Source organism: Vipera ursinii (assembly GCF_947247035.1).
Source record: "Vipera ursinii genome assembly, chromosome: 1".
In the NCBI taxonomy this organism is placed as follows: Eukaryota; Metazoa; Chordata; class Lepidosauria; order Squamata; family Viperidae; genus Vipera; species Vipera ursinii.
The window spans coordinates 33,964,548-34,087,701 of NC_139512.1; the positions used below are offsets into that span (position 1 = coordinate 33,964,548).

The window sequence follows — 123,154 nt, forward strand, 5'->3', positions numbered from 1 at the left end:
TGGAGTCATTTGATCCTATTCTAGGGGATTAATGAAAGGGAAGTGATCACTTGCAAAAGAATATATTCAAACACTCCTATTTCATGGTATGCCTCTTCATGGGAGAGCTACAATATTTCTTCTTGATCAGGTTGAAACCAAGATTAGAAACTTTAATTTACTCTTAAATAATAATGCCAATCTATATCTCATAAACTAAAATGTTAACTCTTATTATTATTATTTAGTACCTGAATAACATCAGTAGGCTTTAGATCAATATCAGCAAGCTTGGTATCAGATTTATGATGTAAAACAATGTACAGATTTTTTTCTATTTTTAATTTCACATCTTTGATGGATGGACAGCATTAGGGATTAAATATATTAAAACTCTATATCTCTGGAAACAATTATGTCAGTTAGAAAGCTAGGGGATTTAATGTTTAATTTTAAAAAGAGGTTTTACCTTTTTCCCGTGCCAAATTGATTTTATGGGGAAATCCAGCTTTGAAAACTGGGGAAAACATGGTAATATGAAAATATTGCATGGAAGCGTGGATATTGACTTAGGACTAACTGATAAATGATGAAGATGAATTTTTAGCATACTGCTCCATCACTGGAGGTTTTTAAGAAGAGATTGGACAGCCACTTGTCTGGAATGTTATAGGATCTCCTGCTTGACCAGGGGGTTGGACTAGAAGATCTCCAAGGATCCTCCCAACAGTGTTATAGTCTTATTCCATGTAAAACATAAATATCATCTATTAAATATCGCCCAATGACAATATTTACAGTTACAACATTTGTTAACAATATTGTTTGGACCACACCTTTTCAGCTTTGGAGATACCTGAGATACTAGAACAATTTGTTAAAACCCACTATTAATTTGTATAGATTTGTTATCAATAAATCAGTTTGATATACAGATGTTAAGATATGAGTAAAGAATCAGAGATTCCTAATATCTAGACAATGGAAGAATATCTTAACTTCTATAGCAAGAGTGTCAATTGATCTCAATTTATGATTTATATAACAAAAATATTTATAACTCATTGGACTCTGTTCCATTTGTATAGAAAAGGACTGTCAAAAGAGCATTTTTTGGAGATGAAATGAGGATACTGTTTTTAAAAAAACACATTTTTTTTGCAACTAACCAAGTTTTGGGGAAAAGTAATGGCCTCTATACATATGATTGTCAAAAAAAAAAGCTAAAGTTCTCAGAGGATAATCCTCTTGAAATATATATTTACTATATGGAACAAACACGTAAATAGATTCTCTGTGCCCTTACTATGGCCAAAAGATCATAATATTGGAGCATTGGAAAGATAAAGGTATGGCTCCTTTCACTCAGTGGATTAAAGATATGGTTGTACTTGTCATCTATGAGTGGATTGCCTGTAGATGTGGATTTTGTATGGACAGGTATAATGAAATATGCAATTCATTTATACAGAATATACAGTAGGTTAAAATAGCTTTATAAATGTACATGACTTGACCAATATTTGCATTGGATAAGTATATATAGAATTGTAACTCTTTATCCATTATAATGACATATTATTTTTGTTGAATTTTCTACTTTTTGTTATACTGTAGTACTTTTTAATGTGTTTTTTTATAATTTAGTGTATCACTATCATTCTGCTCTTTTTTCTATCCTTTTTTATTAATTAAATAGCAATAATAAATACTAACTCCAGAAGCTTTTTGCCTTAAATGATAGTTTAAAAATATTTTAAAATTGCTTCTGGGAGGGAGTTGGGCCCAGGAGCAACCAGATAATTTCGGCACCCTATTCCAAGAAGAAATTTTGTATTAGATGCCCTTATCCCATTCCTACAGACAAGGGCCTCTGAGGCTTTGTTACTTTGAAATAGGATGCTTATCAAGGTATATTGGGTGGACTGGCATGGATCGACTGGGAATGTATTCCAGCCTTTGCACTTGTATACTGCACATGTTTTTTCTCCCAATGATTTCAGTGCAAGAGGGAAACTGTCAGAGTAAAATAAAGTTGGTAAAATGTTGATCACCCACATTTAGCTTGGCCAGTGCAAATGCAGCAGGATAATGTGTGTGTCAGGGGGGGGGGTTTGTTTTGTTTTGCTTTTGAGCTCTGGACGTTCCTGTCACATTGATGGAGGTGCATTGTTCATACATATGTAAATATACAGAAAACTGAGCCCTTACACTTGGGTTACATGGTGTGTCAAACATGGGATTATCAAACCCTTCCTCAGTTGTTCTGTCAAAATCTTCTAGATGCCTTCTTCGCTTCCACAAAGAGGAAAGATGCAGGGAGGAAAGAGATCTGTGAAAAGAGAAATGACAGAGCATAAACAAAGACATTTGCATTTGATTTCTTAATAAGAGTCACTGAAGTCCACTGAATTTAATAAATTCTCAGAACTTAAAATCTGTGTACCATCAGTGAAAACTGGCCAAAAAGAGAAGCCATCCTAATACCAGCAGTCTTTACAGCAGATGTGTGAGCTAACTTTATAATAATATAGAAGAAAATTAAAATAAACTCTCAAAAGTACACATTGGTATTTACAGGACATTTATGCTGCACAAGAATTGATGTCACTGTGATCTAAATTCTAATTCAGAGCTGCAGTTTAGGCTGAATTAATAAGAACATATATTAGACTATGTAAAGATACTGAGTGATTTCTCAAACACACTCAGACTAGTAACAGAAGACACAGTGAAATTGACATCTGAGAGACATAGCTGTTTTAATAGTATAAGGTGGCACCCTAACAACCCTAAGGGACACGGTGGCTCAGTGGGTTAGGACACTGAGCTTGTCGATCAGAAGGTCGGCAGTTTTGCAGGTCGAATCCCAAGTGCCGCGTAACAGAGTGAGCGCCTGTTACTCATCCCAGCTTCTGCCAACCTAGCAGTTTGAAAGCACGTAAAAATGCAAGTAGAAAAATAGGGACCACTATGGTGGGAAGGTAACAGCGTTCTGTGCGCCTTTGGCGTCTAGTCATGCCGGCCATATGACCACGGAGATGTGCTCGGACAAGTGCTGGCTCTTCGGCTTTGAAACGGAGATGAGCACCGGCCCCTGGAGTCGGAAACAACTAGCACGCATGTGCAGGGGAACCTTTACCTTTACCTTTTAACCCTAACATTAGGCATAGTGGCACAATAATCTCAGAGTGCAGAACAGGAGAGTTAGGCTCCATCCATTATATTGTCTATTTTATGACCATAACTGTTTGCAAGATGGCCTATCTTTGATTCTGGCTGCTGCATCCCCTGGGAAATGGCATACTTTGAGCAGCTGCCATAAAACAATGTCACCTAATGGGACCCTGTAGGTATGCCTTTTTGTCACACACAGCACGTGTTTTGGAACACATAAAGTTGGCTTTTGAAATCCTTTTGTTACCTCCAGTTATTTTGCTAGGCTATTGGAGGAGCATCTGGAAAATGATTTTGGAATGTGAACACGCTGTGACATGGCCTTGGTTTTGTTGAATGGGGGCATGTTTCTATGTTTATGCTGTTTGATTATTTTGTTTTGTGTTTTTAATTCTATGTTAGCCACTCAATTTCCCTTGAGCAGCCACATATACATTGCCTAAACTAACAAAGAAATTTATCTAACCTGCCATCTCCAATGCTGTGGAATATGCAGACCTATCAGTATCAACTTCTAGATAACTTCTAGAATTGGAATTTCCATATTGTTCTTTACCCAAGGCAATAGAATTGGGCTGTCCCTGAAGTAACAATTATCATGGGTATCTATAAAGCAGTCAATGGAAATATTGCAGATTGATTGATTGATACACATACTTTTTGCAATAAATCACACAAGTAAACATAGAACAAGTGACAAAGCTTGGAACAAGGTTAAGCAGAACATGTTTTAACCTTGATTCACAAAGCAATTTAATACCTCAGAAGGAACTCATGTACAGTATCTAGCTTTTACCAACCCCAAACACTTCAATTATATCCTTGCACCCTTCAATTATATCCGTGCAAGGATATAATTGAAGTGTTTGGGGTTGGTAAAAGGGAATATAGAGATGCTTTGCCCTCAATGCTATTGACCAGAAGATTCAATAATATCTCCTATCCAGATTACATCTGTGTATAGATGAGTCCTGTCTATTATTCTTGGATGACAGAGTTAATCATTCTTCTAATCACAAATTACCAGCCCTTATCTCAACAGTCAATTGGGTGTTTCTTATTAAATAACCAAGATCATAAAGCAAGAAAATGAGAAGACAAAATAAGTGAGAAGACACTAGTGCAGCTCCTAGTGTGAATAAGCCTTTTTTATCCCAGGTATTTTAATGTTGCTTTTTTGTTTACTTTGGTCTGTGATTAATTATTTCCTCCTCCTCCTCCTCATTACCATCATCATCACCATCATAATCAAATATGTCAGTCATTAAACACCTGGGCAAATGAAAATTCACAAGTGCCACACAAAATAGTCCACCAATGTGGCAGAATAATTAAGAAGGTTAACTCTTTGATTGTTATCCTCTTCACCTGGGGGAGGGGTGGAGGGCATGGGCAGAAGTCCTCAGAAAATCATGTTTGATGATGACATAAGAAGCTGAACTCCTTTTATTCCCTATAGCTGCATAAAATTGCTGTTATTCCTTTTAAGATGACCTGGGTCGCCCAGCAAGGTGTATAACAAATTTGATCCCATCTTTAAACTCTCATTATAAGCTTGTACAGCTGTTCAGGAAGATGCTCCTGGCTGTCTCTGCATTCAAGAAAGGAGCTTTCTCCTGCATATTTCAAATCCACTTGTGATGGATTAGCACAGCCCTCATATTTATAACAGGCACTACATGAAACAGATGTAATCAAAACCATCTGTTTGTAATGGTTCCATTTCAAATGGGATTCTGAAATTTGGCTCTCAGAAGAGCTGCTCTCTTGAAATTCCTATACATGTATCTATTCCCCATGTCTTGCTGGGACATTTCCTCTTAATATATGAAGCAAAAAAGCAAATGACTTTCTGACATGTCCTTCTGGTAGCAGAGAGAGAGCTACAAATCATGCCCATGCATATCTTGCAGATTTTTTTTTTTATTTTTTTTTTTGTTCTGAGCTGTGGAAAGTATTTCAAGGAGGCTCATCTCCAGAGTCAAAGATTGCTTATGGGCATCCAGATTATTTGCTCAAAGATTTCCTCTTCAGGAAGGCATTTTTCCCCAGGACTGGTTTGATTTGAAGATGTTATCTGTTTTCTCTCCCTGCTCGTTAGATATTCTTTTTCAGTGTTATATTGGCCTTTGTTTTTAGACTATGTCTCAAATCATTTGGTCTAATGTATTTTAATTTTGTACTGATGTAAATGCCGTTGGCCACTTTGAAGGCTGCATATGCATTAGAAAGGCAGGAGACAAATTTTCATGTTATTAAATAAAACAAAGTATTAAACCACATTGGCTTCTTTTTATGTATGTTATTGTACTGAATCCTATTTTCATGTAATTTGATCTTGACAGTCTGGGGGGGGGGTTTAAAAAAAAGCACCATGAATTGCTCCCCCCCCTTTCCAATTTCCCCTTTTTGTGGAGGCTATTGTTGTTTTCTCAGTGTGCCTGCCAACTGGGGGATGGGGATGAGGAGAAGCAACATCTCTGTTGCCTAGGCAACCAGGCCAATGCTCCCTTGGCTTTCCAAATGTGCACCCCCATGAAAATAATGGTGTGCCAAGCCATGGAATTTCATTGCAGATGTTATTACTTCTCACATTATACCAGGAAGTTAGAGGTGCTAGCTCTTAGTCTGTGTGTAGTTACACTGTGGATTTTTCTTGTAGGCTTCTATTTCATTCTGGAATGAGCTACAGAGCTAGAGGTTTGTCTGGGAAGAGGAATCGTGTTCCCAAAGGATGACAGAGTATCAGAGCTTACAGTATTTATACATGGAGCATCGCTCCTGATTAACATTGAGAAGGTGTTATTTTTCCTCGACTGGTTGAGTCCAGTATTTCTCATCCTTGACAACTTTAAGATATGTGGACCAATGCCCAGAATTCCTCAACTGCCATTTCAATTGGGGAATTCTGGGAGTTGATGTCCACAGATTTAAAGCTACCAAGATTGAGAAACACTGACTTAGACTGAACAAAAGTGCTCCCAAAGAATAAATGTCTTATCCAGTGCCTTTAAGATATATGACTGGGGGAAAATAGTTCAGTCCTGAATATTTCCTCTTTCTAAGAAGGATGAATTGGTCAAAATGTTGACTGGTGGGTCTGGAATTCCATCTGTCTCAGTTCTCTTTCTACCAGCAAGCAAAGATATTTTTATTCAGACAGGCCCTTTGGCATATGAGCTGCTTTGACTGCTGAGCCAGCTGAGAATGAATGTTTTTCCTTTTGATCTCACTTTTCTTGTTACTAACAGCTGTTGGGTGCTCTATTTTGGGGAGGGAAAGGTTTTGTTTATAAAAAATTAATGTCCTGAATTTATAAATTATAATTTTGTTTTAAAATTAAACAAAAGCCAGCCAAGTGAATAGAAATGTCATTTTATATAGCAGCACTATGCAATGCTTATAGCATATCTTCTTTTATACGTCTTCTGTATTAATATTGTAAGTGTGCAATTTAAACTTATGTGAAGGGGCTCCTTGAGGTTTTCCTTCGTTCCAGTAGATCACGTTATTCAGTTCTCCTGAGCCTTTTACCTCCAGATGTTTTGGTATTGTTTGTCTCTAGCCAGGATGTCTTTTGATTGGGAACTGTAAAAAGCTAAGGCCCCATCTTGTCTGAAAGTCACCTAGTTAGAGAAGACTGAAAATTGGTCCATTCTCATTATCATCTCAAAGCCATTCTTTGTGCTGCTTTAAATCCCATAATGACTTCGAATCTATTCTTCTGTTTCTCTACTGCTGTCTATGTTACAAGTTAATTCCAAGGTTTTCGTTTAACCTGAGGTGTCCCAGACTTCTAAAACAGGTGTGTCAAACTGCCGGCCCACAGGCCCCAGAAGCCATGCCAACCCCATTGAAGGCAACGGAAAAACCATCCCAATACGTTGTGTGACATCATGTGATGTCGCGAGTTTGACATGTCTGCTCTAAAGCAACTCTTGATCAATGTCTAATTTTTATTTCTAGGTTTGGAATTCTCCATTTATTTTTTGGAGCTTTCTTCCAAAACTTTCCAAAAATCCAAAAGATGTGATATTGTATTTTTGCATCAAAATTAAGCCAAATATTTTTTAAAATATGGTTTAGCTCAAATTTCCAGTCCATCTTCCAGTCCTGGGATCCCACATGATTCCACTGAAATTTAGTTTCCAGAATTCCTCCACGTGTAACATTGGTCTTACTTTTATGCTACTTGCCCAAGGAACCCATCTTAGATTATTCTTTATAATTATTTATCCTGGGATGAGAGTGACATCAGCTAAAAAAAACATTTCTATTGTTGAACTAATTGGCTTTCTTTCACTGGCTCATGGTATGACCACATTCAAGGGCAGGTTGACCAGACCTAGTGTCATAAAACTCTTTAAAGACAAATCCCTGTCTCAAATGTTATAAAACTCTCAGTTTAGATTCCTAAGAGTGTTATCTTGGTTGAATCTTTCAGCTACAATGTCTGTAGCTAAACACTGGAAATATAAAATTATGACAGCTGGTACCAGAATGTTTGAAAAATTGCTATAGCTGAGAAATTGACCTATACTCCTCAACTGTGCTTTAGTCAACCTACAGTTAAAGCCTTTGCGAGTATATGGTCTGGTTTTATATATCTTATGCTATCCATGGGAACTATAATTGTTTCATGTCAGATTAATATGGGATGACTCCTTATATGTACAGTATGCATACTGTATGGCTGTATACTGTATATATGTATTGTACTTTTTATATTGTAATATCTTAATCAATAAAAATATTTAAAAATACTGGCAGAATATAAACAGAAAACCATTAACATTTAGTAAATTACCTATTCACTGTTAGTTACCCAACACAATGCAAAAAAGGAATCTGAGTCTTTAGTCCATGTATTATATCAGTTCTCCTCTACCTCAGTTTAGGCCCTGCCCTGATAACTCCACCTAAAAAGGAAGCTACATCTGTGCTGAATATGATTTCATTTTCCTTTTACTGTCAGATCAGAATCTTGACATCTTAAGAAGAGTTATAGTCTTTCAGCTGCTATTGCTTTATGCAGAAAAATACTCTTCTAATTTTAGGATCTTATAAATATACAAAGTTATGTTATAACCTAATCAATTTGTTTTAAGTATTAGATGCTATAAGATTCTACTATTTTTATGTATAGTGCTTTGTGGGTTCAATCAGTCTATTTATTTCTATTAACTAGCAAAAGAAATCCATGTTTTGGGGACTTATAAATGTTAACGCAAACAGTACAAAATTCTAGTCAGTTACCATAACAAAGAAACTACAGTAGTTTGAAAAAGATAGAAAGTACTATCTCTGGATAATTGATTTTCAAAAAGGACATGGAGTAGGCCATTTAAAAGTGGGGGAAACCCCTGGTTGGAGCACCATTTTTGATGCAGGAGACCAGGTCTCAAGTCCCAACTGGTACTTAGCTTACCAGAAGTGTTCCTTGCGAAAAGACCTATTAATGCTTCACCTGCCTATCTCAAGTACAAGAGAGACACGAACCAGAAGAGTCATGCTGATTCAGTTATCACCCATATCTCTGCAGTAAGCCTTCTAATGTTGATGTAGCTGGAGAACTCCAGGCAACGCTTGTAAGGAATTTTCCTTTAGGAGATGATAAACCTAGGAAAACCTAGGTGTGAGAGTTCCAGTCCACAGCTACTTCTTTGTGGTGTGCCACAGGGTTCAGTACTCACTCCACTCTGTTTTAACATCTACATGAAATTGCAAGGTGAGGTCTTCTGACACCATCAGTACCTCAATGATACTCAACTTTATACAATATCCCCATTCCAGATGCAGTGTGGCTGTTTTTGCTATTGCCCAATGCCTGGAGGCTGTGTGTGTGGGGGAGTATGGATGGGGTAACCAACAGGCTTCACGTGAACCCTGACAAGATTGAGTGACTATGGGTATGTGGAACCTTGGGACCAGGCAATTTAACGTCTTTAGTTCTTGCACTTCCCCAGGCTGATCCCATATACAACCTCAGGGTGGCAGTTGTGACAGGAGAGCATTTGCACAATTTCACATTGTGCACCAGTTGCACCCTTTCCTGGATTGTGAGGTTCTGCATTCATTCACTCATGCCCTGGTCATCTTGTGCTTGGACTACTACAATGTACTGTACATGAGGCTAACCTTGAAGAATATTCGGAAGATTCCGCTGGCACAAAATATATCAGCACAAACAGTTTTAGATGTCCCAGATAACTCTGTTGTGCTACCTGCAATGGCTGCTGGTTTGCTTCTGGATCCAATTCAAGGTGTGGGTTATCACCTTTAAAGCCCTTCACGGCATGGGGCAAGGCTCTCACTGTTTCACTCCAATGGGATTGGCCTGCCCCACTTGTGATGGCAGAAGCAGCATGCTCCAGATTCCATCAGCTAAGGAATTGCAGGTGATCAAGCCCAAGAAAAGAGCCTTTTCTGCTATGGCTCCTGCCCTTTGGAACATCATTCCCCAAGAAGTGAGATCCACCCACATCCTCTTGGCCTTTGATAAGGGCCTAAAACCTTGGCTGTGCCAACTGGTTTGGGATGTCCTATTCTTGAGGTGGCTAGTAGTTTAATAAGATAAAATCCCACCTTACACACTGATTCTTATTTAACTTATTGTTAATATTAACTTTCAATTTTAAGACTTCATAATGTTAACTTCCAATTTTAAGACTTGATATTGTAATGTTTCTATTTTAATTTTGTATATTGCTTTTATGATATTGTAAGTCATCCAGAGTCGCTTGATAGTGAGATGGGTGGCATAAATGAATGAATGAATGAATGAATGAATGAATGAATGAATGAATGTTAATGGACAGTACTCAGGTCTGGTTTTCTCTCTAACAATCATATTCTATATTCAGGGTTTTTAAACATAAGGAAAAAATTATACATATTTATCCACACCACAATTACCCAAGAAAACACTACAGCATGCCATGTATCTATTACCTTAATGCATCATTTTTATAAAGAAGAAGAGTAATTTCCAGAAAGAGCAGGACAAGAAGGATTCCTATGACAATCCCAGTAATCATAGTGCCAAGAATGCTGCTGATTCCTTGAGCACTCCAGTTGCTGCCAGTGGCTACTTGTAGGTTGGCTGCCACAATGCCAAAGAATTTTCCTGGAAAATGAGCAAATGTTACATGTCAGTGTAATTGCAGGAAGTAATCAAAATTCTGTTAGGTAGGACATAGCTCTTCTTCCATCATGCTTCTCTAGCTGATTTCCTCATTGCAGAAAGCATTGTGTTCACCAGCAAGTAACAATTATCCCCAAAGAGAACAAATGAAAGCAGCAACCGACCTCTTCATCTTTCTCTGTCTCCATTTTTTACTGCTGCAATGCACATTCCCCAGATTTGGAAAAAAAGAAACACTGTGGGACTGTTAACCCATGCACAACACAATCCTGTGTTTGTTCAGAAGTAATGTCAGTTGTGTCCAATAGTTTTGGAAAGTATATACGTCTACGCAGTGTATAAAATACAAAATTATAGAAGCCAATGAATATACTACAACATAACAGCTTATAAATTAAAACAGTAGAAATAATATTATACATAGTAAGACCTTTTTGAAAATCTTAGGAGAGATTCAGGAAGGGACTACACTGGTAGAGCATATATTTGGCAAGAGAAGGGACTCAAATTCAGACTCTGGTACCTACTGCTGGATGAATGAGGTAACAAATAATAGAACAGATCTTGATCTAGGACTTTGAAAACCTCCTTTCATTCAGAGCAATATTGGACTGAATGGTAAAAAAAAAGTCTGACTTGGAATAAGGCATAGTCCTTTAGGGCAGGAGTCCATGGGTTGCTACTGGTTCGTGGCGTGTTGGCAATCGGGGCAGGCAAGGGATGGGTGAGAGCAGGAAGCTCCATTTGCACAAGTAGCATGAACAAGTGAGAAACCATCGCCTCCCGCTACCCCCGCTGCCAGTCCACAGAGCTGAAAGGTTGGGGATTGCTGATTTAGGAGATACATGCACACTGTTATTGCTGTTGTCATTATTGGTTATATAGTGATAATTGTAAATATTATGTCACTATTCTGATCATTGTACATATCATGATGCATGATATTTTGTTTTTTTAAAAAAAATACAGCATTCCAGAGAGGACTGTAATTAAACCACAAAATACTACAACAAGATAAAAGCATTTTCACACACATACAGAGAATTGCTTGTTTAAAGCTTGTTACCAAAGCAGCTAAGTTATTCCTAGCAGTACATTAATGAAATCCTGACAGGGCAAATGGAAATAACACTTAGTGAATCTTCCAATGTCTTAATGTTTTATTAATGGCTTCTAGCACATTTAGCTTTGCATATCCAGAGCCAGAGAATTTCTTTCTCTCTCTCTTTCTATCTATGTATTTATCTATATATGCTCGACTCATATGCTTGTCACAAAGCAGACACTGAGGAAGCTATTGGATGAGACACTTTGGTTATCTAGACATTAATGCCTATTCTAACAATCAATGGTTCTTTATGGTTTTGGACAAATAATTTTCTTGTGTCTGGTAACACGATCCTTTAATTTTCATTGCAAGGACATTTGGCATTTATTTATTTAATTTATTTATTTAATTACATTTTTATACCGCCCTATTCACGAAGGACTCAGGGTGGTTTACAGGGCAACATTAAATACAATATAAAAATAGTATAAAATTAAAATAGATTAAATTAATTAAGTCCAACAATTAAAACAATATTAAAAGCTAAAACCCCTTCAGTCCAGGCCTGATAGATCAAAAAAACAGGTTTTCAGGTCCCGGCGAAATGCACGCAGATCGGGGGCGGTCCGAAGTTCCACCGGTGATTCATTCCAAAGGGCAGGCGCGCCCACAGAGAAGGCCCTCCCCCTGGGGATCACCCGCCGGCACTCCTTAAGCAACGGCACCCTGAGAAGGCCCTCCCTGTGGGAGCGCACAGGAGAATGGGAAGTTGATGCCGGCAGCAGGTGTTCCCTTAGATAATCCAGACCCAAGCCATTTAGAGCTTTATAGGTCATTACCAGCACCTTGAATCTCACCCGGAGGGCAACCGGAAGCCAATGCAGCTCACGGAGAAGAGGTGTTACACGGGAATATCGGGAGACTCCCATAACAACTCGCGCGGCTGCATTCTGCACCAGTTGAAGCCTCCACGTGGTCCTCAAGGGCAGCCCCATGTAGAGAGCGTTGCAGTAGTCTAGCCTGGAGGTCATGAGCGCATGGGTGACTGTGCGTAGGGCATCTCGGTCCAGATAGGGCCGCAACTGGCGCACCAGATGAAGCTGGGCAAAAGCCCCCCTGGTCACGGCTCCTATATGGTCTTCGAAATTGAGCCGTGAATCCAAGAGGACGCCCAAGTTGTGAGCCCTATCAACGGGGGGTAACACCTCACCCCCCATCATTAGTGATGGAACAACCTGGTTAACCCGAGATGCCGGTATGCACAGCCACTCAGTCTTGGCAGGATTGAGACGAAGCCTGTTTCTCCCCATCCAAACCCGGACCACCTCCAGGCAACGGGACATCACGTCAAGTGCATCACTGGGTTGGTTCGGGGTGGAAAGAAAAAGTTGGGTATCATCAGTGTACTGATGATACCCCACCCCAAAACCACGAATGAGCTCGCCCAGTGGTTTCATGTAGATGTTGAACAGGAGGGGAGAGAGGACCAACCCCTGAGGGACTCAACAAACGAGAGATCTCGGGGCGGACCTCTGCCCACCCGTCAACACCGATTGCGAGCGGCCCAGGAGGTAGGAGGAGAACCACCGCAAAACAGTGCCTTCCACTCCCAACCCCCTGAGACGCCGCAGTAGGATATGGTCAATGGTATCGAAAGCCGCTGAGAGATCTAAAAGGACTAGGACAGAGGAACATCCCCTGTCCCGAGCCCGCCAGAGATCATTCACCAGTGCAACCAATGCCGTCTCCGTGCTGTACCCGGGCCTGAAACCCGATTGGTACGGGTCAAGATAATCAGTTTCCTCCAGGAACAGAGGAAGCTGATGCGCCACCACTCTCAACACCACTCTTCGCCAAAAAGCGGAGGTTGGAGCCCGGACGGTAGTTATTTAAAACAGCCGGGTCCAGGGCAGTATTTCTTCCATGCCCTTTACTCAAGGAAGACTCTTGTACAGGCAAGGTAGACTGCTTTCTCCCTGGATCTGGACCTCTAGAATAAGGACACACCACAGCAGTACAATAGAAAGAGTTACCATGGTCTGCTATATCCTTCAGGATGTCATTAGCCAGCTGTTCAGCATGAGTGCCAGCATAGGGTCCTGTTTTATTGTCAATTAGCACAATCTGGATGATTGAGTCTAAGCCACGTGGCACAATTCTCAAGGGAGTCTGCAATTTTTTCATCTTGGACATGGCCATCTGAACACCTTTATTTCGGGGCTTTGCAGAAGAAAAAGACAGAGAAATATGTCTACTTAAGCCAGTCAGACATGTTAAGCAACATTTCTAGAAATAATAAGAATTTTTTAATTTTAGGCTAGTCATGACAATGACCAATTACCTATCTTTTTTTGACTGGATAAAAATTCATTCTTTTCCTAACAGCAAGCACTGGAATGTGTTTATCCAATGGTCCAACTCTAGTTTATTGATTTAATATTATTTTCACTGACATCCCAACTACCTTTACACTGATTGGCCACTGGATACTCCCTGATTGTTTTGAAAAGCTGTTTCCTTAAAATTAAAAATAAAATTAAACTAAAACTGGAGTGGCCAAATCAAAATTACAGTCACCTCCCTAATCTCTTTATTTCTTAATTTCCTCCCATCCCCCCTGGACATCCAGAGAATAAAACAGACATGCATAAGAGATATGTGGCTAGAGCTACTCCATTGTTGGTCTACACTAGTTTCCCATCTCTCTGCAGGAGTTTAGAAGGAAGAGTTAATCAACTGATAGATTAATTAACAGATTAACTCTTTTGTCCAATTTTACCTAACACAAAGAGCCATGTAACCCATGGAAAAACCTGGTAAGCAATGGTGGTTAAGCAGTTATGTTTTAACTGCAATTCAATAAATAGTCCAGGTTCAGATGAAAATTTAAATTTCACAATCTCATTTAGTATTTTAGCAGATATTTTGACATGGATACCACAGTTATCCTCTCTAGGTCACATCCTTCTTGGCTCCAATGAATGTTGTATTAAGAGTTATAACTAGAACTTATCTAAATAAGCTATTCAGAATGATAACAATATAACTGCTGTGCCAGCAGCACAGTGACAAGATGATTTCGCACTAGGGCAACAGTGTAATGATCTATATGCATTTCACTTTTGAGCAAAACAAATATGATAAAAGACTGCATTTTTCTTGGTTTCCAGAAAAGAAACCACAATCTGTTGTCTCTTCTCTTTCAGCATACAGTACAGATAATTATGGAACAGATAATTATGAAAGGGCCATAATTCAATGGCAGAGCACATACCTGCCTGCTAAAAGTCTCAGGTTCAGTCATGGGCAGCTTCCATTAAAGGATACAGTGAGCAAAGAGCCACCTGAGTCCTAGAAGGGATGTTGTCTCCTTCATTTATCTGTCACCCTAAAACTTCCCTTTCCAGAAGTGTCCACATGGTATACTAATAAACTGTCAAGATAGCAGCCACAATGGTGTAACTAAAGCTCTGCCTATTTTTTAAGTGAAGTCAACTGCACCATCATGGTCACCATCTTGGCTTTTATGATCATGGGCTGTTCTGTCTCAAATTACTGTTCAATAATGGTAATTATTCAGACTAGTTGATTGTCTTCACGCTCACTTCCATCATGTACAAGCTTACCAGATTCAGAAAAGTGTGGAATATTCTGTCTCGGTAGACTTCAATGTCAAAATCAGCAGAGTATGTTAAGGTAATGATGACCCCTGTAATTAAAATACAGAATAAAGGTAAAGGTTCCCCCGCACATGCGTGCTAGTCGTTTCCAACTCTAGGGGCCGGTGCTCATCTCCGTTTCAAAGCCAAAGAGCCAGCGCTTGTCCGAGGACGTCTCCGTGGTCATGTGGCCGACATGACTAGACGCCAAAGGCGCACGGAACATGCACGGAATAAGACAACATAAAACATTTTATAATTGGATGATGGTTAATCTGTGATTGTACCGCTCTGTATTGTATTGTGAAGCCATACTTTTAATTCTGTGTCTGGTTCTGGTTGCCGTGATCAGAAATGATGCTGAGACCTTAGAATAAATGCAGATAAGAGCAACAAAGATGATAAGATGGCTGGAAACTAAGCTGTACAATGAATGGTTAAGGGAACTAGGTATGTCTAATCTAACGAAGAGAAGGATTAAGGATGACAGGATAGTTTGGGGGACATTCACACAGATGAAGGAATTGACTTTTTCTCCAAAGCACTTGAGGGCAGGACAAGAAACAATGGGTAGAAACTCATTAAAGAGAAATACTACCTGGAACAGTGAAAGCAAGTGGAACGGCTTGCTTCCTGAAGTTGTGAGAGTTGTAAGATGCCAGATGTCATCACTGGAAGCTTTTTTTAAAAAAAAAGATTGGACATTAATTTGACTGGGATGGTATAAGGACTCCTGCCTTAAGAGGATTGGAATAGAAGACCTCCAAGGTCCCTTCCACCCCTACAATTTTATAAATAGATTCATTTGGGTATCATCCAGTTCCAACTATGTATGTCTACACCACCCATGATTGGGTGAAATTGAGTGAAGAGGAATTATCTTGGACCATGTATAAATTGTATAATAGTTAATGTATATAAATAATAAACTTCCTTTATTTCCTTATTTTTAAAATAAAATCTTATGCTGCTGCATTACCAGCTTCCAGGGCCACATATGACCTATGGGCTGTGGGTTGGACATGCCAGGTCTACACACAGTCATTCATCTGCCCCTACATCTATTCCTCCATGGAAGTGTGAATTGAAACTGTAATGAATCATTCTTGGTTTTTCTGATGCCAATTAGTTCTGCAAGTTCAAGCTTGGTAGTGAAACCTTCTCTTTGGAATGTTCTCCACTATTGTGGAGATGTCTCTTAAATCGTTCAGACCTATGACTCATCTTTTCATCTAGATCTTCCCTGAGTGAATTAAAATCTACCTCAGGTAGAAGATTTTCAGTGCCATAAAAATACACATTTTAATTTGTGCTTGTTACTATGATAATTTTCTCTCAAGGATCCCTTGTAAGATGCCAGGTAAATGTGACAAATTAATTTGATTGCGTTGGGTGTTCCGAATCTTTTGCTATGCAGCAAAAATGTTTTAGGCTGTTTTCCAAGAATTTGTCTGCCAACATTAAATGGATCAGTCCATTTAACTCAGTTTCGTATACAATGACAATAATGAGGGCACTCATGGAATCATTTTAGTTTACAGGATTTTAGGCTCATTATATATGCTGTTGTATGAAGTTTTATTAATACCATGGAACATTTGCTCTTTTTATGGTGTCTTTTTTTTCCTCACATCCTCAGGTCACAATCAACCACTTTAAGATCATCACTAATTCTAACTAATCTTCATCATTACATTTCTTCTCATGTCGTAGGTTCTCTTCTAATGGAGTGCTGCCGACCCTTAACTAAGCTTCTGAAATTCAATATATTTTTTCCTTCCTTCCACCCCTTTCCTTCTCCACCCCTTTTTTCTCTTTTTCATTTAAATATATACATACCATTTTATCTTTTATTTTGCGATTCCTTTTTTTATAATTAATTGGATCACAAATGGTCTTAATCCAAACAACCTCTATCAGGGGTTCAGCAACTTAATATAAGTTAGCATGGCTTTATTTATACTCATAGCATTTTATAAATTGTAGTATTACTTTTACCTTTTGTTAGTTATCTATCCTAGCCATTTAGCATTTAGATTATTCATTGTAAAATTGATTGCAATTTTATAAGATGCTTTTGCTTTCAAATAGCTGTACTCTGTAATTTTACATCAATAATTTTAACTTTATCTTATTTTATTCTATCAATATGACTTTTTATGTTTATTTCTATTTTATTGTAATTGTTATGTTATTAGTTTTAGGTATATGAATAAAATAAAATTAATTGATTATTTATTCTGTAAGTTAGCCCAATAGAGATACTTTGCTTCAAAAAGTGCCCAATTTGTTATGGGAATTAGAGTTATGGGAACTAAGAGTTTTAGAGATAGATAGATAGATAGATAGATAGATAGATAGATAGATAGATAGATAGATAGATAGATAGATAGATAGATAGATAGATAGGCAGGCAGGCAGGCAGGCAGGCAGGCAGGCAGGCAGGCAGGCAGGCAGGCAGGCAGGTAGATAGATGATAGGATATTAGAAGCATGATTTCAGTGGCACTGACTTTCAGCATTTCACAATCTATTCACCACAGGGAACAGTGAGGTCTACCTAGTTAAGGTTTTACTCTGTATCATTTTTTATGTATCATTCTGTCTCCTCTTTGACATTGCTAGTCTCAGATCATTTCCTTCTGCTTATACTCTCAGGCCTGCATACGCAGAGCACTTGGTCTTAGCTCTCCTTTTTAAGGACATGGTTGGCTTTGCCTATCTCAATCCCCATCATGTCTTTCCTTAAATACATTTCTTTTCCGGTAGAGTTATAAAGCTTACTTCATTTATCATTGTCCAGGTTAGATTCCTATTCTCAGAAACCTTATACACATATAGAAACTTTTTCATTTCCATGCAAAGCTCTACCATGGAGTTTCCCAATCATGTGAATGAGCAGAGTGAGGGAATAGGACAGGGGTGTCAAACTCAATTTCATTGAGAGCCGCATCAGCATTGCGGTTGCCCTCAGAGGGCCGGGTGGGTATGGCCCGGGTGGGCGTGGCCTACTGGGTGGGTGTGGCTAGTGTGTGTATGGCCTACTGGGTGGGCGTGGCCAGCTCTACATCGTTCGCATCAAGAGTGCCTATGGGGGCCTGGGCAGGAGTGAGACAGATCTGAGGGTCTCTGGCAGAAGGAGGGTCTCTGGCCCAGGGCCAAGGCAGCGGGGGCCGTTCCCTCACTGTTTCCAGGATGGCTTCATGGGCCACATGAAACCACTTTGCGGGCCGGATGCGGCCCCCGGGCCTTGTGTTTGACATGTCTGGAATAGGGTGATCATCAGCCCATGTCTTACATACAAGGGATTAGAGGAATTTGCTCTTCTGTCACACAATGACAAAACATAACACACAATACAGTTGCAACAATAATTACTCACCACATATTTCACAACAATGACCAGTAGGCTTTATTGCATCTTTGCACGTAACCATTGGACATTCATTCCTAGAATTTTGGAGCAAGGCTGCACAGATTCTCTCGTGGCTCTTTAAATTAAAAAAATATCATTGAAAAGAAACTACATGATTGACTTCTGATAATTCCAACATAGCCTATCAAGAGTTTTCATAAGAAAAATTATTACCACATTGTCACAATTAATCCATTTATAAAGGGTGAAAACTAGGCTTTGAATCTTCCCTCCCTCTCTTGTCCCTTTCAGAGGTGGAACCTCACACCAGAAACTACAGGAAACCATTTAAATCATAGGCATAATCCATAACAGAGGTCAATACTTTGAATAGAAGTACTGCAATGCACGATCTAGTATGTTCTAAAAGAGGGCTTTTCAAACCACGGTACACGTAGCACTGATGGCACTCCAGCACCTGGTGGGTGGTATGCATACGGCGGGTTGAAAAGCACTGTAAAAAAAAAGTGTAAAACAAAGTGCAAAAATTGATGTTCTGAAGAGGCAGCAGTGCCAGAGAGGCCTGGGGGAGAGTTAGCTGGAGGTGTGGTGTTACCGGGGCTCTGCTAAGAGCTCAGGATCTGTGCCCACGGCTACAGCTGATTAGCGTTTCCAGCACCCACACGTAATCTTCAGCCGGAGATTCAGCTGGATCCGTGGTGTGGCTGGGGCTCTGCTGAGAGCCCAGGATCAGCGCACACAGCTCCAGCAGATCTGCGTTTCCAGCATACCTGGAAGAAGAAAGGAAGAGGAGGGGGGGGGAAGAGAAGATATATAAAAGGAGGAGGAGGAGGGGGAGAGAGGATATAAAAGGAGGAGGGGGAGAGAAGAGAAGATATAAAAGGAAGAGTAAAACCGGTCCTTTTTTTCCTTTTTAAAAATGGTTTGTAACATTTTATTAGATTGTAGAATAAAATACAAAAATACAAAAGCACATAGTGGGACACAGTGGGGAGGAAAAAGGGAAAGCAAAGTGAGGGGGAGAAGGGGAAAAAGGTATTGACTTCCAACTTCCTCTATTGCAGTAGAATGAAGCATTAACATCGAACCTCAACTTTTTACTTTTCCATAATAGTATAAACTAGCCATTTCTATAACAACAAATCAATCTAATCAATAAAACCTAAAATCCCCCCCCCTTTTTTCCCCCTAATCATCAAGTTTTTGACACCTTGCTAAGCACTGATGGTACTCGAATATTGTCATGTCCTAAAAGTGTTACAATCTGTGAAAAGGTTGAAAAGCCCTGTTCTAAAATATACACACATACACACATTGTTGGCATGCTGACTCTTCAGGAAGGCCTAAAGAGGAATACCTGATCAAGTGTTCAGGGTTTAGGCTACTACACCTCCGTAGACATGAATGCCATTGCCCAGTTTCCTTTCTTAGTTTACAGGATCAACAGTTCTTTCTGCCTGAATGGATGCTTATGACTCAGTCAATCCACTGAATTAGTTCAACAATATGGGGTTTTAAATAGGTCAACAATATGGGGTTTTAAATAGGTCATTCCATTTCCTTCAATCCTTTCATTGGTAGTAGTCTCTTAATAGCAGAAACTAGAACAGAGAGAGCCTATCTGTGGCTCTAATGTTGCCCATGGCTTCATTTCAAAGGCCCTCTGTCAGAGATTCCTTCTGATTCATAGGAGCAGAAATACGCTATTTCTTTGGAGGTGAAAGAAAGAAAAGCACTTTAGCCTTCACTGAGCTGCAGTGACATGCACTGATATATCTCCTAGGGAATGTGACTTGGGCAAAAAACAAAATTCCCCACCCTGATACCAAGTCTGAACACAAGGACTTACTGCTGAGTTTCCACATTCGCAACCAGATTTGTCTGGACATCTAGTATGTGATAACCGGAGTGTCCCTTGCCCATGGAATTGAAGTCTTGCAGAAGAGCTCTGCATGTATTCTGTCAGGGCACTGTCACTGGTGAAGTTCTGATTCCAATTCAGGGAAGGAAGGACAACACAAAATCAGCAAATCATTTCCTTCTATAGCAAATCACCATCAAAATAGTTTAATTAAACCTCCTCCCCTCAAAATATTAACTGCATTGCAACAGAGAACGAATGTTTTGGGGAGAGGGAGTGAATGCAGTGAGTAGGACAACCAATCGCAAAGAAGGTGGGCACCTGTCATACATATCAGAGCTGTGATTTTTCCATTATTTTTCTGTTTGTTTTTTGAATGAGCAGATGGGTTTGCCTTTGTTTTCCTAAATTGTGTTTGCATTATACTAAAAATATGTGTACTTTTGGTGTCAGTATTGTAGGAATTCAGATTGCTAGGTATCATGGATCTCACCATCCATGTTTGGAGTAGATTCCAGAAATCTCTCTCTCTCTTTCTCTTCCTCCCTCCCTCCCTCCCTCCCTCCCTCTCTCTCTCTCTCTCTCTCTCTCTCTCTCTCTCACACACACACACACACACACACACTAACCTAGGAAATACACAGGGATATGTTACTCTAGACAGACAATTGACTGCTATTAAAGCAGCTTGATGCCCTCTGGATGTATAGGAAATCAATTCCCATAATAGCCATCCAACACAACCATAGAATGATGGAAGGTATAAAGCTGGGAAGATTATATTAATGGTTCAGACTGGAAGTAACTTTACACATTTTATATCAGACATTCCCCCCCATTCTTCTTTCTACTTCAGCTTCTTTTGGCAGTGTAACAAAAACTTAAATCTAAGAGTTTATAAACTCTTAAATTATTTTTAATATGTTTCCTATGCTGCCCATCTCTGTTTTGCAAGCCAACTTCAGCTATTTCAGTTCAGATTGCAGAAGCTCTGCTCAGTCCATACTATGTCACAGCAAGACCTGATTGGTCATTCCCCTGCCTCTGGCTCCTCCCATTCCTGTAGGGAAGGCAAGCTTCATTGAATGTCCACTGTCTAGGTAGGTCTCATCCTTTTTCTCTTGAGGATTGTTCCCTCCTCACTCATTCCTGTGCTTTTTCTTCCTTTTCCAGGTATTTGCACACATGGAAGCCTTCACTATCACTACCCTTCATAGATTATCATTTTTGACCCTAACACAGACCCCTTTCCTTTTGTTTTTTCCGTTTGGTAACATCATCATAGCTCTGATGTTACGACACAAGCAATAGGGAATGGGCTGTCCTTTCAATACTACCTTCCTGTTTATGTCCACGGGAACTCAAGCAAGAAAGAACTGGGTGTTCACTGAAGCAAAGTAGCAATGATCCTGTGTTTCAACATAAAGATGTTTTAAAAATAAAGAGAAAGGCAGGGAAGTTGTGCAGTGGTCTGGAACTGGGAAACCAAGGGGAGCATGATTGGCAGATGTAAAGGCGGAATGGAGATGAGTTTCTAAAGCTGAGGAATGTCCATTAATGTAAAAGGCTGTTGTTGAATCAAATGCAAATTTATAAAAAGGGTAGCACCTGCAACCCAGCAGAGAACAGAGAAACCCAGCATGTTATTTATTTATTTATTAGATTTTGTTTTAATCCCATTGTGGGAAGTCAGCTCCCCCCCACCCATAGAAATAAATATATTTGGAAATATTTAAAAGACAGAATATATTTCCCTAAAGGATTTAAAGGCAGAAACTAACCACCACCCCCAGTCTCTGTCCCAAACAGAAACCAAGTCTGCAGAATTACAGGTCAGAAAGACTGGAATCAGGAAACTGGGATTAGGAAGAAAGATACCTAGAATCAACACCAAAAATCTGTGTCATCAGCCACAGCCCCAGGGAAGCAGGATATGACCCTTGGGACATAATAGTATTAATCCAGCACCATCAGAATATCAGAAAGGTACACCCAGACTCAGGTCAGAATACATGACACAGGAAATACAAAGCCTCAAACAGGAACAGGAAACAACTCCAAACAAAAGGCTCCAGAGGGTATAAAAACCCACTTCCTACATGTGCTCACTCTCTTTCTCCCAGAGCCATCTTTCTGTCTGGCTCTCCTCTTCAATAAACTGCAACCTTCTTTCTAAAGCAGTTGCCATGTTGTTTATCCCAGGCTTGGATTGAACCATGATGAAGACTTTTCCTTCAACACCATCTTTATTACAGCCAATGTATTAATGGCTGCAATAGGCAGTAGCCAGCTGTTGGAAGCAAGGAGGTGTATAAGGCATTGCAGCCAATCAGATGTGGGTCTTCAATTAGTATGAAACAAAGTGCTGGAGACCACACCATTGAAGGGCTTAAGTGGTCTGGTTGGAAACAGCATCTTTTGAATCAAAACTGGAAAACACAAGTGTACAGTGTATTTGCAACATTATCCTCCATTCTTACATTTTGGAAATAGTGAGTGGCATGTCCTGGCAATGGGCCAAGTATAAAGTGCAGATCTGCCCTGCATTGCTCTTTAAATGAGTCTAGATCCTGTAAACATTTTAGCAATTGTATAACAGATGCTGTGATCTTTCTTCCTAAGTCTGCTTACTGGGCCAATATCTTTATATTTATATTTTGAAATAAAAATTCTGAATGCCTTGCAGGGCTATGTGCTGTGCAATGACCTAACCTGATTCTTTAGATATGATATCCCTCCTTTTTTTAATCACACACATACACACACATTGTGTTTTTCTCATCTGGAATGAATGCTCTGGAATGAATGCTCTTGCTCTAAGGCAGAAGTATCAAACTGCCAGCCCACGGGCCAATTGCATCATGCGGAGGCCGCACCCACTCCAGCTCTGGCAATGTGAAAAAAGTCACGATATGTCACAACACATCACGTGACGTGGTGAGTTTGACACCTGTGCTCTAAGGGTATGTGTATGTGTTGAATTGACTGAGTTAATAAAGTGGAGCTAAATATTTGAAAGTAATTCAGTTTATTTTCCATGGCATTCAATATAAATTTGGAAAAAGTTGATATTACTAGTTGTGAGCTTTTCTGGAAAAAAGGAGACACAGTGTAAGGCGATGAAATAGCAGCATCTATTTTACCTGCCCCATGATTGAAATGCTCTTAAGCTGTATCACTTGCTCAGAGTTGATGTTCACTCGGAAGGAGGTTTCAGGCTGAAAAATGACATCATCATACTGGCAGGGAACCCGTTCTTTGTCAACAAGGAAAATGTATTTTCCCAGATCTAAGTTTTCCAAAGAGTTTGCAGCATGCCATATGGTAGGATCATACCATTCATAATTGTCTGTACTTTTAAATGTGATTTCTGAAGCTAATAATGAAAATGAGAGAGAGAGAGAGCAATAAATGAAGTCCATTTGTCTTCACTGATTTTAAAAAATTGCTCATAAACCTGCAAAATGAACTCTGAGATTATTTTTTTTAAGTCTAAGAACATTTGACTTTCCTGAGCCAATTTATTATGCATAAGGCAAGAGGAATGAGGGTTCTGAGAAAGTTGCCTTTACCAAAAATTGAATCTCTCCATGTTATGCAGAATTAACATATTTTTTTCTTGTAATATGTGGCTTCTATCATATAGATGGACAGGGGCAGTGATGTCCATAGCTTTGTATGTGTGTCAAAATCAACAAGTTGTTGGACAAGCCATCATTCTAAAGGGACAGGGCTTACAACATCTATCTATCTATCTATCTATCTATCTATCTATCTATCTATCTATCTATCTATCTATCTATCTATCTATCATCTTCCCAGTTTTGGCTGCCCTGACAGATACCACTGGACAAGGATAAGATTTTTTTCTTTTTTTCTTTTTTACAAATTTGTTTGGAGAGTTTGCCAACCAAACAGAGTCGATATGCTTCTATAGCCCCGTAGCCCAGCTGTTCCCCCGGACCTATTTATCATACAAATATAATTACTACTTATATATGATAAATATCTAAATATTTATCATGTTTATATCTAACATGATACCAAATATATCTATAACTTCCCTCACAATATAATCACTTGTTTATATATAAAACAAATTGAAAAAGTAAATACAATGGAAGATAGAAGTGGAAAAATGGGTTGTGATAATGATCCCATCCTTGTCCAGCCTGCCTTCGATCACTTTATGAAAAGCATATTTCCCAGAATTTTGAGCTTCTTGGCCATTGCCCAAGCTTTGTGGTAAAAAAATATCCAACCTGGATACCAGATTGGGAAAAGTTGAGCTATAGCTTTGAACAGGATGCTGCTTGATATTCAGTTGTTGGATTACTGCATTATTTTTTTAAGAGCAAGCAACCCCTGCTGGTGACAAAAGTTTAGAGTCACCATACTGTGTTATGGCAATATTTGGTTTATTGCCTCAGATAGTTTAATAGAACACTACCTAGAACTTAAATGGAGCTGCTGGAGAGAATTTCCCATAAATACAATATGAAGATAGGCCTGTGGGAAGCTAGGATGACAGTAAGGATGACAAATTTATTAGTAATGTATTAACCATTTTTTCCACAGCCATCACTTTTTTACAAACATGCCAACTATAACTGAGTATCATAATTCCTCTGCTATGGAATTATAGTACATGAGGGCTATTATACACAGTGCATTACTGAAATTCATATTTAATTCATTAACAACTTTCTATTTAATATTAATAAAGCTGCCATGCATCTATGCATAAACCAGTATACTCACAAGAACCCAAAGTCCTTGCTATGGCACTTAATATTCCCAAACTGAATGGGACATGGGATTTTCTTTTACAGATAAAACTTCCACACCATCTTCTTTCAGAGGAATATCAATTTACTCAACACAAGGGACTCTTTCTCTGTGATATCTTTTTCTATGCACCACATCTCACTCCAATACTCAAAAGTCAAATATACTATTTTAATTTTGCTGGTGCAAAACAACTAATTTGCAACTTCATTGGATCAGATGTTGCTTCCTCAATGTTTTTTCAGCCTTGTCAACTATAAGATGTGAGACCTACCTAAAATCACTGAAGAAATAGCCAGAACTATGTTGAATGTAACAGGATTATGGTATGCTTAATTCCACTGCAACCAATTTGGTTAGATGTATACTGTACAATTTAATGTGCAAGCTCTGGGTGCAAGAACTTACAAAGGCTATCAGCTTTATTATTCAACAATCCCCAAAGATTCCGAGATTTGGCACCAAATCAAAACCAATATATTTCTTTAAAGAAAAGCATTGAAGCTTAAAATGCAGATTTCAATATCACCAGTAAAAATAAAATAATTCAATAAGCTTGTGTATCCTCTATGCAGTGCTTTTTTTGTAAAAGAAAAAGGTGCTGGAACTCACACATGTCATAAAACCCACCTTGCCTACCCTACAAGTTTCCATCCAAAAAAGGTGCCGGAACTCCGTTCTGAGCGTTCTATGAGAAAAAAAGCCCTGCCTCTATGTGAAGTGCCCTACAGCAAATGCAGTGTTAGCAAGAACAAAGTCCACCTCTTTATCCATAACACCTCCCAACAGAAAAGGTCTGAAAACATATACATGGCCCATGCTGGTAATTTCCTTCATCTTCCTCCCACTATGGAAAAGGAAAGCTCCAATGATAATTCCAAAAACTTTGGAGAGTTCCAGGGGAAAGTTTATTATAACTGGAAAAATGACTCAAATGAACAGAGGCACAACTGAGGAATAATCTCATAGTGCTTATTTTGCATGACTAATTAATAGTTGGCTGAGCACAATACCTGTCTCACATCCTGGATTGTAATTGCCATCGAAAGCTGCAAATCCAGCACCGGGGGCCATAATGAATTCTCCGTTCAGCGGAAGGTACTAAACAGCAAAACAGAATAAACAAAAGGCATATATTTTGCAATTTCTCTCTGGGCTGAACTGCTGAAGACCAGCTAATGCCCATAACGTACCATTAACTACAATCTTCCCCACTTTGTATTATTTAGAAGCACTATCCAAACATCATCAGTAATGGCAATATTGATTCATTTATTATTTATACAATATTTCCATTTGAAATTAAAGGAGCCAGTCTTAATTATTCTGACAACCGCTATTTTGATATAAGGGAAGGTGACTTTTTTCCTCTTAGGCTGCACAATTCAGAGTGACCTGAGGAATGTGGATAAGTGAAATATAATATAACATTCAGAGAATTCTTAAACTGAAAGTTGCAGAGCTTCCCTTGAAACTTTCTATCATTGCCCATAATTCATTTTAATAAGAAACAAAATGCTGTAAAATCCAAAGGTCTATTCAGATACAGGATGCCATTCTTCAGGGTCAGAGAGAAGCAAAGACAGATTAACTGTAATTACAAGGGCTCTTTCATTTCAAATGGAAATATGATTTAAAAAAACAAAAAACCACCAGTACATTATCTACAAGCCAAAGCAAGTCTCAAAATTGTGAAAAAGGAAGAGATGTGCTTTTTTTTTTATTTGATGATCTACGCAAGGACAACCCAGAGATTACAGATGGCCCTCAGATATTTAAGATGCTACACCCCTACTTCCAAATCCACTGGAAAGATCTGCTTGCTTTTGAAGCAAGGAGACAGCATGTGAAGAGCATCTTCTGCAAGTGCCCTCTTCCCTAGCACAACTGTGGTAGCCATGCTAGCTTACCATTAACAGGAATAAAAATGTTCAGGAGGAGGTGACTGTCAGTGGCTCCCGACTCACAATGTTAGTGCAGTGAGCTCTAATGTTGGAGGCACTTGGCCTTTATTTTGTTTTTCCCAATGGTAGGGCAGGAGGTGTGATGGCTCAGCAGTTAAAGACACTGAGCTTGCTAGCTGGAAAGCTGACAGCCCAGATTTGAGACGCCATGCAGTGTTCCTGCCCCAGCTCCTGCCCACCTAGCAGTTTGAAAGCATGCAAATGTGACTAGATGAATAGGTATCATTTCAGTGGGAAGGTAACAGCATTCTGTGAGCCTTGGCATATAGGCATGCTGGCCACATGACCACAGAAAATGTCTTCGGACAATGCTGGCTTCCTTGACCAAGGAACAGAGATGAGTCCTAGAGTTGGAGACAACTGGACAGGGAAACCTTTACCTTTAATGGTAGGAATGGCCCCGTGTCACCTGGCTTACAATGCTCTAAAAGGTTGCATGACTGACTTATCAAGCCCACACCAAGAGCTGATTTTTCTCTGCACTTTTCTCCTTCTGTCGTTTTATCCAATCTTCTCTTCTTTTCCAAGCCAACAGATGGAATGCAACCAATACTCAGTCTCAATTGTAAATGGAGAAAAAGCAGAACAAGCCACTGAAGGATGGCAGCACAGCCTGGAGAACTAAAGATCAGGTGGATCCGGGTTCCTAATAATCAAAGGGCTGTGAAATAATTACGTCTAAGAATTTTTTTTGATAATCTGTCCTTCCTTCCCTAAGCATTTCAAAATGTATTCATATTCAAAATGCTGTTTTTAGTGCCTATGGAAAATTAAGTTCTCAGGGAGAAGGCCATTTACTGCATAGCCATTTAGCTACTTCATAAATCATAAAAAATGCATAATGCATCACACCAACTGCAAGAAATATGAGCACCAGTGTTAACAAACAGCAGCAACTAATATTAATATATTTATCCAAACCCCAACTAAAGAAGATTTTCCTTTGTTTTCTAAATAAAAGGGGGGGACAAGCCATCTTAACCCTAAAGGGGACAGAATATCATCGGGTTGAAGCATTTCAGCACTTCCAGATGAGTACAGATAGTCCTCAACTTACAACAGTTCATTCAGTGACTGTATGAAGTTACAGCGGCACTGAAAAAGTGACTTATGACCATTTTTCACACTTATGACCAGCAGCATCCCCACGGTCATGTGATTTACATTTGGATGCTTGACAATTGGTTCACATTTATGACGGTTGCAGTGGCCCGGGGTCACGTGATCAACTTTTGTGACTTTCTGACAAGCAAAGTCAATGGGAAAGCCAAATTCACTTAACATCGGTGTTACTAATTTAACAGCTGCAGTGATTCACTTAACAAATGTGGCAAGAAAAATCGTACAATGCAGCAAAACTCACTTAACAAATTTTTCACTTAGCAACATAAATTTTGGGCTCAGTTGTGGTCATAAGTCAAGGACTACCTGTAGATGTTCCACCTCCAGTCTTCTTGGATCCATTTTCAAAGGAAACTGAAACTGATCGTGGTTTATTTTTGCTTATTTCTAAATTAGGCCTCAAGATTATTTCTCTACAGACAGGAAACCCTCATCCCCCAAACACACCCCAGCCTCATGTCTTGGGGGCAAAAAAGAATAGTAGGAAGAAGTGATGAGAAGAACAGCAAGGTAAAACGTTACCAGCTTTTGGGCAAGAGGTCCCACTAGCTTCTCTGCCTCCAGGAGTTTTCCCCTACTCGCATATCTCTAAAGCTGTTTTGTGGATTTCCAGGTGTTTTAAGGACAAAAGCATATTGCTATGACACCACTTTAACCTAGACAGAAGTCTGAGCATCTTTCCCTCCTGCCTGCTCAGTGCCTTGAAATGACAACTTTTCATTCAAAGGAACAACTGAGATACCCTGGAGTTGTTTGTTATGGCAGGTTCCCAGTTATGACATCAACCAGTCACCAAAGGGCTTGGCTTATGGCCAAAGTGAGTCTCCATCTGGAAATGCCCCCTCTTCATGAACATTTTTAGCATCTCCATCTCACATGAACATTTTTAGCATCTCCGGAGAGCAACATTTTAAGTATTTGACCAGCTTTTCAGATATGTCTCTGCCTTTGATAAGCTCAGAGCAGCATACATGGGGGAAGGGGGTGGTGCAACAATATTTTTTTCCTCACAAATAATGCTAAGGGGATTTGTGGGGCTCATGTCTAGGTTTACCCACGTTCAAAAGCCAATTCTTTTAATCACTATTACACAGCTGTCAGAGATGGGAAGTATGAAGTGTTCTTAAGGTGGAACGATTCTACTAGATGTCATCTGTTATGCTGTCATTTTGATTTCATTCCTCTCAGCCGAAACCATTTTCATTTCGCTCTGCCTGCATCGTGCCAGCATTGTCCTGCTCGCATGTCACCGACTGCATCATCAGAGCATGCTGTTCTGCAGTGCTGGAAACACTTGGGAGTGCTGCAAAAAGGCTTGTTCGCAATCAAGCCTGCACGGTGTTGCTGATTGGAGGTAACGTTTGACGCTGAATTTCTTCTCCTGCCATAAACTGAGGCTGAGTGCCTTTTAGCTACCCTAGCACTGATTGATGTTCTCTGAGATGTATACAGCTTTTTAACATAGAAGCTTCCTGCAAGGCTCTTTACATTAGTGCATACCTCTGAGATTAAAACTGGAAATAGGAGAGAGCGGAGAGAGAGGCAGATTCTAACATTTTTCCAGTTATTACTTTCCATCTGTTCTGGTCTCTTCTTCTCTTTTAGTGTGTTTGCCAATTCTTACCAGAAGGTGGCAGCAGATTGTCAGACCTATCTATATAGCTTACATGGAATAAAACTCTATTTCTGTTTTCAGTTGGGGTGAAATGAGGAAAAGGAAAGGGAATCTAAGGATAAGAGGTTTGCCAGTAATTGCTGGCTACTGAATTCATGCTCAGGGGGGAAAAAACAAAAACAAAAAAACAAAAAAAAAACAAAGCAAACATATACCTGACCTTTTCCTACAAAGAGAAAATTGTACCTGACTGAGCTGTCTTCACATTTGAGGAGGCTGTCAAGTTGTTTCAGAGAAAAGACCAAACTGGATCCTGCACAGAATGTGTTTGCTAAGAGAACAGTCTACCCCAGCAGCAAGCTGATACAGCATTCTTTGAAGGATGAATAAAATTGGGGATTGGATTTTAATTGGCTGTTTCAGGAATAGAAGACCTTTTCCATTCATGGAAGAAAGCATTCAATGGAGGCTTCCCACTGAGAAAAGAGCAGAGAAGTCACCTCTCATGATGCTCCAGATGATTTTGCAATCCTCCAAAGTAGCTTTTCTGGAGGCACATTTTTCTATTCTTATCTGAATGTTTAATGAATAGTAGCATTACTGCTGCATTAATCAAAGTTGCATTGCAGTTATCTTATTGGCAACAAGACATATTTTAGTCATAGTACTTGAAAAAAGTATTATATACACAGGGCTTTTCAAGCTTTTCACCCATTATACCACTTTTAGGATATAGCAACATCCAAGTACCACCAGTCGCCTAGCAAGGTGTCAAAAACCTGATGACCCCCCCCCAAAAAAGGAAAAAAAGTGATGAAGTACAGGTAGTCCTCGACTTATAACAGTTCGCTTAGTGACTGTTCAAAGTTACAATGGCACTGAAAAAAGTGCCCCGCAAGCCACAGCCGAGCAAGATACCTGCCTGCCCTCCCGGCAGCACTTTTCTTCCTCTCTGAGGTTTTCATTGTTGTGAGCTTTCTGTTGAGGATTGGCAGCAGAGGTGAGGTGGGGTGGGTGTTTGGTTTTTATTCCCTCCCCCGTATGCTGGGTAGTTGCAGCAGGTTTTGGTCACTTCACATGGCCCTGGGACATTGTGACTGTCATAAATATCAATCAGTTGTCAAGCATCTGAATGTAAATCACAAGACCCTGGAGATGCTGCAACATTCCAACTGATCAGCGCTTCTTCTGGGCTCAGCAGAAGCACCAGGATCAGCGCCAAGCTCCAGCCATCTCTCGCTCAGGCTTGTGCAGTGCTGCCACCAGTTCAGCTCATTCCCCTCCCCCACTACCAATTTTCTAGGGTGGTCGCTGTTGTGTACTGGGTTCTTTGCAGCAAGCAGGAGACGAGGCGAGAGAGTTTAGGCAGGAACATGCTTTATTGAATGCAGGAACTGAACTGTTAACCAAGGCTTCTACACAGCTATTTATACTCTGGCCATAAGAAAGCTATTGCCACCCTAGAGCCAACAAATGGTGGTCCTGGAGATGACTTGTCTGAGGAGCCAGTGACCATTACCCAACTCCCTGCTTAAGCAATCTCAACAGCATTCCAAACCTATGTGGTACAGTTCAAGTAAACCAGGCCCAATACATTACAGTCGCGTACCACCTGCCAGGTGCCAATGTACCACAGGTGGTATCCATACCACTGGTTGAAAAGCCCTGATATACACCAGTTTAAGACAACGGTGATCTGCTGTTGGCTTCATTATATCAAGTATACTTCAGACAGGTTCACAAATTGCACTAAGCCATAATATGATTAGTTCAGTTTTATTCTAGTGTATTGTACAAAATCTGCCAATTGTGATTAACTGGATAACAGTGTTATACAGCCTGTTGTTGTTTTTTACATATGCAAACCTAGGTAAGGAGGGAGGTAGAAAAAACTTAAAAACCAGTTAATTTGGCACTGGTTTAACTACAACTGCATATCTTTTATTATATGCTGTGCAAAAACATATGGACAATTCTCTGGCTGATTTTCACTCCAAAGTTTCTGGCTACCACATTGTTAGTTTGTAGATTTTTTTTTAAATCAACTATTTTTCTTTTCCTGAGCTTCTTCCTTATAGCTCTTAAACTTTAATTAGTTTACTGGTGCATCAAGCATTGGAAAAGTAGGTAGCTTTCAAAAATAGTAAAAAGGTTTCTAGTGGCTTTTGAACTGAGGAAGTGTTATAACTATTATGTAACTGAGAAAGGCGCCAGAAGTGCATCAGAACTTATTGAGGCAGAGCAGGGAATATGAAGTGAGAAAATGCATCTGCCTGTTATCAAAGTGCAGGGGGGAGTGGGGGCGAGATATCTAGTGAAAAGTAAAATCTATCTGACAAATGAGATAGCAATTCTTGAGCCAGCACAAGCTAGAAAATATGCTTTTTACTATGGAAAAAGGGAAATAAGGGCAGAGGTCACATTCTGGATGGGAAGTAGAAGGCAATGTTCATTCCTACCTTCAAGAAAAGGTTGGAGGACCATATCTGTGACAGAATAACTTGGAAATGTGGATATGCCCTAGGTGGCAGCAGGTGGTTGCACGGAGGGCCACATCAACATCTGGATTGTGTCCCCGCTGTCTTCAAGTGGTGGCGCGCTCCGACCCTCTGGTTAGCACCCTTTTGCCCGGGGATGAGGGTGATCAGGCCCCTGAGCTTAGGCTGGTTTATTTTAACGCCAGATCCGTCGTTAACAAGGCTCCCCTCATCCAGGACTTGATCGAGGAGGAATGTGCGGATCTGGCGTGCATCACGGAGACTTGGTTGGGCTCGTAGGGAGGGATTCCTCTGACCGAGTTATGCCCTCCAGGTTTCCGTGTGCTACACCAGCCATGGGCTCAGGGAAGGGGTGGTGGGGTGGCGGTGGTTTTCCGGGAGACTTTATGCCCGCGGGAGACCACCATTGTCCAGATGGCCGGGAGTGAGTCCCTCCTCCTGAGATGTGGCCCTCGGGCTCAGTTGGGCTTGTTGCTCACATACCTGGTGCCCAGCTGTGTGGCAACAGCCCTGCCTGAGCTGCTCGACACCCTCTCAGGGTTGGCGGTGGAGTTCTCCAGGCTTATAGTTCTGGGTGACTTCAACCTGCCCTCACTGGGAGGGCTGTCTGAGTTAGCTCGGGAGTTCATGGCTTCCATGATGGCCATGGGCCTGACCCAAGTAATTCAGGGCCCGACTCATGTGGGGGGGTCACACTCTCGACCTGGTGTTCCTGTCTGGACAGTGGTTGGATGATCTGGGAGGGGGTTCACCAACCATTGTCCCCCTGTCATGGTTAGATCATCATCTCCTGCGGCTGGTCTTCCATTACGCCACCCCCCACTGCTGGGCTGCGGAACCGACCAGGTGGTTCCGCCCCAGGGGCCTAATGGACCTGGAACGGTTCCAGATGGCGCTTGGTTCTATATCCATCGCCCTCACCCACAGCCCAGTCGATGCCTTGGTAGATGCCTGGGAAAGGGCAGCCACCAGGGCACTTGATTGTGTTGTACCCTTGTGACCTCTGACCCAGCGCAGATCCCGCTGGGCTCCATGGTTTTCTGCGGAGCTCCGGGAGATGAAGCGTTGGAGACGGGGTCTAGAGAGCGGTTGGAGGTCCAGCCAATCCGAATCTGACCGATTGCAGTTAAGAACCTTTATAAGGTCTTATCTTGTGGCGATGAGGATGGCGAAGTCTAATTACTTCGCTGCCCTCATCGCGGCCGCCCTGTTTAGGGTGACTCGCTCCCTCCTTAACCAGGAGGTGAGGGAGGATCCCTTACAGGGATGGGCTGAGGAGTTTAGTCATCATCTGATGGACGAAATCGCTCAGATCCGGGCCGGTCTGGACTCTGACTGGGCGGAGTCTGACGTGGAGGAATCGGACGGTCTTGAGCATGTTATCTGGACTGAGTTCGATCCTGTTTCCCCTCATGATGTGGACAGGATCATGGGGAGGCTGAGCTCCACCACCTGTTTGTTGGATCCGTGCCCCTCCGGCCTGGGAGGAGACACGAGGCTGGTTCCAGGCAGTAATAACTGCTTCTTTGAAGGAGGGTGTCTTCCCTGCCGCCTTGAAGGAGGCGGTGGTGAGACCCCTCCTCAAAAAGTCTGTCCTGGACCCGGCTGTTTTAAATAATTATCGTCCAGTCTCCAACCTTCACTTTTTGGCAAAGGTTGTTGAGAGTGTGGTGGCGCATCAGCTTCCTCTGTTCCTGGAGGAAACTGATTATCTGGACCCATACCAATCAGGTTTCAGGCCCGGGCACAGCACGGAGATGGCATTGGTCACGCTGGTGAATGATCTCTGGCGGGCTCAGGACAGGGGTTGTTCCTCTGTCCTAGTCCTATTAGATCTCTCAGCGGCTTTTGATACCATCGACCATGGTATCCTACTGCGGCGTCTCAGGGGGTTGGGAGTGGGAGGCACCGTTTTACAGTGGTTCTCCTCCTATCTCCTGGGCCGCTCGCAGTCAGTGTTGACGGGAGGGCAGAGGTCCACCCCGAGGCCTCTCATTTGTGGAGTTCCTCAGGGGTCAGTTCTCTTGCCCCTCCTGTTCAACGTCTACATGAAGCCGCTGGGTGAGATCGGGGTGGGGTATCATCAGTACGCTGATGATACCCAACTTTTTCTTTCTACCCTGAACCAACCCAGCGATGCCCTCGCCGTGATGTCCCATTGCGTGGAGGCAGTCCAGGTCTGGATGGGGAGAAACAGGCTTCATCTCAATCCTGCCAAGACTGAGTGGCTGTGCATATCGGCATCTCGGATTAACCAGTCCATTCCACCTTTAATGATGGGGGGTGAGGTGTTACCCCCCGTTGATAGGGCTCGCAACTTGGGCATCCTCCTTGACTCCCGGGTCAATTTTGAAGACCATATAGGAGCCGTGACCAGGGGGGCTTTTGCCCAGGTTCACCTGGTGCGCCAGTTGCAACCCTACCTGGACCAAGATGCCCTACGCACAGTCACTCATGCGCTCATGACCTCCCGTTTAGACTACTGCAATGCTCTCTACATGGGGCTGCCCTTGAGGACCACTCGGAGGCTTCAGCTGGTGCAGAATGCGGCCGCGCGAGTTGTGATGGGGGTTTCCCAATACTCCCATGTAACACCTCTACTCCGCGAGCTGCATTGGCTCCTGGTTGCCCTCCGGGTGAGATTCAAGGTGCTGGTGATGACCTATAAAGCCCTAAATGGCTTGGGTCCAGGATATCTGAGGGAACACCTGCTGGCAGCATCAAGTTCCCTTCGTCCAGTGTGCTCCCACAGGGAGGGTCTTCTCAGGGTGCTGCCGGTAAAAGATTGCCAGTGGATAACACCCAGGGGGAGAGCCTTCTCAGTGGGTGTGCCTGCCCTCTGGAACCAACTGCCTGTGGAGCTCAGGACTGCCCCCAACCTCCGTTCATTCCGCCGGGACCTGAAGACCTGGCTCTTCGAGCTCTCTGGCCCAGGCTGAGAATTTTAATTTTAATTTTAATTGGGGTTTTTACTTTTTTTTCAGGGATTGATGTAATTTTTTTAATTGTTTTTAACTTTTGTATTTCTTGTTTTAAATACCCTGTAAACCGCCCTGAGTCCTTCGGGAAAGGACGGTATATAAATCTAATAAAATAAAATAAATAAATAAGTAAGTATTGGTCTAAATATTCAAGAGAATGTTTATAATAGTTAGTACTTAACCCCTACTATATTGGATGTTTCTGCTGCTTGTTCCAAAACACTGTGGAATGGTAGCAGACCTGGTTTTCAGATTTTTCAAACTATAAGGAAATGAACCTACTTGCTTAGAACTCTGATATATTGCAAAAGTTTAGGGAGATTTATGTTGAGCGGACAAAATTCATGCCATGAATTGATATTCATGAATTGATATTCATCTTTGCCATGGCTTGAAAATAATTAGGTAAAGGTAAAGGTAAAGGTTCCCCCGCACATGCGTGCTAGTCGTTTCCGACTCTAGGGGCCGGTGCTCATCTCCGTTTCAAAGCCGAAGAGCCAGCGCTTGTCCGAGGACGTCTCCGTGGTCATGTGGCTGGCATGACTGGACGCCAAAGGTACACGGAACGCTGTTACCTTCCCACCGTAGTGGTCCCTATTTTTCTACTTGCATTTTTACGTGCTTTCGAACTGCTAGGTTGGCAGAAGCTGGGACGAGTAACAGGTGCTCACTCTGTTACGCGGCACTTGGGATTCGACCCACCAAACTGCTGACCTTCTGATTGACAAGCTCAGTGTCCTAATCCACTGAGCCACCGTGTCCCTCTTGAAAATAATTACTGCCTTCTTATTTAAAATAAGAATAATCATTCTTCCAAAATACAGCTTAGTTACCAATAAATGATCCTGTGCACAAGACAATACAAAAAATTGATGAGACTATTTATGCCAAAGGTGTACACCCTGATATTCCAAGCTACCTGTTATCCTGGAAGGCACTGAATACTATCAAGAATATATCCTCTAATCACTGATCACTGACCTCCATGATTTTTTTTTGCCCAGGGATTAGGCTACCTGCTCCTTCTAAAAGGGCCTTATCTAGGGAATTTATGATTTGTTTGCTTGTTTGATTGGGGAACAGGTAAAATACTGGACTTGTTTTTACATATTTTCATTAATAAAATGATGAAATGGTCTATCTTTTACTTTTTACTTTTTAACCAGAAATTGTTCTACAAGTATTTCTTTCCAACTTTGTGACATGGTCTGATTTCTTTGTATCCTAAATTCAGGTTTGTCTTCTTTCAAATAAATATGGTACTGTACATCCAAATCAGGAGGTATCCTCATGTGATATTGTGACTCTTGACAGTTCTAAATACTGCCTCTTTTTTGTTGACAAATTTAATACTTGGGCTGAATCACACCAGCCTTATTTATCAGAATAAATAAGCCGTATTTATCAGAAACTGCTGACACTTCAAAACTGTTTGAGATTTTCATAAATAAGATTGATAAGAGTGTTGAGATAAATTATTAGCTTAAAAGAATACAATCTACACAGTTATAAATATAAAAACTACCTAACAAGCCTATGCCCATATCAGGCTTCCTTTATCTACAAATATTGCCTTTCTGCATTAAAAAGACATTCAAAAATAAAATGTAATTTGACTTCCATTCTTATTTATGTAATTGAACATTTCCTACTCTATAGTTCAGATTTAATCTGGAAATATCTTCCTTCAGTCCTTCATCCCAAAGCATTAACATGTTTGATAAGCTTGATTATCAACCCTAGTACAAAACCTTCTGCAAAATTCATGGCTGATTCCAGTCCCCAATAGCTAATGGTTTCTCCTGGATTGGATTTAGTCTGTATTATTTCTCTTTTTCATAATCTTAATTAAAAAATAATAATTATGATAGTAAAAGCAAATACAAACTAAAGTCATAAAAAGAAGATATAGAAAGAATAAAAAGTGAAGTGACTTCCAATCTTCATCATAATAAATAAAAACAAATTTGATAACTCTTTATCCCCTACAAGTTATGGTTTCTTCCCATAACTCATCCCTTATCTATATGCAAATCCGTAAATCAACTTTTCAGTCTTTATGTCAGGAAAAAGTCCATAAAGGATTACCTGAACTTTATAAAAACATGTTTTAACCTTGGTCAAACAGATCAACTTTACATTTCTTCATTTTGATTCTGTCATTTTTGATCTTTAATTCATTCAGTTGTTGATCTCCCTTTAATTTTTCTTTTTCTCATTGCAAAAACTTCACTGAAGCTTTAACAAACCTCTTTTATAAATTCAGTAAAAAGTCCTTATCAGGGTCTTTCTCTTGGATGTCATCTGTTCACTTTAGCTGCCTTCTCTGTTTTATGACCCATCCTTTTTTATTATCCAGTATTTTTTGATATTTATACACCAGGCAAAATTTGTTTCACATTTGTCACTCCTTTGTTAAAATTTTTTTGACAAAGTCCATCCATAGAAGCTGACTTCTATATGGTATTAAACTCTTCTATCTATAACCTTTAACTGGGTGAAATGTACATCATGGCAAGACATTTTCAACCAACATATCTCAAATGGGCTAACTTACAGAGATAGCTGGGACTCATTCATCCCAAGGAAATGAAATTTGGACAATCTGTGGCTGCTTCAATGTTTCTTTTATGTTGCTATTATGGTCCGCATGACCATTATTCTCAATGTGCCTTGGTAGCTTTCTGGCAATTTCCACAATTCCTTGCTACATCCCCCCATCCTTGCAACAGCCACATGCCTGATGGATGGGATGGGATGGGAAGAGGAGCAAGAAGGGAGGGGGAGAGGGAGGGAGGGAGGGAAAGGGAAAGGAAGAAAGATTTCCAATGCTCACTGCCAGCTTCCCACAAGAAAATACAACAGGGAAGCCAACAGGAAGTTGCTCCTGCTCACACTAATTTTGGACTAATCAACAACAAGAACTGTTTAAGTTGATTAGGATGATATGTGAATTTAGCCACTGTAGTTTATAAAAGAGACTTCAAGTTCAGGGTTATACATATGAACTTAGTATCTACATCTTTCCCAATAAACCATGTTTAAATCATTTGTGTAATATGTGAATACCTAGATTTCTACATAATCTATCACCAACATAAGGTAGTTTGGAATGGACACAAGATAGGGTCTAATCTTGAGGGCACTTTACAATTCCAACATTCCCTTGGATTGTTCCTATCATTCTTCAGTTTACAGGAAAAGATGCTACATATTGTTTCTAAAGACCTTCTTTAGCCAAAGCAGTTTAAGAATATTGTAATAAGTCACACAATCTAGCTACTGTAGAGTCAGGTGGATTTGCTAAATCCGCTGAATTGTTCCAATTCAGAGAATACAGCTGAGGCCTACTGCTATCTAAGCTAGGGCAGAGGTCCTTTAGTATAAAGTAGATATGTTTTTCTCCAAATTTCATTCCATGTGATAAGATTTCCAGAGCTTTACTTTCTCTTTCAGGCATAGGAAAATTCACAGTTAATGTTTATATATGGTAAGGGGAAGAGATGAGTGATGCAGCAGTTGCCTGGATCACTTTTCTCATACATCCACTTTTCAGCATGCTGATTGATGTATGTTACCACAGCTATACTTTTTATGTTGTCCTTTCCAGAAGTCTTAAAATATGCTGACCTGTCAGCATCTCTCTGTTTTCTCTCCTTAGCTGCCTTATAAAACTCTGTTTAGGGCACGTTGACATTGATCCAACATTGATCCAACATTGCAGAAATTTCTGCCTTCTTGAGATTTATACCAAAAGCTCCAGGGAGCAAAGCCAAAGATAGAGTTTGGTTTCCTGGTCCCTTATACAATAGGAAGTAGTTCAGAAGATCCCCTTTCTCTGGGCAGACTATGGGAAACCTGCCCTTATACACAGTAATGCTGCCAGAAGGGAGATGGGATAGAATTTTTTATTCAGAAGGTCTCCAATTTGCATTGTAAACCAACAATGACTAAGGCCATCATGAGACTGTCTTTCCTTTTCTCTGCTTCTTACTGAATTCCCAATTGTGTTAACAAATAAGTCAGTTTAACAATGATTTTTGGAATTGGTTGGGTTTTGTAAAGTATTTCAAACCATAAAGTAGGCATGTATAAACTTAGGCCCAAAGATACTTCCAGCCTTAGGAGAGGCCATTATTGAAAGTCTCAGTAGACTTCCAAAAGTTGTTAGCAAAAACAACACTAAAATACAATTATTAAAGTTAAGATTGGAAAGTATTTAAATTACATTTGATTTTAATCAAATTGCAGTGTAATTAAAATTAAATTGTTTATTTTTTTTGTCTTGACCTGCTTGGGGGTCATTTCTAACACAAGACTCAAAGGTTGACATCAATCAATTTGAAAATGCTTATAAAGACTTACTATGTATCTGTAAATCATTGTAGGTTGCACAATATTCACGAAGCAAAACCATGTTATGGTTCAGAGCAGGTCTTTGAACCAATAATGTAATGTATTGTCCAGCCTTCCCCTTCTTCTCCTCTCTTTGCAATCCTTTGTTCTTTATCTCTCTCTTCTTTTTTGCCCAGTTACCATTACCAGGCACAGGTAATCTTCACTCTGGGTCTGAATTAATCACTTGCAATACTTTTGAAATTAGATAAGAACTGCATGAAATTAGCCAAAGGATATATGGGTGAGAATATTGATCTTCTCTCTTCTAGTTTATAACTGATTCCCTGGAAAAGTTCCCCAAAGCAAGAAATTCTCTGAAAGTAAGGGAGGGGACCAAATCCCCACCCCTCCATAAACAGATATGGCGAATTAACTTCTAAGGGGGAAAGAAATATACTGAAATGAAATTCATAATAATATAGTCTGGATAAATCTGAAAATTAAGAAAACCATTAAGATTTTACACCCTAAAGAGCTTCGATGAAATTATTAAAAAAAATATTTTTTTTATTTGAAAAAGTTGAAAAATAAATAACTACTGACATCTAGTGGAGAATCAGAACATAGAACAACAGTAACTCTGACTCAGAAATTGGCAAGATGTCCAGAAACAAAGAATAATCTGTTCCCTTGAACTTTAATAACCTTCAGCCAAACAGAAAACAGCTGGGAACAAAGAAAGAAAACATACTGAGCCATTTATAAGCTTTGAAAGTGTCTGCAGAAAAAGAAAACTTTAACTGTTGTCTAAACTCAAGAATTGTTTGCAACTTTGACTCTTGGCTAATCTTCTAGGGGGGAATTTACTAGAAGGCTTCAAGGCAGCTAAACATTCTGGATTGCAACTCTGACTGGTTTATAACTGACCCCTGAATAGAAGAATTGTTATAAAATACTGCCTTCACTGATGGCTTGACAATTGAAAATGCATTGGATTACAAAAACCATATATAAAGATAAGAGCTATATAAGATTTGGTTGTTTGGATTTTGAGATTGGCTAGTTTGATAAGGCTAACTATAGAGACTATGATACTGGTGAAAGACTATTTGGAGGGGGAAGATGAACTGGATATTGCAAATTTATCTAAAAGGGACAGGAAACCATACCTAATATAGCCCTCTGAAAGATCTAGCCTGGAACATCAGAAATCTGCAGGAGTAATACTCCAAGATAAGACAAGTACTTTTCAGGAGGAAATGTATGCAATGCTATGACAGATCAAATGACAATAGTTTCAAACCATGATGAGATCAAAAACAACTTTGATGACATAAATGAGCACATCTTCAATCTAAACTTACAATTAAAAAACTCTCAGAAAATGACAATAAAGAATACACAAACAAATCAGATAACAGAACACAAACTAGAAGAAAGTGACATAAATAGGGAAGCTACAAATGAAGAGAGCTACAACCTAATACAAACAGAAAAAAATCTACAAGATCTTACCACAACAATCAAAATGGACAAGATATTTTATCTGCCAGGACTTCAAAACAAATTTGAGGATAAGAGAAGATTTAACAAAATGGATTATAGAGTTGCCAGGAAAATCATCAGAGTCTGGGAGACAAAAAAACATATATTCTACTCAACTTATCCTTCTCACTCCCAACAACACTTTCAAAAATACAGGAACTTCCTGGCAAGCAGAATATACTAACTTGGAAAGCTATTTGGCAAGAGAAGAAGGCTAGAGTTAGACTTAAGAGATTTGATTCAATTTACCAGATGGAGTACTACATGATTAAACATTTGTTTGAATATGGTTAAAAGAATAGATAATTTTGGATATAAAGGGACCCTGTAGTAAGAGGGATAAGAGATATAAGTAGTATAGTATTTTTTATAATATATGAAATGTTAAAATACTGGGATGATGTATGTGAATGGAAAGTTTGGATATTAAAGGCAATTAATTTTGAGAGAATTATGACTGAGAAGAATGATTTGAATATCGAGGGGAAATTAAGCTTAAATAAGAATTTCAAAAACAGGACATACAGTGGCTTAACAAGATGACTTTTACAAATATAGTTGGAATATAAGCCATTCAGAAAAGATGTTCTATGTGGATGTTATAGGATATAAAAGTAGTATAGTATTTTTATAATATATGAAATATGAAAATATTGGGATGGTGTATGTAAATGAATTGAAACTTAACATTAGGAAAACCAAGATCATGGCATCCGGCCCTCTCAATTCCTGGCAAATAGATGGGGAAGAAATGGAGGTAGTGACAGATTTTATTTTCCTGGGCTCCAAAATCACTGCAGATGGGGACTGTAGCCAAGAAATTAAAAGATGCTTGCTCCTGGGGAGGAAAGCCATGTCAAATCTAGACAGCACACTAAAAAGCAGAGACATCACCCTGTGAACAAAAGTGCGTATAGTCAAGGCTATGGTCTTCCCAGTTGCAATGTATGGCAGTGAAAGTTGGACCATAAAAAAAGGCTGAGCGCCAAAGAATTGAGGGCTTTGAACTATGGTGCTGGAGAAGACTCCTGCAAGTCCCTTGGACTGCCAGGCATTCAAATCGGTCAGTCCTAGAGGAGATCAACCCTGACTGCTCTTTAGAAGGCCAGATCCTGAAGTTGAAGCTCAAATACTTTGGCCACCTAATGAGAAGGAAGGACTCACTGGAGAAGAGCCTAATGCTGGGAAAGATTGAGGGCAAGAGTAGAAGGGGACGACAGAGAATGAGGTGGCTGGATGGAGTCACTGAGCAGTAGGCATGAACTTAAATGGACTCCAGAAGATGGTAGAGGACAGGAAGGCCTGGAGGAACATTGTCCATGGGGTCATGATGGGTTGGACATGACTTCACAGCTAACAACAACAAAATGTAAATGAAAAGTTTGGATATTTAGGTAATCAATTTTGAGAAAATTATGACTGATAAGAATGGTTTGAAAACTGAGGGGAAATTAAGTTTTAATAAGAATTTGAAAATAGATGACTTTTACAAATACAATTAAAATATAAGTTAATTAGAAAAGTTGTTAGATATGGATGTCATTGTTATTTGTACAAACTCAAAAAATGTTTATATCCAACCTTGTATGCATTGAAAATATTATTATATTTATCTAATGTTGACAAAGAAGAATACCATTGGAAGAAGGGAAGATCAAAGAAACATATTATTAATATATTGATCATGGAATTATAGAAATTAATTATTATTTTTTCAAATCTATGAACCCAGACAACATGCTGTTTAGTAAGCACCAAGAATTGTTACTGCAAAAAATCAATAAAATATATTAAACAACAACAACAAATGCTTTCATGTAATATTGTGGATTCACACATCATGTTAAACTATGATTTGGCTTAGCATGATGTAGAAACCAACCCCATCTGTTTTAGAAGCCAATAGTTATGCTTAAGCAGTTTTATAAACAATCAATTATGGATTATTTTTAATTTAAATAAACCATAATATATGTACTTATATATGTACTTATTTATGTCAATCCAGCAATAACTTGATATTCTAAACAAACATTATTTCTTTCCTTCCCCCAATCCCATGTAGAATTCTGTTATAGATGATTGCAAGAATTATTAAGATTGTGTTACCTATTCTATTGTTTTTGCCAATCAATAAAAAACTTGCAGTGGTTTGTATCCATACAGATAAATAACCATTCATTTAAAATGCTCACGGCAAAACAAAAAATCAATAATCACAAAGAAGATAAAACAGCAGCAACAACCAATAGTACAATACAACCAAGGTACAAAGCAAAACCTAGCAAATAAATTAATTTCAAAATAAAAAAGGGGTAAGATGGCAACAGTCAAACTCATTGCCAAATGTCCTACAGAAAATTTTAATCTTAAGCAATTCCTGGGATAATAAAAAGGATGAGACAAGGTGGAACCAGCATTGAGAAACAGCGCCTCCTGGCTTTCATTCCAGTTACCTGAGGCGAATGGAGTATAATCAAAAGCTTTTCCCAGGAAGAACATGCTACTGTAGATGGGCTGAATCATGCAGGTGAATGCAGCCTTGCAGGTACCTAGGCTCCAAGCATATAGAGCTTGATAAGTTAAAAATAACACTCTGCATTTATTGATAATGATTGCAGAGCCTGAAGCACCGACCAATAATTAGACTGTACTTCAAGATCATATACGTGAAATGCCCTGAAGACTTCAAAGTACTAAATACAAATATATTTTTGCCCATAGGGGGAAGGGAAACAAGTGGTTTCATATGCATCATGATACCCCTGCACAAGTGACTTGGATTATGTGGTTTTGTATGCTGCCTGCATCCTGCATGTGTGCTTGAATAGGATTTTGATTCTTCGTGTAGCCCAGGTTCTGGTGTCTTGTTGACTAGTGCCGATCCATGGCACCAATGGTTGGGGACTCTGATGGAAGACCTGAAGGACCAGCTAAGGACAGAATGTAAAGTGAAGGAATATTGCTGTATTGTAGGACAAATCTTATAATCCCAATTTGAGACTGGATAAATTCTGTAGAATTCAGTAGTTCTAACCTATGAGTACAGATGCTCTGGCAATATCCCTGGAGATGAGACTGTAATTAATCACCCTTGAAATTATTATTTTCTTCTGATCAAAACATAGAGCAAACATTTTTGCAGATAATGTTTAATATGTTCTTGTCAAGATGCAAAACCAGGCTTCCGGTTTGCACTTGCAGCGCTGGCAGACGTGCATGGAGAGCTCTCCTCCCTGTCACCCAGTTTTCCTCTGTTGGAAGACCCTGAAAAGGTTGGAAGTTGCCCTGGAGGGGCGACAACCATGAGGAAGCCCTCTGACTGATTGCAGAGGGGTGGCAGCCCCTCTGTTTCATCCGGAGCAGCTCCTCTGGACCGATGAAGAAAAGATCGGCCATCAACATGGCCAATCATCAAGCCGTACCAGCCAAAAACCAAAAGCACTAACAAGCATGAAGAAAGAAATGCAGAGGAACTGGGTGAGACCCTACCTTTCTTATTCCCCCAACTACTTTCCCGTGGGAGAATTTTGAAAATTTCTTTCCCCCCCCCTTTGGAATAGCGGTGTCTGCTTACTTGGGGATTTAAAGCTTTGAAAATAAAAGAAAAATATAACTAAATTAAACAACTAAAAATTGGACTTGCACCTTTTGGATATTTGGGGTCCCCAAAAGTTCCTATTTCTACAGGGACCTATTACCCTATCTACTTGTTAAGCTGGAAAAAAGAGGAACATTTACTGGATAAAAGCTTAACTGGAGCTTGGAAAAGGATTATATATGCTACTAAGGACATATTGTGGTGAAGCCTAAAACAGCAAGGAAATTTACCTTTTACTGTGAGACCTGGCTACAGCCTAGCTGACCTTGGCATTATCTAAAAAAGATAAGAATTTGAAACAGCTGGCAGAGAAAACAACTCCCAGGAATAGTGGAGGTGGACATTCACAGACTTCTATTAAAAATAGCCCCCACTACCTTAGAAATGGAGGAATGCTATCCACAACTTAACTATAAACTTATACTTGAAACAATCCTTGAAATTACTGAGCAGACAAAATCCAAAGGTGCCAGCCTAAATTTACAGAATGAAGCCCTGATTTCAACTGATGAATCTACAATCCAAAAAGCAACAGAAGAGGAAGAAATTAATATCAAGACAGAGGACTTTAAAGAACAACAAGTACAATCTACTGAGAACCTTGATAGCCAAAGCTTGATCTCAACTATAGAACCTGCAACCCAAAAAACAACACAAACTGAAGAAAACAACACTAAAATGGAGGGTTCTAAAGACTTACAACTACAACATGCTGAAAACTTAGACAACCATACAACAGCTTCAACTCTGGACATGACCTCTCACCCAAGCCAGATGAAACTGGAAGAAGAAGAAGACCAGACTGAACTGATGACAAATATACTGATCCAAACACGGAGACTTGAACTATCAGAGCAACAATTTAATGATTAAAAAGGGGCCAGTTCCTTTGAAAAATTGACAACTGGATGGTCTCCCTTGATTCAAATAACATGTTTAGGAATGAAGGGAGATCCATTTGAGGATGTAAAGGCACTGGTATGGAAGCCTGCTTGGCACAAAAAGAAACCCAGAGTTAGACTTTTTTTTAAAAAATGTTTTTTTTCTTTTTTTACCTTTTTTAACTATAATGGAAGAGGCTAAAATTTTACTTAATGGGTCAAGGGGAGACTTTAAAAAATATTATTTGATTTAATATTTAGGATTTAGACTTACAAGGGAAATTAAAATTAGCTATTAGAATATAGTTTTGACTTATAATATGGAAGTTGGATTGAGACAATAAAGGATACTTTATTAGTAAGTGATGAGATACTAAGATGACAAATAGAATATATCTGTGAAATATATTTGTGAAATAAAATAAGAATGTATTTAACCAAGCAATATGTGTATTTTAGATTTGATAACTATTATGTAATGAAATAGGGGAAATTTGAATTACCTGAAAGTTAAATACTATGGATCTTAAAGGCTAAATTGGAGCTCTGTAATTGCAAATTAAAAAGGGACGAGGTGGCTCAGTGGGTTAGGACGCTGAGCTTGTTGATCAGAAGGTTGGCAGTTTGGCAGGTTGAATCCCAAGTGCCACGTAACAGAGTGAGTGCTTGTTACTCGGCCCAGCTTCTGCCAACCTAGCAGTTCAAAAGCACGTAAAAATGCAAGTAGAAAAATAGGGACCACTACAGTGGGAAGGTAACAGCATTCTGTGCGCCTTTGGCATCTAGTCATGCCAGCCACATGACCACGGAGACGTCCTCAAACAAGCTCTGGCTCTTCGGCTTTGAAATGGAGATGAGCACCGGCCCCTAGAGTTGGAAATGACTAGCACACATGTGTGGGGGAACCTTTACCTTTACCTAATTGCAAATTGGTAAAATCTTAAAAACAGGACATGATAACTATAAGTAAAAATATATTGATAAATATCTTAACTGATTGTGTTATAACTAGAAATGTATTACGGTAACTTGATTGTGACATAGTAATTATGGGAAACAAGAGAGGGAATTTTTAGATGATTTAACCTGAGATAGATGCAAGTGATTTTATTACTGGACTATTGATTACCCAATCACCACGTTGCTTTCTAAACATTTTGATATTTTGATGTAAAATTGAACAATTAATAAAAGTTGTTTAAAAAAAAGATGCAAAACCAGGTTCATGAATGTATCTACTTCTCCCCAGGCAGATATCTTCAGGTTTCTCCTTTCCTTTGTTTTATTTTTATTAGACATACCCTAGCAAAAGTTAAATTCAGTGAAGCTGTAGCAAAGTCAGTATAGTTTTTACATTGGTTTAAATTATGCTTACCTTATAAGAATGAAAATAGACAGCTTAAAAATAATGTTCCATTCTAAAATGAGAGTCTACAGATATCTCTATTTTTAACACAGACTCCCAGTTTTGATGAACAGTAATGAGTATTATTAATTGGAGTTAATTGCAACATGGTAGATATGAATAGTTGCAATTGCCATGTATAAATATTTTATGTTTTTACTTTAAACATGCAATTTTGTTACATATTCTGAAATGATTTTAATGAATGTGTTGTTTTTGCAGGTATGTGTATATGGAAAAAATATTAATTTATCTAAACACTGTTCTCTTCCACAGTAATCACACATCAGTTCTAATTATTGGACTCCCTTGAAGCACTATATAAAATGGCTAGATATTGAGAGGGGGGGTCTCTTTCATTTGATATCATTTAAAACAAAGAAATATCTAGAAGATGCAAAGGACAATAGGTCCAGTTGTTGCAAAGTATGAATGCCTTTAGAAGTAGCCTTAAAATGTTTACTTGGGAGAAGCTGCTCACCTAGTGAATTTAGCCATTTAAGGAAAACAAGGCTCCTTTCCTTTCCTTCTGAATCAGTACATCTTATGCTTTCCTCAATTCAGTTCAATTCAAACTGCATTTGCTACAGTTTTTCTCTTCCCATCCTTTCCCAGTACAGCTCCACCATCTATCTCCTTGTTACATTTCTATCCTTGTTTTCTTTGTTTTTGCTCTTCTAGAAGACAGGAGGGGATGTATATTGGTATGTGTGTACTACAGAATGTGAGACAGCCTGGTTAGTATATTAATTAATTTATTTATTTATTCGGTTTATATACCGCCCTACTCCCAAAGGACTCAAGGCGGTTTACAAGGCAAAATTTAAAAACAATACAATATAAAATTAAAATTAAATTAAGTCTAGCCGCAAAAAATTAAAATCACAATTTAAAAACATTAAACCCCTCAGTCCAGACCAGATAGCTCAAAGAGCCAGGTTTTTAGGTCCCGGCGAAATGAACGAAGGTCGGGGGCAGTCCGGAGTTCCGTTGGCAGTTGATTCCATAGGGCAGGCGCGCCCACAGAGAACGCCCTCCCCCTCGGGATCGCCCGTCGGCAATCCTTGACCGGCGGTACCCTGAGGAGGCCCTCCCTATGGGAGCACACAGAACGATGGGAAATTGACGCTGGCAGCAGGTGCTCCCTCAGATAATCCGGGCCCATGCCATTATATGTGGAGTGAGGAGAATCAAATTTTGTTGTAATGTGATTTCATATTTCATAGCACTTAATTTTAATTAGAAGTGTTTAATTCAATTATTTATTTTTATTTGGACCCACATTTTGGCAGGCCATGGTTTATGATATGTAGATAGATAGATTTACTTAGATATATAAATACGCCTGATGCACATATGTAATGGGCAGATAAAATTCCAGGTTTGGGTTATGATGCAACCCTTGATTGATGAAGTAGAAAAGCAGGACTCAGTATAGAATTTTTGTGTTTACACCATTTTTCTGTCTATTTTTAGTTTTTAAACTCAAGTTCATATATTTTAAACTCAAGGAGGTAAATATAGTATATGCACTTTGTCTGGGAGCCTTTTTAGAATTATCTCACCAAATTGATACTCAGTATTGAAATCTGACAGTGAAGTCAACCAATGCAGATTTTATCAGTGGTAAAGACAAAAGCTAGATTCTCCTTGAAGAATTCATTCACACAGATATTTATGAGATAGAAGAGACACCACAAGGTAAAGCAAGATGTGACGCATCTGGCCCGTGGGCCAGCAGTTTGATATGCCTGATATAAACTATTAAAAATAAAAAAGGAAGAAGGTATCATTTTGTGTTGCATTACATATTGGATTTCTGGTTTGGCCTAAATCCAAAATTTGTTCCCAATGTATGATTTTGTCTAGATTAGACACAGCATTGTTGCTTCTTAGTTTGTTTGTGGTTGATTAAGTTGCTCCCATTGGAGAAAACAGTCAAACAACAGTGAACAGAAAACATTCACAAACATGCCAGTTGTGAAACAACAGCCAGAATCCTCTGTAATTTCGATTTATCGCTATATCTAAACAATGGGCTTATTTTGGTCCTCCTTGTGAATAGTTTTCACCAAGTACTGATGAAAAACGAGCAGAAAAGTTACATTTCACTTTATAAATGGTGACATGAATCTCTCTCAAAGACAGTGGAGGACAATCTTTGAATAAGTATTCATTGTGTGTCAGAAGTTAATAAATTGTGTTGTTACATTATAAATTTGATATCTATTCATTGACCATGCTGAATAGGTTTGGTGGGAATTGGAATTCAATAATGTCTGGAGAACCACAGGTTTCCCACTTCTATTCAAAATTATTTTAAGGTTCAGTGGCTTAGAAAACATATTGAGTAAATAGTGAAGGATATAGAATACAGAATAATAGAGTTGGAAGAGACCTTGGAGGTCTTCTAGTCCAAGTCTCTGCTCAAGCAGGAGATCCTATATCATTCTGGACACTTGGTTGTCCAATATCTTCTTAAAAACCTTCAGTGATGGAGCACCCACAACTTTTGGAGGCAAGCCATTCCGCTGATTAATTGTTCTCACTGTCAGGAAATTTCTCCTTAGTTCTAGGCTAGATCTCTCCTTGATACCTTTCTATCTGTTGCTTCTTGTCCTGCCCTCAGTTGCTTTGGAGAATAGGTTGGCCCCCTTCTTCTCTATGGCAGTCCCTAAAATATTGAAAGACTGATATCATGTCACCTCCTAGTCCTTCTCTTTGTTAGACTAGACATACCCAATTCTTGCAACTGTTCTTCATATTTTTAGCCTCCAGCCCCTTAATCATCTTTGTAGCTCTTCTATTTATTTCTATTACATCTAGTTACCAACCATGTAAAATGGGTTACCTGAAAAATGTATAAAAGCAATACAACCAACAATACAGTAGCATAGATACTTTCATTTCATACAAACACAGCTTGATTAAAAGCACTCCAAAATGTCGAGAGTGCATGTTTACAGATGATACAACGTTAAATACTAGTTGCTGCCAGCAGGGGGAACTGCTGCATTCATCATGTGAGAGGGAAACTAGAAGCTGAATTTGATGGACTTCAAAAATTTCACAGAATAGGTTATACTTCACTTTACTTAGACTTAGAATTTACCAGGTGTCCTTGGTAACTTTCGTTCTGTCTCCTACCTCCCCTTTAAGAAACTATTGAGAAGATGATGGAGATTCAGTTGTGGAATATTTTAGAGAAGTAGATTATTTGGACCATTTTCAGTCAGGTTTTAGGACCATCGTGGATCAAAAGCAGCACTAGCTGCTCTAGCAGTTAACTTTCCTCAAAACTGGATGAGAGGAGGTCAGGCCTCTTGGACCTTTTAGAGACTTTCAGGATCATCATCCTTCTCGACTGCCTGCAAGGACTGAGAATTGGCCCCGTTTTAAAGTGGTTCCACTCCTGAGCTTGTGGTGGTGATGGAAACAATAGCTGAGCCCTCGGTTGTTCCAGTGTGGGGTACTACAGTCACTGCTCTTTAACCCATACCATTTAACATACTGTATATTTGAAACAATTGGAAGAAGTCATCATCAATTTGGGGCAAGGATCATCAATACAATGAGAATATTCAATCTATACATTGTCACCCTAGGTCAATCATAGAATACTTAGTTTTAGATCATCATCCTGGGTCAGTGGAGAGGCTGCAGACACATAAGCCTACAGCCTTAAAATAAGTAGGAAAAAGTTAAGATTACCTCGTATTAAGGCGGAATGAATGTATGTCTACAAATAACAGGCTTATCTATTAACATCTATTCCATTTGCTCTTTTGTGAGGTTTTGCTCCCCTAGAAGCAACATGAGATTCTTCTGAACTCATGACTCATGCGAACTAAGCAGAGGAACCTTTATACAGCTTCTGTTGATATACCAGTTGGGATCCACCTAGACTACCATATCCCAGTAACACTAATAAAGGAGAATATTTGTACCACAGGATTGACATGATGCTAGCTGGTTTTCTTACAGATGTTTCATTACCCAAACTAGGTAACATCATCAGTGCTAGTCACTTACCTAGCATGGGGGACCCCTCATACCCCAGTAACAGTCATCCATTCTAATTAACTTGTGATAATCCAACACCTTTGAAGATGACCTGGATGCTTGCAGTTAGTACAGCATCCTGTTACTTTTTGCATATACAGCCCTACCTGTCAGTAGTTTATAGGCCCAATTCTGAGGGCTAATTCTCACCTATAATGGTCTACATAGACTGGCGCTGGACACATTGCCAAGCATGGTTCTGCCCATATGCTTCAAATGTCAAGGGACAGTCTCTCTCCCCTCCCCTGGCAGATTAAGGGGACTTGGATCAGAAGTCAGCTCTCTTTCCAAGAGTCCTCTTTTTATGGAACATTCTTCTCCAGAGATGCAGTTAGCTTCTACTTCCCTTGCATTTGTGAAGGGTCTTAAAACAATTTTATTTCAACAACTTTCTGTATCTGTTCCTGGCACATATCTTTTTAAATTGTTTGTGAACTGCTTTCTCTAATACAGTAACTATATTGGATATAGGTTGTTCTAATACCTGCAGATATTTGTTGTTTCGATTGCCTGTTTGCTTCAATATCAAGGCACAAGAATGGTCCTCTCTGTATAGTTGTAATTTCAGGCAAGTTAAAAAGAAAGCAATTCTTTAATTTCTCTGCCTTTGTTTCTCTTCCTTCAGAGTGTGATTTGCTGACAGGTAAAACCATTACAATAAAGGCAAAGCTGTCTTCCATTCCAATATATTTGTTTGCTTGTTTAGCTATCCTTACAGTATAACTCCTATTTCTAAACTGCCCATCTCCCTCAGAGTATGGTACCTTCATTCTGAGTTCTAAGGCTGGTTGCGCTATCTGGCTTTTTCGACACATCTGAACTTTGATGTTGGAGAAGACTTCTGAGAATACGAAACAAACAAATGGGTCAACAAACAAATCAACCCAGATTTCTCATTCAAAGAACAAACGATTACTCAAATTATGCTTAACACTCTGGAGGAGGCTCTAATGCTAATGGGAAAGGTGAAAGGAAAGAGAAAAAGACACCTAGCAAAAAGGTTGATGGAGCATGTTAAAGTGGAGGTGAGTGCACCATTGGGAGACTTGAATGAATAGTTAGGGATAGATCGCCCTGGAGAAAATCTATGTGGTCACTAACAGTCAGCGCTGACTTGATGCCACATGATCAGTCACGTTACCTAGCCACAGATCACTTGTATGGACTCCTGGGAGACCTACAACAATCAGGTAAAATAACCTGCATCCAAGAGTCAACTGGCTGCTAGATTATAGATGTAACTATAACAAGACCTATCTACCCTAAAATGTTGTTGTTGTTAGCTGCGAAGTTAGCTGCGAAGTGTCCGACCCATTGCGACCCTATGGACAACGTTCCTCCAGGCCTTCCTGTCCTCTACCATCTTCTGGAGTCCATTTAAGCTCACGCCTACTGCTTCAGTGACTCCATCCAGCCACCTCATTCTCTGTTGTCCCCTTCTTCTATTGCCCTCAATCTTTCCCAGCATTAGGCTCTTCTCCAGTGAGTCCTTCCTTCTCATAAGGTGGCCAAAGTATTTGAGTTTTAGCTTCAGGATCTGGCCTTCAAAAGAGCAGTTAGGGTTGATCTCCTCTAGGACTGACCAGTTTGATCGCCTTGCAGTCCAAGGGACTCACAGGAGTCTTCTCCAGCACCATAGTTCAAAGCCCTCAATTCTTTGGCGCTCAGCCTTTCTTATGGTCCAGCTTTCACTGCCATACATTGCAACTGGGAAGACCATAGCCTTGACGATACGCACTTTTGTTGACAGGGTGATGTCTCTGCTTTTTAGTGTGCTGTCTAGATTTGCCATGGCTTTCCTCCCGAGGAGCAAGCGTCTTTTAATTTCTTGGCTACAGTCCCCATCCACAGTGATCTTGGAGCCCAGGAAAATAAAATCTGTCACTATCTCCATTTCTTCCCCATCTATTTGCCAGGAATTGAGAGGGCCGGTTTCAACCCAAGTTTTGCACTCTCCTTCTTCACCTGCAACACGAGGCTCTTTAATTCTTCTTCACTTTCTGCCATTAGAGTGGTATCATCTGCATATCTTAGGTTGTTATTTCTTCCGGCAAACTTAATTCCAACTTTTGATTCATCTAGCCCTGCCTTTCTCATGATGTGCTCTGCATATAAGTTAAATAGACAGAGCGACAGTGTACAGCCTTGCCGGACTCCTTTCCCAATTTTGAACCAATCAGTGGTTCCGTGTCCAGTTCTCACTGTTGCTTCTTGGCCCACATATAGGTTTCTCAAGAGACAAATAAGATGGTCTGGTACGCCCATCTCTTTAAGAACTTGCCACAGTTTGTTATGATCCACACAATCAAAGGCTTTACCATAGTCAATGAAGCAAAAGTAGATGTTTTTCTGGAACTCTCTAGCTTTCTCCATGATCCAGCGTATGTTGGCAATTTGATCTCTAGTTCCTCTGCCTCTTCGAAATCCTGCCTGTACTTCTGGTAGTTCTCAATCCACATACTGCTGGAGGCTAGCTTGTAGGATTTTAAGCATTACTTTACTAGCATGTGCAATGAGTGCAATGGTGCGATAGTTTGAACATTCTTTGGCACTGCCTTTCTTTGGAATTGGAATGTAAACTGATCTTTTCCAATCCTGTGGCCACTGTTGAGTTTTCCAAATTTGCTGGCAAATTGGGTGTAGCACTTTTACTGCATCATCTTTTAAGATTTTGAATAGCTCAGCTGGAATACTGTCACCTCCACTAGCTTTGTTGTTGCTCAGTTTTTCTAAGGCCCACTTCACTTCACATTCTAGGATGTCTGGCTCGAGGTCAGTGACCCCCTCATTGTGATTATCAGGGACGTTAAGCTCATTCTTGTATAGTTCTTCTGTGTAATTTTGCCACCTCTTCTTAATCTCTTCTGCCTCTGTTAGGTCCCTGCCATTTTGGTCCTTTATCATGCCCATTTTTGCATGATATGTTCCCTTCATCTCTCCAATTTTCTTGAAAATATCTCTGGTCCTCCCTATTCTATTGTTTTCTTCTATTTCTTTGCACTGTTCATTTAAGAAAGCATTCTTATCTCTTCTAGCTATTCTCTGGAATTCTGCATTCAATTGGGCGTATCTTTCTTTTTCTCCCTTGCCTTTCGCTTCCCTCCTTTCCTCAGCTATTTACAAAGCTTCCTCAGACAGCCATTTTGCTTTCTTGCATTTCTTTTTCTTTGGGATGGTTTTGGTTGCTACCTGTTGTACAATGTTGCGAACCTCTGTCCATAGTTCTTCAGGCACTCTGTTTATCAGATCTAATTCCTTAAATCTATTTGTCACCTCTACTGTATATTCAACAGGGATATGATTTAATTCATACCTGAGTGGCCTAGTGCTTTTCCCTACTTTCTTCAGTTTAAGCCTAAACTTTGCAATGAGAAGCACATGGTCTGAGCCACAGTCAGCTCCTGGTCTTGTTTTTACTGACTGTATAGAGCTTCTCCATCTTTGGCTGCAGAGCATATAGTCAATCTGATTTCTGTGTTGACCGCCTGGTGATGTCCATGTGTAGAGCCGTCTCTTGGGTTGTTGGAAAAGAGTGTTTGCTATGACCATCGTATTCTCTTGACAAAATTCTATCAGCCTGTGCCCTGCTTCATTTTGTACTCCAAGGCCAAACTTGCCTGTTATTCCGGTTATCTTTTGGCTTCCTACTTTAGCATTCCAATCTCCCATGATGATAAGGACATCATTTTTTGGTGTTAGTTTTATAAGGTGCTATAGGGATTCATAGAACTGGTCCATTTCATCCTCTTCAGCACTGGTGGTTGGGGCATAGACTTGGACTACTGTGATATTGAATGGTTTGCCTTGGATTCGAACTGAGATCATTCTGTCATTTTGAGGATTGTATCCCAGTATTGCTTTTCCTACTCTTTTATTGACTATGAAGGCTACTCCATTTCTTCTGAGGGATTCTTGCCCGCAGTAGTATACCTGATGGTCATCTGAATTAAATTCACCCATTCCTGTCCATTTTAATTCGCTGATACCTAAGATGTTGATGTTCAGTCTTGTCATATCTTGTTTGACCACGTCCAGCTTTCCTTGATTCATAGATCTTACATTCCAGGTTCCTATGGAGAAAAAATCTTTAGAGCATCGGACTTTCCTTTCACCACCAGACACATCCACAGCTGAGCGTCCTTTCGGCTTTGGCCCAGTCGCTTCATTCTTTCTGGTGCTACTAGTACTAGCCCTCTGCTCTTCCCCAGTAGCATATTGGATGCCTTCCAACCTGAGGGGCTCATCTTCCAGCGTCATATCATTTTGCCTTTTAGTACTGTCCATAGGGTTTTCATGGCAAAGATACTGGAGTGTGTTGCCATTTCCTTCTCCAGTGGATCATGTTTTTTCAGAACTCTCTGCTATGACCTTTCCGTCTTGGGTGGCCCTGCACGGCATAGCTCATAGCTTCATTGAATTACGCAAGCCCCTTCGCCACGACAAGGCAGTAATCCATGAAGTAATCCATAAAATAAAAGGTTTTATTTTTGTTCCTTCTCCCATCATCATGGAGGGTATCAGTGAATAAGGAAAATAATTAAGCAGGAAAGTGGTTAATTGTTCCTCTGTCTTAGATAGAAAAGCATTTTATATAGTAACACTTCATTGACAAAAAGATTTTGTTAAAAAGCAGCACATTTCAAAAATGAAGGGCTATGAAGTTGGCAGTAAACATCATTATGTTTAATGGAGGCTATACATAGTAACTTTGCACACAACTGCATGCACACGGGTTCCAATAAATTTTGGTAGAATGTTATGTAAAGTTGTAGTGTGTGTGTGTGTGTGTGTGTGTGTGTGTGTGTGTGTGTGTGTGTGTGTTTGGTACGCACACAGTTATGATGAACACTGTAGATTAAAATACAGCTCATAACTGTATCAAAATCATGCCATTTTCTTTTTCTTCTACTGTCTTTCTCTGTTTTTTTATATATGACTGACATCTATCCAGCCACAGATGAATGCTACAAAAGTGTGACAGTTGCACCTCTGAGACTATACCGGGGTCCATTTATTTTTATTTATTATTAAATTTATATGGCTGCTGCCCATTTCACGAAAACATTATTCTGGGAGACCTACAACAATCAGGTAAAATAACACTTATATAAAAGAATCATGTTAAAAATATAAAACTGGCATTAAAAGTTAGATATTATTAAGACAAAATATACAAACTTCAGAGAAAGACAGAGTGAGTGTAACCATCTCAGTAGAGGAACTATCTATAACATGTGCTGAGTTCCCTGGTCTGGATGGGGAACAACAGGCTTCAGCTGAATCCTGGCAAGACTGAGTGACTCTAGGTTTGGGGGCTGGATTCAGTAATGCATGCCAGTCCAACCCTCTCTTATAGACTGACGTGGCATTCAGTGTCAGCAGCCAGAGTTCAGGGCTACTAAAGATTTGCTGACAGGGTACAAAGGTTGAGACCAAAGACTGGAACAAAAAACTCATATGAGTTAACAGTTTCATGTTCCACAAGAGTAGCCCACTCCCTGTCACCCACTATGTCTCCCCATGCCTGTCAGACAGGAAACCCGACTAATTCTATCTTATTATAAGGCTATATTAACAGAATCTTCCAAGTCTGAAAGTACAAACATCTCACCACCATTTTAACTGCTTGATCCTTTAGGACAGGTCCTCTTAAGTTTTTTTCTCTGACCATTTAAACCACTGTGAGTTCCTGACTCTCTTTTCTGGTTGTTTCCTAGGCAGCATCTCTTCTCCTCATTCATCTATGCTTTCCATAACAATGTCTGACACCATATATTGTGGCCTGCCTCCATCCCTCCAATGGCAGTCCCATCCCCAGAACCAACCAACACCCCCCCCCAAAAAAAATTAGCTTGCTTAAGTTTAATTTTTTTCTGCAAAGACTTTTGCTTTCCTTTGCGTTGAATGCCAGTGAAAAATTTCTGCATTTTCACAAAAGTGCTTCTGGAAATGTATACCATTAGGCAGCTTGGTTCAGTTTTTGGCTCTCATTTATTTTTACTCAGCCTGATGGAACAATCTTCTTGCCACTGGGTTATTGCCAGTAGTGAAATTAATGTTCATTTTCCTGGGAGCATTGCTATTGCTAAATGACATATTGATCAAGCTTGGAGGAGGAAGGTTTTAGAGCAGAAACACTCTCTATTTATATGAATGCCATTTCTTTTTTTCTTTTCCACTTGGGAGGAAGCAATGACAGCAAAGTCCCACCTTTCATATACACAAGCATGCCCTTTGCAATGACAAAACCTCTTTTTACCATAGTACTGGCAGTATGATTTTAAAACTCTATGTTATAAAATTGTACAAACGTTATTGGTGGGACTGCACATCAGAGAAGAGCAGAAGAGGAGTAGCTGAATTGTAGCTGCTCACTAAAGGGCCTCTTCCATGGCACAGGTTCTCCCTGTCATCAGACTCCAAAAGCGCAGGTCCTCCCTCACCGCCAGCATCTTTCTACCACTAATTTCATTAGCCGTATGAATGAAGAGGGCACAAAATGCTGGGTTCCAAAGCTACACAGACCCTGAAATCCTCATTTCCATCCTGTCACTAATGCTCAGATTATTGTTGTAAGGGTCTAGGACAACTTGCCATGGCCAGTTCACCACAGCCAACTTGCCATGGCCAACTCCCCTAGGACAATTCAACATTGTATTAATTGTCTCATTCAGTTACTGTTATTGTTGGTAATCACTTTTTTTAAAAAAAAATATTGTAACTCTTGTATTTCTGGATTGACCTTTTTATTTCATTATTATTGGCCATGGTTCTGTGGAAATTAATGTAACTTTTGTATTTGTTGAATTGTCCTGTGGCAAGTTTCCCGTGGCAAATTGGCCACGACAGGTTGTACTATGGTGAGTTGGTCACGATGAGTTGGCCATTGGCTATGAGGAGTGGGCAGTGGCATGTTGTGCCATTCTGGTGCTGTAAAGAATTCTTCTTTGGCAATTTTCAAACATTAAAAAAGGGACCAGCCATCAAAACTGAACACAACTGTTGGAGACTACATAGGCACATCCATGAAGCCACTAAAGGGCCTCTTCCATGGCCTCTTCCATGGCATTCAGTCATATTCTTTCCCCTCAAAGGGCAAAGAAACCAAATCAGTGAATTTCTCATGTGTGGATGTAGAGTTGTCACATTTATGTTAATTTCCAGGCTAATTACTGGGAAGCATCATTTCCAGGAAACTCTCTCAGAAGGATAGGACTTTAAGTGGGAAAGGAGGTGGCTCAAGGGGGATTATAGGGGAGGACTATCAACCCCCAAGTTGAGCTGAGCTAATTGCAGTCTCTGGACAAAACCCAATTTTTGAACAAACCTCACAAGACCTACTAGATGGGAAGGAATCCTCATGAGTCACTAAATGAGAAATTGTCCTCCCAATTGGATTGGAAATTTACACTGAAATGTAAGACTATTTAAGTTGATCACTGGAAACATCCTTCTCCAGCGTGCCTACGAGAATCTCTATTATATTTATCAGGGTGCTTTGTGCCTTGCTAATTTTTCCTGTACTCTGTGAGCAGAAGAATTCATTTGGCTCCTCAGCATTCATTTATTCTTTTGCTATACAGTTATTCCATATATTTGAATTCTCATTAGAAGATTGTCTTCATAGACTGTTTTCAGTTAATAAAACCTGTTTTACAGGTATTCAAAGAATTTCTTTTACATAGTATAGAAATAAGACAGACCAAAGAATTCCAGAGCAACAAATTGTTTTCAGATTGGAATAGGTTTGAAAACAACAGATGAGAGAGAGAGAGAGAGAGAGAGAGAGAGACAGACAGACAGACATACAGACAGACAGACAGATTATATAAAGAGAGAAAGAGATATAAAGAGATACTATATAGAGAGAGTCTTACACAAACACACATATAAAGACAGAACATGCCTGCTTTTTTCTTTAGTGTACACAGATAACCAGCTCAGACTCTTTTAACTCCATGCAGTTGCTAGGCAATGTAGAAACAAGGCTCCTAATTAGTCTGCACTCTGAATGATCTCTGCAATTAAAAAACCAAAACAAAAAGTGTAAGTTCAAATGAATTTTGTTGTCCCTTGCCATCACCATTTTGCTAGCATTTTGCACGTGTGTACCATTGAGTCAGTGTTGACTCCTCGTGACTGCCTAGACAAGTCCCTGCTGTTTTTTGGCAAGTTTTCGGAAGTGATTTGCCATTGTATCCTTCCTATGGTTTCAAAACAGTGACTGACTCAAGGTCACCTAGCTGGTTTTGTGCCTCAGGCGGGACTAGAACTCATGGTCTGGTGACTTAACTACAAACTGATTAAACTTACTTCAAACTGGCTTTCTAGTTTAGCACTTACTAGGTGAAAATGTTCATGAGTTGGGAGATTTTATGTGTATTATCTTTAAGATGGCTGTAGCTAAAGCAAGATGCCATTGTTAAGCTGGTATTAAGACAGTCTACCACCAACATTATACCTGTTTTGAAGGAGCTACGCTGGAGGCTAATATGCTTCTAACATACACTCAGCAGAATTGTACTAATATACAGTGTATCCTGTACAATCTACAAACTGGATTTTTGGTGGGTTAGCTTCTACTTTGGACAGAGAAGTAGACTGGATAAGGGCTTTTAAGCTAATACACATTTGGACCAAGGACACAGAATGTGTGTGTGTATATGTGTGTGTGTTTGCATAGACATTAATTTTTCCACGAATAAAAGTAATATAAAAATATAAAACAAAGTTAAGAAAAAAGGTGAAATAAAAAGTGCAGGAAAAAATGGAATATTAGCAAATAGAGGTTTACAACCTTATTTCCCCACCCCCCTTTAAATTTTTATACATATTTCCTCTTTCCTCATATTCAGCCCTTTTTAATTAACAAAAACGAAAATCATCCAAGTCATTGTCCATCAAGAGCTTTCAATCTTATATGGAAGTACTTATTATTTTATCTCTGACCAAAGAAATCTATTTTATATTCCTTCCTTGTAGGGAATCTTCTAATAGAACAGAGAGCTCTTAAAACATTTTTAACTTTATATATTTTGTGTTAATTATGCATAGCCTCTCTCTCATATAATCTCATCTTCCTCTTCCATTCTGTTAAAACTTCAACAGCCATCTCCTTAATGCCTTCCCCAGGTTGTTCCAAATATACTCTCAATTTCAGACAATTTTCTTCCTCTCTTAATTCCAATAATACTACATCCAGTCCTTCATTAATTTCTTTGATTATCATTTCCATCTTATTTCCTGGGATCTCTACTTTTTCCTCAATTTGTTTAATTCCTTCAATCATTTATATTGCGGGTTCTTCCATTTTTTAAAAAAGTTCAATGTCTTTTCCATATCTGCAAATCTTTCAGCCAGTAAAATTGTCACTAACATTATGGCATTCTTCCCCATTCTTCACAATCCTTGGTAGGATTTCTATTGTAATGTCTTTTCTTGATCTTTGCTGTGTTAGTGATCCTCTTCTCCCTTCTTTCACAGCTTCAGAGATAATAGTCATCTTTCTCTTTGTGTTAGAAATGCCTTCTGCATTTTCCTCAGCAGCAATCATCTCCTTTCCACCATAAATAGCAATGATGATATGAAAGGCCAGTTTCTCAAGATGCTAGTCACCAATGGGACAGGTATGGGAAAGAAGCTTTGCATTCTAAATAAACAGGCAACATTTAATTCGTTTTTAACATTACAGGTAATCCTCACTTATTGACTGCCTAGTTTAGCAACATTCAAATTTACAACTTTGAATGTAAAAAAAAAGAAAAGATTTGCATCCGGTCTTCATATTTACACCTGTTGCAGCCCCGCACAGTCACATGATTGCTATTTGTGTGCTTTACAACCAGCTTTTAATAAGCAGAGCTATTAAGGAAAATGCAGAAGTAAAATTGCAAGTTGTGGTCATGTGATGTCTTGCTTAATGGCCACATGATAAACTTAATGACTGAATGGAAGTGATGTTGTCATGTTGCACTCATATGATTTTTTGTTAGCAACCATGGCACTTAGTGATGGCGTTTTCAGTCCCAATTGTGTTAGTTGAGGATGGCCTGTAAGTTTCTTTTCTCATGATCTCAGATTTTCTGGTAAAAGCTCTATCAACAGTTAACATCACCTCAGCCATGAACTGAGACCAAATATATGTTTTCCTTTCATTTATTCACAATTGAAGAGAGGTGTTGATTAGCCACCAGAAGCCAACTTTTCAGAAAGGCACACATAGGAAGATGCTTTGAGGAGCCACAACCTTCACAATTACAATTGGGTTTACCCACTGTGCTTCTTTGTGCCACTTTCCACATTTGTGATGTAGCCCAGAGGTCTCCAACTCTACCTGGGTGACAGAATCTTCATTAATATATTCATCTATAATCTGTCCCAGACCTTCTTGGAGAGGATCAGAAGTGGACCACAATTTTTTCCACAGAAACTGTAAGTTCCAGCTACAGTCGATTTTAGTCAGACTGTCTCTTCTGATCAAACTGGTTGTGAAGCAACATCAAAGGCAAAAATAAGGTAAAAGCAAACAGTAATTCTTATGCCATACTGTCTTTAACACTAAAACCATGGGTACATATATGTCTGGGACTGAGGCTTTATCACATCCTATAGCAACCAAATGGAAAAATGGATACACACAAACACAACATCCTGATATAAAAAATTGATAAACAGATTATCTGTACATGCATGTGGACTCAACTTGGGTAATAAAGAAGTGATTAGGTAAGTCTACCAATAGTAAGGTAGGTGGGTATGGCTTGGGACAGATGGGTGGCTAGAGACAACAAGTTCATGGTAGATGACGCCATTACTTGGAAGTGATGCATGTGACATAGTATGGGCAGTCTTCATCCTGAAGTGATAAGGGCAGACATTAGAGCAGCCTAAGCGTTCACAGTTCCGCAGCTCTAATATGTAAAAAAATAATAATAATGACATACTATACTCTTGTTTACCATCACCAAAATTTGATGGCATGCTGGAGGTACTGGCAACATATAGTGACAAATATGGAAGAAGCTAGATTGTACTCCAATCTTTAGCAGTATGAACCACAATTTAGATATGGGAACCTCTACCCTACAAGCCAGTGTTGCTTGGTCGCCTCTTATTCATGTCATTCCACGCATACATGCACACACTGACTGACTGCTTCCTTTGCCTGCTGCTAAATACAAATAAGAATCTTTTTGTCTCTATATTTCAGGGAAAGACTCCCACTCCTGTGATCCTCTAACTCTGGGTAATGATCTTGGTGAAATTACATGCCATTCCTACGCTTGAGAACAAAGGCAGCATCAGATTGATTGTCAAAGAGCAAAGAGACGGGATTACCAGGCTTCAAGAATGGGCCCTATGGGACAAATGTTCTACTTAAGAGCCAGAAGTTCTTTCCATATAACCTGTCACCTAATTCAAGGTAATTAATAGTAGCTGGATTTGGATGAGAACATCATAAAAGCCTCTGTCTAATAGTAGTCAAATCCTGGAGTAATATAAGCAACAACATAGTCTTGTATCCTTTTAGCCATAAAACTTGAATCTTGTATCATATATCCTAATCCATTTACCTTTGTTATTCATAATATCATTATATCACTCCCAGTCTTCTGAACCTGCTACTTATATTTAATCTGTAAATCTTAAGCTCTGGGTCTATTTCTCAACCATATCCTTTTCTCCTGATTCTGATGCCAGTAACTTAAATAAGTCAACAACCAAACCATTTCAATAAAACAGGCACTGGAATCCCATGGTAGGATAAACTTTGTCTTTTTCTAAAAGAATATCATTGGTATTATGGTATAATTGATAAGATCAATAGCTTCATTCATTAACTCAATAAAAATGAGCTCCTTGACCAATACACAAAATAAATGTGATGAAAAAAGATTAACTTCAGTGAAACAAAAATTGTCAGAAAATCTAATTGGGAAGACCAAAAAAGCTATTACTGTGAATTAGAAAAAAGAACATGAAAAACTTTATGGTCAAACTCTCCTAAACAAACACATCTTTCTACCTCCATAATTCACTAAGTATATTTCCTTGCATTGAACAAAATGGACACATTATTTGTTTTAAAGAAAAATAAGAAGATCAGGAAAGGGTAATCATTCTCTTCCTATATACTTCTTCTCTGATGTAATGTTGCTAGAATGATGGAATGCTCTGCCCCATAATAATAACAATAATTAGTAGTTCAGGGAAAATCAGAATATTGAAGAAGACACGCAATTGAAAAATGTTGTCCTGGTATAATACAGGTAGTCCACAATTGAGCCCAAAATTTCTGTTGCTAAGTGAGAGAGTTGTTAATGAATTTTGCCCCATTTTACAAACTTTCTTGCCACAGTTAAATGAATCACTACAGTTGTTAGTAACACGGTTGTTAAGTGACTTGGCTTCCCCATTGACTTTACTTGTCAGAAGGTCACAACAGCTGATCAGGCGACCCAGGGACACTGCAACTGTCATAAATATGAGTCAGTTGCCAAGCATCACTGAATTTTGATCACATGAAACAGTTGTAAGTGTGAAAAATGGTCATAAGTCACTTTGTTCAGTGACATTGTAACTTCAAATGCTCACTAAATGAACTGTTGTAAGTTGAAAACTACCTGCAGTTATTTGTATTTTTTATGATTTACATTATTATTATTTTTTTTAAAAAAAAATCCTATAATGTGCAATTGGTTTAGCTTTGACATCCCATTACTTTACCTCTTATATAGCCTCTTAAAATACCACAAGTTTGAAATAATTATACACAGCGAAGTACAACAATTCTCATGTGGATGCTTACAGGCCAGTTAAACACAGCATGTTATCCTATTAAACAGTCAAGTAATTAGCAATTTAAAAAGCCTAAATAAATTATCACAAATAAAATTATATGGGTTATTTGGACAGATGAAATCATGCATGACCCTTAGAAAATGAAAAGAAACCTACAACATAAATAAAGAAAAGAGACACAAGATACACTAAGCATCAACCATATTAACTGGAAGAAACTGGATGCTTTTCCTCAACATCCATTTATTTAAAATCCCTTTCTGCAGTGTTAGCTCAGACCCTTACTGCCAGACAGCAGATATTTGGAAAGTGTGGGGGGGGAATCCAGAGCATTGCCTAGTAGACTAGGAGCAGAGTACATCCCTTACACAGTAATTTTCACAATTGGAATGCATGAAAATGTTTTTCTGGGTGTATTTTTCTGTTGCAGAATTTTCACATCAGCCAAACCATAACCTACTTTTCTAAGATAGCCTTACTCATTTGATACTTTCCTTAAGTTATAGACTAGAATGCCAATGATTCTTTCTTACCTCTGTGGGAAATCACACCTGGAAGACTCTTGTAAGGTGCTGTCACCTACTATACACTATGGTATGTGTTGTTTTGGATTTTAGCCAGTTTCTTTCCTTTAAAAGGAGCTGCCTGAGAGAAAATATGTTGAGGAATGAGCTGATTCTTGCCTCAAGAGTCCTTTTTTTGTCCCAGCCAAATACTGTGATATTCCTCCCACCAACCCTATGACTCAAAGAATCAGAATTAGCTCTCCATACAATGTTTGGGATAGGACTAGAGTTAATTGACCAGGAGGTGGAGATATCAAAAATCAAGATGGCAACCAAAATCATACAATCAAAAGCGCAGTTCTTTTTTTCTTAATGTGCCCGCACATAGGGCATCAATCACATAGTTGTGGCTGCCATCTTGATTTTTTTTACCCCCTCCCTTCAGACATCATCTGATAAGGAAACCAAATATATTGCTCTGATAGATAAGAAGTGAAGGAAACAAACTAGATTAGTATTACAAGAAAGCAACAAAAATGTGACTAAACCTGAAAATCTTACTAAGGGATCATTGGGTGACCAGTAATTTGCAAATGACAGATTCCATTAAACTCTTTATATTCTAAGAGCGGTTTGGGGTAGATCATTATGGAGATATGCTGCTCATTTCACAGCAACTCTTTATTCCATCTTTTAACACTGAAGAGCTTTCAACACTGTTCATATTTCAAAATGTATTTATTTAACTAAACTATTTGCTTCCAAATTCTAACCATTTAAGTACTGTTAAGGCAGATAATCAAAAAGGTTCCAAAGCAACCAGATTATTAATTAAAATTTTATCACAACTTCCAAAAAAAGACTTACTGTAAGAAGAATAGACTTAATATGAAATCCAAAGGAAGAAAAAAGACAAGCAACCAAAATGAATAGCAATACATGTATTTAAAACAGCTCACAGGATATAACATGCCAATATAAAAATAAAGAGCTTAGCATCACCAGGTCACACAGTCTGAGGGTTGCAGCTAAGAACTTGTCCTGATCCTTCAAGAGGTTGCAGGGGATGGAACCAATGCTTCCAGTGACAACTGAAGCAAGGAGATATATAGTCATATGGAAAAAGACAACTGCACGTTGTTACATTATGCAGTTTTGAATGCGGCTATTTAATGGTTGATAACTCACTTGCTGGGAAATCAAATCACCGTAGCAACCTCAGGTTCCTAGGACGAATGCTGTTTGAGGGGGGTAAATGAAAAAGCAGATATGTTGACAGAATCATTGTTTACAGCAGCAACCAAGGACTGTGTGCTTCAAAATAATTTCATTTCACTTGCGCATGTTGACTAGGCTATTAAATGCTTTAAGAATGCCCAAATGTGCAATAGTGAAATGAAGCTATTAGAGGAAAAGGGTCACTTTAGGGCACAACCCATTTTTAAAAGCTCAAGCATTTGAAACAAGCAGAAATGTGTTAACAAGAAAACACAAGCAGAGGACGGCATTCAGTTACATAGCCTGGCTCTTTCCAAATGTAGAATTGTTCCTATTCAATATTTTAGGTTTCTTAAGAGATTGAAAAGAGATAAGACAATTCTAGTTAGGTGCTATTCCATTCTTTTCTTTAGTTGAGTGCTAGTCAACAGTTCAGAAGGTTCATTATGATTCCATCAGTTGGAACTAATGGTTAGTTGCCAGTTTCCTGGCAACTCTTTGTTTCTGAATAAGAGCCCCATCATAATTTGGAAAGAATAATACTCTGTCTGAGAGGAGAGGACATATGAGGAATAACAAGAGTACTGTAAATGAGATAGCTGAGGAGAAGGAAAATAGAGAAAAATAATCTATTGAGGCCCAAAACTAAAGGTATTTTTCAGTATGGAATCTATGTAGTATAATTGAAGAAGTACAGAAGCTGTAGTAGTCCAAGTGGTGATGAACTAATTCCCAGAAGTCCCAGCATATATGGGAACAAGGATGGAAATTGTAGTTCAGCAACATTAGGCTTGCCACAAATTGCCTACTTCAGATTTGTTACTTGCTGGTTTCAAAAGACAGTTATAAATAGTACAAGGAATTATAAACCTGCAGCACCCAACCCCTCCCCCCCAAAACTCATGTACTCAAACCTACAAAAAGAAAAATGAACAAAAAAGTGCTGAATAGCTCATACTTTATGGGAAAGGGAAGCATGTAATGACAGGAGCACTGTGGAGAATAAATATACAACCATATTTATTCAAACAAACCAGAAGACATTAAATATTTGGTTTGAGTATCTCAGGAATTAGCTCAATAAAGTAATGTCTTGGGCTTGTGAGTTGATCAAGATGTTGGTAGAGTCAAAATGTAATTTTGGCTATGCTTTCTATGAACAGAACTTTGGTCTGGATTCTCTGAGCCTATACATCTTCAGATATGACAAAAGAAAGGGTTTTTTTCCAGAAGAAATTGGAGTAGTCACAAGAAATCATAAGTTATAGAAGAAAGATGACTCAATTTTGTATTATACTAGACCAAGTGGAGAGGGTAAATCCTATCTGTACATTCAAGCCATTTGTTGTGAAAATAGGTTTGAAAAGTTGGCAAAGAGCTGACATTTTTTCTACAAGAAATTTGATGATCTGTGGTTCCCCTTGATACAAATGAAGAACAAAAATTGTGTGGAGTATTGATTATGAGAACCTGTGAATCCTCACCTTATTTTCTGCAACATACCCAAGTAAACAATCTGACATAAAAATGTTATCAGTCTCCAGGGTTCTCCTTCCAAATTGGGATGGCAATATGTACATCTTTAGACACAGAAGGTCTGCAGTTCCTGAATTCAATTCTGGCTAATACTGAGTCCACCTGGGTTGATCAACATTATTTTACAAGAATCTTATGTAAGCACTGGCAATTCTGACCATTCGTCACTAAGTAGAAGCAAGTTGTGTAATATATGTAATATATGTATGTATAAATGTTATTAACAAGTTAAACCCATTAAACTCTATGAGGTAACTCCTCTGACAGGAGAACACGTGGGAACTTTGACAGCTGTCAAAGTTCCCCGCCAGAGCGCAGGCGCAGCCATCTGACAGCTCGCGGCTGTCATAACACAGAGCCGTTAACCACGCGGAGAGAAGAGCTGTCAAAGACGCGACGGCGATGATTGGACAACAAGACGCGGCGCCAAAAGACAAGAACCTGATTGGTCTAATCTGACAGCAGCCGGCTATAAAAGCCAGACAAGTTGTACCTTTCTTTGCCTTGTTCCTAATAAATCCCAGTTAGTTAACCTGTCGTCCCTGTGTGGTCCTTCAGCCACTTCACTGGCGACGAGGGTGGGATCGCTCTGGAGCTGAAGTCACGGCCGAGGAAGGGAATTCCCGGCCAAAGAGCAGTCACTGGAAGTTTTAACTTCCAAACGGAGCGAGACCTAGGACCGGACGACATGGCCAACTTCGGGCGTGTGAGGGAATTTGACACCCGCCATCCGGAGCGATGGCAGTCACACCTGGGGCAGGTCGAGGGCTTCCTCCTCGTCAGTAAAATTACCGACGACCAAGCAAAGGCCGCAGCCCTCCTGTACATCAGCGGGCCCCCGGTATACGACGACGCCGTCGGGCTGTTCAGCCCAGTGCCCATCACCGAAGTCTCCTACGCGGACCTGGTCGACCAGCACAACAAACACTACATGCCGGCCCGCTCAGAGCTGTATTGGCAAGTACAATTCGCCCAAAAGAAGCAGCGGCCGGACAAGCCCGCGAACGATTTTATCGCAGGGGTCCGGCACGCCGCCCGCAACTGCAGCTTCCCAGATTTGGAAGACCGCATTCGGGACCAAGTGGTAATAGGCTTAAGGGATGAACGCCTCAAAAAAAACCCGATATGAGTCTAGCCGAACTTACCCGAGAAATAATGGCCTACGAAGACAACCATCAGAAAAAATCGACCACGACTACACCGGAAAGTCATGCAACCGTGTACCAAGAAAACGCAACCTTCAGTGATGACAACGAGTCTGTAGACTTCACCGATGGGGACGTAGGATGGAACAACGCAGGATGGAACAACGATAACACCGAAGGAACGCCTCAGACCACCAAAAAACCAGAAACCCCCTGCCACCGTGACACGATCAACGGCCCACCTGTGCCAGCTGTGGGGGCAACCATGCCAGGGGCAGCTGCCGGTTCCGAAACGCAAAATGCCACAATTGCGGTAAAACCGGCCACATCAAGCCTGTATGCCGAAGCCGTCCCCGCGACAATGTGCACGAACTGGAGGCCAACCCCCCAGGTAGGAACACCACCCACGACAACAAGGGAGGAACACCGGGGGGCCTAGTGGAAACCATAGACAAGGTACACAGTTTAAGCCCGAAAGTAAAAATTAGGGCAAAAATACAAGGAGTCACCTGCAACATGGAGGTCGACTCCGGGTCAGCAGTCTCCCTAATATCGTTTAAAACGTATCAGGAAATCTGCCAACAGAGTAACAGGGAAATCCCTCTTAAAAAAACCCAGGTCCACCTAGCAGACTTCCAAAAAAAACCCATTCCACTAGAAGGAAAGGCTAGAGTCACAGTTGAATACAAAAAATTTAAGGGACCCCTAGAAGTCCTAGTGACTCCAGGGAACCGCACCAATTTAATTGGGCTGAACTGGTTCAGCCCCCTAGGCATTGCCATTACCGGGGTAAACTTAGTGCAGGCCGCAAGCCTCGAAGCCGTCTGCAACAAGTATGCAGACGTCTTTGACGGCTCGCTAGGGAAATATACTGGCCCTCCCATCTCCCTAAAATTAAATCCAACCATCCAACCCATTAAGATAAGGGCCAGGAGGGTTCCATTCGCCCTCAAAGAAAAAATTGAGGACGAACTGGAACGCCTCATAAAACTAGGGGTACTGGAACCTACCGAAGGGGGAAGCTGGGAAACCCCAATAGTCACCCCGGTAAAGCCTAACGGGGAAATTAGACTATGCGCTGACTATAAAGCGACCCTTAACCTAGCTCTAAGCCCCCACGCTTACCCGGTTCCAGCGGTGAGAGACGTCCTCGCTTCTATCCGCTCTGGCGCCATCTTCACCAAACTTGATCTCACGCAGGCGTACTTGCAATTGCCTGTAACCAATGAAACCGCGGAAGCCCAAACAATTGTCATGCACCGCGGGGCTTTCAAAGTAAAAAGACTTCAGTTTGGCATCTCGGCAGCCCCGGGGATCTTCCAAGGTATCATGGAGAAAACCTTAAAGGGAATACCCGGGGTCTGCCCCTACTTCGACGATGTCCTCATCGCCGGAGAAAACAAAGCAAACTTAGCTGACAGACTGTCAGCTGTGCTGGACCGGCTCAGGGAAGCCGGTCTCAAATTAAAACGAGAAAAGTGCTCCATCGGAGTCACTTCTACGGAATTCCTAGGCTATAAAATAGATGCCCATGGCATCCACCCCACCACAGAAAAATTAAAAGCTATTCAAACAGCCCCCAGTCCAAAAAATAAGCAAGAACTCCAAGCCTTTTTGGGGTTGCTAAACTTCTATCACGCGTTCCTGCCACACAAAGCCACTATAGCAGAACCTCTCCACAGGCTTCTGGACAAGGGCACCGCCTGGTCTTGGACCAGGACGCACGAAAATAGTTTTCAGTCTCTGAAAAACATTATCTGTAACAGCTCAATTGTCACACTCTTTAGAGAAATACCAGTGTGCATCGCTTGCGATGCCTCACCCTACGGAATCGGGGTGGTACTAAGCCACCTGAATAGGGACAGCACCCAAAGACCTATAGCCTTCTATTCCCGCACACTTTCCAAAGCTGAAAGGAACTATGCGCAGATCGACAGAGAAGCACTAGCAATAGTCGCAGGGGTAAAAAAGTTCCACGACTTTCTCTACGGAAGACCCTTCACCATATTTACTGATCACAAGCCCCTTCTGGGAATATTCACGTGGGACAAAACAACCCCCCAAATTCTATCTCTCAGAATATTGCGCTGGTCTACCTTCTTGTCAGCATATTCATACAAATTAATACACAGACCGGGGAAAGAATTGGGACATGCAGATTGCCTTAGCAGACTGCCCATTCAAACCAATGACACAGACCCAGCTCCTGCAGGACTCATACTAGCAATATCCCAACTTCCAGACTGCCCCCTCTCCGCTAAAATCATAGCCAAAAATTCAGCCAAGGACAAGGTTCTAAGCAGGGTTCTCAGGTGGACAACCACGGGATGGCCAGCCAAAAGCCCAGAACCACAATTTCAACCAATCTATAATAGACAACACGAAATGTCATCACACATGGGATGCCTTTTATGGGGGAACAGGGTAGTAATACCGAATAAGAACATAGCACAAACCCTAGACACCCTCCACGAAGGACATCCAGGCATAGTTAAAATGAAAGCACTAGCCAGGAGTTATGTATGGTGGCCAGGGATAGACAAGGATATAGAAAGACATGTGGGAGGATGCTACCCCTGCCAAGCAACAAGAAGCGAACCACCCCAGGCCCCAGTGCACAGATGGGAGACAACAAAAAACCCATGGTCACGCATACACCTAGATTTTGCAGGACCAATCCAGGGCCAGAGTTTTCTATTAATAGTTGACAGCTACTCAAAATGGCTAGAAGTACTTCCCCTTAAGAAAACCACTTCAGGAGCCACCATACAAGCCCTTAGAAAGGTCTTTGCCACCCATGGCCTATGATCTGAGACATCATAGTCTCAGATAACGGACCACAATTCACTTCTCGTGAATTTCAGATGTTCGCTACGAGGAACTCTATTAGGCTGGTCACTTCAGCGCCGTTCCACCCATCGACGAACGGGATGGCTGAAATCATGGTGCGCTCAACCAAAGAAGCATTAAAAAAGTTTGTAAAAGGGGACTGGCAGCGTCGTCTCAGCCAGTTCCTCATGGCACAACACAACACACCTTGCACGGCAACCGGCAAAACACCAGCGGAACTAAGGTGGGGAAGGATGCTGATAACGCGTCTCGACAGACTGCACCCCGACACTTATACGTCAGAACCGGATCACCCCCCCCACCCCGCACATTCAAACCAGGGCAAATGGTCTGGGCACGATCATACACGTCCAACAACAAATGGGTCCAAGGGACAGTCTTACAGCAAACAGGACCCATTTCCTATTTAATACACACGACAACAAACGGCAACTTGCGGCGACACATAGACCAGCTCAGACCAAGACAACCGGAACACCACCCAGACCTTCCTCCTACAAACAGCCAACCCCCACCCCCGTAGACATACTACCTGCACCACCGCAGGAGGAAGGGGAACAAGAAAATGTACCTCCCCTGGAACACGGAAACGCACCACCCCCACGACGATCTACCCGGAACAGAAGAGCACCAGCATACTTACAGGACTATGAATGGGCTGGCACTAACAACCAACAACAAGAGGGAAGAAACAATCCGGGGGAGGGGTAAAGGGTGTAATATATGTAATATATGTATGTATAAATGTTATTAACAAGTTAAACCCGTTAAACTCTATGAGGTAACTCCTCTGACAGGAGAACACGCGGGAACTTTGACAGCTGTCAAAGTTCCCCGCCAGAGCGCAGGCGCAGCCATCTGACAGCTCGCGGCTGTCATAACACAGAGCTGTTAACCACGCGGAGAGAAGAGCTGTCAAAGACGTGACGGCGATGATTGGACAACGAGACGCGGCGCCAAAAGACAAGAACCTGATTGGTCTAATCTGACAGCAGCCGGCTATAAAAGCCGGACAAGTTGTACCTTTCTTTGCCTTGTTCCTAATAAATCCCAGTTAGTTAACCTGTCATCCCTGTGTGGTCCTTCAGCCACTTCAAGTTGCTCTTACATAAAAATAAGAGGACAGGGTACTGACTTAAAGTCAAAACAAATGGCAACGTTCAACTAAATTGATCTAAGTCTAAGCATAGTTGGTTCTGATTAGTAAGTGAATGTAAAGTTTAAGGCTGTAGACTTTACTAGGAAATAATAATCTGAAGTCCTAGAATAAGGCAGTTCAGCCCAATTCCTTTTTTCCAAGAAAACAGCATGGGTGCATCCAAGTAGTTACCATGAGTTGTGATCAACTTGGTGAAGAATTACTTAACTTTATTGACTTATGTCCCATGAGGCCTCACATCTCTGCTTTAAGAATAAACCACGAGGCCTCAACTCTCTACTTTAATCTGTAGAGTACTTTCAAACACATGCAGAATTCTCTGAAACCCCCAAGAATTTTACAACAGAACTCAAAATAGTTTCTTAACAAATGCCTTCCAGACATAATTGTTTGGGCTTGTTTTTCTTTATTATTCTGAAAGGGAATAATACTCATACTGGTACAACATAAATAGAAATGGCACAAAATTAATCTTTCACTTACCTGCAGTACAATTTTAAGTATGTAATATTTTTAGGCATTGCTATAGTTGAACATGTCACAATAATGAGTATACTTACCATGTCTGTCAAAGAGTGGGATGCCTGGACAAAAATGGATACAATCTGAAAGAAATAAGGACATGTAAAGACCCAATTCCTGAAGTTCCTGGCTATGGCAAATTTGGTTTTGATTCAAAAATTAAGCACCTTACTACTACCAAAAAGAATGGCATCCTTGGCACATGGGACTCGGTTTTGATCCCAGTTAGCAGCATTTTCAAAATTTGTATTTGGAATCCATTGTTTGTACACAGCAACTGAAGATCCTGTGAAAAACCAATGGGAAAAAAATAACTATAGTATTGATTGGGAAGATATGACCACAGCAAAATGGGATGACTGACTTTTCTTATTCCAATCAATGAATGATTAAAGCAACATTACAACATTGAAGCTTGGCCTTTTTCTTTACATCAGGGGTGTCAAACTGCCGGCCCACAGGCCGGACACGTCATCCAGAAGCCGCACCCACCCCATTGCCGGCAATGGCGAAAAGGCTCCAATACATTGTGTGACATCATGTGATGTCATGAGTTTGACATGTCTGTTTTACACACACACACACACACACACACACACACACACATTTATTAAGCTACTAAAAAAAACCCAAGTAGCTATATATATTTTAGATATCACCACAGGTATTAAAATGCGACTTGATACACCCTGGCCAGATTAATTGATGTCCTTGAGCCTTAACAACTCTATGTATTGTGTTTTATTGTATTTTCAGCAGCATTTTTGCTTTATGGCAGAATGCTTCCTTCTGGTATTGCTATGCTAAATGGATTTATAAGTACTACTACTGTGTATGCTTTGGCATGCATGCAATAGCCAATGTTGCAGGTTCATTTTAAGGACAGAACAATTGTGGTAGGGACAAATTTGTTATTTAGCCACACTGGTCACCTTTTCCTATTATTGTTTATTTCTTACTAAATTACTAAAGCAATTTAGTCACTTGCTTTAGGCAATGATTTCTAGAGAATTTCCAGAAAGGGTTTAAATATGGCAAAATCCGTCAAGCTCTATAGAAAGCAGCTCCTCACCCAATTCATGCTTCTCCTGCAACATTAAAAGAAAATAATCATACATACATATTGGACAGCCTGATTTTCTGTCACAACTAAAGTAATCGAGATCTATGCAAACATAGCAAGTGGATTGTGAATTAATTCATGCCCTGGAAGACCCTTGCAGTGTTTTCTACTCATTATGATGAAGAGCTGTCAATTGCTATTATTTTTAAAATACTTTCTCACATATCTAGTCTTCTCAGAGGATGATTTTGTCCTGGAAGATGGAATTGCCAGAGATGAGATCAAGTAAGGAAGTTTTCTGACTCCTAGTTATTAGGATTCCACCATAAAAATCCTTTTAGGGGCCTTCCACAGAAGGATTCTGAACCACTCTGAAAGAGGGTCCAGACATCTGTGTTCCCAGAATGTCATTAATGTTGGGAGAACACTGGCTTGAAGTAAATGAAATTGCTATGATGCTACTTTCCCCTCCTTTGCTGAGGTTTCATTTTCCCGTTGGAGGGAATTATTACCACATTGAGGTAAGCTTAGGGCATATACCAGTCCAGTATCTGATTTCTTTAATGTAAACAATGCTGCATTTCAGTGGTTAGATGACCTAGACATTGATATTTGAACATCTTTTTTAATATTTATATTTCATTGGGTTCTACTAATCTAGTTGAAATGTTAATTTATATTGCTAGTTCATGTATGATATGCCATACATTAAATAAATAAATTACCACATCTCCTCCTAAGTCCTGAACTTGTGGTCCTAAGAGAGAAAAGCTAGCCTGTCAATGCTGCAGGCAAACAAGCAAAAAAATGTAAGGTGAAATTACTAATTAATTATTACTATTTTGTTAATTTCCCCCTCTTCCTTGACATGAAAGAATGTCTTCCTTCCTTCCTTCCTTCCTTCCTTCCTTCCTTCCTTCCTTCCTTCCCTTCCCTTCCTTCCTCTCCCTCCCTCCCTCCCTCCCTCCCTCCCTCACCCTACATGTCTGCCCTTTGGTGTGGAAATTGGGCTGGCTTGGAAACATTGCTCCTTGTTCTCAGCATTTCAGATCATCAGAAGTGAGGATCCAGTAATCATATATAGCTTTCTATTGCATCTAAGTCTTGGGAAATGAAATGGTGGTGACATAAAAATGCCCTTAATTAGTGTTGTGCCCACTCTTAGACAGTGGGTGAAGCATCTCAGAATGATCGCTCGCCAACCAAGTAATACTTCTTTCATTCTTCTGCTCATTCATATACCTAACCTGTACTACCTGAATACACATGCAGAAAGAGTGAAATTAATGTTAGCCTTTTATAATCAAAGATTTTGCTACATACAAGGACTATAATTGTGTGAGCAACCTGCATGTATAGTTTATACTTATTTAATCTTTGTCAAAGGGACACGGTGGCTCAGTGGGTTAGGACACTGAGCTTGTCGATCAGAAGGTTGGCAGTTTGGCGGGTCGAATCCCGAGTGCCGCGTAACAGAGTGAGCGCCTGTTACTCGTCCCAGCTTCTGCCAACCTAGCAGTTCGAAAACATGTAAAAATGTAAGTAGAAAAATAGGGACCACTATGGTGGGAAGGTAACAGCGTTCCATGCTCCTTTGGTATCTAGTCATGCCGGCCACATGACCACAGAGACGTCCTCAGACAAACGCTGGCTCTTCAGCTTTGAAACGGAGATGAGCACCGGCCCCTAGAGTCGGAAATGACTAGCACGCATGTGCGGGGGAAACTTTACCTTACCTAATCTTTGTCAGATTCTCCAAAACACACACACATAACTTATGGAACAAAGTAGAACAAATTAGCAAATATGAGCTTTTCTTCCACGGCAATTCAATTAAGCTAATGTCTGAAAAGTTTTCATATGTTCAATTTACTCTAGTTAGAAAATGCAAGTTAAATTATTTGGAACAGTGTCTTTTTCTAATGCCAAATATGTGATGAAGGGACTTCAACACAATTAGAAATTGTAGATTCCATTAAATTGGGAACCAAAAATTATCGTTAAACCAAGTATTAAATTATTTCAGCCTTTCCTGGAAAAAAACCCCTACATAGCTGAGTTAATTCTGTGGGCCCTGTTAACATTCATCAGTCAAGCAGAAAGGAAGAAAATATCCTCTGTGGGGTACAATAAATGAAAGATTATTTAAGGATATTCACATACACACTTGCAAACAAGCTGATTTGTTGATAGAACCAAGAAAACAAATATAATTTTATTGAGAAGACATGGGCAGTGGAGTCTATAACTGCCTGACTACAACAAACAGTTATAAATTTTTATTGCATTCACCCATTCTCCCAGCAAATATTCCTAAATACAGAATCTTTCATTATTTGCTATCGTTCACCTAGGTATCACTTGTACAGAAGTAACCAAATCATGTAGAAGTAGATTTCTTGTTTAATTCTCTGCATTTTATCTGTATATGCTTCATAAATAACAATCACTGGCCAGTAATTGGCTACCTTTAACATCACCTACTTTGGGAATGTAATCCAGCAAAGGTAATCATCTTGAATGAACGAACTATCTTTCTCCTATATCACCCTTTCTTCTCGGAAAAGGAAATTACAAAATCTGTTGACAAGTTTCTTTCTTTAAAATAGATTTTTCTCCCTCTTCCAAGTACAGTTATTCTGAGACATTTCTGACTTGTATTGCTGACCACGTTACCAAGGAAGAGGTAAAGCTGGTGCTAGGAAATTAAATGCTCAGACGTAGTTGAGGTACAAAGTTTACTAGCAAAAAAAAAGTATTATGAAAAGAAAAGGAAAGGAAAAGAATCAGTATACCACCTGCTTAGAAGGCACAATGCTTTGGGGTAATAAGAATATTGCTTCATCTGGAAATTGTGACAGAGAAGATGATAGTGCAGGATTGTGACTGATGCAAAGATGGTCAGAGAATAATTGTGCACTTTGGATGAGTTTAAGCCTCCTGGACAAATTAAGTGTACTGTAGTATATTGAAATAGTTAGGTGATAATCAGACCAAGTTCTTATGTATTACCTTTGAGAAATTCTGGTGAAGCACCAGATACCTAGAGGGGAGCTTCAAAAAGGAAAAAAAATCATCAAATTACAGACCTGTCAGATCCCTGGCTTGGTTATAGTATTTATGAAAAAGATCTTGGAATTGTAGTTTATTGCAAACTGAATATAAGTCAATGAAGTGATGTGACTGCAAAGAAAAATATTCCAATTTTAGGCTGTATTAACATAAGCATAATTTACAAATCACATGTCCTGTGATTTGTGATTTATTTTATTTGGCTTGACCCCTCACCATCAGCACTTTTTATAATACTAAGAAAAATTATAGTTTTAATAAAGATTCAAAGAAATTAAACTAGAAACGGGCAACAAAGATGATCAAAGAACTAGAATCTAATCCCTGCAAAGGGACACTGAAAAAGTTGACTTTGTGTAACCTTGAACAAAAATGAGTTATGATGTTTGTTTTTTTTAATTTTGAAACACTATCACAGAGAATAAAATCAAGTTTCTCAGTTTTAAAGAAGACTAAAATTTATCTCATATAGTAAGAAAACTCCACCAAGCTATGGGAGAACTAAAAGGGAATATATTGTAGTGTCAATGGAAATTTCCCCCCAAAGTAATAGCAACTTCAGAGAGGATGTTTCTATGTGAATCACTTCTTGAACAGAGGAAGGGGTTAGAAAAACTCTCCCCCAGATGCTATAGTTTCAATCTTAATTTCTGCTCACCAACTCATGTGATTCAGTTTAGAAGAAAAAAAAGGTAGATACATTTTTAATATCATAGGCAGTATGAAACTATTCTTAACAACTTAAAAAATAAATCTGTTCACTTCCTGGCAGACCCAATCAGGGAGACTTAACAGGAGTTTGGCTGTGGAGTTTAAGGGGCAAAGATATAATAAATCCACCTTATTAGATGACAGTGTGGACAGAGAGAAAGAGAAGAAACAAAAAGTATTTTTATCGATGGTGCTTTAAAAGCAGAAGTGAAAATAAAAAGCCATAACTGCCAAAAGTAATTGTATGTGTGAACTGGAATTGTATTTGATCATCCACCTCATTACTCAGCGATATGACCAAAAAAGCAAATGCAATATTAGGTTGCATCAAAAGAACTGTAACATCCAGATCACAGGAAGTAATAGATCCACCTTATTTTGCATTAGTCAGTCCCATCTTGAATCTTTCCTATGTTCAGTTCTCTGCATTATGTTAAGAAAAATTCAGAGAAATTGGATCAATTAAAAAAGGTAAGACTGACAGAACGGATAAAAGTTTTCAAGTCTCTAGATCAGTATCACACAGAAGATTTTTTAATTTAATTTTTTAATTTTTAATTCCATTTATATCCCGCCCTTCTCCGAAGACTCAGGGCGGCTTACAAGCTTAGCAGTAGCCTTCATTCTATGTATATGCCTGCTTATTAGGGCTTTCACACACACCCCAAGCGGCATTATTACAAAGTCAGCTTAATTGCCCCCAACAATCTGGGTCCTCATTTTACCTACCTCGGAAGGATGGAAGGCTGAGTCAACCTTGAGCCTGGTGGGATGCGAACCTGCACTAATATCTTTTTTTAACCACAGTGCAGAACAGGGATTGAGCTAAACTATAGGAAAACATGTCATTGTTGAAGATTAGAGGGAGGGGGGGGTGTCCCAGAACTTTAGACCAATTTATTAGAGGAAAATGTGAAAATCCTTTCCTGGGATGAAAGTCATGCCCATCTATACCTAACAATATCATGGCACAATCCTTTTCCTCCAAAGACTCCATGATATTGCTTTCATCTCACTAGCCCATAATTTAGGTAGATTTAAATTAACCATAAGTGTACCAGTGTTGGAATAGTACTTTTCCTCCTTATTCAAGCTATTATTTAAGGATAGATTCAAGCTTTATAAAATTTATTAGCTTTTGTCATTCATTATCTTGAAGTCGGGTGACTGCACTGATATGGAAGAGGAACAACAGAAGTCAGATACAGATTGGCAATGGAGATGTGACATTTCATGCTGGCATGGTTTTGTGGCATTTCCAGGATAGGGGAATAGCATTGTGACATGCTAGTGGGAAAAATTTATTTTCAGTAAGAGACTGGAAAAATCATCTATTGGATATGCTTCATTTTGGATTTCTGGATTGAACAGCAGGTTGGATTTGATGGCCTAAATAGCCTGTTTCATCTCTCTGATTTTTTTCTGGCTGTAAAAGTGAGAAAAATCAAGAACTGTCTAGGCTGGAATGGATATAATATAATATGCTTATGTTTCAATCTACTGATAACCAAAATTCATGGGGGTTTTTTAGCTTTAGATTATTAAAAATATCAGTCAGATTCTAATATTGGTTCAAATGACAATGCTTGAAAATATATTTAGCATTTTGCTATCACACACACACACACACACATTACACACACACACACACACACTTACCCTGTCTAAATTGTTCTTGAAGTTTTTGCTAATCCCATATGATTTACTGACAGAATGTGTTTAGCTTGATACTGTATATTTCCCCCCAGTGTTGAGCCAATTATAAGCCTCTAGCTTTGGCAGTATTTATATGCACAAATGAAATTGTGAATTTGTCTCCACTACAACTTTTAACAAAATGGTAATCCCAGCAATTGTTTTATAATAAATATAACAAAAACACCACAAGCCCCTTCAGTGGAATTGTACACTGTGGTGTTCCCAATATCAATATAATTCCTGTCCAATCTCTTCACAACCAGGATGCTGTGAGAGGGTCCAGGACAAATGTAGATATCCAATTAATCAGGACTCCCACTTGCACAAAGAAACACTGCCAGCATATTAACACTTCACACTTAGCTTTCCTTTCAGCCTATAACTTAATGCATGGTCACTATCACGCATGGCCAAAGTGCACTTCAGCTGCAGGGCATGTTGATAACATGGGCAATCTCACTTCACCTCTCACACTTTCAACAAAGGCCCTCAGCAAACAGTCAGTCACTGATCCTTCATCTCACACCATTCCTGATCTGTGAGGAAGCCTTGAGGTTAAATTCCAGTGCTGGTATATTTAAAGCCAGCATGGATTTTCTACTTTCGTGGGTGGTATTACAAGAAAGGAAGTAAATATTTGATATTCCCTGCATATGTTTTTCTCATCAACTCTTAAACTGTAAATATGTCTGCTAGTTGCTAGGCAACCATCAATGCCTTTTCTTCCCCCCATTTCTGTTCCACAAAGTAGCAAACAGTCCGGGTGAGGATGACAGCAAGGATCCTGATTGCAAATGGCCAAATGAGCCAACGATGGCAACAAAGGGATCCAGAATGCTCTGATCCTTGGCAATAAATCATAGGAGAGAAATAGTTACATGAAAACAAAGCAGACGCAGAGTAAAATATAACAGAAACAGAAGCTGCTTCCTGCATCTGCTACATCTCAGAAATTGATAAATATCTACCCTCCCCAAACTCAAAACAACAACAGCAACATCTCAGCTCAATCATTTACTTGCTTGTATTCATGTCCTGCAGAGAAACTGAGCAGAATCCTTTCCAGCTGTCTGGAGTTTGTTATAAGATGGGCCGCTATATAAATGATCTAAATAAATACATAAATATTGGTGATTTGTGTTCAACATCTTTTTGGTGATGATGACTTCTGTTCACACATAGAATCTTTGAACTAGATCTGGATTTCAAATAGAAACAAATCTTCAATGATGCATGACCTAAGTATTGAAAAACTCAATAGTATCTTGCACTTCGTTAAGCACTAATTTTGTATAAGACATTGGATAATAATTAAAAAAACAAGATCCATTATAAAATCTTCTGCCTCTTTAAATCATAGAAATATCCATGTTCTAGTTTTACCATAACTGAGAGCCTTAGCTTGATTCTGAATTATGTCACTGGATTATGTCACTTCTAAATGTAGGTGAGAGAATCATGGGATTGAAAGATTTCCAATGTGTTAAAAAATGGCTACATAAAGTACATGTTGTCATCTATGTTTCTTGTGAAGATAGGGTTTACTTTTTTTATTTAAAAGAAATTCATACGGGCAATTAAAATTGCAATTGCTACCTGCAATTAAAAATGTTGATCTACTTGTCAAACAGAAAATTACAGTAGGGCAAATAGTACAGTAAGGCAAATAGTACAGCCACACTCACGGAATAAACAAAATAAAATACTATGACAATGATTATCACAAATTAAAATTTCACACCTTTGCTTAAACAACTCTCGGAAAAGTGTCTGTTATCAATAATTTTGTTTCTTTTCTAATATTTTACAATTAATATGCAAGCAAAGTACAAATTTGCAAAACATCACAGATGTAATTGGGGGAATTGATATACAGTGGGGAAACCAAAATCTCAGTTTGTGCAAACCATTTTTCTTTTCATCTCAATTATTTGTAAGTTAAAAATTACAAGACCAGTCTACAATGTTGTTGTAAAACTTGATGGGATTATATTAAGCATTACATCACAGTTTTGAAATCAACTGCTTATTCTGGCATTACAATGCCAGAGAAACATTCAATCTCTATCTTCTAATGTAATTACTGTGGTATTTTATATAATAAAATGTTGCAAATTGCAATAAAATATTTTCACTTCTCAACAGCTATGGTACTGTTGCTGTGTTTAATTTCTATAAATAAATTGTGACTTTTACTTTAATCAGTTCTTGCATTCAGGGAGCTTGGTCTTTGAATGTTAAATTAGCAATGCATATTTAACAGAAGTTATCTCACAGTAGTAGCTTCAGGCTTTACACATAGGGAGTGCAGGATGGAGGGAGAAGCTTAGATAGAAGGAAAGGAATGAAAAATCCAAGCTGCAGAATTTCTATGATTATGCTGGCTCTGCAAATCACCCCAAAACTATTTACATGGAAATTACCTTTTTCTGGCTGAATTATAAATATACCGCAAATGATCAAATTCTTGGCTCTTTTGCACAACACATAGAAAATGTTGTTACATAGAAAATGATTTGACCTGCAAACCCCAACCTTAGATAGTATTTTTACTTACCAAAAACCTGTAGAAAAACCAAGGAGGAAATGAGCACCTTCATTTTGCAGCCTCCTGATTCTACTCTGTCTCCTCAGTCTCCCTATGAACTTTGGACTCTTCCTATCATGTGACACTTTGTAATTTAAGGAACTCTGCAGGACTGTGAGATGATTGTGGGGTTAATAAGAGGGTTCTTCCCTTTTGATTTCAGCACACAACCTGCCTTTCATGTATTGCTACTGGAGCATGATCTGAACCATAGCCCTTCCCCAAAAGTAGTATCTCACATTATTTAATGCTGTGGAAAAGGGTAAGGCATATGAAAAAGTAATCTCAGCATAACTTCAAGTCTACAATATGTGGCCCTTTAAAATCAGCCTAAAGTCATTCTCACAAGAGTTCTTTGTTCAAATGCTACCATCCTCAACCAGCAGTAAGTAGAGGTCCAGTAGATTGGAGAGTCTCCATTAAACACAACATTATTTACAGAGGATTGACCCTCCCTTCCTCCAGAGTCGTTTATCTTCTCTTTCCTAAGCACTCAAACTACCTTACAGGGGATCTGCCTTTGTTTTATCCTCAGAAGACTAACCCTGTGTATTATGTTTGGGTGAGAACACGTGATTTGTCCAAAGAGTTTCCATGGCTGACTTGGTGGACTTGGCTTAGAATCACCTCGTTCTGAATCTATTATTTATTTATTCAAATCTAATCTAATCTAATATTTTATTACAGTCAAAGACCAGCACAATTAAAAATGCCCAGAAAGTAGCTAGTTAAAAGTTCTAAAATAAAATAATAACAAATAACAAAATCTATATTGAAATCATAATTTGGCAGCCTGTTTATTGGTTGCACATTTATTTGTTCACATTTATTAGCCGCCCAACTCTGCGTGTGATACAAAATCTGAAAATACATAAAAGCAGATAAATATCATACCAAACAGTCCAGTTTAAAATGATCAACCAATGCAAATCAAGTAAAAACCTCTCTCCTGCAATTACAATGGCACATTAATACATCAACTCCAGACCTGAAAATAAAGCCAGGTTTTAACTATTTTCCAGAACTGAGGAAACAGGTGCTGTTCTTACCTCCGGGGAAATGCTGTTACTGAGTGTGGGCCACAAAAGAGAAGGCATACTTTGACAGTCCCATTTGATGACAACATTTAGTTTAGTTTAGTTTAGTTTTATTTAATTTATATACCGCCCTTCTCCTTGGTGGGGACTCAGGGCGGTTCACAGGGCATATATAAAAAAGACAATACAAAAATTAAAAAAAGATTAAACCCGTGCCCAGTTAAAAAACAGTGAACAAGTCTAAAACAACTATTAAAACCCATCCCCGTCAGGCCAGACCAGCTATTTCGAATAGGTGGGTCTTCAGGTCACGACGGAAAGTTCGGAGGTCTGGTGCCATCCGGAGCTCCACCGGCAGTTGGTTCCATAATGCCGGAGTGCCCACAGAGAAGGCTCTCCCCCTGGGGGTCACCAGTCGGCATTCCCCGACTGGCGGCACCCTGAGGAGGCCCTCTCTGTGGGAACGCACAGGGCGGAGGGGAGTTGACGCCGGCAGCAGGTGATCCCTGAGGTATCCCGGACCCATGCCATGTAGGGACTTAAAGATCATTACCAAAACCTTGAACCTCACCCGAAAGACAACTGGTAACCAATGCAGCTCGCGGAGCAAAGGTGTAACATGGGAGTACCGGGAAACTCCCAAGACAACTCTCGCGGCCGCATTCTGTACCAGTTGGAGCCTCCGAGTGGTCTTCAAGGGAAGCCCCATGTAGAGAGCATTACAGTAGTCAAGGCGAGAGGTCACGAGCGCATGAGTGACCGTACACAGGGCATCCCGGTTCAAATAGGGCCGCAACTGGCGCACCAGGCGAACCTGGGCAAAAGCCCCCCTAGTCACGGCCACTATATGATCTTCCAGGGTAAGTCGTGAATCTAGGAGGACTCCCAAGTTGCGAGCCCTATCCACGGGGGGTAAAAGCTCACCCCCCATAGAAAGAGATGGAACATTTTGAATGTCCCGGGATGCCGGAATGTACAGCCACTCAGTCTTGTCAGGGTTGAGTTGAAGTCTGTTCCTCCCCATCCAGACCCGAACCGCCTCCAGGCAACGGGACATCACAGCGAGGGCATCACTGGGGTGGTTTGGGGTCGAAAAGAAAAGTTGGGTATCATCGGCATACTGATGATACCCAACTCCAAAACCACGAATAATACCCCAACTACCATATCACACTGGTACAGTGTTCAAACATGAAGCAAAACTATAAGTAATTGCAGCACATTGTACCACCAACAAGAAAAAATATGAATAAATGCATACAATTGGAGAGGTGCAATTGTTGGTATGTCTCATCCCTAGGAAACTATTTGCTTGTGAAGCAGGCAGAAAAATAGAATATTGCACTGTAAATTTAATTTATTAATTCCAAAGTAGTCCTGTTAAAGTTAATGGAACTTTTCCAAAGCAAGTGGAGTTGTAGATTAGAGCTATCAGTTCCCTTCTCTGACATTGGTTTAGGAATTATCATTAACCTTTCATTAATTGAATTTCATTCACTGTTTGTAAAATGTTAACATTTTATAGAGCTACTATTCATTATACTATTATACTCATTTCCACTCTAAAAGATCCATTATCTAATAATTATTAATAATAGTGTCAAATGGGTAGCTTTTCCAATTAAACTTCCTGAAGGCATCAGTGAATAAAAATAATTTTATTAAAATTTGGAAATTGGATGATGACGATCATCATCATCAGAGAAGACAGTGCATAAGGAACTGAGAAGAAAGTGAAACATATTTACATAACAGCATTTTTCTTGTTAAAAGCAAAAAGAGTTGGAATTCACAAGGAAGATTCAGTAAAGGCCATTAATTAATGGAAGAGAAAAAAGGAAGAAAAATAGATACATTATGTACTCCTGAAACTAAAAGAGAACAATTTAATAGCATCTAAATGAATGTGGTCTCCTCTTCTAGAATATAGACAATGAATATATAGAAGTAAAGTCTTGATGTAATTACAAGTTAAAGGGCTGCAATGTATGTTAGAAAGTATGAATGGGATTCATCAAGATTTTTAGCATTTGTATGAAAACACAAATTTGTAGTTTGGTAATACTTTTGTGTTAATACTCCAATATGCTTATAATAAAGGGCCAAGGGTGATTTTTGGAAAATGTTGCAAAATTTATACATATGATCCAAAGATCATGTTACTTTGTTAAGTCAAAGTGACATGGATATATGAGTGAAAATGAGGTAAGAGAGCAAGAAAAAGTGGTTTTGCCATGGACAACGCCAACAGAACAGAATTTATACGCTTAGATAAAGTTTTATTTTAATTATTTGGGTTAAGACTAGGTCTATTCAGGTGTATCTATGGCAAAGGAAAGCATGATTGATTAGCGATATGGAAAAACTGACATACTGTATATATGTCATTATAAATGGTAGTATACATTTATATATGTCATCATAATGAAAGGTTCTGGCAGTTGGCTTTTTTCCCCTCCCAATATGACTTTAGAAAAAGCAGTTTGCTTTTTTGTGGACAGAGAAAGGGGTTAAGTAAGGTTTGTTGATTACAATAGGCATAAGGGCCAGAATGTGGCTGAATTAATGGATGGAATACTGAGTAGTATCCCCAAAGCAACAGTATCAATAAATTAAGTGAGAAACTGGAATAAGCCATTGTCCAAAAAGAACATAGTGGAGTTAGGGAATGTTCAGAGAGGGTAACTAAGATGATCAAGGATTGGAACAGCTTCCTTAAACAGAAACTAGACATTTAGTGCTTTTTAATCTAGAGAGAAGGCAAATGGGAGGGGCCATAATTGCGATGCATGGTGTTGATGAAGTAAAGAAGGGGAAGCTATTTTCCCTCCCCCAAACACTAGAATCAGAGATCACCCAATGAAATAGTATCTAGTTTAGTTTAGTCAAAATAGACTAAAAAAATTATATATACAACATATAATTCAACTTCGGAATTTACTGCCATAGTATGTGATGCTAGCTCTCAGCTTGGTTGGCTTCAAAAATGGGTTGGAGCAATTCATGGAAATCTTGGGGATCAATGGCACAATTAGCCTTGATGGGCATGTGACTGCCTCCAAAGACCATCTGCTGGGAGTCTAGTGAGCTTCCTTGTGCACTTGTTTGGCTAGTATGAGAACAGTCTGCTGGACTAGATGGGCTAGGGATCTCATCCAGGAGGCATTGCTTATGCTTTTATGTTTCTATGTTCCAGAGCTAGTTTGGCAGCTTATTGATGGATGGGAACTCCAGGTGATTGCTGACTCCGAAGTGCCTGTGGCTTGGGTAGTGGTGCTGGCAAGAAGCTTTGGCAAGAAATAGAAATCATGGTGTGGGTTATGTGTGGAACTGGTGACAATTCTATGGCTCAATCTAAATAGAAATTGCAGCTGATCTGGTACATTGGGAGGGCTGAAAGGGGAAAGCTTTTAGTGCTCTGATTTTGTGGAGTATGGGAAGCAGGAACAAAATCAGACCAGACAACAAGCCAAATTCTGCCCTGAGCCCTGCAATTGTCCTGATGGAAGAAGTCACCATCAACATCTCTCGCTCACAGTCAAATGGAGAGAAGATTATTTTTAGCCAATTAGATTACTTGTTGTGGAAGAATCTAGATTTTCTGACATCTACAAAATTTGTTTGCTGGATGGATCTCAAACTATTGTATGTGGATTGTGACATTCAAAACAATTTATTTCTGGACTGGATGGTAGGAGAATGACTGTTTCCTCTCTAGGGAAGAGAGTGCAGGGTCTTATCTCCTATAGTGCTGTTGGAGCTTGCCATCTGTGGACCTAATAAAAATGGGCCATAGTGTGGGACAAGTGTGGAAACTGGTCTTTAAGTATGTGTGTAATAGTTGTTTTTTTAAAAGCTCTTTTTGTTGGCAAATGGGCCCAAGGGACTGCTGAGTGTTAACTGAGAACTGGATGGTTAGGGTTGAGGGAGGTGATATTGTATGAGCAGCTCTCAGGACCTGGCATTTCTCCTTGGAGTTCAAGAGCAGACTAGACATATGGGAATTGGAGAACAGGTAGGAACTACCAAAATGATATTTATTTATTTATTTAGCGTATGGCTGGTCACACACAGAATTAAAAGCACTTCATATTTACAAGTTAGAACAGTTAAAACAATTTTTTTAAAAAAGAAGCAATTATAAAACCTAAGAGGAAAACAGAAATAACATTTCAGAGTTTAATGTCGAGTTTGGAGATCCAGTCAGTAGCTGCCGTTGTTATGCAGAGGAAGTCCTTAAAATCTCCAGGCTATCTTCTATTAGTGCATTCCCTCACTATATGTTGGATAGTCTGTCAGGGAGCCCCACAATCACATTGTGCTGAAGGTCTTTCCCCATTTATACAGAGAATCGGCACACACCCCATGAGTCGTTCTAATTCTATTGTATGTCACCCATAAGGAGCCTTGGTGGAGCAGTGGGCTAATGCCTCCTTAAGTAACACCAGCTGCCTGCAATTAGTGCAGGTTCGCATCCCACCAGGCTCAAGGTTGACTCAGCCTTCCATCCTTCCGAGGTAGGTAAAATGAGGACCCAGATTGTTGGGGGCAATAAGCTGACTTTGTAATAATGCCGCTGGGGGGGAGAAAGCCCTAATAAGCAGGCATATACATAGAATGAAGGCTATTGCTAAGCACATTGGTTTGTGCTTAAATTGTAAGCCGCCCTGAGTCTTCGGAGAAGGGCGGGATATAAATGGGATTAAAATAAACAAATAAATAAAATATGTGTCGGGGTAGATTAAATCCTGGAGGTATACTATTAGGATTAATATGCTCAGAAATATCTTGGGAGGTATAGCAGAAATAACCAAAATGATAGGCAGAAAGAGATATGATGGGAGGGAAAAACTAGAGAGAAAGTTAAATGATTACAGAAAGAGAAAATGTAAGACTTCTATCAAAAAATATTAGAAGTTAGATTTTTCTGCATTCAGAATGAATGAATAGTGGTTGAAAGAAAGACTGTTGCACTGATACAACTGATACACTGATACATTACCCTAATTGGATAATGAAATGTCTGCAAGCAAACATCTAATCTCAGAGAGCACCAAGAACTCCACAATTGAATTCTGAGTTACAGATGTTCTCTCCTATTGGAATGTCAAAGCTGCTAGGAGTATGCTGAGAAGTGTGGGAAATGTCTTGGTGAAATTTAGTAAAAAAGGCTATAGGTGAGAAAAAACATGCATGTAGGAGAATAATTCATGCAAAAATGAGAATGATAGTGTGCATGTAGAGAAAGAGACAACTGTAAAGAAAGCAGTCTAAAAGGGCAAGGATTAAATAAAATATGTAGATAGAATTTGATAGTAGTAAAAAAACTGGATATAGGTATAAGAGGTAAACAAGAAACTTGTAGTAGATGGAACTGAATAAAAAAATAAAAGTGATGAAATAGTTTTGGATTAATTTGAAGTGAGGAATATTTGTTGAAAGGAACATTCTAGAGTCCCATATAGAAATGATAGTGATATGTCAAAAATGTAGAATTGAAGTGAGTTTGGTAAGTCCAAGAAAAATGAATGAAAAAGAAGTAATAAATGCTGTGAGAATATAAAACATGGTGAAGCTGCAAGTGTAGATGATAGAATTGGAGAAATTGGGTAGACAAATTGGTAGGAACATAATGATGTGACAGGTACAAATGATGCACTTTGTTTATGGAGTGGCTGTTTGACTTATTTAATATGTGTCGGAAGACTTCATTGGTGCCTGATGATTAGAAGAATGCTGTTGCTGTTTCCATGTACATAGTAAGAGGGAATATAAAAAATCATTGAGGGGTATGTATTTATTGACTGTGCCTCAGAAGCTTTGGGGCAAATTCTAACTGAAAATGTTCAGACAGTGACAGTAATTAAAATTGGGAAAGTTCAGTATAGTGAATGCAGAGGTATGCAGGTGACAATTAAAGGAAGGGAGGGAGGGAGGGAGGGAGGGAGGGAGGAAGGAAGGAAGGAAGGAAGGAAGGAAGGAAGGAAGGAAGGAAGGAGATGATAAAGTGAATAGAATTGAATTGTGAAACAGGGAAGTCACATTTCGTTGGTCCCTTTAGATGACAACATTTAGCAGAAAGGCCTTAGACTTAGGGCATAGCGACTCTGCTTGGAATGTACCAGGCAAACATGAACAGTTGGAAATAAGCAGGCTCTTAATTATGAAGGCTCTATGAACTTCATAGATAACAACCAGCGTGTTGAATTACACCTGGAAGCCAACTGATAGCCAAAGCAGATTGTGTAGAAGTTGTGACACATGGGCATACTGTAGTGGATAGTATATGGTCTGTTATAAGGAATGAATATCAAAAGATATGCAAATGGTTGTATTTGAAAGTGAGCTGAATTGAATGCAGTGCGAATGGGGTACAAATAGTCCTTGAGTTAGGGCAATTGGAATTGGATTCTCGATCATTGAACAAGTAAAAAGGAAAAGGTAAAGGTTCCCTCGCACATGCATGCTAGTCGTTTCCAACTCTAGGGGCCGGTGCTCATCTCTGTTTCAAAGCCAAAGAGCCAGCACTTGTCCGAGGACATCTCCGTGGTCATGTGGCCGGCATGACTATTTTTTAATTTTTATTTTAATTCCATTTATTCTAGACGCCAAAGGCGCACGGAACGCTGTTACCTTTCCACCGTAGTGGTCCCTATTTTTCTACTTGCTTTTTTCGTGCTTTCGAACTGCTAGGTGGGCAGAAGCTGGGAACAAACTGGTTGTTAAATGGGATGTCACATGCCTGCCCACATGACTGCTTCACTCAGTGTTCACAATCCCAGCACAACCCAGTTGAAGTCATTAAGGAATTGTGTGGATCGTTAAGTGAACTGAGTTCCCAGGTAAAGAATGTGGGATGCCGGGGGCGGGTGATGGGGGGAGGGAGATCTTGGGAAGCTCTGTTCAGGCACTGAAACTTTTCTGTGCCAATATCCAAACAGGGTTTTCAATTCCTGAACAAAGAAAAGCTTGTGCGTGACCTGCATCAGGCCTCCCAGAACTTCCCCCATCCACCTGAGGCATCCCACACCCTTTACCTTACTATGCTGACTCTCTGTTTGGATTTTAGCTCCCTGTCATCTCTGGGGATTGGCTGAAAGTGCTGCCAGCTGAAGGATTGCCACTCCCATTAAGTGCATGAAGGGAACTCCTTCAGGAATTACAGCCATTGTTTACTGCTGATCTTCTTTTCTTTCTGAGATTGTATGTGTATGCAGTCAAACTGGTTCAATTATTTATTTACAAAATTGGTTTGGTTGCCTATCTTAAATGAATAATTCTGGGCAATTAACAACAGGAAAATGAATTAACAGGCAGCACCAGATAGTTAGTACTTGACCAGGAATTTGCATAGAGCAATGTTCAACAAATGTAAAGCCCATCATTTTAAAGAAGAAGCCAACACTTGGAATTATACCTAGTAACCTATCAATCACTGATACCGCTCTTTAAGCACTGGCTGACGTGCATAATTTGCTATAGTCAGACAGCAGTATTTTAAAGAAATCTATTATCCATTGAAATAATAGTTATATCTTTAATAAGCATATCTTGGCTAATGGCTTGCAGGTTATGTGTCCCAGGGAAAGTCACTCAATGGGTGCCATTAGAGGAAAGAGGTTGTTTGTATAGCCCTGCTATTTCCAAGTTCAGGGACTATACCAAGAATTGTCTAAGACAATACCCAGAATAAAATCAAGTTTCTTATACAGTAGGTGCCCTTTCTGACCTGAATGCTAAGTACGTAAGCATATACCTGAAGCTGATTTACAAATAACAGCAGTGAAAAATCCCTTTGGCCATAGTTTTTTTAGCTTCTTTCCTTAAGCAGAAAAACAAATGTACATGATTAAAAAATAACATGTAAATGGTGTTTTATTTCACCATGAAACATAAGGAGACAAACACAGAAAGAAATTGTCTCAAGCTCATGCACATACTGTACATTGCAGCAAATTAGTTATAAATAATTTTATTATTATTTGAAAAGTGGGAACATTGGCTAATTAATGCCAAGGAGATGAGTCAGAGGTTACACTCCAGTGGCTAATTTAAGACTAGGCAACTTTATTCATTATTCATTCATACATTAATATTTATAGCTTGTCCCAATTCACATAGACTTTGGGCAGTGAATAACTTAGTTCAAAACAATTTAAAAAACATGGCAGTAAACAAAATACATACCATATGTGATGCCCAGTTTCATCTAGGGGCCAAGAGTATATCAAAACAATACTGCTTTAGCTTGCTTACGAAATGCAAAGAGAGTTTAGAATCACTCTACTTCCAAGGAAACAATATCCCACAAGATGCAGGCAACCTGTGTGAAGATCAGTTTTCTGGTCTATATGCAGTCTATTCATAAGGAAGGGAGACTTCAACAGGACCTGTAAAAAAGGCAGATTTTATTTTGGTAAGGTATTATCTGAAATAGCCCAGTATTGCATCATATAAGGTTTTAAAGGTGATGACCAACAGTTTGAATTGACCCTAGAAACCTACTAATAGACAATATTAGGACTTCACACTTGGTATCACCCTATATTGATGGGCTTAATCCATCACCAATTTTGCTGCTTTACTTTGTACCAATTGCAGTTTCTGAGTCTCTGATGAGAACCATAAAAAATGAGGTCACAGGTTAATATAACCCAGGTATACTGTATATCTCTTCCTACACTTCCCAACAGTTGCCTGTGGAAACCCAGATCAGACTTTGAGTTTTATTTCACTGGCTCCAGAAGGGATTGAACCACAATCTTCAGGCTTATAAAACCATACATCAAAACTCTCTCTAGGCTACATCAAGCCTTAGTTCACTGGCATATAAATGGTAGATAATTCCACAAAAATATTTCTCATGCACAAACTGAGAAAGAGGATCTGAAAGGTGACACTGATGAAAAATCTTGTTTTTTGAAAGGAATAAATCAGCGGTTGTACACAATAGTCAAACATCTTCTCATAGGTCTTTATCAATTGAGGTTATAATGGAACAGAAGGCTTATCCATAAAAACTTCAGGAAAGAAGAATGGCACACTATGATATAAAGCAATAATAACTGCAAAGCACTGGAGTTTAAGCTTATAGCAAATTTTATCATTTGGTTAAACAGCTCGTATGCTGTTGAGCATTACTCAGAAACCTACAAAATCTCAATAAAACTTAATAAGTAAAAGCCATTGACAAGACTTTGTATCCAGCAGAGGGCTGTGAATGAAAAATCAAATGCAAACCCAAAATATGGCTTCAGCTGATGGATCGTATTCTATGAATAACCATTTGAGAAATAAATAGCATTTTTATTAATGTAGCAATCTCCATAGCAAAAGCACTAAGGCTGCCTAATGCAGCAGACTGCTTTTCTCAGTTCTCATTTGAAGACCTCAGGTATCACATGAGATGGAGGTATCTGTAGGATATGGTCAAAAAAATTAAGATGGTGGCCATAGCAGTGCAATTGAAGCTCAGCCTGTTCTCTTATTTGCATCACATAACAAATAGAGCTTTGATCCAAGTTGTAGGCACTATCTTGACTTTTTTTTTTTTACTACATCCTAAGGCTAACCCTGCTTGAGAAGAATGGCAAAGCAAGATTGTTCAAAAAGTAGAAAATTTACCTTTACTCTCAGTAATAACATTCTAGTAATGTGTTACGTATTAAGGTTAAAGAAACACTTGTATAACAGTCACCACTAGGTGACTGTAACCGTTCTGGCGGGAAATGGTTTGGCGGGAAGTAGAAGTTCAATCTGATTGGCTGCCTGCATACCTGGCAAGGTATATAAAAAGTACAGGTAACCCCTAGCGAGTAGTACAGTTATGGTCACCTAATAAAGAGCTGTTTGACTGTACTCATCTGCCTGGCATCATTCTTACTCTTCAGAACCCACTACACAACATAATGAATGAAATAATTGTGCACTTATTCTCACTTTGCCTGGAGCCCCAGATGCATACCCATTCTCACTTATCATCTTGAGAATTTTGAGAATTACTTTCTTCTAATATCTGCCAGGTTTTGCTCTGAGGCAGAAATGTCATGAAGAAGTTTCCTCAGGCAAATGAATGAAAGAGCAGCACATTTTTAGTTATTTTAATTAGTTACTCCCAAGCAGAGAAATTGTTTTTTTTCTGCCTTATGTTCAAAAACAATTTTATTTATTTTAATTTATTTAATTTACTCACCTGAGGGAGAGAGCACCCATTATGGTTCAGTTTTAGAAAGCCAAATATCTTTTATCAGTCAAACTTTTGAGCACATAAAAGCTAATAATAATAATAATAATAATAATAATAATAATAATAATAATAATAATAATAATAATAAGAAGAAGAAGAAGAAGAAGAAGAAGAAGAAGAAGAAGAAGAAGAAGAAGAAGAAGAAGAAGAAGAAGAAGAAGAAGAAGAAGAAGAAGAAGTTGGAAGGGACCTTGGAAGTCATCTAGTCCAACCCCCTACTCAGGCAGGAAACTCTATACCACGGGTCAGCAACCCGCGGCTCCGGAGCCGCGTGCAGCTCTTTCAGCCATCTCCTGCGGCTCCCAGTCCTCCTCCGCCATGTGCAGTCCCCCCAAAAAAAAGTGGGACTAAAAAAGTTCAACCAATCAATTCAAACTTCTCACGAAAAACAACTTGCAAAGTTTGAATTGGTTGGTTGAACTTCTTTGGTTTGTGGGACTGCCCACAAACCTCTTTTCTTCTTTGGACTCCACATGGCGGCAGCAGAGGAAGAGATTGGAGAACTGCTGGAAAGGTGAGTGGGCCCATTTTCCGTCTGCTGCGCCTTCCTCAGGCTCCCCTCTTCCGAATACACTGCTGCCATCTCACCCGACTCTCTTTCCACCCCACTCTTTCGCAGCAGGGCCGTCTGGCCCTTTTCCCATCTGCTGCAACTTCCTTGGACTCCTCTCCTCTGAACACACTGCTGCCATCTTGCCTGACTCTCTTTCCACCCCACTCTTTTGTGGTAGGGCCGTCCATCTGCTGCAAATTCCTTGGGCTCCCCTCCTCTGAACACACCGCTGCCGTCTCGCCCGACTCTCTTCCCACCTCACTCTTTTGTGGCAGGGCCTTGTGGCCCTTTTTCCATCTGCTGCAACTTCCTTGGGCTCCCCTCTTCCAAACACACCGCTGCCATCTTGCCTGACTCTCTTTCCGCTTCACTCTTTCATGGCAGTGCCGTCCAGCCCTTTTTCCATCTGCTGCAACTTCCTTGGGCTCCCCTCCTCCGAACACACTGCTGCCATCTCACCCGACTCTCTCCCCCGACCTCACTGGGTGAAACAGTGGAGCAGGGGAGCCCAGGAAGGTGCAGCAGATGGGAAAAATGGCCAAACGGCCCTGTTGCAAAAGAGTGGGGTGGGGAGGGAGTCGGGCAAGACAGCAGGAGCCCTTTTTCCACCTGCTGCGCCTTCCTCGGGCTCCCCTCCTCCGAAAATGCTGCTGCTGTCTCTCATGCCTTTCATTATTTTTTATGATGATGAGGGAATTGCAGGAAAAAGAGAGGGCCAGTGAGCTAGAGGCTTGCAGGAGGGAAGAGCCACGCGATTAGATAGCTGGAGAGAAGCTGAGCAGGTAAACTTAAATAATGAAAGCAGAGTCCACCTCGGCTTGCCCTTTCTCTTCGCCGCTTAAGCCCCGTGGTGTCCGCGCCCAAAACACGATGTTGAGCAGCCCACACTTCATTTCCCTCTCCTTTGCCTCAGAAAACCCAGAAAGAGAGAGAGAAGGAGAAGGGAAATGCAAGTGCCTCTCTGTGTCTGTCTGTCTCTCTCTGAGCGTGATCGCAAGCTTGCTGCCTGCCCAAGCTCTCAACCCCCATTCCAGGACTCTGTCCCCAGAAGTTCCCTTCCTGGCCAGGCTGGGGGCTACCCAAAAAAGACCAAAATAGTGGCATCAGGATCTGTGAGCAGGGCGCCAGCAGGAGAGAGGTCAGGTGGGCATTGCAGTTTGGAAAGAGAATTTGCTGTTTTCCTCCTGGGAAGGCAGAAAGGGGGGGGGACAGGCAAACGAGGGGAGTTTTGCCAGCCAGCCAGCCAGCTCCTCATTCCTGATTTTATGCCACATTCAAAAAAAAAACCCAAGCCTGGCACCGCGTAGGGTTTGCGCCTTGACACTCTCACAGTCCCCTCGCTTGCCCCCCTTGCAATTGCAACAAAGCTTCACAATGGTGCTCAGAATAGTGAGGAAGGGGAAACGTTCCAGGGCTCAGGGAGGGAGGGAGAGGAGAGCTTAATAGGGGCATGGGGGATGCTCAGCCACCCTTCTGGCTTCTGTGCCGGGGCTGCTACCCTCTTCGCAGTGGCAGTGGTGGCAGCGACGGCATCACCTTCCATGCCGGTCCCATTGCAAGCTAGGTGTGCCCCCGCACACTCACAGGAAGGACAGGAAAAAGGGGGTGGGCTGTGCCAGTGTCGGGGGAGGAATAAGGGATGCAAGGGGGTGGGGTGTGTGGGAGGAAGAGTCAGAGTCCAAGGTGTTCAAATCTGGGTGCGCTCCCAGCAAACACGCACCAAAGAAGTGATGGGTGAAGGAAGAGAGGAAGAGAAACAGCGGGTGGGGGGAAAAGCACCCTGTTTCTTCTTCTTCCTGCACAAACTCTGTGCTCAAGCCGGAATGGGGAGGGGGATGAGGAGGATTGATAGGAGGAGGAGGAAGAGCAGTGATTGACAAACTGCCAGCCAAACTCTTTGGGAGAGAGGGCAGCTTGCCTTGGAGAGGGAGGGAGGAGCCCTCCTCGTCTGCCTTTCATTCTCTCCTTGTCTGCCCTATTCCCCTTGCTGCTCCACACTCCCTTCTCCTCCTCCCCCCCAATTAAACTGCATGCAAAAATCCCACAGAAAAACCCAAATCCCTCAGCAAGCCGAGATAGGCAAGTCTGAGCAGCAGCCTTGGAAGATTTGCTGCAGCAGCTCCTTCTCCCCGTTGGCCTCTTCTTCCGCTCCCTCGGAGCAGTCTTTTCCAAGGTGAGGAGAAGCCAGGATGGCAGAGCCATCCATACCAGAGCTGGATGGGGGCAGTGCCAGTGCATGTCTCGCTTTAGGCTCCACTCTTCAATCAAGCCACCTGTTGTGCGCATGTGTGTACATTTTGCGGCTCCCCAGGCTTTTTTTGAGGGAACCAGTTCCAAGTAGCTCTTTCACTGTTTTAGGTTGCCGACCCCTGCCCTATACCATTTCAGGCAGATGGCTGTCCAGTCTCTTCTTGAAAACTTCCAGTGTTGGAGCATTCACTACTTCTGGAGGCAGGTTGTTCCACTGGTTAATTGTTCTAACTATCAGGAAGTTTCTCCTTAGTTCTAGGTTGCTTCTCTCCTTGACTAGTTTCCATCCGTTGCTTCTTGTCCTGCTTTCAGGTGCTTTGGAGAATAGCTTGACTTCCTCTTCTTTGTGGCAGCCCCTGACATATTGGAACACTGCTATCATGTCACCCCTCACCCTTCTCTTCGTTAAACTACACATACCCAATTCCAGCAACCGTTCCCTATATGTTTTAGCCTCCAGTCTCCCAATCATCTTTGTTGCTCTTCTCTGTACTCTTTCTAGAGTCTCAACATCTTTTTTACATCGTGGTGACCAAAACTGGATGCAGTATTCCAAGTGTGGCCTTACCAAAGCATTGTAAAGTGGTATTAGTACTTCACTTGATCTTGATTCTATCCCTCTGTTAATGCAGCCTAGCACTGTGTTGGCTTTTTTGGCAGCTGCGGCACACTGCTGGCTCATATTGAAGTGATTGTCTACTAGGACTCCGAGATCTCTCTCACAGTTACTACTATTGAGCAAGGTACCACCCTATACTATACCTGTGCATTTGATTTTTCCTGCCTAAATGTAGAACCTTCCTTTTTTCACCATTGAATTTCATTTTGTTAGATAGCGCCCAGTGTTCGAGTATGTCAAGATCCTCCTGTATTTTAAGCCTATTGTCAGGACCCACCTCAATCCACATCTTAGGAAATAAGAACTCTTGGATGCAAGTTTAGTCCAAAAGGAAAATGTTTAGTAGGATGGAATCGATTGTGGGAATACAAGACGGAATCTGACAAAAGTTACATTTCAATCCTATATAAAGCATTCCCATTTCAGCCCCTCCCCTCATCCATTTGGTCAGGCTCTCATCAGTTGCTAGGTGTCAGGTCCTTCCATGGGAAAGGGAACTCTCCTTGGTTTTATGGTTATTGCTTTCCTTTTCAGTTGTAAATGAAGATACAATCCAGACCTGTCTGTCCCCCTCCTTCCCCCAGTTAAAACATCCCCTGTTGTTTGAAAATCGCTTTAGTAACCATCCTCTCCCCCCCCCTCGGAGAGATGGCAGAATCCCCAGAAATAGCACGTTGTTCTACCTATACAATTATGAAATGTGATATAAATGGATTCTGACATTCGGCTCTCCTTTCAGAAAAAAGATGAGTCCATCTGTGGGGAAAGAAAACATATAAATGTTAGCCTGGTTTGTTTGGATATTCTGTATGAAACCTCTTAAGCAACTTAGGTGCTTTAACATGGAGTTTGTTAACCCACTCATTTTCTGAGGAGGGGAGGTGTTTCCATGCCACTAAATATTGTATCGTTCCATGGTGTTTTCTAGAATCTAAGATTTCTTTCACTTCAAAATGTTGTTCTCCTTCCACCATGATGGGGGGTGGTGGTGGTGGGATTTTTTCTCGTAGTGGTGATTGTTGTTCTCTCTTTAATAGACTGCAGTGGAAGGTTGGGTGTATTCGTCTAAGATTTTTGGGTAGTTCTAATTCAACTGTTACTGGGTTTATGATTCTTTTAATTGGAAAGGGTCCAATATATTTTGGTCCTAGTTTTTTACAGGGTTGGAGTGATTTCAGGTATTTTGTGGATAAATATACCATCTCTCCTACCCTAAATGGTGTGGGATCGGTTCTTTTTTTGTCTGCCTGTGTCTTGTATGCTTTTCTGGCATCTTCCAACGCTTTCCTAACGATTGGCCATGTATTTTGTAATTGAGCAATCCATTCCTTCAGATCAGGGATAACCGGTTCTTTTGGGGTTAGTTCTGGTATTGGGTTGAAACTTTGGCCTGTAGCTACTTGAAAAGGAGTGTAACCTGTGCTTGAGTGGACTGCATTATTATATGCTACTTCTGCAAAAGGCAGTAGGTCCGTCCAGTCGGACTGCTGAAAATTAATATAGCATCTCAGATATTGTTCAAGTATATTATTAAGTCTTTCAGAAGCTCCGTCTGTCTGAGGATGGTGACTAGATGACAGTCCTTGGGTGGTTCCTAAGAGGGATAAAAATTCTTTCCAAATTGCACCCCTCTGTCAGATATGATGCGTTGTGGTACCCCGTGCAGTCTGTAAATATGCTGTACAAAAAGTTTTGCTAATGCTTTTGCGGTCGGGATTTTTTGGCAAGGTATGAAATGTACTTGCTTAGAGAACAGATCTGTGACAGTCCAGACTACAGTGTTTCCATTACTTTCTGGCAGTTCTACGATAAAATCCATGGCTATTTCTTTCCATGGGGCTGAGGGGTTTGCCACCGGTTGTAACAGACCTGGCGGTTTCCCTTGCAGTCTTTTGGCCATCGCGCAAATTTGACAGCTACCCACATAGCTTTCTATGTCCTTTTTCATAGATGGCCACCAAAATTGCCTTTTAGTTAAGTGTAAGGTTTTTACAAAGCCAAAGTGTCCTGCTGATTTTGTATCATGGCACAGTTGCATGAAATTGATTCTCTGTGTGGCAGGTATATATAGCTTCTCCCCCACCCATGGCAGTCCATCTTTAATTGTGCACACATGTTTATTTTTCTGGAACCATTCATCACTTTCCAAAGATTTCCTGAATTCTATTCCAGTTTGGCTATCTACCTTCGGCTTCATTTTTTCTTGTGCCCTGGTGGTGACTGGTGCTGCCAGTTGTTGTTCCGGTACAAGTGGTTTAAAGTCAGCAACTCTTGTGCTGTTATATTGGGGCATGCGGGATAATGCATCTGCCAGGAAGTTCTTTCCCCCTGGTAAGTGTTTGAGAGTGAAATTGAATCGGTGAAAATGTTGGGACCAGCGGGCTTGCTTAGGAGTGAGCTTCCTGGGCGTTTTTAGTGCTTCCAAATTTTTGTGGTCTGTCCAGACCTGGAAGGGTATTTTATTTCCTTCTAAAAATTGGCGCCATGTTAGTAATGCCCACCTCAACGAGAATGCCTCTTTTTCCCATATTGGCCAGCGTTGTTCTGTTTCTGTGAGTTTTCTGGACGTGTATGCGCATGGTTGCAATGTCCCCCCATCATTTTCTTGTAATAGTACGGCTCCTACCGCTACATCACTCGCATCTGCCTGTATTACAAAAGGTTTGTCGGGATCTGGGTGTTTTAGGACAGGTTCAGCAGAAAAAAGTCTCTTTAGCCTCTCAAATGCTGCTTGACATTCCATTGACCATTTCAGAGGCTGGCTGGGTTTCACGGGTGACCCCCCCCTTCGTTTTCAACAAATTTGTGAGGGGCATGGCTATTTGGCCAAATACAGGGATGAATTGGCGGTAGAAGTTTGCAAACCCCAGGAAACTTTGCAATTGCTTCCGTGTGCGGGGGGGTGCCCACTCTAGTACTGCCCTGACCTTCTCAGGGTCCATTTCGATGCCCTCTGGAGATATGCGATATCCCAGGTAGTCGATTTTTTCCTGATGAAATTCACACTTCGATAATTTAGCATATAAGTGGGCAGCTCGCAACTTCTTCAGGACTGCTCTGACTAGTTTGATATGTTCCTCTTTGGTTTCTGTGAAGATAAGGATGTCATCGAGGTAAACCAGGACCCCCTTATATAGGTGCTCTCTCAGCACGTCATTAATTAATTGCATAAAGACTGCGGGGGCCCCTTGCAGTCCGAATGGCAATACTTTGAATTGATAGCACCCCATTGAGCAGTTGAATGCAGTCTTCCATTCGTTTCCTTCCTTAATCCTAATACGGTAGTATGCTTCCCTCAGGTCTAGTTTGGTAAAAATCTTTCCTTTCGATAGGTGGGATAACATATCCTTCATTAGGGGAAGGGGGTACAGATTACATTCACTAATTGTGTTCAAATTTCTATAGTCCACAACCAAGCAAAAAGACCCATCCTTCTTCTCCCTGAACAGAACCGGGGCGGCCACTTTGGGTTTGGCAGGCTCAATAAATCCTCTTTCTAAGTTTTTCTTTATGAATCTCTCCATTTCTGCCATTTCCCTTGGGCTCATGGCATACATCCTGGGTTTTGGGAGTTTTGCCCCAGGTTTGAATTCTATGGTGCAGTCTGTGGGGCGGTGGGGGGGAAGCTTATCTGCTCTTTCCTCACTGAAAACCTCAGCCAGGTCCCTGTATTCCTCCGGTATCTCTGGTAATCCCTTCTCTTTCCCCACTGCTGCTGTCTCCTCCCTCTGGGTTGGGGGGGTGCTTTTGGAGTCTAAGTTCTTCTGCCCCCCCTTTGGGAAATTGAGTTCTGCTGTCCTCCAGTTTATCCCGGGGTTCCATTTCTTCAGCCATTCCAGTCCTAGGATCATTGGGCATTCCATGCCTGGGGCCACTATAAACGTTATGTCCTCCTCATGGGGCCCCAGTGATAGGTGGATTGGTAAAGTGGCTAGGGTGGCTGGTCCTCCCCCTGCTATTGTCCCATCTAATTGACTAAAAGAGATTGGTTGTTTTAGCCTCCTCACTGGGATGCTCAATCTCTCCAACAGCGTTGGGCTGATAAGGCAGCGGATGCACCCAGAGTCTATCAGAGCTTTTATTTTGGCTGCTTCAGGCGTAGGGGAAGCTAATATAGTCACTGTCTTAAGTATGGGTGGAAGGGGTCCACTTACCAATGGTTCCTTTGAGCTGTCTTCCGAGTTGACCACCGTCCCTGCGGTGCAGGCCGGAGTCCAGTCCCAGTTCCTGGCAGGAATTGTGGACTCTACAGCCTCTGTCCCCTTCATGGAAGATTCTTTTGTGTTGCCTTGGGGCTTCCCCGGCTTCTTGGAGGATGATGCCTCTGGTTTTTGTGGGGGGGCTTTTGAACGACATTCTGCAGCACGGTGGCCCTCTCTCTCGCAGTTGAAGCAACCTGTTGATTTTTTGGCTGTGGCTGGTGGTTTTTCACCCTCACGTGTATGCTCGGGTGGCAGGCGGCCCCATGGTTTTCCTCTGCGGTGTCTCTTCAGTAGGTCTATTTCCACTTCCTCCGCCAGGATGTACCAATCGTCGAGGTGGGGTGGGTCTCCTCGAGGCAGGCAAGCATCATACAGGTTGTAGTTCAGACCGTCTTTGAAGTGGCTAAGGAGGATGTCTTCTGGCCAGTTCAGCTTGCTGGCAAGGGCTCGAAGTTCTTGGGTATAATCAGCCACTGCTCGCCTGCCCTGCCTCACCGTTTTGATTCTCTCCCGGGCCTTACGGTCAGCCAAAGGATCCTCGAACCGCCGCCTCAAAGATGACATGAATCGGTTGAAGTCGTTGAGTTCTGGGGCGTTGGAGTCATGCAAGTTCACCACCCAGTCTGCAGCCGTCCCATCCAGGGCAGATTGCACAATTCGGATGCGTGTTTTGTCACTGGGGATGTCCCGTCCGTACTCTTCCATGTAGCTGAGGACTTGGGTTAGGGAAAATCTCAGTCGTGATGGCTCCCCCTTGAATTTGACTTCCAGGGGCGGGAGTCTTTGGCTGGAGCGTTGTCTGCGCCGTGGCCGGTATCGCTCCTCATCCTGGTCCCCATCTGTGGTTCTGGGGGGGTACTGCTGAGGCAGCAATTCCTGTTCCATTGGACGGCCCCGGGGTTTCAGGTGTTGGATCCCCTCCATTACCTTTCCAGTTACGTCCCCAGGCGCTGCCTCGGTTGCGATTCTCAGCTCTCTCCTCCCTCAGTGAGCTCAGGGTTGCTTTCATTAGATCAATGGCCTTTTCCAGGATCCGCTCCTCCTCGCTGGTGTGCAGGGAACTCTCCATCTCTTGCCTCCATTCCGGTTGGTGGTTACTACGCCTCAGGGTCATTTCTCCCGAAGCCTTTTCCCAGTCACTTTTCCTTCCAACGCCCATCGACCACCGGGGTTTTCGGTCGTACTGCTCCACCGCTTCTTCCCTGGGGGAATATGCTGCTTCAGCTTCCCATCGTCTCTGGGATTCCATTTGGGGGGAAGACTCCCCCTCCATGGGGCTTCCCTCCTCTCTTGCTTCGTCGCCAGACATTGTATTTGTTGCAAAGTCCCCCGGTAAGGTTTTCCCTTCCAGGTTGACTCTTAAAGCAGATTCCGTCTACTGTCAGGACCCACCTCAATCCACATCTTAGGAAATAAGAACTCTTGGATGCAAGTTTAGTCCAAAAGGAAAATGTTTACTAGGATGGAATCGATTGTGGGAATACAAGACGGAATCTGACAAAAGTTACATTTCAATCCTATATAAAGCATTCCCATTTCAGCCCCTCCCCTCATCCATTTGGTCAGGCTCTCATCAGTTGCTAGGTGTCAGGTCCTTCCATGGGAAAGGGAACTCTCCTTGGTTTTATGGTTATTGCTTTCCTTTTCAGTTGTAAATGAAGATACAATCCAGACCTGTCTGCCCCCTCCTTCCCCCAGTTAAAACATCCCCTGTTGTTTGAAAATCGCTTTAGTAACCATCCTCTCCCCCCCCCCTCGGAGAGATGGCAGAATCCCCAGAAATAGCACGTTGTTCTACCTATACAATTATGAAATGTGATATAAATGGATTCTGACACCTATCTTCTGGAGTATTGGCACCTATCTTATTTGCACGTATATAGTGACAAGCAGAAACATTATGCTAAATATAGTGAGACTGAATGAATACAACAGGAATTCAGCAGATATATACTACAATTGAGAAGCAGCCCTCTTGTGTGTCCCCATTTCTCACTGTAACTGAAAAATGAAAGAAGCATGAGGGTAAGTTTCAAGATCATGTTTGCCAAATAGAAATGGGGTGTCCTCTGTAACCACAAGAACTACAATAGAAGGAAGTGGTATTTTGAACTGAACAATAAACCACTGTGGGGGGGAAAATGAGGAAAGTTTGCTTGAAGATCTTGCCTGGAATTTGGCAACAGGCAACACCAATACAGTAATTTAAAGAGAAAGAGGCTTCTCTCACAGCTTGGTAGTGCAGACACTGAGAACAAGATGAAAGTCAAATCAAATGCAGAAGACAAAAACAATTACTGAACTAATTGTCCCTAAGCACAGTTTTCTTAACATATGTTAATGTCATGAATATAAAATAAATATAATAATTTATGTATCTTTCCTACTAACAATATTTCTACAATAAGAATTATTAGCGAGGGAATTGTGCTTTCATACTATATGTGTAGGGGAGGGGAATTCAGATTTCGGTTTTGACCTTGTACGTGCCGATACCATGCAACTTGAATAAAGATTCTTTAAGGTAAACAATGCCTCGAAGTTCTTTGAAGAGTTTCATCTGTCGGAACTGTTAGATACTGGGTTCGTTGCTTCAATGACGAGACGAGGCAAGTGAGTCCAGCAAAGATCATTGTTTATTGCTTGCAGGATCTGAACTGAGAAACAGGGCTGTGAATGCAGCAATTTACACCCTGGCCTCTAGGCGGCAGCCAATAGGTTTAAAGCAACCTATTGCCACCCTAGAGACAACCAATAGCGGCGCTGGAGATGGGTTGTCTGAGGAGCTGGGAGCCATTAGCCAGCTTCCCAGCTTAAGCAACGTTCCAGCAATTAATCCACGTGGTGTTCCCTTAATAAAACAAAACCCAATACATTACACCCCTCCCCCCTAGAATGTACAAACATTATAACAACAAAAGGAAAATAATTACAGCAATACAAGTTTACAAAGGTACAACAATAGCGTGCATTTACACGTTTCCATCCTAGCTAATACAGATGCTTCCTAGCTAGCAGCACAATAAGATACAGACAACATTATAGCTTCGTTATTTCAGAACAAAATCTTATAGATATGCAGGAGGTTTCTGAACCCTTGTGGAACACCTGGGGGATCCAGGAACTTCATGGCCTACCAGCTTGCCTGCTGGGCTGGGTAGACCAGTGTCTTTAAGTTCAAGTGAGTCTGGTTGACTCGGAATTCTCTGCCTAGCCCTTCCAGGTTGGTCCACCTCAGAGTCAGTTTGCTCCGCAGAGTTAGCACAGCAGCTGTAGTTTTCAGGTTGGCCTTCTCCATCAGGGGACCCATGTTGCACTCCTGACCTTTCCTCCCCTATGGCCATCTCCCTGTTGCTCTGGCTGCTTGGGCACTCAGAGCCTATGAATTGATCGGCCTGGCTGCCAGTTTGCAGTCCGTGAAAAGGACCTGTGACAAAGTCCTCGCTTTGTGGCCATTCAGGAAAACGCTTCCTAAGCTGATCAATATGGTGACAGACAACTCGCTCACCCTCTAGGCCCACTTCGTATGAGAGAGGGCCTGACATTTTGGTGATTTTCCCTGGCACCCATAAGTTCCCATGCCTGTAGTTCCTGGCCCACACCCCGTCGCCCACTTGCAGCCCCCTCGGGGGTTTTGGGTGAGAGGCCTCTGCTGCCACATGGTCTGGGTGCAACCTGTCCAGCTTCGTGATTAGGTGCCTCCCCCAGCGCAGCTCTGCTGGGCTTTAGCCCATTGCCGTGCATGGTGTGGAATGTTGGCACAGCAAAAAGTTGGCCAGTCTGTGGTACCAGTCCCCAGTCACTATACACCTTAATAACTCTTTTGTTGTGTGAACCATATGTTCGGCTTGACCATTAGTAGATAGGTGAAACGGAGCTGATGTCGCATGCCTAATGAGGTTTGCTCTAAGGAACGCCTGAAATTCTGCCACAGTAAACTGGGCCCTGTTATCGGACACTATGATGTCCTGCAGCCCGTGCATGGCAAAGAGTTTCCTAAGCACCTGGGTGGTCCTCGCAGTAGTCATGTTTGCAATTGGTATAACTTCTAGCCATTTAGAGTGGCTGTTGACCACTATAAGAAAGAGCTGTCCCTGAAAGGGCCCAGCGAAGTCTATATGAATCCTAGACCAGGGAGTGTGTGTCTCCCCCCCACCTGTGAACTGGAGCATGCGGCATTTCAGGCCTTGATTGTTGGCATGTATAACACCCATGCACCTTGGCCTCAATGGCTTTATCTAATCTTGGCCACCATAAATAGCTTATAGCCAAACTTTCATGCAAACAATACCCGGATGACCTTCATGCAGTGATTGCAAAACCCTGTCTCTTAGTGAGGTAGGAACTATGACCCTGTTCTCCCAAAGAATACAACCCTTGTGAGCTGAGAGCTCATGTCTCCTTGTAAAATAGCTCTGAAACTCAGGACCTGGGCTTTTATCCAGCCACCCTGTGTGTACTCAAGATAGCACTCTACTTAGAGTCTTGTCTCCTGCCGTTTCTGCAGCTATGTCACCCGCATGGCGGGGACACTCTGGCAAATCCTGAATGGACAAAACGCGGGCCGCTGAGGCCAGATCTGGTTCAATTTGAGGCAGTGGAAGCCTTCTCAGGCCATTTGCATGGCCCATATCCTTGCCGGGTTTGTGAATTAGCTTAAAAGTATAAGCCGATAAAAAAATGGACCATCTAAGCATTCTAGGGCATAAGATGTGGGGTGTCTGTCTGTCTGTAGTGAATAACCCCAATAGCGGTTTATGGTCTATGAAGACCGTGAAGTCCCTGCCATATAAGTAGTCATGGAATTTTTTTAACTCCAGCAACTATGGCCAGTGCCTCTTTGTCAATTTGAGCATAATTACGCTCAGTGGAGGACAGTGTCCTTGAATAAAAAGCAATTGGAACTTGAGTTCCATCTCTCTCTAAGTGACTTAAGACTGCACCCACCCCATATGGGAATGCGTCACACTCTAAGCAAACTGGCTTTGACTCCTTGAAATGAGTGATAGTGGAACTAATGGATAGAAGGGCCTTCAATTACTGGAAACTCTTTTCGTGAACACTAGTCCCATGTAGCATTTTTATTCAAGAACCAGTGTAGTGGCTCTGCCACTGCGGCCTTGTTAGGAAGGAACACGTGGTAAAAATTTAGGAGGCCTAGGAATGCCTGCAGCTCTCCTTTTGTTTTAGGGCTGGGTGCCATCTGAATGGCTTTTACTTTAGACTCAACAGGGTGGATGCCGTCAGCATCTATGCAAAACCCTAAGAACTCAGTTGAGGGAACTCCAATACTGCACTTATTCTTTTTAAACTTGAGGCCTGCTTCACGCAGCCTTTGCAGGACGGCTCTGAGCCTCCTTGCTAGCACCTCAGTGGGTTCACCAGTGATGAGCACATCATCAAAATAGGGACAAACCCCCGGAATGCCTTTGAGTGTACGTTCCATGATGCCCTGAAAAATGCCACGGGCTACACTGACCCCAAATTGCAAGCACTTTACTTTAAATGCCCCCGTGGATTACAATTGTCTGTGCTATGGCTGTGGCCTCATGAACAGGGAGTTGCTGGTAGGCCTGAACCAAATGTAATTTTGCAAAAATGGTGCCACCCTGCAAGGATGCCAGGATGTGGCTTACTACTAGCACTGGGTATGCGTGCTGTTTGAGTGCACGGTTAATTGTGCATTTATAATCTGCACAGATTCTGACCTCCCTGTTGGCTTTTTGTGGCATTATGATTGGGGTCTCCCACTCACCCCCATCTGCTGGCTGCAGTACGCCCTGTTCAACAAGTTTATCTAGTTCAGCATGTATCTTGTGTTTAAGAGCAAATGTCACCCTACAAGTTTTAATCCTGACTGGCACTACATTTGGATCTAGTTTAAATGTTATTGGCTGGCCCATGTATGTCCCCAGAGCTGAATCAAACATATCTGCGAATTCCTCGCATACTGTCGCTAGACTCGCGACTTGTGTCCGGTTGATCCCGGTTACTTGGATGCCTGGTGCATCAAACCAATCAAGCCCGATCAGGCTCGTTCGCTGACCCCCTACTACGACAACACCCAGGTGCCCTGAAAACCCCTAAAATTTAACGGCTAGTGTGGCCTCACCCTTGACTGTGACTCTGGCATTCTGGAAATCAGTTAGTACAATATCAGAAGGCATCAGCTTGGCCCATCTGTTACTGCAACTACAAATGAAATTAAATGTTTCAAGGGAAATAATAGAAATGCTGGAGCTCGTGTCCAGCTCCATCTTGCAGGGGACCCCTTACAGCTCCACCTGAAGTCTATACTTTGGGTTAATCGGGCAGCGAGTCCCGGTATGGCAAATGCTTCTGTGACTGGAGCAAAACCCCACGCTATACTGTCCCGGGGCCCCGGTACCTCTCCTGGTCGGATCTTTCAACTGGCGATACAATGGCTGGTCCCTCTGGAGACCTCTGCAGATGGACGCGATGTGGCCCATCTTCTCACAGGCCCGGCACGTGGCTGTCTGGAACCTACAGTCCAAGCGTTGGTTGTGGCCGCCACACCCTTGGCACCTAAGGAAGAGATCTGCCTTGTAAGTGGCCCCATGTTGTTTGCCGCTGTGGTGCTGTTGGTCATTCTGTCTTTGTAGCTTGTCGACTTTTGTGCCATCTTTGAGGTCTTCTGTGTATTTGGCGTCCTCGTGGTGGACGGCTTCTTCACGTTGAGCAGTTTTGGCAGGCCGCATGGCTCATATGGCCCCGCCGGCAGCTTCGTCTGCCATGATTTCCTTCAGTGCGTCTGGAAATGACAGAGTCTCTTTGGCAAAGAGCTTTTGCTGTAGCTCTTGATTCCGGAGACCGCAGACAAGCCAGTCTCGTAGCCTCTCCTCAACGTTGGAGAACTGGCACGGGCGTGCGGCCTGCCTCAAGGCCGCGATGAATTCGGATGTAGTTTCACCTGGTTGCTGAACTCTTTGCTCAAATGCATGGCTCCAAGCGATTACCGACAACTTGGGTTGAAAGTGTTCTCTGAGCTTCTTCTTCAAGTCCATAAATGTGATGGACTCCAATGGCGTTGGCGCAAACAGGTTCTCCGCTATGTCGAACGTGGCTGGGCCACACACACACAAGAGCGTGGCAGCCTTCAAGATGTCCTCGGCAACCTGATTTGCGCGAAGGTAGTTCTTGACCTGGGACAGGTACGAGGACCACCTTTCTGGGTGAGTTATGTTGAATTCTTCCAGCTTTCCGACCTTGGCCAATTCTGCTGGTCTTCGGGGCTGGGGCTCGATGTCTTCGCATCCTGCTCCTCCGTTGCCCAGGGACTAGTTCTCTGGGCGTGTGGTCGCTAGCGTGGCTGTGCTAGCTGACCATATGGGGGGAATTGCTTTTCCCACCAGGCATGCTTGGCCTCTTCCCTAGGGACTCTTCAGCTCAGTTGGAGGAGCAGGATCCCATCCTCATCACCAGTGTTAGATACTGGGTTCGTTACTTCAATGATGAGACAAGGCGAGTGAGTTCAGCAAAGGTCATAGTTTATTGCTTGCAAGAACTGAACTGAGAAACTGAGCTGCAAATGCAGCAATTTATACCCTGGCCTCTAGGCGGAGGCCAATAGGTTTAAAGCAACCTATTGCCACCCTAGAGGCAGCCAATAGCGGCACTAGATACGGGTTGTCTGAGGAGCTGGGAGCCGTTAGCCAGCTTCCCAGCTTAAGCAACCTTCCAGCAATTAACCCACGTGGTGTTCCCTTAACAAGACAAAGCCCAATACATTACAGAAACCATGTCCCATATCTCTTCCAATTGTCCATCCATTAATCCCAGCAAAACAGAATCTGGTTTCAGTTGAATCCATATAATTGTGCCAGCAAATCTGTCATTAAATATTTAAGAAAGAAAGATTCCATTACCCATCAGAGTGATGACATCATCATACTTCATATAGCCTCTGGAAAACCTGACTCTATATGCATCAAGGAATGAGGGTGAAAAAGGCAAACAATGTTTCAGTGTTGCTATGAAAAAACACTTTGAAAATGTGTTGCACTACACATTTATGAGATATGATTTTTCATTTAACAATGGCCAAAATTACGATGGACTCAGAAAGAGACAGATGACATCTAGCCATTGTAAAATGTTGCATCCCCACTCCTGCTATCCTGTGACTATGATCTGGGCTTTTGGCAACCTGTTTGCACATATGTCTGGTTGCCAAATGTCCCACAATCATGTGATTGCCATTTGTAATCTTCTCTGCTGGCTTCTCCAGAAAGGAGAAAGGAAAGAGCCAGTGGAAAAGGGAAAAGTCAATGGGAAAGCCAACGAAAAAGTTGCAAACTGCTTCCACCTCGCCAAAAGGACTTCCTCTCATCTCTGGAAACTGGCTAAATGAGGTTCCTGTTGAGGAGAACTGCACTGCTTCAGTGAGGTGTAGAAACTGTGTTCATATCCTGAAGCTGTTGTGACTAACAGCATCAAAGCTAGCAATTTTAAATAATAGAATTAGGAGAAGTATGCTTCATTTATCTGTTTCTTTCCATTCAGCTTCTTTGGGCGACCTATGGATTCTGAGATTTCAACACAGTTCTATATAGTTCAACCATAACAGCCTCCTCCATGATTTTTCAACCCAGCCCCCCCATTTTTTCCCATAGGCATTGTTATAGGGAGTGTGAGGATACAAGAGTAGTGTACAATTTCATCAAAAACTGTTAAAAAGTCAAGGAGGAATAAATAATCTTCTCTAATTATGTCTATTAGTAGATAATGTTGTTAAAGGACTTCTTCCTCTTCTTCTCCTTCTTTGCAACTAGAACTCCATTTCTCTCCATCCTGTAACTTATGTAGCGTTACCCCCTCAGAGGCCGCCAAAGCCCAGGCCCTCCCAGCCCCGCTCCCCTCCATCAAACTCTGCAGCTGTGCTCTCTAGGTGTTAGTAAAGTGTCTCTTCTAGTAGAAGCTCACGCAAAGTGAGGAGGTGGCAGACTCTTGTTGTCAAAAAGGGGCTTTCAGGAACAAAGATTGCCAGCCCCTAGCCCTGATAGTCAATATGTGGTGGTGTTTTAACAGCCACAGGCAGTCATAGCAGCAATAGTCAATGATTTCCCAACAACCATTTGGAAACAAATGGGGTGGGGAAAAGTCCTGGCTCCAGGCAGCGATAGGAACACGATCAAAGGCAGTCATCATGCTGCAGTAACAGCTTTTCCCTCAGGGCAATTCCCCACAATGTCTAAAACTTGCACAAGCAGCAATAGTCAAAGTTCAGATGGCCTCCAAAGCAGCAATGACCAGCCTCTCCTTCTCTTCTGTTGTTGCTTGCAGTCTCAGGTCTCCTCAGTGTCAAACCCCTCTCCCCTGTCCTTTATTATTAAAATCTGAATTTAGCAACCCCAGCAACTTTCTCTCTCCTCACTCTCTCCCTTGGCTCCGCTTGAGTTATCCCCCCTGTGAAAGAAAGCAATAAAATTCCACCTTCTCTCTCTCACACACTCTCCTCTTCCCCACTCCTTCACAGAAAGGGATCAGCTTAAAACCTCCAACCACTCTTTGACTTCACCTGGTCCCTCTCTGACAAACAGCCACAACAACCTCCCCCACCCCCTTTTTTTCCTTCCGCCCGATCCATGCCTGACGCACCCAAATCCGGCAGCAGTTGTCCGAGCTTCCCTCTCCCCAGCCAAGCTCCTGCCAAGCCCTTCAGCCAGCCCTGCTACATTTATATCTACTATTTACAAATAGTCCTCAACCTATGACAATAGGGACCAGAATTTCCATTGTTAAGCAAGGTGGTTGTTAAATGAGTTGCGCCTGATTTTACACCCTTTCTTGCCATGGTTGAGTGAATTAGGCAGTTATTATGTGAATCCAACTTTCTCTGTTGACTTTGCTTGTCAGACGCCAGCTGGGAAGATTGCAAATAGCACTAGCAATAGCACTTAGACTTATATACCACTTCACAGTGCTTTACAACCCCCTCTAAGCCAGGTATCCCCAACCTCCAGTCCATGGACCCACACCGGGCTGCGGCATACCAGCAACCAGTCCGCACAAACAAGGAAAGCCCCATCCACAGGATGCAGGCAGCACACAAAACCATGCACCCTCTGCTCCATGGAAAAACCTCTCTCCATGGAACCGGTCCCCGATGCCCAAACGTTTGGTGACCTCTACTCTAAGCAGTTTACAAATGTCAACATATTGGCCCCAACAATCTGGGTCCTCATTTTACCAACCTCAGAAGGATAGAAGACTGAGTCAACCTTGAGCCGGTTAGGATTGAACTCCTGGCATTGAACAGAGTCAGCCTGCAATACTGCATTCTAACCACTGCACCACCACAGTAATAACATAATCCTGGAATGGTGCAACTGTTGTAAATACATGCCAGTTGCCAAGTGTTCAGATTTCAATCATGTGACCATGGGTATGCTGCAATGATTATAAGTGTGACGACCAATCATAAATCACATTTTTCACTGTCATTAATACAATCTTGAACAGTTGCTAAAGGAATGGTTGTAAGTCAAGGACTAACACTGCTGACTATAGCACTGATCTTATTTATTCTAAAAATTAAATTTTAGGGAAGATGAGGACTCAATCAGTCATCATCCCTGTGAGCTCAATACTAACAGCAGGGATCAGGTGTGTTGGAGGGAGCAATTTAAAGGAGGTTGACTTTTTTTTAAAAACAACAACAACAACAACAACCTGGTAAGTCCAGTACAAACATATTGGGAAGTAAAATGCTGAAGGAACTTTGGAAACTGATTCAATCTGTAAATCTAGCCATCTGTCAAAAAATACAACCAATCAACAGCAATCATTTTGTTCATAAAGGGACTCTACACAAATTCATTTCTTGTTTAAGGCGTCACAGTGTTTGAGGATGACTTGTGCAGCATTTAGATCAGGGGTCTTCAAATTTGGCCCTTTTATGACTTGTGGACTTCAGCTCCCAGAATTCCTCAGCCAGCATTGAAGTCCACAAATCATAAAAGGGCCAAGTTTGAAGACCCCTGATTTAGATGCAAAGCAAATCTGGGACCCAGGACTTCCATTGTTAAGCAAGGTGGTTGTCGCGCTTGATTTTACAACCTTTCTTGCCATGATTAAATGAATCAGATCTAGCCCTGGACCCTCACCGACTGGTGGGCAAATTGTTAAAAGAAATGCATCCTTTCTCAGGTAGCTGCACAGACTTAGGAACAGACTTGCTTCTGATCTCAGGTTTTACCAGGTACACCATATGCCATTGCCCTGTTCTTCCCTCATGAATGCCTCCTTAACTGTTTGATTTTCCCATGCAGGAATTCAGCCTTTACATCAGGGGTGTCAAACTCAATTTCACTGAGGGCTGCATCAGCATTGTGGTTGCCCTCAAGGGGCCAGGTGGGTATGGCCAGGGTGGGTGTGGCCTACTGGGTGGGCATGGCTAGAGTGCATATGGCTTACTGGGTGGGTGTGGCCAGTTCTACATCGTTCACATCAAGGGTGCCTATGGGGGCCTGGGCAGGAGTGGGGCAGATCTGAGGGTCTCTGGCAGAAGGAGGGTCTCTGGGCCAGGGCCAAGGCAGTGGGGGCCATTCCCTCACTGTTTCCAGGATGGCTTTGCGGGCCACATAAAACCACTTCGCGGGCTGGATCCGGCCCCCGGGCCTTGTGTTTGACATGTCTGCTTTACATCAATTTGATCCTTCCTTAACTGCTGCTATTCTGAGCAGTTTCCCTGTATTTCACAATTATCATGCAAATGACTGGACCAACTGTAATGGAGGTATTTTCTCTTCCTCCACTTGTTTGGCAAGTTTTGAGTGCAAGTCAATTTTATTGGCTCACAATTACAGAGATCTAAGTCTTGCAAGCAGTTAATTACAAAATTGATGCTTTATTTCTAGTGCATTTACTATAGTCTTCTGGCTTAATGTAGGATGCTTTGAAATAGGGCAATCAGCATTTCTAGCACAATAGACATGTTTTGCCCTTCAGGTAGTCTTTCCTAACTCCATGCCAGATCATCCACCCCCTCCAAGGCACTTATTACACAGTTGTCTGGAAAGATACACTTTGAAAATGGGGGGATCTTTTATCAGAAAGACCTGAGAAGGGTTTCCAAATATCTTTGCTTTAATCTAAATCCTGCACAAGAATTGTACTATTCCTTCTCAGGCAGTTCATCCCAGCTTGCTTTCTCATTTGCAGCTATCAAGGTTCTTTTATTCTGCCCCATTTCTGTGGGACTTTCTTTGTCCAGCACAAAGCTACACCCTTGGAACCTTAGAACCATTTTCTTTTTTAAAAAGCAAAGGGAAAATGTTGGTCTTCTCTGTCAGGTGAAAATCTGCAGTTTCCATTTCTGATTTCTTTCACCTACGCAGGACCCCCTCTCTCTCAATACCTCTTTATACATTTAATTCACAGTATGCATAGCCCTGCTGAAGAGCATGAGTGTGTGATTGTGTGTATGTGTATGTGTGTGAGAGAGAGAGAGAGAAAGAGGGAGGGAGGGAGAGAGAGAGGAGAGAGAGAGATCCTTAGACTGAGACTCTGGCCTGAGCAAGGATTAGTGAAACATGTTTATAACTTCAGTGGAAATGTTTATTAAAAAAATGCATAGAGGGGACCTAGCTGGCTGAATATCTGGAGGAGTATCAGCAGTCAAAGGCAAGCATACTTTGAGATAAAGGAGAAGAAGAAGATCCTGAGATTAGCAAACTCCTAGATAATGAATTGGTTTGGCATAGTGCTCATAGCATCAGGCTAGCCTTGGGACCATGGGTTTAAGTCCCTCCTTAGGCACAAAGCCAGCAGAGGTGACTTCAGCCAGTCATTCTCTCTCAGCCCTAGGAAGAAGCAAGCAATGGCAAGCCATTTCCAAAAAACCTTGCCAAGAAACCTGCAAGGTTTAATTCAGGCAGTGAAAAATTGATTTGGAGACATACATACATACATACATACATACATACATACATACATACATACATGTGTAATGAAGGTCAAAGAGGAGGAAACCAAGTAAATCCTTAGCTATACAGTAGACATCACCCTGTCAACAAAAGAGCATATAGTCAAGGCTATGATCTTCCCAGTTGCAATGTATGGCAGTAAATGTTGGACCATAAAAAAGGCTGAGTGCCAAAGAATTGAGGCCTTTGAACTATGGTGCTAGAGAAGACTCCTGCAAGTCCCTTGGACTGCAAGGCGATCAAACCAGTCAGTCCTAGAGGAGATCAACCCTGACTGCTCTTTAGAAGGTCAGATCCTAAAGCTAAAACTCACATACTTTGGCCACCTAATGAGAAGGAAGGACTCACTGGAGGAGAGTCTAATGCTGGGAAAGACTGAGGGCAAGAGAAGGGGATGACAGAGAATGAGGTGGCTGGATGGAGTCACTGAAGCAGTAGGCATGAGCTTAAATAGACTCCAGAAGATGGTAGAGGACAGGAAGGCCTGGAGGAATGTTGTCCATAGGGTCACGATGGGTCGGACACAACTTCTCAGCTAACAACAACAAGCCCTTAAAGTTGGGAGGTTGAGAGATGCTAAAGATTCAGTACTGTTAAATTAACACTTCCAATGTATTTCCATTCTTTATTCCATAGTTTAAGTACTGTGTGTGCCAATTAGTGAAGGAAGATTGAAATCTCACCCCCACACCCCCACTCCAAGAGTCTCTGCAATCTCTCAGAAGCTTCTTCTCTTGAATTTCAAGGAAACAATCCTCACTGTTGCAGATGGAAACTTCCCTTGCAATGCAAATAATACTTCTATGGGGTAGATAAAAAGAAGAAACTGCTTTGACTGAATTGTCTATTTACATAACTGAAAATGTGCACTTTGATCCACAGAGACTCAGCAGGTATAATCTAAGATTCATTGTATATATTTTTAACTCTTTGCATTGGATATTTAATTATTAAGCAATCAGGAAATTACAATTTTATGGCAGAGTACTAAGCAGGCAAAATGAGATTTTAGCAGCTTCTGAAATCCCCATGCTCCAAAATTAAAAGCTCCAAGGCTACCATATTAATTTGGAAGAGTCTCATTAAATCAATAATGGATACATCTGAAAACATTCACCCACATATATCTATTTGATTTTCTTCTTAATCAGAAGACTGAAGAACAAGAACAGATTAGTTTCTCTTCTTAAAAAAGCAGGATCAAATAATCTAGGTTTGCATTCCATCCAGGTAATGCACCCTCCACCTCCAGTCTTTTATATTTGAAAGGTTCCTCAGTTGCTCTTTGATTCAGAGTTTTCTTTTAATATGATTAGATAAATAGATAGCTGGTTTCAAATATACTTTACATCAATTATGAAAAGATATCCATGGAACTTAAACAGAGTTTTATCTACTAGATATGGAATTTTTTTATTGTTCACTAAAGAATATGCAGCACTTTGTTTCATCACTTTGTACTGGTCTGGTCTGTTTATCTCAAGGGCAAAGTTCTGGAGAAGGAGTTCTATCTACTCCGAAGCCTTTTTTTTTTTTGCTTTGTCTTGGAAAAAAAACAAACAGTGCAGTCTGTTCCTTGTTTCTCATCCAGAAGTTGTACAGATTATCTCCACTACACTCCTGCTTGTCAGTTGATAAGGCAAAAGAATTGGAAGTAAACCACAAACCACTACAAAAGTGAGCATGAAAATCCATCATTAAAGAAAGTGTTAAATTACTCCACCTTGTCTTCTGAAATTGGGTGTCTCAGTTGCTAAAAGTGGATCTGCTCTTGCAACTATAGCATGAACGTTGTAATAATAGTGTAAAAACCCTTCCTAATGAATATTTTCCAGATTTTACACTGAGAAAATAGTTTCAGTATATTAATATTTTGTGTTACTTCTCTAACAGGAGCTATTTTATAATTTATTTTTTACTCCCACCATACACAATTATTTAGAAAAGTCCCAAAATCATTCCCAAATGTTCTTTGTTTTCTAACATGTTATGGTTGTTCTGTACTTTTCCCAAGCTCCTGAAACTTTAGCATTATCTGCCTACTTCAAGTTCTAACTTCCCAGTAAGATGAAGCATTGTATTGAACAGAGTCTGGATATATACTAGGACTCTACATATCAGAGAGACAACAGGCTGTTCATATCTTGTATCAGAGGAGTGCAAAAAAAGGCGCTGAGGTTTACTAACAGCAAATGAATTACATCAGAGTTTCTCAACCTCAGCAACTTTAAGATATGTGGACTGTTCTCAGAATTCTGGGCATATAGAGTCCACGTATCTTAAAGTTGCCGAGGTTGAGAATTGCTGAGTCAGATAATGAATTGCCCTAACTTACAAGAGAGAAACAGATCTTCCTGCTCATAAAGTATCACAACAAATTTGACAGTGGGAATACCTTCCCTGCTGCCATAACCATAAATGCAGGACAGTCACTTAAACCAATTCTTTAATCTTAATCTCCACTACACAATTGATGAGAATTCCTCAAATGATTCCTCGTTTTACTTCAGGTTTCTTGAAGCAGATTTCCCACATCCCCACAAAAACAGGCTGACACCTTTTTTAAGGGGCTGCCCCAAAGAAAAGGTGGTGAACCTATTTACCAAAGCACCAGAAGGCAAGACAAGAAGAAATGGTTGAAACTAACCAAGGGGAGAAGTAACCTAGAACTAAGAAGAAATTTCCTGACAGTGAAAACAATAGAACTGCTTGCCTTCAGAAGTTGTGGGCACTCCAGCTTTGGAGGCTTTTAAAAAGTGACTGGGCAGCCATTTGTCTGTAATGGTATAGGGTCTCCTCCTTGAGCAAGGGGTTGGACTAAAAGACCTACAACTCTGCTAATCTGTTATCTCTTTCCCATCTTCTCTATCCTTCCAATTAATTCCAAATGGAATGTTGAATGTCCTGACATTTTTTATTTATTTTTTTGCTCAGCAAGGACTGGAGCTTGAGTTCAGCCAGTTGTGGAATAAACATTTATTCCCTTTGGATCAGAGATGTGTTCAAAGCATCATTAGTCAAGGGTTTTTTTTTTTTGAGAATTCTCTTTTTCCTATCTCCTTTCTTCTACTCTGTCCCTTCTCCTTCCTATATTCTCTTGTTGAATGTTAAGGTATTTTCCCTCCACAACATAACTTATGTTGAAGATCAATAATGACTTAGATGCCGCCTTCTTTTCCACTATGACTTAACTCTTAGTTTGATTCTGCCTTCTCAAAACAGAGGAATTATTTTTCTATACAATTCACTGTATGTGTAGAATGTTAATACTTCATAATAAACCCAATTTTCCATGCTTTATCATTTTTAGCATGTCAGATATCCTTGGCTCTCAAAACAGGACACACACAACACAAAAGAATGTCATTTTCAGGAAACCCATTTTTCCCTTTTACCAAGCTAGCAAATAGTTTTGTAGGACATCTACAAAATCAAGAAGAAAATGATCCAGTTAGTCAAGACATTACATTGTAAAGATGGTATAATAAATAAGACTTTCAATCATAATCATATTAGACGAAGCTATATTTTATACCTACATTGAAACTAATAAAAAAATCAGTTTATTTGTGTAGAATTGAATCTGCAGTTGCTGTCTGCACTTGGGAAAAGCAGCTTCAGGCAAAAACACCTCTCATCCCTCTTCTCCAAGGCTCAGTGTAGCTTATGCTTTTTTCAAAAGGACTGTGAAAGTTTACAGCTCCAGAAACCCAAGAGATGGATTCATTCATTCATAAATTACAAGCATCCAGGCCAGAGTTCCAACTGCCTGGCTAACTGAGCCACTTCCTTATGTTTCACGGACATGCTAATGTCCAGAGATAGCCATACCTTATCAGACCCTTAGCTTGCAAACTCAAATGCTATGACTGTATATGGGCATGCAGGTGAAAAGAGGTAAGAAAGCAGTAAGTGGTTGGGGAAGCAGAAGGCTATGTTTAGAGATTGACAACTATTGAAGGCAGGTAACAGAGCTATCAGCCAGTTAACTTGGCAACTAACTTGGGGCTTTTAATTTTTGTATTTAAAAGTATATTATTTGTAAAGATCTATGCTTATACTAAGAAATTACAAAGTTAAAACATGATTCTTTTAATAACAAGTACATAATAGGTCTTAGTATGTTTTGAAATTTATTTAGGAGTGCTAAAGAGCTCATATAGCATATCTGCTATTAATTAAAACTGCACTAGTCTTAATGATAGACTTCTTTTTTTTTTATTGAAGTTTTACAATACAGTTTTCCTTTAATGATAGACTTCTTGAAGCAGTGGTATTTTTTCAGGCTTGTGTGGAACTTTAAAAATGAAGTCACTTTGACAATTAGCAGTGTTGGTGTACTTGTGCAAGATCTGAAGTACTTCCAAGTAATGTCAAAATAGTGCAATCTTATTATTAAATCTTCAATTCAGACTCCCAATTTATTCTAAAGCTCTCCCCTTTTCCCTTAGAATCATAATTCAATTTGACATTTGATGCCATTGGGATATAGCATCTGAGTATGTCTGACCCTATAAAATTTACACAGGAGTATAGATATAGCTAGACCAAACTCTATATGTGAGTTAATTTCCCTTGTGACCTAGCCTCATGCTAAATATCACCTGGAAAATAAAGCCAAAATACAAATATCCATTAAGTGGCAGCAAGAATTTTCAGTATCTGCTAGCTCTATCCCCCGAAATCTAGAAATTTCTTTTCTTCTGCTTGACATACAGTATCTGATGACAAGAAAAGTTTTGACCATGCTGTAAAGTCCAGGGAACAGATCTAAGCTGAACTAGTAAATTAATCTCAAAAGATTTCATATATTAATTTCTTTTAGAAAGCAACTTATTTTTGACATGTATTTTGTAAATAAATAGGAAATTGAAACTGACAGCTTTTACCCTAACCTAGGAAACATTCTTACATGTGTACCAGGCTACTCAGCTGATGCACTGATATGATTCCTACAGATTAAAAGAAACTGCTAGAGGTCTAATCTTCCATGTGGGTGTAATTGTAAATTTGGAGTATAATGTGTTCATATTAAAACTGTTTCATGTTAGTTAGGTGAACTGTAGCATACTCTGTACTGATATACAAAGTAAAAGAGGGATTGGCAGGAAGCAAGTGAATTGAAAATAGATAAAAGGGTGTTTTAATTTTGTACATCATCATAACATGAAAAAATTAAAAGACAATTCTGTTTCTTAAAAAATATGACTTCCTACTTAGGTTTATTTTTTTCCTTTAATACAGTTCAGCATTTCAAAGTTTTGCATTCTACACACTGTTCTCAATTATTAGCATCAAAACACAAGACAGAGCAAGACCTTCAAATACAAATAAATACCAAATAACAATACAACAAACTGAAGGACAACATAGAATAATGCTATTGGGAAATTAGGATTGTTGCTAATAGTTATTAACAACATTGTATTGCTGAGCAATAAATTATACACTTCAAAGTTTCCTTTCCTTTAAAAAGAAAATACAAAAATCATTGATTACCAGATTAACTTACTTGCACTGTATCCTTTATAGCTATCTATAATTAAAACAGGCAGAATATACACAATCAAATGAGGTTGGCCTTCTTTGGTCTTTGTTTCTGGATCAGAAAACTGAACACAACCAATATACCTTTTACCAAAGAATAGAATATGAAATAAAACACCACACAAGTTTACACAGACTGATTTTGTACAGAGTTCATAGTACTGATGCATTTAACAGGTATTTCATCTTGGAAAAGGATGACCATTTTTCCGTCACATTGAATTAATGGCATTTTATGGATGTTATAAGGTTATCCTACTTGTCTTAAATAACAGATTCATAGTCCATCATTTCAAGATGGGGTGTCCCATTACATCCTCATTTATCCTGAACCTCTGGAGGTTTTGGATCACAGTGAAAAAAACTATTTTCTTATACAAACTGTAGAAGATATACATTTTAGAGAGCTAGAAAGAAAATAATACTATACAAGGTGGTGCAGTGCCTTGGCAATTCAATGATTTCTCCATTTTCCAAGTGCACAAAGACTAACTCTCTGCCAGGAGAAGAGGTCCAGGTTGGAAAATATTGTGTTCACGTGCAATAGCTCTGCTTAAGTTCAGAATCGTCTCAGCATGGAATGAGTTACTTAAAAATAATGGTTAATTTCAAAACTCCGGTTTACCGAGCTGTTCACGATCAGAACTCCCTTTAGTTAGAAACTAGTCTTTCTAGAAGTGGAAACAGCAATCGTAAGGAAGGAAGCAATCTTTCCATCCATCATCTGATAAATATGGCAAGGATATGAAAACGGGAGCTAAGCCTAATTTCAAATGTTATGGGATTCTAGACCTGGAATTTTAATTTATGCTTATAACATCAGGAGTACTTGCATGCTTCCAATAAGGAATCACTTATTGAAAAACTATTATAGATACACATTGCCTAATCCTAAACTTTAATGCATCTCACACTGGTGCTTGAAATGGGTGTATAACCACAGCACAACACACTTAGCATCATACTAGATCCACAAGCAAATGTTTAGGATTAGGCTTAAAACGTTCCTGAAATGGAAGACGAAAAGCTACATGGTCTTGCCAATTTGCTAAAAGATCACTAAAGATTTAACCAATCATTTTTGTGGCCTAATGCTACTTCAAAACCATACAGGATAACCGTATTCTGCAGCCATATCAATGCTTCAAATTTCTTCCATTTTGCATTAGTCTCAACAAAATTAGAGATCAATTTCAGCATATTTTACATTCAAAGGATGGCTCTTAATGAATGATTATCTTCACTGTAAATTTTGCTTATGTGAGATTATTTAGATTCACCTCTATGAAGGATTTCAAGTGGGGAAATACCGGTAATACAATTCTCTTCGTTGAGGAGAGGCCACACAATCTACATCAGCAAGTTGATTTGTGTTGTTTCTCAGCTTTAACTGGCACTTGCACAATAATCACAGGAGGTCCCACAAGGGAGGAACAGTAAAATAATATGATTAATTCAATTTGTCCTTAGAATTGAAGAAGGTTCATCCTTTCATGAAGCAGCTTGAAGGAGGTGTTTCAGTCAAGTCTGTTGAAAAAAAGAACCTACTCTGAAATTTGCACACCCCTATTCTATATGGGTAAGGGACACGGTGGCTCAGTGGGTTAGGACGCTGAGCTTGTCGATCAGAAGGTCGGCAGTTTGGTGGGTCGAATCCCGAGTGCCGCATAACAGTGTGAGCGCCTGTTACTCGTCCCAGCTTCTGCCAACCTAGCAGTTCGAAAGCACGTAAAAAGGCAAATAGAAAAATAGGGACCACTACGGTGGGAAGGTAACAGCGTTCCGTGCGCCTTTGGCGTCTAGTCATGCTGGCCACATGTCCGAGGAGACGTCCTCGGACAAACGCTGGCTCTTCGGCTTTGAAACAGAGATGAGCACCGGCCCCTAGAGTTGGAAACGACTAGCACGCATGTGCGGGGGAACCTTTACCTTTATTTTATATGGAGAAATTTATTACAATGAGCTATTTTTTTCCTTTCAATTCACACAATAAGTACATCAAACTCATATTCACATTCTTTAGGAGCCATGCATGGATGCAAGACATTTATGCTGGAAGTGATCCTTATATTAAAAAGCAGGAAGTAATAGTTAAGCCCTCAATGTATTTTCTTTAAAATACTTAACAATATAATATTCACAGTGCGGAAGTTGACAGAACAGAATAAAGTCATGCACTTAAAATATTTTTAAGTTCACCTTGTCCAATAAAGCCCTTAAAACTGAAATCTTAAAAAAAAAAGCTCTATCAGAAGTTTTTATGAAATCAAGACACAGGTTATCATTACTGTTGGGCACACACTGGAATATACCTACTGAATTTCTCAATCTCATCAATTGCAAAAGTAAAGGGACATCATAACGTGTACATTGGACAAATATGTTCCCACAGCATGATGATGACATCAGTCAGTTATACAGAATAAAAGCAGGTTCCTTGCCCATTTCAATGGCACAGCAATAAATAACATTGGCCTAAAAGTAGCACAAGGAGGTCAGAGCCTGGGTATTCTATATAGCACCTACACAGACTTGCCCTCCATAGAACATTCAATTTCAGTTTCTACACAAATAAGCAATTTTGAGGCTTAATTGATATCAGTAAAGCACTGCAGAGGGAAACTGTACCAAGCACCAAGTTACTATTTGGAGTTGACTGAAACCCCATATTCATTGGTTTTAAGTATTATTTTTGATTGATAAACAGGAAAAATATTAGACACAATTAACTGTGAAAGCTAGCAGACATTTTCATGCTGTCAGTTCATTTGTCTGTATAGTAACTCCGATTCTGATCTATTTTTATCCTCAGTTTTGGTCTGAAAAAGAGCACATTAACATCTGTGGCAGTCCATCCAGACACAAGTGGTTTTTTTTAAAGCGGCAATAAACTACTTCTTTATATTAAGCAAAGTTGAATTTTACATATCCTGAGCATTCACTGTTGAATAACTTAGTAGCATCCCTAAGCCCTCACTTTCACAAGCAGGTAGGAAATGAAAAACTGTCCCCTCACATAAAGACTAATTACATTACAATTAGCACAGGAGTTTTTCAAGAGGACATATTCTCTGTGAAATAAGCCCCCTCACTTTTGTAATAGGAAAATGGGAAGTTGCTTTATACAAGTCACTTTAATTATCTACCCCATGCTAACTACTCTGGCTGACTTAATCGTCTCAAGGACTGGGTAGCAGCATCTGCTATCTGTTAATTTTAGGCTGACAGTGCCAAGGGCTGAATAGGGGGAATCTTTTAAATGTAAAACATAGGCTCTGCTACTGTCCATCACCTGCTAAGCAATTTTAAAGGGCAATTTGAGAATAACAGCTGAGAAAAGTTCAGACATGTGTCACTAAAAAGTATTAGGCCCACAGCTGAAATTAAACTGTTTTTTTTAAATCTATTCACTTATTTATACATTTGCATAGTTGCATGTATGAAGGCATCAAAATAACAGGGGATATTGGAATTTTTGTAAAATCATCAAGGTGCAAAAAATATCTCCCATAGTAATCAATGTCTAGCAGCTATGTTGTGTACCATATTTGAAGAAAGCAATATAAACAAGTGTTCTCTCTTTTAAAGTTTTTTTTAAAATTGTAACATTTTAAAGTAATGCAATCTCAACCATTGACAGACTGGATTATTAAATTACAATTCTAGAATTCAAACAGATTGGCCAGCTGTTAGCATCACTGTTTTGTATACTCAAATATTCCTAATGCTCTTTCTCACAGTATAAGGAAGTTAGCTTTGAAAGGAAATTGGACTGCATCTCACCTTTATAGGTTAAGAGATCAATTACATTCCATTATCTGTAATACCACTGTTTTTCTATT

The 123,154-nt window shown here is 40.6% G+C and overlaps 1 protein-coding gene across 1 annotated transcript; it reads right to left on the minus strand.

Moving 5' to 3' along the window:
• Positions 1–10,103: 10,103 nt before the first annotated feature.
• Positions 10,104–76,358, minus strand: AMN (amnion associated transmembrane protein; the record flags this gene model as incomplete). Its single annotated transcript, XM_083353498.1, has 10 exons — positions 10,104–10,282; positions 13,382–13,568; positions 14,975–15,057; positions 18,389–18,497; positions 20,232–20,369; positions 23,387–23,619; positions 26,045–26,132; positions 72,819–72,863; positions 72,948–73,066; positions 76,328–76,358. The coding sequence occupies 10 exons, from the start codon at positions 76,356–76,358 to the stop codon at positions 10,104–10,106; spliced, it is 1,212 nt and encodes a 403-aa protein (XP_083209624.1).
• Positions 76,359–123,154: the final 46,796 nt, after the last annotated feature.